A 115,353-nucleotide genomic window follows, 5' to 3' on the forward strand; every position below is an offset into this window, starting at 1 on the left:
TGTGTTGCATTGTGCATGCATACCTGATAATATGACTGAATGCAGTTCAGACTTGTGCTGTGTTGAAAGTAATGCAAAAATGCAACTGGATCCAACCTTCGCTTCACTTTAATGTAAAAGTGGCCAGGGTGCTCATTCAGACATGAAACCGACACATTCAGATGGCATTAGATTAATGAAAAGGAGATCATGTCTGAAAGGGGCTCATGTAAAACTATTCCCATCCTTATTTATGGAAGCATCCTCGTTTTAGTTTTGCACACTGCTGTGCATACACAGGGTTTTATTTGCCAACAATGCAATCTGTCCACCTCTCTCTATGCAAATCCTGTGTTATGATTCATTATGTCAAATTATAGAAGGATAATGTACTCAGACCGGGTATTATATACAATTTATTTGCAAAATTGCAGCTATGAATAACTTTGAGCTATTGTCAGAATCAGCCACAGCCAAAGCAATGCTTAGGATATCATTCTTTGTTTCTGCATCTTGTACTCTAAACGATTTTCTTTCATGTCCGAGTGTGAAATGATAGTACACTGCAGATGATTCATTATCACTGTGGCAGAGCACATAAAAATGATGTTGACAGTGTTCGATTCATCACAGCGCAAATATATACACAGATCCTGTGTTAAACTGCAGCTGTAGTGAAGATGTAAATACTCCATAAGTCGTGTTACATTTTTCTGCTGAGCTGTTTATGCAAAGCAAAATAGTGCACTTTTTCTTCTGTTGACAATTAGAGGCGTTCCCACTCGAGGCTGTGACACTGCACGTCCTGTTTATCAGATTAACCCGAGTCATTTCTGCATCTCTGTGAATACTGTGTTCACCTAATCAGGGCTACGGGGGCACTTATTGATATCTATATTTCTTTGGGCTCAGAGCTATAAAACTGCCAGCTACAGTAATGTAAATACATTACAGTCCCCAATCTTCCCAATGAGATTTCATGTCTCCAGGATGCACAGTGCGTTAGTCATGCAGGACCCAGATCTACTCGGAGGCAGCTTCTCTGTGCCTTATTTTTCAAGGGGCTAACAGTGTATTATGGTCCTACTGTGCCCCAGGTTTGAGACTGTTGTCATCATTAATTCTGGGCACAGCGTAGTGTTGCTATGACCCATTATAAACCCACACCTCCATCTTGACTCTGTGGTGATGCATTGCTCTACAGTTCTCATTAATAACCGCAGCTGCATATAGCTGGGTGGAGGGAGGAGGCATGGCAAAAGCACCTCAAACAGACAATGAAGCTTGCAGTATATGGACACAAGAAAGCAGCAGCAATTGATGGCAGGATGGGATGAAATGTTAGACCACCTGCATTGATTAATTACAGTGAAAACTCAGTAGTTGTGATAAAACTACATCCATTATACAGCAGTGGCTTCCACTGATGCTGCTAGAAAATGCTTTGCTCCTATTAAACAACTCCAGATGAAGAGACTCAGGGTTGTGGCTCTACATTAACCTTTAAAAAGCTAACACTGGTGCAAGAGAGGTTTTTAGTACCAATAAAGGGAGCATCCAACTCTCTCTCCAAAGAAATGACAAGCATGTAATACCTGTTGGAAGAATTGTGTAGTGGAAAAATTCTCCCTTTCTCTGTCTGAGAAGATCTGGATTTGCGTGTAACTAATCTGCAGCAAAAAAACAAAGAATCCGTGGTGAAACCTTGAAATTACTTTTATGAATGAGGTTATAATGCAGTTGGTGGCACCACAGAGGTAATCGACGTATACTTTTTGAATGATGAATCCACAGCTCAGCTGCCCCATAGCTGCAAGGTCGCAGTATTACTACAATCATTTATAAGTCAATATCAGTTCTGCCAGTGGATATAGAAGCGTTTAGCAGCAATAGAGACAAATATTCCTTGACACTGGCTGGCATTGCCCTTTAAATTCTTCAGATAGCTTTTTTTTATATAGCCTCTCGCACATGAGCAGCTCTTCATGGCCACTGTTGGTATCTCTTCAACATTTATAGTGTGTTAGAAAAGGGAGAACAATGTCGCCTTCATGAATCATTCACTTGGCCAGATCACACAGCTTTGAGATGTTCCACTTCAATATTGCAGGTTTCTGTAATACGTCACTCCAGCTCTTTTAACATGCCGTTGAAAAGTGTCTGGTGTCTTTGAGGAGACAATGTAATGTTTAACCAGGGACTTCCCCCCCGGACAGTTGCTGAACACAATATTTTTTTTACTGCAAATAGAGTAAAATGATTTATTTTACGCATATTGTATTGCAATATAAGAGTAAGCATTGAATATAGAATTTCAGTCACTTGTCTTTGATTTTGTTGGTAAATGTTTATCAGATAAACACTGTACAGACATTTAACTTAGTAAATCAGCACCTGTGTCATTCCTGTATGTAAAAATAATACCCCAATGATCCTATGATAATCAGCTCAGCTTAAATAAAAGCATTGTCTTGATTGTTCCAGTTACATTTCATCTTTGCAACTGTTTCTTAGCAGTACAGAATTGCTTATAAGTTATGTTATGTAGTCTGTGGATTGTTAAGTTCAGCTATTTCATGGTTGCTGCTTCTCCAAAACTCTAAGTACAATATATGCAGTAGAGGATTTAGAATTCTAGTAGGGTTATCTGTGAAAGTTGGGCAGTTTTATTTAATTTTTATTCACCAATTCCTGCTGTAATAAGTTAATTAAAACTGTGCTGCTTTGGCTCTGGTGCAGCTGACTTTCTCTATCTGTATTCACCACTTTGCTTTCCTTGGTTTCAAGCGATGTCTCACCCCCAGCACTGGCAGAGTGGTTCCTTGTTATTAGAAATATAACTGGAAATATGTAAAACATGCAAAACAATAAAGGTATTTCAATGTAATTTCATGTTAGAGTTTGCGCTACTTGAAATTATGACACTCAGATTTTCAGTTTTACTGCAAATGTATATCTGCTCTAAATATTAACACACTGTACAGTTCAGTCAGTGGTCCACATGGAACTAATACGGAGTGTAAACATCAAGCTGCACCCTTCAGGGCTGAGAAATTAAGGTGCCAAAAACTGCAGTTTTTCAAATGACCACTGGAGGCTTGTTCCTAAAGCAGGTATATTCCCATAGACTACAATGTTAAAACATCAGCAGAAATAAACATTTTTGCAATCTGGCACATAACCTGTTTTGGTCTCTATAGAGTCAACAAAGAAAGAAGGGCCTCATTACTTTGTGCATTTTTAAAGCTGAAATGATTTTAGCATTATTCTTTTATTCATCAGAAAAGATACAGAACCGTGATTCCATATCCAAGATTCATATTGAACGCTGAGTTGTGTTTATCGTTACAGCCCCAATGGGCAGTCATTTGCATCTGCATTGTGATGAAATAAGGTGTGTTTTTGGTGTTGTGGCGTGCTTGTTTGTATGTCAGCAAGAACTCACAAAAACTACCCAGCTGAATTTCATAAAGCGTGGTGGAGAGGTGCAGTGTGGCGGAATGAAAGACCCATTGTATTTTGGTGTGGATCAGGATCAATGTGTTAAAAAATGCAAGACAGGGCACTGGGTTCGGCAGACAACTGTGCTCTTTGACTACTCTTCTAGTTTCATGTAAGAGCTGACCGGATCTTTCTTTTGATTGTTGTTTTCAGACTCCAGAGCTTAATGCTGCTGTTATAATTCTGACAGTGTTCATATCATAATTAGATCTAAACAGCTGAGCTCGCTCCGAGCCACAATGTGGATCTTGTCTGAGGTGTTGAAATAAATGGAATAAATAAATAAATGGACTGCTTCTCTCATGCATGGTATATTCTGCTCACTGCAACACAAAGGTACGACTCAAGAACAGTGATATGGTTTTCATTTTTTGGCAGCACTCCAGCCCATTGGGTATGTTTTGAAGACACAGAGTCAAACTACATATAAATTTTCTTTTTTTTGGTTCATAATTACAAACTGATAACTTCATTATTAGATTCATTTTTTAACAGGTCGTGATGCACTACCCTGCTGACTAAGCCAAAGACATTTGTCATTAAGACTAAAAGGTTAAATCAAGTCCAATTCATTTCAAAACCTTGTCTGCAAAAAAAAATGTTCAGCCATAATCACAGACCTTTTCCTGACTTTGGATACTGTTTAAAAGCTCCATTGAATAAATACTGCACCCCATGCATTCCATAATCAGTTACAATCAGTGAATATGTGATTGTTGAAGAAATGATTAAAAATGTGAGGTGAGTGTATGACATTTGTGATCAGCTGTGGTCACCTGTTCACAGCTTTATGAAGACAGACTACGAGTAAAAGCAGGAGCATCTGTGTAAATCTCAGAGCGAGATGAAGAGTGCGCACAGCTGTTTGTAGAGGGGAAAAAAGCATTAAAATTTCCTAAACATCCCACTGGTTTTGGATGGTAATCTCTCTGCCATATTGTGTGTTCCATTTTCTTTTCCAATTCCCTTTATCTCTGTCTGGATCATATGGGGAGGCTCACCTGTTTCTACTTACTCTGTATGTGCTCAAATCCGGCCTTATCAGTTATTCTAAAGGCAACTGAGCGATTTCTTCATGCTAATGAAGAGCATGTGTCACTTGCCACCAGGGTGACTGGGATTCTCCATGACAAGACAATTTGGCTCGCCGCAGCTCCCAGAATTAACAATATGTTGAGTGGCACTGCCAGGACTCCTTAGTGGATTCATCACAATGTCACATTGTGGGATACTCAGAGGATTCCTCAGTTATTTAGACACCACCAGCTTCACCTTATTTTGATATCAGGATCTCGGTGGTGTATTCGCTCATATTCATTGTACTGGCAGGTTAGTAAAAATATTACTGTATTTTATGATTGTCAAACTAAGTATTTGATCAGCAACACATATTAAACGTACACCAACCAGCCACAACATTAAAACTACTGGGCATCATAAGGATCTGAGTGACTTTGATGGTTACGATACAGATGCATAAGATGCATCACAATAAGCCTTTATTAAGCCCACAGCAGGGAAACTGTACTGTTACAGCAGCAAAAGTGACAGTGCAAACATTTAGGGAAAGACTGACAAAATATATATAAGTATTAGTTCAGATTGTCCAAGTTCCTCTTTATGTGGGAATAACAATATAACATATATCAATGGTATTGCACTCATTCTTTCATTTGTAGAAATACTGATGGAGAAGTATTAATATGCACAGATTTTATCTGTATTGCACAGAGTAATCATTGTATATGTCAAAAAACTGATAATGCATGAAGTATTTAAATGTACAAAGTATTTATAATGCATAGGTTTGCATGCGTTGTTATTGCACCAAAATGTTTTGCAGTGTGCGACCTACTGGGAGCAGTGCTGGTTGTAGAGTTTGACTGCAGCAAAAAGGAAGGACCTCTGCGTTAGTCGACTGGGTCAGAGCATCTCCAAAACGACAGGTCTTGTGGCGTGTTCTTAGTATGCAGCAGTTAGTACTTACCAAAAGTGTTTCAAGGACAGACAACCGGTAATCTGTCATTGGTGCCCAAAGCTCACTGATGTGTTTGGGGAGGAAAAATGTCAAGGAGGCAGTGGGATACTCTGGGCAATGTCCTGCTGGGAAACCTTGGCATGCATGTGGATGTTACTTTAGCATGTTTGACCTACTTCAACATTGTTGCGAGCCACGTACAGCGCTTTATGGCAGCAGTAGTCCCTGATGGCTGTGGGCTTTTCAGCAGGATATTGTACCTGCCACACGGTTAAAATGGACCAAGAATGGTTTGAGAAACATTACAAAGTTCAAGGTGTTGACTCGGCCTCTAAATTCCCCAAATCTCAACCCTGGTCTCAGTTTAATTGAGCATGCATTGAAGTGCTAGAAAAATAAATCTGATCCTTGGAGGCCCCACCTTATAACCTTCACAAATTAAAGAATCTGCTGCTAATATCTTAGTTCCTGATACTAAAGGACTATGAAGTGCCTGCCTTGATGGGTCAGAGCTGTTCTGGCAAAACAAAATGTGCCCACATAATAATACAAAAGGTGTTTTTAATGTTGTGGCTGATAGGTATACAGTGTGAATCATTATTTGTTAAGGTCTTTTTGTTACTGTTGCTCCATCTGTCAAGTTTTCCAGTCTCTTTCATGGCACAAAATGCTGTTTATAATGATAATCTTGGCAGATTTTCCAGCTGAAACTGTTCTTTTACTGAGGTTATAACACTTTTAGGTGGCTGCCTAATTAAGATGAATAAGCATGATGAACTTGTCTCTGTGTGACTTTTAACGTTCCCACCTGACACATTTTAAAGCAGGACTGTTTATATGCATGCTTGATGTCTAAATGTGTGATATTGTGCCGTGACACTGAAGCTCAGTTTGCATGTCGCAGACAAAATGTCAGAAAGCTCACCAGTTGTTGATCCGTGTAGAAGACATAAAAATGAAATAGAGTTGGTTTTGTATTGTAGTGTAGAGCTACTTTGTCCAGTATTAGAAATTTAATTTAAAAATTACCATTGTTATTTTTTCTAGCATAATCCTGTGGGATTGCTTAGCACACAGAATTTTTTATGTGCATTGTGTCTGGTAACATTGCTGGTGTTGCTGAATGAAACTTGTCTAAATTTAATAAAGAGCAGCACACAGCTGTTAATGTTACACTAAAATCTGATAATATCAAGAAGTAGCTAGCTAGTCAACAAAGTTTCACCTTCTTCTTACACTCTTGCCCTTGTTCTTCTTAGTTTCTAAAGGCACCACTGTCCGAATCCTTTAAATGTACCTGTCATAATAAATCTGCATCACTTTGGCACAAGGAGAAATTTAAAGTGTTGACAGATTTGCTGTGGTGGATTGGGAACGTGTGCTTGGTAAAGGTCAAACTGATCCTCTATTATGCAGCAAAAATGTGTGGTGTAGTGTTTGCAGTAAATTTTGTAATACCGGTTTATTCCTTGTTAAGTGTTGAGACCAAAGTTAAAAAAGAACAAAGTAGCCAGACATGTCTTTTGTTTTAGCTGATTGCCGTTGCATTCAGAAAATCTCCTGCATTATCTGCTTTATGTGGATTTTTCGACAGACCGTTATAGGTTTAGAGGATCCTCTGTCTCTGATGAAGAACTTGCAGCTGCATTAAAGCTCCTGAAAACTGGGAATGATGAATTTGTGAGTGTTTTTCTCCTGGGATCAAAAAGTGTGGATTTAAACTTAGCACATGCAGAGATGGAATTATACTTTCTGCCTTCGTTTTACCTCTAGCTTTAAAGTGTTAAACTCCCTGAGGAGACTCCTTTAGTTGTCTATAAAGATTAACTTCTGAAGCACAGACATCTGGGGAGACTTCCTCAGCAATTCTGATGAGAGCCGTTTGCTTTTGACTCTGCCTATACACAGCAAACACTCGACTGCATGAAAGCCAGAGTTTGTGAAGAGCCACTTATTATGCTGATCATCACCTATTGTAAGTGTGAAAGTCCAGACATGTCGCTCCATCTGTTGGGAGGGAACAGTGATTATTAGCTTGTGTTGTGGTTCTGATCACGGCTAAAGCTGCTGACCAAAGAAAGCCATGTGTTCAAAGATGAACCTTCAAGCTGGAAGGGTTTATGTGCCGGTATGAGGGGAGAAGAGGCTGGAGTCCTGCATGTGCTGTTCAAAAAGATCAGTGATTTCATCATCCCAAAAACACTGACCACTGGCTCTACTAAAACGTTGTTTGTTTGATAGTGATAACTGCATTGGGAAGAATCAGATAACAAGCAGGGGCGCCGATACAGTCTTCTCGTCTGTCTCTTTCCCGTCTTTTTCATCCCTCGAGTATAACTGTCACTAAGCTCAGTTTCGTGGCTTCGAAGATCTTCTTTCAAACTATGCTGCTGTTTCATCTTTCACTCTCCGTCTGCACAGCTCTGAACCGGACAACTGCTCAGAGATTTGATTCTTTATGTTATGTGGGTACAATTGTAAGTGTTTTCTACAGACAGCCATGAGTAATAGTAACCTTCTATTGTGTCTTTATGTTCTGTTCTGTGAAAAGGAAAACAGAACGCTGCATTTATTCTAAGCAGAAATGACTGAAATGAGATTGACTATATAAAGCTTATTTTTACGCTGCTGTCACTCTGCTTCTTTTAAGTCTTCTTGCTCCTTGTCGAGTTCTTTCCATTGGCTAAGAGTTACCCAGTTTTTGAGCAGTATCATTCTGCTGCTTACCAGTCTCAGTATTTTCATGGAGATCTTCCAATGATTCAATTTTTTTTTCTGTTGATGGCTTAAGGAGAATATAACACTCCAACAGACTGTGGCAAAACACTCTTTCTTAGTTACATACATAATATGTAAAATGCAGCAGAGACAAGAAGGGGCTCGAGCCCATTGATGCATTTGCAGCTTTTAATGGTGTAAATCTTTTAACTCCTGCTTCTTCATTCAAATGAAAAAAAGGTGTTGCCCGCATTGAATTTAATTGAATATCAGCACTCTTACATTACAGTGCAGATGGAGTTACATTATAAAAAATAATGCACAGTTTAAAAGGTACCTGCATTAGCCTGACACAGCGAGGGATGAGCTGTGTAGTGCACAGCTTTGTATTATATTGTCTTGATGGTGAAATAAATATATAACTCCCAGAATCAATTTTCCTCAGAAGTGTATGTCACAGAGTTCATCATGTTCCATCTCTGACCTCAGAACTTGAAGTGAGTGAGCCCACTTATATAAATAAATGTGGCACACAACACACATTCAGGCTGCATTGCGCTTCGGCTGATCAGTTCTCCTTTTCTGTTCCTGTCTTTACATTTCTAATTCATTCTATTTATCTATTTTTTATTTATCTATATATTTCTAGTCAAACGTGGCAGAAGTACACTTACATTTTGCTGCCCAAAGACAAAAAAAACAGTGTAATGTTAATTTATTTTTACATCAAACCAAGCTGACTACGGGCAAGGATGTTATCTGAGATGAGAAAATCTTCCCCTTTCAGCCTGTAACTCATTGTGTTGTGTAGAGCTAAAACCTGATCCCACTTTTTTCTTCCCCGTGCTACTGGTAGTTGCTTTGTCTGCTTTTTCTCAGCTTCGGGCCTCTACAGTGGCTCAGATCAGTTCTCCTTTTATCCTGTCAGTTGTATTGATACTGGAGCTCTCTTGCAGTTTGTCTGGAGACTGCCTAATTTTAGTCTGAGGATTTGGTGCTAACAAATAAAACTCATAAATAGGCTCATTTGAATAGTTAAGTGGATCACAGGCATGTAGTGGTAAATGGTTTGCTGATAATATTAGATTACTGGGATGCCATCTTTACAACTTCATTATAAGTCAGGTCCAAGTCTTTAAGGGAACACTGGAGCATCCTGCATGTACAGTCCAGACAATGATGACAGTTGCAGCCTCTAAATGGTCTCTGGCAAATCCTGCCAAGACCACATGTCAAACTGTATCTTTGACAGTTAGAGCAGCAACTCTCAAGGTATTTCCCTCACACGTTCAAATTTTCCTCATGTACTCGGATCTGTGAGAAAAACCGGGCTAGTCTCTGGGCACATGGTGCTCCAGAAATACCTGCAGGTGATAACTAGCTGAGGTTTTGTAGCAGGTGTCCCGTCACCTTCACCATTATATATGTATCATACGTGTGGGTGGAGGTGGTAATTAACTGTTGTTTTGCCATTTTTAGAATGTTGCCATGACAGCTCTCCCCCTCTCTGTTTTTTCTCACCTTTCTTTTCTCAGTAACTGTCACAGACTTCCCGTGTCTCTGTCTCTTCCTTTTACCCCCCAAGCTATGTATTATTATGTTTTTCTTTCTTTGTATTAGCTCTATTTACCATGCAGTGCTTCAATAACGTATAGTAGGAATGTGGCCGGCATGGAATCCTTTCTTCTTTAATACACGTGTATATGTTTGTGTATGTTTTTATGAGGTTAGGGTGGTTCTGATGAGCTGACAGTACCATCCATCATGGTCAGATCTGGTCACAGGCTCTACCCAGTGGGTTATGACCTGCAGGTAACAACAGCTGCAGCACAGTGTCTCCACTGTCATCATCTACAGAATGTCAGGGTGACGGTGCTGTCCATGTCAGTCTGCTGCAGTTCACAGGCCATTGCTGCACATAAAACCTCTACTCTTGCTGTGCTGCAAACCAGAAAATAAAAGCAAATTTGTAGTTTATCTGGCGCTTATACCCAGTTCCATGGCTGATCATTTACAGTCTTGTTGTTTCCCAATATGTAAGCATTTATTCATCGCTTTTTTTTTTTTTTTTTTAACATCACATTTTTACAGGTTTAAACCACAAATATATTATGGTCCTCATTTTCTCCAAGTTTAACATTGTTAAGATAAGAATGAATTCATAATTATGATATATTCATGAGATTTGAAATTATTAGTAATTATTCTGCTTGTTGATTAACAGAAACTTAACAGCAACTAGTCTGATAATGGATCTTTAAAAAAAAAAAGGTTAAACATGAAACAAACATGTTGAACATTCATATTAAACTAATATCTTTGGGTTACGGAGAGTTGGTTTAGTAAAGTAAGATAATTACCGACATCATCTTCAATTTTGGGAAACCATGACATTATTCACTATTTTCCTACTTTTACATTTATGAATTTATCTATAAAACAAGAAGGTTAAATAATAATATTAATAATTTACAACACTAATATTTGGTGTCTGGCTACAACACCAGCATGTCTACTGTTAGTTATTCTGGCTACACTGGTTTGGTAGACTAATAACTAGTGGCCTTAAATGCATCAAATACTACTTTTTTTTAGAAGCCAGGTAGTTGGTGTTGGCACTGATGGATGGAGAGGTGGTGATGAGCAGCCACAGGGTCCTGAGTAATGCTCTTCCAAACGTTTGTGTGGCTTCAGTGTTGGTTTCACATGTTCCTAAATGTTGTATGTCTTGCAATAGGAGCGAAGGAGAGCAATCATAGGGCTCTGATTTTTCTGTTTTTTTATTCTGTAAATTCTTTATACTTTGTTTTGTTAGTCCTGAAAGGCACCAAATAAAATTCTTATTGATAATAATGAGACATAATCATCCAGAGGGAGCCTAATGATGGGGAGTGGAGTGAGCTGCAGTAGCCCAGACAGGAGATGACGTGCCTGGATGAGCACCAGCTCTACCTCCCAGTGAGGACGAGGTGAACCTGTTTGCAAAGTAATCAGTGGTTCATTGCTGTGAAATGACAGTTTGTCATTGAAGGTCACTCCCAGGTTTCTTGCTGTCCAATTTGACACCACCATTGTGTTATCTGTAGTGATGGACAGGTTTCTGTGAGTGGATCCTTCACCCTGAAGAACCAGAAGCTCAGTTTTGCCTGGTTTGGGTGGTTCCTTGACAGCTAGGCAAGTATCAACATGTTGGAGGTTCACTGTGTACAATTTACTAGACTGGTCCGGCAACATGAGGACAGAGAAAAGATGGTTGGCTCAGGCAGAATGAAATGCTTCTATCACAACAAGAAAGGACATCTCTGTTGTGTGGTCGGCTGGACGCCCAGGAGATTGTTCTGTGAGAGGTAAGCAGACAGCTGGTTTAAATCAGCTTGATCAAATGTCTTGGAAAGAAAAGGGAGAGGAGATACTCATCTGGAGTTTTTTATGTCTGAGGAGCCAGGTGTGTGTGTGTGTGTGTGTGTGTGTGTGTGTGTGTGTGTGTGTGTGTGTGTGTGTGTGTGTGTGTGTGTGTGTGTGTGTGTGTCTGTGTGTGTGTGTGTGTCTGTGTGTGTGTGTGGGTGTGTGTGTGTGTGTGTGTGTGTGTGTGTGTGTGTGTGTGTGTGTGTGTCTGTGTGTGTCTGTGTGTGTACGTGTGTCTGTGTGTGTACGTGTGTATTTTAGAAATGGGGTGACAGTGGCAGTTGGAAAGAAGTGAGAAAATGTCCAGAGACTGGAGGTGTGCTGATAAGGTTGGTTAGGAAGGAGAGGAGGTCAGAAGTGACAAAATAGACGAGGTAAAGGCAGCAGGTGGTGGAAGTTCTAAGGTCTAAAGAGAGGGAGGGAAAAGAAGATTAGATAATATTATACAGGTGTTATTTAATGTGCCCCTCCACTGTATGGAACAAGAGTAATTTGTCACATTAAAATGATGATGGCCCTCTCTACTCCACTGCCACCATTGCCTGACAAATGAAGTAATAAAATAACCAGGATAGCAGATATTAATGCTTGAAAGTAGAAGCATGATAGCATCAAAAGGTGAGCACTAGTTTAAGAGGGAGATGACGGTTGAGTGATGATTCCTGAGATCTGTGAGAGCTCTTCTCTGTGTCTGTTATGACACTGGAGATGGAGAACAGAGTGGATGTAGACCAGACATGCCAACATTAACATGCTACTGTAAATCAATCATGCTTCTGCCTCTTTTCAGGTCCCATTTGATGATTGCGTACAAGGTTCAATCACCTGCTGTCTAGACTGATTTTCCACAACTTACAATACATGATTGTATCTTCTGTGTTTCATCTTCAAGCAGCTGCTTGGAGTTAATTTGATGTTATTATCCTCTGCCCTGAAATGAAAAGTGATCAGACACAGGCCCATTTTTAGAGGGAAGATAACATTACAGCATATTCAGCCTATTTTTGTGATAAACCATCACACAAACAGAACCGTAACACATTTTTTTTTATTGTTACACGGTTGTGGTTGTATGAATGCAGATGATCCACTCTGCCATTAATAGATGCACCTCAAGAACTACACAGTGACCCGCTGTCCTCACAATATGCAAACTTTAATTCTGCACCTATTAAAAAGGCACGTTGTTTCAAATGGGGCTGAAAAAGCTGATTGATTGACAGAAAATGAGTCAGAACAATTGAACAGAGCAAATACTTAACAACGGTAGCAAAACTGCCAAATATTCTCTCTCCAGCTTAGAGATAAAATTCCCTGCTTTTTTGTCTTATATGATAGCTGTAGAGGTTTGTGAGAAATGTATATTCATTCACTTTTCTACTGATCAATGTACTGTAACTATTAAAACAAACACACTTCTAAAGTCACTGAGAATTAATCCACAAATTCAAGCAGCCATTGCTTCTGCTGTACAATCTGAAATGCAAATGGAACACACTTCAGCCAGCGTTTTGGAGAGCTGGTTTTGGATGTAATACAGTACATGTGATGGGCAGAGCGGATAGCAAGGATTTGTTCATACCGTACAGGCAGGCTTAGAGCTGTAGCCTATTAGGTTTCTATTGATGTCTCTGAAGATTCAATAACAGATAAGGTGCCCAGATCCAAAGCAGCACTTGCCTCTTTTCTTCTCTGTCCTTGGAACAGGCTAATTCTCCCTTGTGTTGGCATATTTATGGTGTGAAACACAAGTTGACTGCCAGGTTACAGTTTTTACCTCTGACTTTGGAAGCGTTTGTGTTTGGCAAAGCAAGTTCATACACCACTTTGCTACATGGCTGGGTAATCGGACAGTATATGCTGTGAGCATATAAACGTCAGTCATCAGAGATTTTTACTGCACGTACTGTGGTAGCTATCACTTTAATATCTTTAGATGCAGCAGGTCTTTGTGGGCAATGTTTTAAATTACTGAGCAGGCCTGTTTCATGGCAATGTTGGATATCCAGCCCTACTACTGGCATGACTCTAGGAATGTCAAAGTTGCTCAGCCTCCCACTTTGTCCCAGATTAAACTCTTGCAGCAATTACTGGATAGATTGAAATCATGCAGAAATTCATGGTTCTCAAAGGGTAAATCTTAATGATTTTGGTGATCCCTTGACTTTTCATCGAACCAATGAAATATGTAACTGTATTTCCCTCAGGTTGAAATGTAAAACCTTATTCATCTTCTGACTTTCTTCTAGCACCAAGTTTTCATTGTGTGCAATACTTTGATTTGTGAGAAAATCTTTGCAGAGCTGATGATGTTCTTGTCAGATTCAGTCATGCGACGTGTTAATGAGCTACAGCAGTGAATACCAAGTGTCTTACCCTGTTAGCATGTCTGTATAGCATGTCTGTATGGTGTATTGTATGTTCTAGATGGCACATCAACACCATGCTGAGCACCTTAAAACTGCAGTGCACGAATGTCAGTCTCACAAACATGGATTCAGACTTCCAAGGTTTTATATGCAACAAACTCAAGGAATCAGCCTTGTTGTTCTGTTCTGGTTTCTGGTTCAAACACGTATGGCTGAATTACTCCAATATTACAATGTGTCATTCTGTAGCGCAGAGTAGATTTACAGTGTTGAGTCCTTGGTGAGCTGGTGTGCTTGAGCTGCATGAGGTGGAGAAAGATACCTGTTACTTTTACTTTCTGTATGTACTGCAGCTGCTCTTAGCATACAACTGGGATATACTACTTTGTCATAATGTTTCTTAAGCTTTGATTATCTTACTCATATGTATCTGTTGCAGTCTATAGTGCAAAGTGAGCAATGGTCTGTACTCTCAAGGTTGTTTATGCTGACACACGTGCAAAGGATTATGGGTCACAATGGCCCAAAAAGCATCCAGGCTGTGTTACTGCGAGATGTGAGCAGATGTAGTAGGACATCCTGGTATTTTTGGCGTACTCATTTTGACCTACTATGCAATGGCACATACTAAATCTTTTTCTGGCACCGTAGATATTTTAACACAACCTTAGTTTAAAGCACTGCAGTCTCACAGAGCTGCTGACGAGGCAGTAGACTTTTTGTTATATTTTATGACTCCTCAGTTTTTAAAAAATCCATTAAAGTTTTTTAATTATTTTTATAGCACCTATACTGTTATATTTTATGATATACTGTATATCAATACCTAAAATTACTCTAGTAGAGTTTTTTTGTCTGCACTACCCACCCCTACTTTGTGCATAATTTAGAAACACTGCATGTCTACAAAAGCATACAAAGACATGCTGCCAGCACACTACACTCACAGTCACAGCCACTGACATTTCCTTTTTAATTCATATGTAAATTGCTCAGGCCTGATTGAGTCAGGATTAAGATAATGAAATTAAACTGCAAACATTCAAAGATAGTAATAGGTTTTGGGAGGAGTGTGTAAGGCACCTGTGGGAGTTTGTTAACATTAATGTCTAGGTGTGTCAGAGCAGCAGTATTATTATTAAACTTGTTAAACTTCTCTGCGTCTTCCTGGGCTTTTGTTTAAGATATTTAACATTATTATATAGATATACCCTTCGTTGATGACTGAAATTGTTTTGCACTGCACAGTCAAATTTCAGATTCTGTTAGTACTTCCCAGCAGTGCAGTCAGTTGGGAGCTTGTTAACTAGTCCGTTGTGCATTATCATCTCATTATGTGCTTGTGTTTGTAACTCTCAAATACAAGCACGGCCCCATCTTGTAATGATCTGAAAAAGCATGTCATAGCCCCAGTAGTGCAGCATCTGCAGTGGGTGTCAAGCCAAACCTGATGTCTTCTCTGTTTCGATGAATTAACCAGCTGCATAATTGCAGATGTTTACTGGTCTGCTGACACCACTCCAATTCAAATTACACACAAAGGCTTCTGAGCAAATAAGAAGGCAATAACATTTAATGAGTGTGTAATGCTTACTTAATGAGAACAATCTCATTTATTTTTTAATTCACCATAAATTATATGAACAATCACTGAATAATTTCCTGCAGACATCTCATTTCACCAGAATTTTACGGCTCCCCGTAGGAAAAGTTTAAACTCCCATTCACACCTGGTGGATCACTGGAGCAGAATGCGAGCAGTCAGGTGTCTGATTCCGTCTCGTTGTCTGTCTCTGTCATGTCTTGATGTCTCATTAGCTCTCATTACCTGCGTGCTCCAGGGCTATTGATCTCTAGGAGACATTAATTACGTTATCAGAGCCCGAGTTGTATCTTTCAATATAGTAAACAGAGGAAATGAGGATATGAGGCTGATTATGATTGCTGTTTTCAGCCATGTACTGGCTCGAGCCTCAGTCTGAGTATAATTGCCCATAAAATAATCAATTAATGAGCGGACAGTAACAAAATCTCACTGCGTCATATTTTAGGACCATTGTATCTCCGTTCTTTTATTTTCTTTATCTTAAAAGTGCCTCTAAAAGTTATCTTCTTTATAGACTAATGTACAATTATTTTTGTAAAATAATCTTTCAGCCTATTAGTTTCTAAGAAGGCACAAAATCAACTTATTCTGTCTGAATACCAAAGACCCAACTCTGTATATTTGCCCTAACTCTGTGCCTATTTTATCTGATAGCAGTTAAGATCTGTAATGCACAAAAACATAACGCTGAAAGTTTTCATCACTTCTTAATTGTAAATGTGGCTGTTTATACACCAGACGTTTTTAGGTTTGTGCAAGGACATTAACAAAAATGTAACTGTGTGCAAATGATCTTCGTTCCTGACTTTGAGAAAAATGTAAACATCTCACTCTAATGCTTTAATGCAACTGTGCACAACAAAAAAAAAAACAAAAACAAATGTGCTGTTCAGTTGATGACAAAGTTCTCAAAATAGTCAGGTGTTTTTAAAGGACAATTATTAGATAATGTGGTGAGCACACAGACACTCTTTGGCCAGTGACTATATTAGACCACCTTAAAATGCAGCTTTCTTCAAATGACAAGATACCACAGATGACAAGATAAAAGATCAGAATGAGCTGTTGGCATAGTGGAGACAGGCTCTGGAATGTGCAGCATTTGTTGTCTAAGAAATCATTTCAGACAGAATGGTACACGGAATCGACAACACACAATCTGCCACATGACCACAGACCACGTGCCACCACCCAAGCCCAGGATTGTTCCATTAATCCATCTTTTGCGATCATCTACACAGACTGTTGATGAAGTTGTTGATGTGCACAACTACAGAATATCTGCTCAAACTGTGAGGGATCACCTGCAGGAAGCTGGTTTGCAATCTCATCACCCACACCAGAGGCTTGATTTAACAGCAAAACGGTGTCATAATCAACTCCAGTTGGCAACAAGTCACGTTTCCTGGACACTAGCAAGATGGAGGACATTCCGTTTCACTGATGAATCCTTTTCTCAGCTCTACAGATAAGATGGGAGACATTGCGTTTGACGTCGTGCAGGGGAAGGTGATATGAATGTCGAAGTCACCAGAGAGCAGACCATAGAGACAGTTGAGTGACGGTATGGGCAGGGATGTGTCATGAACAAAGAACACGTATCCATTTTATGGATGTCCATCACAACGATTTTGAGATGAAATCCTCACACCAGTGAATGTCCCATTTATTGTCTGCCAGCGTTTGATGTTCCATCAAGAAAAAGCGCAGTCTCATATAAGAGGAATACGCGCTGCTCTTCTTTAGCAGCTGAAAATGTTTAAGTCCTACCATAACCTGCATGATGTCTCCAGACACATCACTTATCCATCTGTTGAATGGTGTGAAAGGACAACATGATCATATTGTCCAAAATGTCTGCCAACTTCAACAATTCCTTCAAGATGAGTCGGACAACATTCCATAAGCAGCATCACATATATAACAAAAGAGAGAAAAGCAGATAATCAGTTTAAGAAGCTGTAACCAGTATTTTTAAGCCATACTAGTGCTACGTCTCTGGGGATGGCAATGTCAGTCTGTCTGGTGGTCGGCAGCATGTCCAGGTAGAGTCTGGATTTTCAGAAAATGATCTTAATTGCTTGGGTGATTCTCTGACTTCTCATCTACACCCCCAACAGATCAAGGTTTTTACTTATCCAGAGAAATATCTCAACATTTTCTGGATGGATGAATTCTAATGACTAGTGATTCGTTCCGTTTTCATCGAGCTGACATCCTGCCATGCGAATGCTTGATAAACAACTTAAATGATGTACTGATTGTCAGAACTGTTGCAGATTAATTTTCTATTGAATTCTTATTGTCTAATAATTTGTACTTTATGCGGCATTAAAGAGACACGTCACACAGCTGTGACAAAACCTGATCAGTTGGACAAAATAGTCACTTGGAAGGTGACAGAGCACAGACCTATCTGGGATGTGTGTTGTCTACATTAGCAGCTATTGTATGTAATCCAGGGCAGCAGCTACACTCTGAGCATTAGTGTGGATTAGTATGACACGGCAGTTGTGTCCCCAGATTCTCTAGAGCTTTGTCTGAGTCTTAGGTGATTTTTGTCCTTTCGGCTATTCTGTTGTTCAGCTGTCAGAGCAAAGTGCAAATTCTATCAGCAGGAGTTTATTCAATCCAGCTCTCTCTCGCCTGGAACCTGTGGACCAAGAAAATGGAATGATTTTCCCCCCTTTCACAGTGTTCACACACCATCCAATTAGAGCTCCAAAACACAAGGGAGAGAGCAATAGGCTGGCAGAGATGTGTGCAGTATAAAAGGACAAAAGAGGAACAGTAATGCGACAGGTTATAGAATATAGTTGGAAAAGGAAGGAGACAAAAGAGGAGCAGAATGTGCTCTCTTTGAATACCGTCATACTTGCTGGTGTCAAGAATTCACTGAATGCATTGTTCATTTGATTTTATATAAAACTATTGCTCTCTTCAACCAGAATTACTGCTGAGTTCACTTGAAATTAAAATGTGTTTTTTTATTTTGTGCAGAAATGAATGCAAAACAATATCTGACCACCTCTACTGGAGCCATATATGGAACAACATGAGCATAATGCATATATCAGGGTATGTGTATGATAAGAACAGAAAATATCTATATTCTGATAAAAGCATATATATATGTTTGAGGTCACTTACAAACAGTGTCTCTGTTACATTGTCAGTCAGTGATATCTATGGATATTAGTGTAAAAAAAATTCAGGTTGGGCTATAATCTGCATGTGTAAACATAAGTACAACTAGATGGATGCTAAGAAGTACTATTTTGTTGTGTAATTCATCAGGATGTTCATGTTTGCTCGTGTTTTTAAATAGCAGATCCTGTATCAGATTCTGGAGCCTCTTGCCAGAATTTAAAGATGGTCCGTGATTGGCTTTTAGAATTAGACTGTTCTTTCAGGTGCAAGAGGAATGATTGATAAAGCAACTTCAGCCCAGCTAATTTATAATTTATATTATATATCCACTTTGTTATCTATAGCTCAAGTAACAAATGTCTGACATAGATGAAAATTAGACCCTGACTAATATGTTTATAGACTAATGTACCAATATTATTAGCTGATATTGGCCTACCACAGGTATGTTCTTATCAGCATATGGTGCCCAGTGGGGGCCGGACATTATATTGAATATAAGGCAATAAAAAGATTTATTTATAAATGGTGTCATCTCTTAATTAGTCTGTCAGAGCGCAGATTCCATTGTTTACAATCCTCTCAACACTCTCTGCAGCACATGTAGCAGAGACGTATCACAGCTGAGCAGACGGTGCTCAAAACAGTGCCTTCATCATAAGCCTCTAGTTTAGTTTGTGACATTTTCAAAAATGTATAGCAATGACCCCAAAATTTTCCCTTTCCATATAACTCAAATATGTTATATGTATTTATATAAAGAATATTGGCTGAATTTGAATCAGAATTTTTTGCTGTCTAAAAATCTGTATTGGCGCCAAACCCAAAAATTAAATATTGCTCAATACTGAAAACGGCTGCTTTAAAAGAAGGTAACAGGACGCATTCACCTGCAACTGGTAGGTATGTTGGAAAACAAACAGTAATGTGAAGAACAGGTGAATTGTAGGGTTGAGTGTTTTTCCTCTTTGCTTGTAATCTGCACTTCAGACAGATCTCCACCAGCATCCTGCTTGCTGCATCAGCAGCTCTCTCCTGAATGAAGGTTAACCTCAGTGAGCAGACATGATAGGTGTTGGTCCTTCCCACACAGCTGTGATGGGGAGGACCAACACCTTGCTCTCCCTGCAGTCGATTTTATATCACTGGGTGGCTGAGTTTCTACTTGAGTGATGGAAAGTGACAAGATAACCATTCACTGCTCTTTGCTGGCCTCGTAACAGGTCGAACGAAAGTGAACTATCGACAGATGTTTTTTTTTGGCTGAGTGTTTGGCTGTCCATCACTTTTGTAGCGGAGTTGTCAAAAATCTCCGTTCTCAGCAGCAGGATTATGATTTATGTTATTATGCGTTTCAGGTAATCTTAGAAATGCACAAAGCACTGACTTGTCTCTATAACCACTGTGGTGTTGCTTTTCATTTTTTGCTATTTACATCTTTATTGAATTTTCCAAGGCGAGAGCTGGTGTAGCATCAGAAAAACTTCCACATCACTTAAAATAGATGAAAAATAAGTAGCACCCACAGAAGTGAGAAATTTAATCTGCGATAAAGGAAAAGAAAACATGCTCGGCACAAAGGATTTTTCATTTGCTAAAATAAACAGGCTCTCTGTCAGTCTTTATATAGGTCAAAAAACAAACAAACCAGGCGAGGGTCCATCTTCCAAACTACTTTTTAATCTATTAAGCATACACTCACAGGATGCAATCTCCACTCTTCCCAATCAATCTTACCCTTTCTTTAAAACCCACAGCTTTAGCTGGTTGACAAGTCCAAGGGCTTCTGTGTTAGCATTGCGTTTTAAACCAGCAATCACAATTATTGACCATGCACACACACAAGTACATTTCCAGGAAAACAAGCCACCACAGAATCCAAGCAGACTGTAGGACATACAGTCATGGACGAAATTATTGGCACCCCTGGATTTTTTTCCAGAAAATACACCATTTCTCCCAGAAATTGTTGCAATTACAAATGTTTTTGGTATACACGTGTTTATTTCCTTGATGTGCATTGGAAAAACATGAAAAAGCAGAAGAAAATAGCCAAAATTGACATAGTTTTACACAAAACTCAATATTTGGTTACACACCCTTTGGAAGAAATAACTGAAACCAATCGCTTCCTATAACCATCAACAAGCTTCTTACAACTCTCAAATGGAATTTTGGACCGCTTTTCTTTTGCAAACTGCTCCAGGTCTCTTGCAACAGTAATTTTGAGATCTCTCCATAGGTGTTCAATGGGATTTAGATCCAGACTCATTGCTGACTACTTCAGAACTCTCCAGCGCTTTGTCTCCAACCATTTCTTGGTGCTATTTGAAGTATGTTTTGGTTCATTGTCCTGCTGGAACACCCAAGACCTCTGACACAGACCCAGCTTTCTGACACTAGGCCCTACATTGCGGCCCAAAATATTTTGATAGTCTCCAGATTTCCTGATTTCTTGCACACCTTCATTGACACCCAGTGCCAGAGGCAGCAAAAAGACCCCAAAACATCTTTGAACCTCCACCATGTTTGACTGTAGGTACTGTGTTCTTTTCTTTGTAGGCCTCAAACTCCAGTCTGGCTTTTTTATGTCTGTTTATCAGCAGTAGGGTTCTCCTCAGTCTCCTGCCATAGCGCTTCTTCTCATTCAGATGATGACGTATGAACCCAGCTGACCCTTTTGCACCCTGAGTCTGCAGGACTGACTGAATTTGTGTGGAAATTGACCGAGAATGTTTATCCACCATTCCAACTATCCTACGTTGCATTCTTTCATCAATTTTTCTCTTTCGTCCCATCCAGGGAAATTAGCCACAGTTCCATGAGTTATAAATTTCTTGATTACATTACGCTCAGTGGACAAAGAAACTTCAAGATCTCTGGAGATGATCTTGTAACCTTGAAATTGTTCCTATTTTTCCACAATTTTGCTCCTTAAGTCCTCAGACACTTCTCATCTCTTATTTCTCTTCTCCATGCTTGGTGCGGCACACATAGCCACACAACACAAAGGTTGAGTCCACTTTTATACATTCTAACTGGCTTCAGGTGTGATTTCTACATTGCCAGCACCTGCTACCTGCCACAGGTGAGTTTAAACGAGCATCAAGTGTTTGAAATAAAATGATTTACCCACAGTCTTAAAAGGGTCCCAATAATTTTGTCCGGCCCATTTTTTGAGTTTTGTGTAAAATTATGTCAATTTTGGCCTTTTTCTTCTGCTTTTTTGTGTTTTTCCAATGCACATCAAAGAAATAAGCACATGTATACCAAAAACATTTGTAATTGCAACAATTTCTGGGAGAAATGGGTATTTTCTGGAAAAATTCCAGGGGTGCCAATACTTTTGTCCATGACTGTAAGTGGCAAAAAGGACCCTTTTGTTGTTCACCCCTTTGCTACAAACTTCCTCTTCACCACTACTGACATCCCAGGGAGCCTACAAAAATCTTCAGCTGTTTTCAAATGTGATAGCAAAAGGGAGCTGCTGGTGAGGGCTGAGAAGGAGGGAAATAAAGGTCCACTTATCTGCCTCACCTGCAGCCTTTTTTGTGGTGTCAGTGCCTTCCTTCTACTTTGTCACAGTATCTAGCACAGTGAGTTAGGAGAAGTGACAAATGGACACGCTACGGTTCTTGAAGTAATGGCTAATATACTGACATTAAAATGAAGACAGCTACCGTCTGCACTGCACACATCTTGTACAGCAATAACAGTGACCCGTCTTAAAAAATAGTCATGTATCCATAAGAAAATGCCAATTAGACATGACTGTCAGACACAAACATTTTGCGCTTACAAAAACATTGAGAGTCTGCTGTCTCTCGGCAAATTACTAAAACTAATTGCCCCTAATTAGAAAGCCTTGATTAAGGTGCAGCTTCTGATTTAGGAGGAAGCCAGCAGTGATGTTCCCTGTCTTTGTTTCTCGTCATTCTAATTGTTCATTTTAGTATTCATTCCATCTTTAGTGTTCCTGTCAAGGGACTTCATGCATAAATGCAAGTCATTTGTCCAAAAATAAGCTTCTCCTGGATGGCTTACTGTGTGAATTTCAGCTCAAGGACCTCAAATGAATTAGATGATTACTTCACTTTGGCTGTACTTAAATCCTCAATATAAGATTCTTTTTAAAAAAATTGCTTTTACATACTTTAAAATCTAACTTGCCACAGCTGGGATTAATCATTGCTTGTCTCCACATCTTAATATGTTCTCTAGTGATGCACACTGAGGTGGCATCTTAGTAATATTTTTACATTTTTTAATACTTTATTAATAAAGTCAGCAGAGCAGCCATTAAAAGTCAGATATGAGAACTGATGTGTGTGTTCTTACTGCACTTCCCTGCATCCACACAGCAGCATTCATAAGTAAGACAACTCTATACTTCTAGATTGTGAGATCTGCCTCCTCTGGCAGAGACACATTGTTTTAATTTATAAAACGGCGACAAGATTTGAAAAATGCTCTTAATTTCCAACCGCAATTACGATATTCTTTATTTTTCCATTTAAACTTGCACTAGCGTTCAGGCAGGAGCACGTCAGACACAACTTCTCATTTCCCCCCAAAATCCCATAAAGTATTAAACTTCGACCATTTTGGAGAGGCCTGCTGCCGATATGCTATAATTAGATTCCCATGCTTGAAAGGCTTGCAGGGTGTTGATCATTGTTATTTCATGAGGCATGCAAAGCTACAACTCTCATTCCTTCAGACTGGCCACTTTCTACAAGCAACCAAGGATGGCTTTAAACATGAAAATAACAACTTTCCCTGCCTATTAATCATCTGAGGAATGGTCTTGTTTTGTTCACTTACAGCAGAGTGAAAGAACAATTGTTTCCTGCTATCTTTTATGCAGCTAAAACATGGTGTACTGCCCTAACCTTAAGATGCTGTACCATCAGTTCTATCTTTGTGTTGACCTTCATAATCACAGTATCTTTTACAAAGAGGCATGGAGATGGGGGATGCTTATGTCATGGGGAAAACGCATCATATCTCGCTGAGGAAAAATGGAGTGATGGCACCCTCTGGCTGTAGCAAAGTGTGCGGCATCATAAAATTATTGGCATATGATTAGCAATTTTGTTTTCATAATTTCTTAAAGCCTGTCAAAACCACTTAGCCAGAGAACTTGAGTAAATCTTACACGTCATTTCATCACCAGAAGTTTTGTGAAAACACACATCTGCCTTGGAGATCTTTTATCCAGTTAAAACCTTATGAAGATGTGTTCTTTCATTTTTATTTCCTTTGAGATCGTTTTGCATCTCCAAGAGAAGAGCCCAGGTTCCAATGGGTTTAACATTCAATTAAAAACTTTAACGTTGCTCTCATTAAGCCCAAAAATGAATAATTGTGTTTCAGCACAATTGCTTCGTGGGAGGCTTTGTTTTGATGTAGCAAGTCCAGCAGAAACAGAAGAATAAAACACACTTTGACTGTGTTGTTACCTGAAAACATCAGGCTTTACTGGTTGGACATTAGGATCAGTGGATATCAAGAGCTTTTTAAAGCTTGATATAAAAATCTTCCTGCTTCACCGTCTCATTCAAGGACGCACACTTGTTCATGTGACAAACTGATAACAGTACAAAGCAAGGGACAGAAAAGGGCAAAACATGTTAACATATATTCAAACACAAAGCCAAACATCCCCATAATTCATGGTTACAGTTTATGAAAAGAACCAAACACTGTGATGAGAAGCTTAAAAAATTATTTATAATATGATACAAAGATATTTTGTGCAAGAGGTTGTTGGGGCTGTGAGACCTGTACATTATGAACAAAGCACTTAAAATTCATCAGCAACCTGAAAGCAGAGCATGGCTGCAGGGCCATGATTGTGCCAAACGGCAAAACTACGAGGATACTAGGTGTATTATACAAATGGTTTCCACAAGTATACAATGGCTGTATAGGATTAGATTACATATTTATATAAAGTGCAGGAGAAATAAACACTTGCAGTGAAACTCTGAAGTGCTTTGTGACTGAGTGTAAACCCACCACCACATGCTGAAAGCCTCCTCATCCTATGGCCTGGTGGTTGGGCAAAAACAATCTAAAGACTTGGCAGGAGAGTATCACAAACTGTTGGCCATAGTTCAGCGGAAGATATATACTGTAATACAAAATGTATGAAAGGGTTACCAATCTGTGCAATATATCGGATCTTACAAATATCAACTGTTGTGAAAAAGTTATCCAAAATTCCCCTTTTTACAGTTATAAATACAGACTTGTTTGCTGCTCCGTCTACGCTGAAGCATAGCACCACAGGCTCTCTTTTTTTTTCCACCACTGAATATGAAATAACCTGAAATAAATGAGAGGATCATTCTTATTTCAGGGGAATAAGACGTCTTTGACATGAAAGATATAAGAAAATATATGCACTGTTAGTGACTAGATTACATGGTTTGTATATACTTTATAATTCTGGTTTGTCACTATAATGTTTCAAGGTTATAAAAGCGAGTGAATTCAGCATCACAGTTGAGTCTCAAGAATACAGGAGAGCAAAGAGGCATCAAGCGGTCCATTAGACTCTGTCCAGCACCTCTCCATGCTCAAACACCAGCAGCTGGGGATTCTGGGGGATTATCTAGGTCTGCTGGGAACCCTATAGAATGAGAACAAGACTACATTAGGGTGGTCACCTGTTTACAATCAGACAGAAAAAAAACATGCAATGTCAATGTAGAATTTATAAGTTGTCATTGATTGGAGCCTTACTGAGTTGGTTCTTTTACGTTTCCAACAGTCTGGATTGAGTCTTTTCTGCTCCTCAGCCAGAGCCTTGGCCTCCATGGTGTACATCCTCCTCTCCTCACTCTTCATCTTCTTCCACTTGTCACCCAGAATGACACTAATGGCTCTGGAGTAAAAGGTAAGAGACAGACAGAGACGTAAGTTTTAAGATTTTTGACCTGATACAATCTGTCTTTGACTTCCTTCACCATTTGATCCATTTCCTTTTTGTCTTGGGAATATACAGAAATATAGCCTTACATATATTTAAACTAAAGCTCTGTGAAGAAATGACAAAGAAAAACAACATTTAGAATATAATGGTCCAGGAACAGGAAACTGCACTTAAGGTTTGATAGATTGTACCTGGCATCACTCCTGCTTTGCAACAGCTTAGGTTGGTAAGCCGAGTGAAAAGAAAATAAAGTTCAGGAGGGAAATCTTCTACCCTACATGCTGACAGATGACTGGGTTAACAAAATTGTCTACATCTTGTTTAAAGATGAGTGCATTGTTCTTGGGCTCTGAAATCTAGGTTCTTAAAGAAGGAGAGCATTTGTCCTTCAGGTTTGCTACCACTCCAGGAATTAGACTTGGTAACCCACTAGTGTAAGAGTCCCTTCTCTATCAATACATTTTTAATATAATAGCAGTGCTGAAAGCATGGCCCAAAGAATCCCAATGTACATTTTTTTCTTGGTTACACTGTTTCTTTCTCCTTGCCCTTGGGCTTTCAGAGGTTTGTGAGGAATTCTCTTTGTTAGAAACTACAAAGCTTCACATAATGTGTCATGGACTTTTAATACATACTCTGGGTCTGACAGCTCTAGCCTGAACCACTCAGTAACTTTCAGCACAAACAGTCCTTCATAGTCTTCACACTTAAAAACTACTTTTGTACTTGGCAGATTTCCAGATAAATAGTAAACGTCCTTAAATTTCTTAACGTCCTTTCACAAGAGTAAATGGATCAAATAAAGAGAGTTGTTTGCTATATTGTGCTATTGTATAAATTGTCATTCATGTTTTCCTCAACTGCTGAGATAGGGGCTGTGAATTGGAAGCTAACTTCAGTGGCATGCACCATTAGCATTTTTACAGATGAGGCTGTGACATTGATTATTGAATGGTATGTACAATTCAAAACAAAAAGGGGATTTAGATTAGTCCTGCATTTAACAGTGTCTCTTCATTACATAAAATACCATACAGTACAGTGTAAAAAAAATTACGCTACAAAATTAATCATAGTTGATGCAAGTGTTCAACAGTTCCACTGTGGGTACCACTATGCTGGACACTTTTGCACACTGCTGCCCTTTATATTCTCCGAAGTAACGTGTTTCTTTCATTTCCTTTGTGACAGAAACTGATGAGGAGCTCCACACAAAGATTAATAGCGCTGGAGCAGCATCTCTAGGTAACTTTATATTTTAGAATGTCATTCTACCAATTTTCATGCAATTGCTAAGTTCACATTCACTCATTCATATACAGTGACAATCAATGTAGGGAAAAGGTTACCTTGTAATCGCTTTGTGCGATGTGTGTTACTGAAAAGGCCTATTCCAGCTAACTTAGGGTGAAGGCAGTGTACAGGTCACCAGTCTATGACAGACACACTTACACCTACAGACAATTTAGAATCACTAGTTAACCTCAGCAAGAGGAAACTCCACACAGAAAGATCCCAGGCATGGATGCCAACCTGGGATCTTCTGTTGCCTTCTAGCTGTGAGGGAACAGTGCTAACCATCGAGTCACTGTGCCGCCCCTCGAAAGTGCAATAAAAAGAAAAAAAGTAATCATTTAAATATTTGGCAGCATCACCTTCACAGCTGCCTCTATGCAATCACATACTGATTCAATGATATGGCTCTGTGGAGGACATAACATCTGTTGTAGGACTTCTTGTTCTTTCTGTCACTGATGACAGTTCTTTATGTCTGAATTTTTGAGTCTGTTTTCATGCTGCAGAATACAGTCGGAGCCAATCAGACACCTCCCTGATAATACTGTGTGATGGATAAGAATTTACACCTCTAAAGTGCAGTGAACTTTCGCACATTATTGCTTATTTTAAAGGAGAACTCTACAGAGAAGAATGTGTTAGCCTTAGGTCATGATTCCCAAATGACAAAACAGCTTTATGTCATGACCCTTGTGTCAAAAGGTCTAAGAAAATAATTCCTTAAAAAGATAGGGCACCTGAACATTGTACAAAACTGTTATCCTATTCTGTTTACAGTCTGGCAACTCCCTGCTCAATATTTATCTACTACACACATCAGAGGCAAGACATCCAATCCACTCTGAGGGCTAAACATGGGGCAACTGTGTGAAACACATGGCAAATATGACTGACTCTTAAGATGTTATAGAGACATTCACTATTAGACCATTTGACTCATTCACTCATTGACTTTTGCGCACCTGTTGTCCTTCCCAGGATACATCTGCGTGTACTCGACTCTGTATTTCTTGGCAAAGAGCATGAAGGCATTCATTGGCCGCTTGCATTTTGTAGGCGTGGCACCACTGGCTGTCCCTGAGTTGTGACTCCGGTTTGATTTGCTACTGGAGGATTGTGGGGAGCACGAGCGCTCGAGTTTATCACAGTCTGGACTGACAGCACCACCGCTGGACAGGGAGGCCCTCCGCTGACGAGCCATGCTGCTGAGAACATACACTGCTGAGGAGTCTAGTGGGGTGAAGTCATAGCTGCAGGAGACAGGATGGAAAAGTGGGGCGGTAATATTAGATGTCTTTATTCTGTCATATTTATATAATACAATTAACTTTTTTCTTGTATGTAAATGGGCTATTTGGTACCAAACGTACCTAGAATTACTGTGCATGTAAAATATTGTGACTGTGTTTTTACAAAATTAATACCCTATTTAGTTATCTTTGTTTCATTTAAACTTATTTATATACAATGGAAAGATTTTCACTTCTCCTGTGCAGCATAATTTTGCTCTGTAAACTAATACTTGGGTTAAGAATACGCTGTGTCCATAAGCATACCCATAAGCAAAACAGGAGATATAAAGGATATATACTGTATGTTAGTTAAAGATGTGCATAGTAACAATGTATAGATATTTAATATATTTTCTAGACAGACAGGAATAACAAGTTCTTTCTTCCAATCAACCCACTGCACCCCCATCCTCTAATCCCCTGTTATGAGTCAAGCCAATGCACAAAAAATACTAAACGGAAACAAAAGAACTTCCATTACAACAACACAATGCATTCCTTCCAGCCCCACCCCCCTGCTGCCTAGGGATCACATGACCATTATAGACATAAATCAAAAACTGTGAGACACACAGGAATTCAATAATTATGCTAAGAGTGTACCTTCTGAAAGTGTCAAAGACGACTGAGTCATCACAGTTAATGGCATCTGGGTGGTTTGGTGGCAGACACACATCTCCCAGCTGCATCTCATAACAAGGGATCCCATGATGCACCACAGTAAGGCTTGGATAAAAGGAAGACCACCCTAAAAGACAGATGGTACATTATGGATTAGTTTGGTCCTAAGGCTGTTCATTTAAACACAAAACTAGATGAAATTTTGCTTTGCCCCCTTGCTACCAAAGCTTTAATGTCTGCTCTTCCTCAAACAACACTAAAACATAAACCTAAAGTCTATTTACATGAGTATATTTGTGTACAGACAGGTATGAAAAGGTGTTATTGTACCTTTATTTTTGACAAAAAATGGATGATCCAGTCGGCATTCAGCAGTTAGAAGGCTTTCATCCGGTGAGCCCGGGTCAAAAGTCAGCTTAAGAACTGCCTGGCCAAAAGATAGCGTCTCTTCGTGACTCACCAACTTCAGTCCATTTAAACCATATCTCTGTGAATAAAGGAAAAAGCTAATTAAACAAGTTTGTATTCAACAGCAAGATGAGCAAACTGTGGAATTGGTATAGAAACAAACTAGTGTCCGGTCGCCTGAAAACTCAGTTTCTGTATATGTCATGAGACCACCAGTGCAAATCAGTGAAACAAATCATTTAAAAACATCTTACTATTTTTGTTGTAATTTACTTGGCCACCAGTGGATGGCACTCAAGTCACATCTAATACATGGAGTTGTATATTTTACATTAACTATGGATCCTGTATGTTCCAAATTTTAGAAGACAAACATGTTTTCATAAACCTCTCTCTTGTCAGTCAAATATATGGCTGTCCTTCGTTTTAAGGTAGGAGCTGGTGTAATGAGTACTTCAGAAACTCAGTTACTGAATTACTGTACTGTCAGACTGTCACCACCTTGTGGCCAATCCAAGCCATTGTAATGTAGTGTATATTATATGCACACAAACACAGAATCTTTTCTTTGTCTTGTCAGATTAGTATGAATTATTTTAAGACATGCTCAGGCAATTATTGGTTGCCTTACTTTGAGAGAGGATGAGGACGGCATCATGGTTTCATCATCTGAGTCATCATCTGAATCCCCAAGTTCATCAGCTTCCTGCCACTCCACATTCGGACCTCTATGGAAGCGCAGGCGAGTTCCTGAATATCAGCACAACAATGTAACAGCATGGATAAGCAGACCTGTGTTGATACTGGTAAGAGAATGCTAGTAAATGGATGCAATACTGCTGTTTGGACACCAGAGGTAAGATGTGCTTTTCAAGTGTTTCTGAACTCATGTTCATTCTAGCTGCAAAAACACTTAAAAAGCAGTTCCTGCCCATCTAAAAGACTTTCGATTGAGTAGTAGATTACACAGTTAGTATTTTTTCTGTCAGTAAAAATCAGCAATTCAATTCAGATATATGACTGAAGAGTCAGACGTACCAGTAATTCTAAAACTGTGTGTTTCTCAAGTGATCATATGCATTGATGCTTAAACATCACGGAAGTAAAAGACTTAAAGTAAAAACATTAATGAATGATGTGAGTATTTTTTATTGAGGAGTACATGTTTACACTAGACTGTGTGCCATAATGCTGCAAGACATAAATCTCAAAATAACTGTTTCAACATATCCTTCAAAAAGTTTTTTGTGCGTGCGTGCCCGTGTGTCTGTACGCACACTGGTGGATGCTTATGTACATGAGTGTGTATGTATGCACCTTTTAGGAAGCAATGCCAGGCTGTGGAGGGCCAAGAGTGAGACCAGGCCATGTCTTCATCATCAGAAAATGAAGAGGACATTGAGAACACTCCAGACTCCGATTCACTGCTGGCCTGTTATAAACAATAATGAAAAAAATGTTATAACGACATTAGTAAAATAATCAGCATGTTATACAGAATTTACCAGGACAAAATAACTAGGCCTACAGGAATGGGTGATTCTTAGGTTTTCAGAGGCTGAGGTTTGAAGTGAAAGGTTACCCTGACACGCCTGCGCTCCCTGAGATGGCCTCTGGACGGGTTGGGTGCGCTACTGGCTAACGGGGGCCGGGCGTAGGAATGTAAACTATTACTGTTGCCAAAGATGTGAACTGGAGATGATCTGAAAATAATGACAATGTTATAAATATGAGTGGTTCCTTTGTTACTTGTATATCAAGTATAGTTAGAGTAGTGATACATTTATCAGACATGAACAGAATGTTATTGTGAGCACATACATATTTTGGAATCGATATTTTAAAATACACAGTTTAATGTAATCATATAAAAAAAATGTAGACAGCCAGTTTAGCCCGATCATAATGATGTAAGCACAATGAGCTTTTCATTAACTGCTAAATCAACACAATTTTTGGGGCTATTTCACAACACATTTTCTAAGTTGTGTCTCTCACTTGCCAAGCCTGCTTTGTGAAATACCCCCAGGTGTACTGGTCTGTGCTTCTGCTTTCACGTGTGTCAGTTTTGTCTTTGTATTTATATTCATTACACTCCGCTGATTTTTAAGTTGCCATGGATTTGCACAAACCTCTTGTGAGGGGCATCCTTTACCAGAGGGCTCTGAGGACTGGTGGCAATGTTGGCCAGCTCAGCGAGCCAGTTGGTGCTTGGGGAGCAGCTGAGCTCCTGGTGAGACACAGCTCCAACCTGAAATATCCCCGGAGACCTCTGATCCTCCTCCACCTCCTGCAGCTCCGGCATGTCATCTGGGAAGAGATTGCAATAATACTCATATTAAATATCTAAAAATCTCAGATTGCTTAACTGTAGGTTGCTAATTCTTGCAGATCTCACCGTAATCCATGTGGCAACCAGGTGAGGAAGGCAGGTCCTCATTACACTTCAGTGGATCAAAGGACTCGTCCATTCTCACAATGCTCTGCTGTTTCCTCTATTTTTCTCTAAACAGGCTGCAGTTCAGCTTACTCAGCTTCCATCAGCAAACTCTGACACATCAGCTGGTTTAGGCAAAACAAAAAGTCAAAATTAGAGCTTTACAGTGTCATTTCAGTTAGAATTATACAGTAACCACTTTTGATTAATGATGATGAAGTCTGTTTAATCATATACATACGTAGTATAGTGGTTTGTGGATTTTTGACAATAATATGTATTATTAAGACACTGCAAAATGATCAATGAAGAGAAGTAACAACAATGTAATACACTTAAGCTGTCAAAGGTTACTAAACACGGCAAATAAAAATACCCCAAAAAGCATGCATTCATTGAATTTCACGTAAGACATCAATATGATGGAAAATGCGGGCAGGCTTTAGGGAATCCTTTGTCTCTGAATCGACACCGTAAACCTCTGTGACTAGTCATGTGACTCGTGCGTGGAGGCCTTGTTTATAAACTTAAAAGGGCTTGGCGCATGCGTACCAGAGCTCATTCATTCATAACTGCGCAGTAAAAGTGATAAATAGCAGAAATCCGTCTTGAAAAGTGGCCAACGAAAGCTGGAAAACACGAAGTTCGGAAAAATATGTGAAAGAATATCAATGACGGAATTAAATACTTTACGCTTATTTGTTTTTTTTAAGTTGTCTTTGGCGAATTGCAATGAAAGAAAAATCGCTACAAACATAAAAGAAGCTGCTAAGAGCAAATAATCAGATTAGAAGACAAAACTAACGGTCATTTTAGTTCTGACAAACCATCCGTCGTCGCTGCACGTCCAGACAAACCGTGGCTTTGACTTCGCCAACGCGGATGCAACCGCGACATATCGTCAATAAAACGCTTCAAAAGTGTAATTTCGTGTAAAAAGACGGTTTGAAGTGCAGGCTTAGTCTTTCCCCACTCCTCAACAGCAGCAGCAGAACCGTCCGCTCAGACCCAGAGGCTGTCGGGTCTAACACTGTAAACAAAAGAATGTCAACAAGTTGAGGCATGACGCAACCTCTCTCCCCCGTTCAAAATGAATGACACCAAAACCTATGGAAGCCTTTCAACGACACACTCACATTAATGTAAGCATGCTTTTACCCATTTGAAGACTTGTTTTAATACACAAAACTGCTGTCGAGTGGGTTTGTTATCACCAAAACAACGAGCGTCACAGCGAAAAAAACATTGTCGAGCTAAACCTGCCAGTCGACGTCAAATTAACGCGTGACAACCTCGCTAAAACACAAGAACAGAATTGCAAAGACACGGATCACACGACGATTAGGTTAAAAAATACTTTGAACCATTATTTTTTTCGAAAAAAGAAGTCAACTTCCCACTTACCAGTCCTGTCGCCATCGAGAAACTCTGTGGCATTCACTCGAGGGGTGGGAATGAATGTTTCCAGAGGAAGCTTCCTATTGGTGGATGAGTACGTCGGTAACAACAATCTTGATCGCCTATTGGTCGAGACCCTTGAGAAAAACAAGGAAGGAGGGTGCTACTTTGTTTATCATCCTATCATTGGCTGAAAGTATATGCCTGTTACTACCCAGTAACAGCTGATTGGCAATAACAGTAACAATACATGATTATTTTTTTCTCTGCAATGTTGCAACTACATAAGAACTACTTGTACACTGCATTTTTTTTTTTGGATTATTTCCTCTCTATTGTAAGTAAGTCCTTGTTTTAACTCTCTAAATACAACATCTACTGAATGAAAATCTAATGAATGACTCTAGGGGTAATGAATGAATGAATGAATGAATGGTGAATGAGTGACCAAATATTGAATGAAAAGCTTTGAAAGTGTGCCTTTGCTTCATTGTAAGAAATAATTACATGACGCACAGATATAAAACGTTCTTTATTGACATGAAAAGTGAAACATACAGTACTTTTAGCCAGTATTGTGGTTTTGCCTTCAAAAATTACCAGTACAATGAGGAGGGGGAAATAAAACCAGCATGTTTAAACCGTGTTTTTAATTTAAATTTAAGCTGCAGACAAATACAGAAGACTTCAATTGTTAATTTAAAAACAGAGAGAGAAGAAGAAGAAGAAGAAGAAGAAAGGACCCACTTTATATTTCTGTTGAATGGAAACATTATATGTTGTTGGCAGAGGTAGACAGCAATAATGGATGTCTCAATAATGTATGTTTCACCTACACAAAAACAGTATGACCTAAATTTTACATTAAAACACAGAAAAATCAATTGTCTTCAGACATCGCATATAATGACTACAATCTAGTGGGGCAACTTATTCAGTTAAAAGTGGGCCTATATCATAACAGTAAATAGTTTTAAAATTGTACAGCAATGTGTTGTATATTCTTACAAAACTATCAGCTATCTCTCTGAAGTCTGCTTTGTTGTAAAAGCATAGTATTAGGCTAACAGCCACAAACACTTACCAACAATGATATAGTTTATGAGCATGTATTCAAGGGATTCAATCTTACACTAAACAGAAATGTAGTTTTGTAAAAATGTTAAGGTACTGCCAAGTCTACATTCTGTTGTAATCAAAATGAGAAAGATGTTATTCATTTAAAAACTCTTTATCCCTTCTCAGGTCGGGGCTCTCGTACCAGTGCACAAGAAAATGTGACATAATTGCTCACAATTATCCAGCAAGAAATTAGCTTTGGCATCTGATTTGAACGAATGATGTTTAGAAATTTACAAACAATATCATACTGTAGGTGTAGCTATAACACTGTGGAGAAAAGGTGAAAAGTTAACAAAAGTGTTCAATTTACAAACAAATAATGCACCTGACACTGACAAGCAAAATGCACACTTACATTTTTAAGGTGAGAGTCGTGAGAAATGTCATTTAAACAAGCTTTAAGCAACTCCGCTTTGGCTTATTTCAGTCTCAGCGTTCTGTGGCAAACTCTACTAAAATGAATCTCGCCTCATGTGGGAATCTGACCTAGTCTGTTTTAAATATCTGACACTCAAATGTTGTAGTGTAGTGGATATTCACATTTCTTGTAAGAAAAGCTGTTTTAGTGATTATGGGGAAAACATCCATACAAGCCTTTTTTTTCCCCATCCACCCTTTCATGGTCCATTGGAATCACCTCATGCACTTTGTTGCTCAATCTCAGGGCTACTTCCAAACAGGGTCACCAGCTGCTCCTCGTAGTTAGCAATGTTTCTCTTCATGATGTCCATGCACGGGCCTAGCAACCTCTCGAAGGCTTTAACGTCCATGACTGACATAAGAAAACGAAGAACAGAGGCGGACATTATTTAAGGAGAATAATAATTGGTGTACTAGGAAAGGGTTGATTGAACGTAAAATTGCACAAAATGTACCCAAGCATTTGACGCTCCCCACAGCGTAGGCAGATGCAGCTCTGGGTTTGTTTGTGACAAGAGCCAACTCCCCAAAATACTGGCCCCTTGAGCATGTGGCGATATCCACCTCCTCTTCCTCCTGGTCTTTTTTTGTCTGGCAGGAAAGAAACACACATTAAAGGATGCGAGAAAACACCAGTGTATTCTGGTATCATAAGGGCTGTTTACACCCTGAGAAAACTAAAACTAAAACTAAAAATTTAAGACTAATTTAGTAAGCATACCCGGCTTCTTTTCATGGTGATTCTAACTTGGCCAGACTCAACAATGTAGAAGCAATCTGCTAAATCACCCTGTAAAACAAAGCGATAAGGTAGTTGTAAATGAGGAAAAGTAGATGTTGTGCAGACAGTTTTTTAAAAAAAGCAATCAAAGAACCGATCATAAAAGAGAGATTCATCACCTGAGCAATAATCTGCTGTGAATCACTGTACACCCTGGTGGATAGCACGTCTACTACCTTCATTCTCTCTGACAGCTGTGGATGAAAGGATATTTGGTTGGCAACTTTTTACTGTAAATGTATCATGCACTTTGTTAATGCTGGACAGCGGAGCAAATCTTAACCTCTAACGATGTGAGCAGCGGTAGTGTTTCGATGAATGCCTCATACATCTTTCTCTTCTTGGCATTATTCTTCACTATGATCCTCCTGAATGTCAGACGATCCTGAAACACAGATTTATACTTAAGAACAGAAAGTCATGTTTAAAGACACAATTCTTCCCCCTCAGTTGCGACATGTATAGGCGTAAATGCCAAGGAAACATTTTTGGGTATGTTTTATATCAAAAGCCCTCTCTTTTCTCCTGTATATTCCAATAATTTGTTCCTGCTCTCTCTGCTGCCCAACCGAACCAAAGACAGTCTGATCAAACTGGCGCTTGGTGGAATCTCCGCTCTGGACTATTCGGTGTCGCCACTGAGTGAAACCGTTTTTCTGATGACACATCATGAGCCTTCGTAACAGAGAAATAAAAACAAACATCACAGATGAAAATCTGGCATAATCAGGATTTTTAGGTTTTACATACAGTTCCAGACTGTTCTGGCACCTATTCACCAGACAATAATTCAGGTGAAACATTTTGCAGCAGGAGTCACTGTTAGCCAGATTTTACTAAGCAGAGCAACGGCAGCCAAGTGTCATTCTGCTGCTTTCAAAGACAAACCTCTAGAAATTGCTCAGTGATATATAATTTTGGAAGAAAACACGAATGGTGAACATACATAATGTGAGATGACAGCATGCAGTGGCACTGTTGGGGACATATGCAGCTGCCTACAGCGCCCTCTAGCTGGCAAATCTTTTCTCTTCTCCCAAACAAACAAACAAGGCCCTAATCTCACAACAAAGTGGTCAGACTGAGACTGTTACACGTTTAATATCCGACCGGGCTGTCATAAGTTTAACTGTTTACATGTTTAATTACATGCTTAAAGCCCCACTACAGTCTCCTGTTTGCTCAGAGGCCCTTTGGCAGCACAGTCTCTCCTCTACCTCAGCTGATTGTTGGTTGAACAGGGCTTCCTGCTTGTCCACAGACCTAAACACACATTACAAGTGTTCAGGTCAACAGGGGATACAGCAGCAACCTAACCCGTCTGCACAGAGATAACATAACAAAGCTGGTACCCACGTTTTAAGGACACGACTCTCACTGAGTCATTAACTAACAAACTGCTTCACAGAACCAAATCAAGTAGCAAAGGAATATTCACAACAGTCGTTCTGGACACAATTTATAAAGCAGTTTTGTGTTGTTGAAACAAAATACCTATTAACTGAAATTTTATTTTATAAAGGTCATAGCCATGAAATGTTTTAGCTTCAACGTGTCTGTTCTGTGATGGTGGCAGCACTTGTCACATTTTGCTAAAACAGACAAGTTTGTTTGTTTGTGCTGAGCCACAAAACCTCATATGTTATTAACATTCACAAATATATATGTTTGCACACTCAGTAGTTTAGTATAAGCATTGAGGAATATGTTCAATCATATCCAGGGGTATGATTAGTATCCTCTCGGTTTTTGCTGCATCCAGTGTGTCTCACTTGGATATTGTGATCTCACTCTGCCACAGACAACCTGCGTGTTTATTTAAATCACGACAACTGGCAGCACAGCATGTTATAAAACCTGACTGAGGACCCAACTGTGCTCTTACAGGAGGATGTGATGGTTTACTCACTAGGCACCAAAGGGCTCCAGGCGAGGTGGCGGTTATTGTGGCTGCCCTGGGGGTGTTGTACATCAACGCCAGTTCTCCAAAGCTGCCTCTGTTGTCATAGCAGCCTACCAGCTTGTCCGCGCCATCAACCTTCACGAAAATGTTGAACGTCCCGCTGAATGGAAATTGAATAGAAAAAGCAATCAATCAGAAAAAATGTCAAAGTATAACAACCACATACAGGTGTTTTCAAGGATCTTTAGTCTGCAGCAAAACCTTGAGGGTTTACATTACAAATGGTCTCACATAGCCAGACCATTCTGCAACACAGAACTCTGCACCACAGAATGGTCTGGCTGCACCTCTGTATCATTCTGTTATGGGGAAAAAACACTCTGGCTCATTTGTATTTCTTGAAAGCAATCATTCTGAGCACGGCTGAGCAATGGATGCAGCAACAGTGCTACTGCAAAATAGTCACAGAGAAACTGTTCTGGCAGAACATTTACATGCAGAGAAGCCAGCACTGTCATTAAACTGGCTAATTTAATACAGAAAAATACAAAAGACAAGCAGTGGAGCTTAACAACCATCCAAACCTTCATCAAAATTCGAAATTTTCAGCATCTAGGTTGTAGTCTGATGTTTGTGGTTATTGTTTCCCCATGGCAAATGAGAGAGTAACACAAAAATAGCAAAAAGGGGGTGGAGAAAGAAGGCTTATATCTGTGATCTACATCTGTCAGTCAGACTATTTTACAGAGTGTAATTTGTAACAATCTATGATCTGATTTCTTTTTTTTTAGAGTGAGTAATAATGTGAAAGCAACATGAATTATCACCTTTCAATAACATAAAAGTTGTCCCCATCATCATCTTGATCAATGATGTGCTCCCCTTCTGTGCAGAACTTCTCAAACATGGCGTCCAGCACCTGAGACATCTCTTCCTGTGATAGCAAAAAAAACAAAAAAAAAAAAAAAAATGGCAGTCAGACATCAGAAACAATCTTACAGAATCCACCATGTTCTGTTTCAGCTACTGAAAAGCACACAGCATGCAGGAAAAAAGCTGCTGGCTGTAGGCCATGTTCTCCTTTGTGTAATTGAAGAGATGGCAGGGCACAAACCAGGGGAGTACAGAGTGCTTATGGAATAATCCACTCACTGGATCCAAATTCTTGAACAGAAGAATGTCCCTACATGCTTCCTGTAGTCTCTGTCTCTGCTCATCAGTTTTTGGGTAGGTGACCTGCAAGATAAAACACAGTCCTGTGAAGTGGCATAATCTCTCAGAAGGTGTCATACTGTTGAACATTTTCTTCAGATTCAGAGCTACAATCTTTAACGTTTGTCAAATTCAACTGAATCTGTAAACTAGATAACTGTGACAGGCGACACCGTTTACCCTTGGCTCTTTATCCTCATCATCTTCATCAGGATTGAACGCTTCAGCACACACTGCAAGACGGAGATCAACAAATGAATAGCATTTAAACTTGTCATTTTGATGAATAGCATTCATTGTGTCTATCTATTGTTTTTGTCTTTGGTTTGATTCTGTAGATATTAGAATATCTTGCTTGTCTCGTTTTATGAATGCATTTAAACAACTAGTGACAGTGTGAATGTCGAACGTGTCTGATTGTGCATATGCTGCAGCCTGTTGCTAAAGTATAAGATGCTGTTCATAAAAAGACGTATTACTGTGTGAAATGTGTGTTTTTTCAGAGATGGTGCAGCTGTCCACGTGTGTCACACAATATACACATTTATAAATACAGATTTTCTTTTTTTTAATTAAAAAAACAGACATCGTACACAAAGTCTGAAAAATAAATGTTCATATTCAGGTGGCCCACAGCACAGAATTTCATCTCAGTCAAACAAAGAATGATTTAGCACCAATTCATGAGATAAATCTTTAAAAATACCACTTTTCTCATCTTAATAATGGGGTTCTCGCACCCTATTTCCTTTCTATAGTTTAACATCAAGACATGGTAATAGTAACAAACTTACATGGAATAACTTAGCCATAAACTGAAAAAAAAATTAACCCTTATGCTACAGTGTCCAGTGTAAGAGATGCTTATTTAGTTGTTGACAAAAAGTAAGAAATATACTTAAGTTATAGTGGATAATTCTCACACTTTCCATACAGACAGACAAACATGCATCCATCAATCCTAATACAGCAAATGTTTTCTTGTGAAGCTAAAACCTTATTATTACAATAAGTAAGAGATGATTATTAGCAGCACTATTTGTCCTGATCTATCTCCCAACCTGCATCACTCACTGATTTTATTAACCAGACTCGTGACAAATGCTTTCACAGCTCTTATAAATCAGCACTGTTATAATATGAAGAAGACAGTAATGAAAGACAGATGGAAAAATACTTTAGTATTGCTCGTGCTGGAGCAAATGTGACGCAGCCTCAGTGTTCATCTGTCAAATAAGTTTTTTGTGTTTTCAGCATTGACGCTGTCCAGAGATTTCCTCTGGACATAAGATGTTTTTAACAGCCAACTTTAATAGGGAGCAAACGGTAACTCACCTGATGCTCTTCTGATGAATCTGTTTATCACCGGGGCTGCAAAGCAAAATGAAACACGAATGAAACTGACAGAAGCTCAGTTATTACTGGAAAGGGTCACTGTGTTTCTAAATCTACAGCAGTAGGCTACATGTGTAGTCCTCTGTGCTCATTAAGGAACCATATTAATCAGTGTAGAACCTGAATAAGGACAGCTGCTTTGAAGTGGATTTGAATCAAATTTAAATGAAAATAAAATTCAAATGTAAAACACAGCTACAAGTCCCAAGCTCCTACACAATAGGTCGGTATAAAATATGCATTAGAAAGGAGGTGTCATCCATTAACAGCTGCCAGAGACTGTTGACTGGGGGAGCTCAATGAAACATCATTAAGATAGTGGAGGTGTGATGGGGTATGACCCAACAAATAGTTAGTTTAGTAACTGAAAGGGGTTTATTTGTCCTTATATAACCATTGCAGCCAGTCTTGCAGACCCCACTTCTCATTGGGATGCTGTGTCACAGCTCTGGGATGCTGCTGCTGCTGCATCTCATTGCAATCCTTCACCGGCCATTGTGTTAAATACTTTAGGAAACACTAAATAATGTAGGGCTCTCAAAGTCACATTGTGCATTGCTTGCACCATACAGCAGAGCCTTAACTCTCTACCTTTGTCTGCTTTGTCATATTTCTGCTACATGAGCTAATAAGGGTATAGGCCCAACAGGCCTACATCTGAAACTGAAAATATTCCAATGAGCCAAAGGTACTGGGATTTTTTTCTCTCTTTTTTTTTTTTTTTTTTGCGAAAAGAAGCAAACAGAACACAGTCGCTAGATTGTGCAGCTGCTGTCTTTTGAGGCAGTCTTTGTCACAGAAACGTGTGTTGAGATGAAGATCAAGACATGGAGCATCAGTCAGCCTCCCTGACCATATAAGGAGAATGACAGAGCTGCTGGATGCAGGGAGGCGAGCGGCGGAGCATCACTGCGACCACTGTGGTCCTCATCCTCCGACACACAGCAGCCATGCATGCTTATAATCACAAATACATTAGAATCACCCACATTCACGCTCACTATCTGCCTGACATACTATAAATCTCATAGCCCACCTATGAATTCCTCGTCATCGTCGTCCTCCTCCTCCTCTCCGTTTTCCGAATCGATCTGCATGGCTTCGTCAATGAAATTGACCGCTTTTCCTGGTCGTGGGGCCGAATTTTGGTCATTGCCTAAGGAGGCCTCTTTGGTCTCGCTGTCCTTCAGCTGGGTGAAGTACTGTAACGCAAACTCGAGCAAATCCCTAGGCTGATTCCTCAATACTTCCACGGTAAAGCTCTGTAACAGCTCCGTCAGTCCTTCAGGAATTTCTATACTCATTCCTGTTATCAGTCTATGGATGTGGACAAAACCGGTTTGCTGCGAATTTGAAATGATCAAAAAGGACACAGAGGAGATTTTTTTCTGGGGAAAAAAAGCCTGAAATGAGCAGACGGGTGTAGTCAGTCCACCCAGTCAGCAAGTCATCCACAGCGGATCCTCTCTTTTTCTTGAATGAAAATGGCTCTGGATTTTTGGTCCAAGCATCTTCTGCTGCTTCTGGCTATAGGAAACCCACGCATGTGACCCAGGAATCCATGGCAACCACCTATCCAGGGATTGCGTATGAGCAGCAGCAGCGCAGAAACTGCAGTCAGTCGCAAAATACAAATTATGGGAAAGAGAAGCCCTCCGGTAGGCTCTATCAGTCAGAGATCGATTTTCACTGAGAGAGACGAGATCAAATATCCTAAGAGCATGCTTTCTGTCTAGTAGTAAGCTTCTCGTGTCTATTTGCACGGGATGACTATACAATATTTCACAATATCATAAAACAATAGAAATGAGGATATAAGAAAAATTATATTTAAAAAAACAGCATGCAATAATATATTGTCAGACAAAAAGGTCCTAACAGATTAATTATGATAATTATGAATCATATATATGATAACTATAATCTTATAACCACAGAGTCTGTATATATGTATATGTATATATATATGTATATATATATACATATATACATATACATATATACATATACATACATACATATATATATATATATATATATATATATATATATATATATATATATATATATATATATATATATATACATATATATATATATACTGTATATTACTCTTTGGATCAAATCATGTTGCAGCCTATTACCAACTCATTTCCAATTATTAATTGGTTTATTTTAAAGGGACTGTCCCTTTAACAGCACCAGCCCATTTTTCATTCCAGAGGGGGAAAAAATAATAAATCTGCTGCATATTTTAATGTCATGGGACCTTTCAGAACATTGTGACTCTCAGGCAGATTCTGTATGTCAAGAGAAAGTTTCATTATAGAATGACACATTCAGTATGTAATGAAAAAGATGTCTCAACAGACTTCATATCTATAATGAGCACCTCACATGGAAAAGCAGTGACAAAGAATCAGATGATATGTTTTTTGAAAATAATGATCTGTGAATATCAGTTAAAATTTAGACCCTAAACACTACAGTTCTCACAATACACTCTAAACACAATGCAGTTTACCTAAAGCGCTCTACAGCACAAAGAGAAACAGTGCAAAATAAGGGGGGAAGGAATGATGAAATTAAGACCATGTGTTTGTGGCAAGACACAGAGATAAACTGGCACAAAGAACAAATGGTATGTGGCTTCAGAAGTAATAGCAGAGGACATTATGTCACCATCATTTAGTCCTGGTTAGAAGGACAGACACGAGTCTTTGGTTGGATGATCTGAGCTTACAGTGTTTTGATCAGGACACATGGTGCTACAACTGCTACTGCATGAAAAACCCTCCAGACTGTAAAACAGCCCTCCTGTGTGTGTGCCATGTTGCACAGATTATCATGTTGTATTGGAATTTGAAAGCAGACAGCAGAGGGCAGGTTAGCAGGAGGGAATCACTTGAGGAAATAAAACCCAATGAAGGAGCACAGCTATTATCTGCCATGGTTATCAGTCCTCTGTGGCTCCACTATGAGACCCCTCCCCCTCATCTGGGCCACATCTGTCACCCTTTATTAAGAAGGCACAACATTTTCTCACTCTGGTGAACATAGGGGAGCACGCCAATGAGATGACCTGTAGCGCTGCACTGCTGCTGGTTAACTGCCAACTTTCAAGCTCACCATTCAGCAGTACTATGAGACTGTGTCGCAGAGGTTTTATTTGAATGTGTACAGTACAACCTCATCATGATATCTACACTAAGAGTCAGCTGCAGAAAACATGCTCTGTGCATCAGCCCTGCTCTCTGAAGCATAGATCCTCAAGATTGTTTCTGCCTAATGCTTCTCAACAGACCAACGGAGCCTGCAACTGTAGTGTGATTACACTTCAAAATGCAAAGAATTTCAAGACTGAACACTGTAAAATGTAAAGGTGAACAACGTACACATGTGGTTCATATGCAAGCAGGTACTGGCTTCTGCTGTTCACCTTGATTTAACCCCTAAAAACTGATCTGTGTATCAAAGTTATGCATTTGAAGGGTTTTTCTACAATGAAAATAATCCCATTCTGGCTTAGATGTAACTCTACATTGTTGGCCTGCTCAAAAAAAATAAAACTACTCTCAGCTGCACAGTGATAGGTTGTAATGTTGGACCAGAAACAGATTCTGAACAATAAAACCCTGCAAGCTGACAGGAGTCGCTCCTTAGGTTTGTTATGTATGAAACCGTAAAATCTGTTTTTTGAGACTGTCATCAGCACACTCCAGTTTCAAGGTGGAAATGCTCAGCGATGGCGCTGACTGCTTATTTTGCTCATGATATGTTTTCCAGTAGAGAAACACCATATGGACATGCTAACAATGTCAAGAACTTGATTTTCATTGCAGAGGGTATTTAAAAGAGGATGTTTGGATAGAAGCGATGAGGTAACTGAAGTGTGCAACATGGTACACTGTAGCTGCCACTACAAGCACGAGGACGAGGCTGACATCTGTTGAGAGAGAGCAACAGACTTGTAATTTATTTTTATCTCCATTACATAGCCTTAAATAATGTGTGCCAAGTGAGTGGATATCATGCAGTGTTCATATCTAAATGAAATATTCTTTGTTGGGTTATAGTACAGCAGATGCACATTAGGATTCAAAGGAGTTTCTGTCACTGTTTCCTTTAAAGATACAGATGTAAACTTTGGAAGTTTTAAGATACAAACCTAAATAAAACCATTGTGATAGCATTCAAAAGGATGAACAGATTATTTTTTATATGCCTGCAAAGATTTAAATGTGTACATATTGTACTGCTGATACACTGAGGGTGCACTACTTTAAACATGAACTGTTCTACTAGTGCTCTAAATGTGGGCAGCAGTGCCACCTACTGGACCTGACATTGTATTACAATGTATTGCAACAGTTGGAGGTGTTTTCTCTTTACATGTTTCAACTGTGATAAATCATTCGGATCTTACAATAAATATTAGAACGCTGTACCTGATCTGTGTGATTCAACCTTATTAGAGTATGCCGAAGAAACATATTTCCTGTGAGCTTTTCGACAACATAACATGAGATTAGCCCATGATGTATAACAATTCATTAGATCATTGCAGCAGAGAAGAGTAAAACACCATCACTCTTTAGGAGATGGTAAAGAGGGTAAACATTTTTTTTCATAGTATAAAAAAATGCATTGTCTGTAGGTCACATGTCATACATACTTGCAAATGTGTGAAATAATCTTTATAGGTAAGTAATTCTGTGCTTCTATGTGTTTTATTGTAGGAAAGACATTATGTAAATCATGATAACACTGTTCTCTGCTGAGCTCTGCCTTTCAACTTTCAAGCAGAGAGACACTGAGATAAGTCCAAACTATTTGCTCTTATCAGATTTCAGAGCTGTTAACAAACCACACAGAGGCACTGCTGATAAAAGATGTTAACTTTACAGTTTCCAGCACATGAGTAGAGATTAAACTTTTGCCTTTCTTTGAAGCTATGTTGACTGGAAAATAATCAGGTGAATATAGTAACCTAGTGCTTCAGTAGAAAGTAACTGGACTTCTCTTTTTGGTTCTTAAAGACGTTTCATTTCTCATCCAAGAGATTTTTCTCAGTTTTAAGTGAATGAAGGGGAATCACATTTATATATTGTCACCCTCAACTGACATTGCTAATGCCCCATTTATGGCCTCACTTGCCTTGAGGTATGAATAGATGTGAAACTTCCAGGTCAGGGATTAAAACAAGAAGTTTAAGGTGGGGGCTACACAGTGGCTTGGTGGTTAGTGCTTTCGCCTTGCAGCTAGAAGATCCCCAGTTAGCGTCCCGGTCTTCTCTGGATCTTTCTGCATGGAGTTTGCATGTTCTCCCTGTGAATGCTTGGGTTTTCTCCAGGTACTCCGGCTTCCTCCCACAGTCCAAAAACATTGGTGTAGGTAGGTATGAATGTGGATGTGATTGTTTGTCTCGATATGTAGCCCTGCGCGAGACTGGCGACCTGTCCAGGGTGTCCCCTGCCTCAGGATTAAGCAGTGTATAGATAATGGATGGATGGATGTTTTAGGTGGTGAAAATTTCTAGGGAGAGCTCTCAAGACTGCATTGCAAGTACCTGGTAAGTGGTGTCAATGCCCTGTTCTGTTTAGAGATGGTTGGGGCAGTTAAATAAAGATGGCTTCATTCACTCTTCTCTAAAACCATCTGTCTTCTTTGTCTATAATTCATTCATTGCTGTCCTCAAAAAGTGTCCCTTACCTTTTAGATGCTGCTGAGTGTTGTCTTGAGGAGCTGGCTCCCCCCTTTGGATCAGAGGTGAAATTAACTGAAAACCAAAAAGAGAAGTCCAGTTGTTTTCTACTGCACCTCTTAGGATTACCTGGATGACTGTCAAGATCAGTAAAGATTATCACTCTCTGTTGATGATAAATACATGAATGAGCTTTGGGTTTCTACTATAAAGACATATTTTTGGATCCACTAAGGCCCCATCCTTTCCTTCTCCCCCGGTTTGTGCTCAGTGCCAACTCTCCTGATAAACTACTGGGTATAGCCAAAGTACTACTGGGAGCAGTTTGTGTTCTTTGGCATGAGAAATACAGGTCTGCTCCCAGACTGTGCAAATAGATTATCCCACTAACACCTGGCTCCAAACTGAAGAGCTGTAGTCATACATCCTCTCTGACTGACATACAACAGCGAGAAAAGTGAAACCACGGCATCCAACAATTCTGGCAATAGCTGAGTGAGTCTTACCTGGATAAACTGCCTCCCCACTGAAAACAGTATTGATTTTGTTCACTTCCTACAAATGAAAGTAAATGTATTGCTAAACTGCAACAGTTTCAGTGAAGACATATTGTACAGTATGCACTTAGAAAACATTCACTATACAAAGCCTTACCAGCAAGATTGCTCTCTATAGGGATGCTGTAAAGGAACCACAGGTGCACAGTCTTCAGTCCTCTTTACTGACGTGAAGGATTTTTATGTGCATTTTTCCCAATTAAATCTGTGAAATAGACAAGTAAATAGACACAGTGGGACACAATAGAATGATGAGCAATTCCCTAAATTATGTATTTTTTTAAAAGCACCTCTGCATGAATCCCAAATCATTTAAGCCTGAACTCACATAAAATCACCAGTGAAAAATGTGTATTTCCATACAAGTAAAAAATGGTTTACAAACTTGCAGCTCTGCTTTTCTGTCCTTTAGTTCTGGTCAGCAGCAGATACAGAGAGACACCTACAGTCGAGCAGGTCAGAACAGCCATTAGTAGTTTAAACTACAGGTGAAAATTAACTATATATACTGTACACTATAGAGCAGGAGACATCAAGGCAAGATGTGATTTTGTTGGGTTCAAGTACAGCAGATGAAATAATGGCATTCAGTGGCTAAGAGTTCTCTGTTTTAAGTGAATGAGAATCAAGTGATATTTCTAGCTAAATACATGGCTTTCTGTAGTTTGAGGAATTGTAAAACTCAATGGAGGTGTACTGATTCAAGGCTGTTTTAAACTTGAGTGATTCACATAAAACATGTTCTCAAAACCTATTTTCAGGGAAGAGACTCATTAAGAAAGAAAATGTGCCTAAAACTAATAGGAAGGTTCAGAGCACATCCTAACAAGCAACACAAACCACTCTGCAGTATTTTGCTTGTTCTCTTTGGCATATTGATTCTTCAGTGGTTTTGAGTCCGATCATGAAGTCTTGATCTCATGAAAGATTCTGCGTTGCATTAAGAAAAGTTTACAAAAGTACTAATTGACAGTACTCCGTAGCTGACAAAGAATCAGTTTTACACAGAAGTTTTCATCCAAATGTATCAAATCTAATTTATTCACGCTCAATTAAAATCTGTTATTTAAGACTCACCTAATGTTGCTTGTTCTTAATTTACTCATCTAAGTCAAAGATCAATGTTTTTCACCAGACACTGACAGATGTCGTTTTTCCAGGAAACATTTATTTGATCAATAGACAGGTTCGCATCTTTCCATAAACTGGTCAGTTAAATATTAACAAATTTACAGTCATGAGGAATGTAATAAAAAAAAAAACAAACAAAAACCAACAACTTTCGCCTTAAAAAAACCCCGACCCAGGATAACGTCAACCACGGTGGTACTGGAACAAGACTTTAGTCCAGGTTCTAGCTCCAATGTTGCACACTCCTCTATTCAGTGCTTCACAATTCATCCTTGTCTGTTGTTGCCTGCAAGACAAGAAAAATAAAAGAAATGAAAGAACAGTCAAAGGAGTAAGTACTCCAGATATGAATTCTCCATTCTGCATCCTCATCATGCAACAGTCGCAAAGCCTTCTTACCGTTTCTTCATCATCATCCTCATCTACAATTTCGTCTTTATCTTCAGAGTCGTCCTCTGCTGGCTCTTCGGGCTCCTCCTCTGGTTCTTCGTCAATCTGTGAAGCAGTCATGTGATATTTAATAAATGTCTCCACACAGTCTTCAAGCATCACTGAGCTCATGGTTAAAGTGTTTAAGAATAAACAGAAAAGGGAAGTGGAACTACTTCCAAAGTAAAAGCAACATGTTAGATGGGTTCACCGCTACAATGAAACATGGACATGGAAACTGACAGTATTTGCTATGCAAATTTCTCCAAAGTAGTACAGTATGTGAGAGCTGACGTGGACTTGCCTGTTCGTCCAGGGGTACATTCATGCTGAGTCGGAGCATGCGCTCTATCCTGTCTCCGTAAGCCTTTGTGTCAGCCAGCTGATAGCCTGAGCGCAGCGTAGCCGTCTCAAACAGAACCACAGCCAGGTCTGATGCAGTCTGGTCCTCAGCATCAGTCTGATGACAGGAAGAAAGTCAACCGCTAAGCTCTGTGCTCTGACCATTTTAAGTTCAATGTAGTCTAGCACCAATTTTTTATTTATATTTTTAAATTAGCAATTTAATAAATTACATGATATGGCATCGTTAAAAAGTTGTTTATATGAGTGAGGTGATGGTGGTTAAACTTACATTGACTCTGCTGAGCATCTGCTTGATGAGAGGATGTTTGGGGTTGATTTCTAGTGTTTTCTTCTGGCTGGCATAATAACTAAAGAAAGAGAGGCAAATTGACATGAGCATTGTAACACACACACATAATGTTCAGAATCATTACTAGAAAGCACAGCATTATTATTACTCACTTTGTGGAAATGTCTTTGCCTGTCTGGTAAGCCTGTGCTTTCATGATCCTCTCCATGTTTCCTGACCAGCCGTACTGGCTGGCAACCAAAGCACAAGGTGAGTTGGTTAGCCTCTGAGACAGAACAGCCTTCTCAATCTGTTGGGAAAAAAAAAAAAAAAAGCATCATAATAATTAATGTGACTGACAGAACAGACATAACTTGGCAGCTGCATCCAAAATTGATTGCTTCTGGTGATTTTTTACCCCCTTGCCATGAATATTACAGGATAACTGGCCCTCTACCTTGTCTTTCAGAGCCTTGTCCTTCAGCCAAGTGGTGAGAGGCTCATACTCCTTCTCCAGGGTTTCCCTCTTCTCCTTGGCCTTGTCACTCTCGTCAAATTTGACACCCTCCTTCGCAACGTTCTGGAAGCGTTTTCCGTCAAACTCGGGCAGTGCCTGAATGCAGTATTCATCCACAGGCTCTGTCAGGTAGATCACCTCATAGCCCTTCTTGAGCAGCCTCTCTACGAAGGGAGAAGACTCAGCCTGTAGAGGGACGATAAGAGAGATGATGGGAATTTCAGCACAACTTATACGTGACAAGGTTTTAACACAATCGCATATTTCAACTGGCCAAACAACACAAACACGTTCACTCACCTCCTTCCTGCTGGTACCAGCCATGAAGTAGATCTTGTCTTGCTTCTCCTTCATGCGCTCAACATACTGCTCCAGGCTGGCGAGCTCTGTGTCACTGTTGGAGGTCTGGAAGCGCAGCAGTTTGGCAAGACGGGTCCTGTTGGAGTGATCCTCAATGACACCCAGCTTGATGTTGGTTCCAAACTCCTTCCAGAACTTATCGTTGTACTGTTCCTCTGCAATCTTCTTGATCATGTCCAAAGTCTTACGAACCAGCTTCTTTCGGATAACCTGAACAGGAACAGGAGAAGCAATGACTTCTTCCATCTTATTTCCTTTGCATTTATGTCATATTCCTTATTACTAAATCTGTCTACTGATTTTATAACTCTCACTTGATTTTATCACTTCTATGTTACCATTTTCCATCTCTTCTTTCTGAAAACACTCACTTCTGCATTATAAAAAGCCAGATATATAATGTTTTTTCTTATCTTTTTGTACCAAATTAAAAATTTAATTAAAAAAATCCTTCACAGACCCAGTGACGATCCAATTTGTCATTCACTAAATATTGAATACAAAATTAAACTATAACAGCTAGAAATGTGGCATCAAAAGATATAAAAAAATAAAATCTTGGCAGTGAATTAACATTTTATTCATGCTGAATGTTGAACTCACCTTGAGCAGTTTGTGCTGCTGCAGAGTCTCTCTGGACACATTTAGAGGAAGGTCATCAGAGTCAACCTGGCAAAATAAATTTCATTTAATCACAGCGCAGATGACATTAAAGCAGAGACCAAGCAATTTATATAAACACATGGAGGTCTCTTAATTATGAATAATAAAATAACTCACCACTCCCTTGATGAAATTCAGGTACTTGGGCATCATGTCGTTGAAGTCGTCTGTGATGAAAACTCTCCTGACAAACAGCTGCGCAAGAAACGCATTTATTTTCAAACTGTGTTTAAGAGAATCCTTGAATGGCTTTTCTTTCAAAGCACATAAAATCCCTTAGGATGGATACTAAATTCTGCTAAGAAAACACACCTTGATGTAATCGTTCTTCTTGGAGCCATACTCATCGAACAGGCCACGGGGAGCTGAAGTGGGCACAAACAGGATGGACTTGAAGGTAACTTCACCCTCAGCTGTGAAGTGGATATGAGCCAGAGGGTTGTCAGTGTCCTGTTGGAAAAAAAAAAACATAGTTGGAATTAATAAAATGAAACATTTTGTTGAGCCTAAAGAAAACGCACACATTCTACACTGCTGGTCACGTGCCTACCTTTGAGAAGGTCTTGTAGAAAGCCGTGTACTCATCCTCCTCAACCTCCTTCGCTGGTCTCTGCCAGATGGGCTTGATATCATTCATCAGTTCCCAGTCCCACACAGTTTTCTCAACCTACAACACACAGAATGAAGACTTTCACAAATCACCAAAAAAATTTTTTAAAAACTCTTTTGAAACAAACTAGTTTATTCACTAAAGGCTGGTTGTTATTGCTTCTCTGATATTATCTTATTGTAATAATACTCCCAGACATCATGTTTACCAACTCATGTCTGAATCTAAGTTTGACCTTTTCAGGTTTTAGCTTGTACATTTTAGAAAACACTGGATACAATATGTGCAGAAGTCTTAATGACTTTAAAACACAAACATAAATGCACATATAGTCCATATTAACAATTTCTACAGTGACCTCCTACCTTCTTTGTCTTTGGCTTGTCTTTGTCTTCCTCTTCTTCCTCTACCTCAGCCTCGTCCTCGGCAGTCTCTTTCTCGGCTTCCTCTGCTGCCTCAGCATCTTCCTCGATGGGCTCTTCAACTGTCTCAGTCTTGAATGTTAAGAAAGAAATTATGCAATTGGTCATTTCCATATTTCTCAGTTGCATAATACAAAAACAAAGTTTGGAAGGAAATGTCGTGAGTAATCACCTTGCTGGCCCAAACGTAAATGGGGAAGTTGATGAACTGAGAGTATTTCTTGACAAGATTCTTGATGGTCTCCAGCTCCAGATAGTCAGAAGCCTCCTCCTTTAGGACTAGTCTAAAGTTGGACGAAGATTAGGGGTAGTTTAAAAGTCAAAGTCAATATTATTCTAACATTTGACAGTACTGTACTAACAGGAAAATCACATTCCTAGCTCTATAGTAGAACCTATAATTAAACAACTTCTGCCTTCTAATAAACAGTGATATATAGACAGTTGTTCAATAATTGCAATATTACTCTAAGAAACAGTGGATTGCAATACATCTAACAGCAGTTGGTGACATTAAAAAAGAAACAAATTGGTGTGGGTGATTTAACATGCAAATAACTCACGTGATGGTGGTTCCTCTGCCAAGTGTGTCTCCACGAGGGTCATCAATGACAGAGAACTGATTTGAGTCAGACTCCCAGATGTGCTGGGTGTCATTATTGTGCTTGGATGTCACGATGACCTTGTCGGCAACAAGGAAAGCAGAGTAGAAACCAACACCAAACTGCCCAATCAGCTCTGAAGTAGACTGCCCCTCAGACTGCATCTCTGTCATCTTGTTGAGGAACTCGCTGGTGCCAGACTTGGCTATTGTTCCCAAGTTCTTTACCAGCTCCTCTTTGGTCATTCCAATACCAGTGTCAGTGATGTGGAGCATGTTCTTCTCCTTATCAGACTTGGGATGGGAACAATACAGATAAATTACTAACACATAAATATCTATTGACATTACCAATAAATGCTACTATATACCCAATAAATGTTAACATTTCTTGCACATACTTTTATTTTGATGGTCAACTCTTCATTGGAGGCCATTGCATCTTCATTAGTCAGAGACAACAAGCGGATCTTATCCAGAGCATCTGAGGCATTGGAAATCAACTCCCTAAGGAAGATCTAAATATAAAAAGGGGATGATGAGGTTTGTAGGCAATGCCATTCAAGTAAATCTAAAGAAATGATCTTACAGTACTGGTGACTGTACATAAATGTATTTATCCCCACTCACCTCCTTGTTCTTGTACAAAGAGTTGATAATCAGCTTCATCATACGGTTGACTTCAGCCTGAAAGGCATGTTTTTCAGACTTTTCCCTGAGTTCCTTAATCTGAGCAGCATTCAAACCATCCAGCTGGATAGCCTCCTCCTCTCTGAGAGAAGACAGGTGCACATAGAGGTGAGATCAGGGAGTGAACAGCAGCAAATTATAGCTGTCAACAAACAATACAAAAATCTGTTCTCCTGTCTGGGGATCTGAATCTAAATTGAAGGTAGGGAGACACACTACTCCTAATGAGGGATGTGCAGTAAACTCAGCAGAGCTCTGTCCCCCATTTACAATTCCAGGGTTGCTCTGACCATTTGTGTGCTCAAGCTTGGTCATGCTGACCTTGTGTTGTTAACTTAACGTTGAGTAAGCCTGATACAGAAACAGTTATAGTGCAGTCAGCAGGCATAATATCAAACAAAAGGATATTAGAAGTGACACCTACCTCTGTACCACCTCATCATCTGTTCTGGAGCCATCCCTGCTTTTACCCAAATCATCCTCTACGGTCCCGTCGACGTCAATTTCATCGTCTGCCTTTACAGCAGCTGTCAGGACAAAAGTTGTTGGATTAAAAAAAAAAATATATATCTCATTTAATATTTGCTGCTGGTGTGTCCAGTGCCTGCCATAAACGGATTGCTTGCTTCATGCTAAAGGTTTATTGCCCAATTTAAACACAATTACAACTGCTTTGATCTGGATCATCCAGTCAAAACATGTGAATATACAGAACTTTATGTGTGGTATCTGCAAAAGCATGTCTTTGTAAAACTTTAACATTTTATTATGATCAAAAAAGAATTTGCAGTTTATAGAGCGACCCAGACCGACATTTAGGAGGTCTACAGGCAAGACCATAGCACTGTTTGCAATGTTAGGCTACATGTGTTTTTGTTCTTTTGTAGTGAACCTACCTATGAACTTTAATGCAACTCATGAATGAAATCAAACCATTTTGAGGCATTAATAACACTTCAGTCACAATGCAGGGGCTGCAATCACATTTTAACATGTGGAAACTGCACCATATGAACTGAACTGGTCCTGTAAAGCAGCTGGGTTGGTTATGATCTAGCAGACGGAGCAGGTAACAGTAATGCAGAGAGATTAAACTGCTCCCACAGACTGCTTCCAGGGTTTGATAGACAATTAGTTCTTGGCACTAAAAAGGTCTATCATGTAAGATGATTCAATAAGAATTATTCTCTGCAAACACATGATGAAAATGACCAAATAAGTCAGATGTAACGTTAGGCTGGCTGCCGTTTTGTCTAAATTTGGACATGCATCTCTACAACAGCAACACTTTATAATGGAGATGGCAGCTAACGTGATATGCTTCAACGTACGTGATGGGTCTGCTCGAAACTTCTCGAAAGGGAATTAGGAATAACGGACGCCAGCGATGCTCAAAGAAACACGATAAAGGCAAATAAATATGCTGTCTATGATTAAGAACGGAGCAAAATTCGGCTTGGAAATCAATGAAGACTCTCGTCAGGCATGAGCAGAGAAGACGCACAAAAGCAAGTTCACGTTAGCTTAGTGGCTAATGTTAGCTAAAACGTTGAATGATTAAAAAAAAAAGAAAAGAAAAATGTAAGACGACACAGCAAATCTTTCCGCTACTTACCAAAGGCTAAAAGTGCAAAGAGGAGACCTATCACCCAAACTCGTTTCATTTTGGATTACTGCTTGTATGACGACGTGAGTCTTCAGCTCCAGAGACAAAAGCCGGGGAGCTGTGCATGCAGCACTGCTTTTACCAGAGAGACTGACAGGCTGCCTCTCCCACCAAAAGAGCCCACTCTCTTAAACCCGTGACGACCAACCAATGGCAGCGCACCACGCACAACCTTGGACCAATCACAGAAGAGTCTTCGGTACATGTTGTCCAATCAGCTACTTCAACATAAGTCAATACCCGAAAATCGTGGCTAGACACCATTGGCCAAGAATGAATAATCAGCACATCACTTCCTAAAATTTACCTTCCAGTGTGGAGGAGAAAGTCTGCCCACACGCTGGTTAAAGTTTGATTTTCACGTGCAGTAAGAATAGCCAAGTTACGCAGTGAAGCTTGATGACATTGAAGATGACGAAGGTTTGCTTTACTGGCAATATATCTGCGTCTGCTTCAGTCTATGCTAATAAAAATGATTTGTCTATCTGCATACGTGTATATGGTGTGTTCATTTGAGTATCTGCACCGCTTTGTCTTTTAAAGTGTCTATTAGACTGTGGAAGCAAACACTGCATATGTATGTCTTATGTGCACCACTTACCTTTTTCCACAAGATGTCTCTATTCAGTTACCTGCAGTCAAACATACACGTGATGGAAAATGGTTATTTTTACTAAACAGATTGTCTGATTAGTTTAAGAAAACATCCTGGAATCGGGTTAATTCAATTCTGTTAGAGGTACCATTTTACAACATATGTCATGTCAGGGCACTTCAAATCAAAAGGTGAAGACATTACAAAGGCAACAGTGGGAGTAAAAAACACCCCTTTAACAGGAAGAACCAGGCTCTGGGAGGGCGGCTATCTTCCTTGATCAGTTGGATAGTGGGTAAATGGGATAGAGTATAAGATAAGAAGACAGAAAGGCACACACTTTGTTCAGAGAACAGGAAATATTGGGAAGCCAGAAACCACAGCCAGACATACCTACAGAGAGGACAACACAACACAAAGTACAGGAAAGTTCTAATCACAAAATAGTAGCAGAAGTAGAATTAATAGCGTGTAACCTTGCCCTATATATGTTCATGTTGTTGTGCTGTTTGCTTGCCTGTGTGATGGGTGTGTACCTAGTTATATGAGTGCAGGATCAAACTACAGGGGTCAAATATCAGTTATTGTTGGGCGTGTGTTATACTACAAGTATGTGTGCCAGTGTAGGGGGTAATATTCATAATGCTCAAGTGACTGTTACTAGAAAATACTTCAAATCAAACTGACCATGAACATATAAAAGCATATTAAGTTTGACTGAACACAGTGTCAGCTGCTATCAATCCTTCAAATACGAGGGCTCAAGAAATGTGAATGAACTAAATTATACTGCAGATGACTAAGTATAAATAAATTGAAATTGATATATATTGTCACAATTTTGACATACTAAGTCACACTTTAGAGGCAATAATTCAGAATCTTGACTAAATGTCAATTTTTCTTGAAAATAAAAAATCTCACAGATGATAAACAGATGCTAAATTTACAATCATTTACCCTGAAAAATCATTGAAGGTGACCCTCACTTACAATGATGCTGAGATTACGTTACACAAAATCAATAAATGAAATTTCTTAAAATAGTTACATTAAAGTCCATACAAATCAACATGTAAAATCAATTTTTAAAAGGTGAAAGCTAGGTATTGGATGATTGTTAAGCACTTTCCAAAAGCGTCCGGGAGGTGCAAGAGTAATCAGTTTTTGATTGAATTGCAAAAAAAAATAAATCCATGAGTCTGCTGCACTGATATTGAAAACAGTCTTTCCTAGATCAGTCCTGATGCGAGGTACATGAAGAACCATCAAATTATTGGAACGACGAAGAGTGGACAAAGGCTCCAAAGCAACATCAAGGTGATGTATGGTGGTAATTTTCCGACCAACGCTTTATAGATATACAGATACTGCTGCTTATCACGTCTCTCAGTCAGAGAAGACCAATTGGCTCTATCATAGAGGATACAGTGGTGAGCATTGTAGCCATAATACACCTCAGGGCTGAGTGAAAACAGAATCTAGGAGCCGGAGCCTAAATGTGGCGACAGCAGCGTGTCTGTAAATTACATCCCTATAGTAAAGAACTGGCAGGCAAGGTTATTAAACAAATTTTTTTCCTACAGTTGGAAGGAAAGCAGCTTTTTTTCCTTTGTAAAAAGACAATCTTTTATCATAGTTTGCCAAAAATATTCCTAATGTTGTATTTAAATGTGAATTTATCTTTAAGCCAAAATACCAAGAGACTTGTACTGTTAACCTTGTTACCAGCATGCAGGTTACACAAGTCAATAAAACCATGCAATTTTGTTTTATTTTCATTAAGAATTAATTAAAGATTAATGACAGAATGCTGCAGTGTATGAAGGGAGAGTTGTACCTTTTCTAGAGTTTCTAACTGAGTCAGCAGCACAGTACAAAATTGTGTACAGTAACCGTACAGACAACATAATTTTATGGATATACACAGTGAACAGGACAGAGCCCAGAATAGATTCCTGCAGCACGAATGGGAGAAATCCAGACTGGGCTCCTTCCATCCTTACACACTGATAGCATTAATTCTGAAACCAGCTCCAAGAATCACTTTCAAAAACAGCAATGCTCAATTTAGGAGATAGAAAATATCTCAAAATGGTCACATTTCTTAAAAATGTTGGACTCATCAGTGAATAATCAGCTGAAGCTCTATCTTAGGTGTGTGTCAAACTGGTTTTAGGGCTATTCACATCACCACCTCAGCTATCACACTAGTATGCAATTATCTAATTGGGCAGGAGGAAACATTGTGTCTCTGTATTTATTGATTTACTTCAAGTATTTGATACGGCTGACTATTCTTTACTATTCTTTGAGCCAATTTCCAAATACAGGGACCTCTACGCAATTTAATAGAAAGGTTGAACATATATGTGATGAGTCCCTTAGATAATCTTAAGAACAAAGGATCTAAATTATACTCACCAACTGTCCTCCTGATATAGATGACCTGTAGCGCTTTGAGAACAAGATCAATAGAGAAAGGCTGAATGGAGAACAGGGACTCTTTAGGCCTATTCACAAATATGTGGGCAGAAGCAGCAAGACATTTAATAACAGCTGAACAAACAACGTTTGGTCCAGAGCAATTTGGAGACTTGGGTGAAGATAAGAACTGGCTTTGTACTTTCTGTATGGCTTCCAGAATTTAACCTGGTCCAAACAGGTGTTAGCAATTAAATGCAAATTGTATGTTGACTTAGTAGCTTTGCTTCCTCTGGTTTGGCACCCTTGAAAGATGTTTCTTCCAGTATTTTTTTGTACCTTTATCTCTGTAATTTTATAAGAGGTCTTAAACACTGTCTGCTTTCCTCTGTATCTGACATGGAGTTGGCGGTGTTGCACTTGGACACAGATTATGGAAACTCTCCCTTTTGGATCTATTTTCCAGTAGATTTGAAATCCCTGTTCATCAATTGGCTAATGAGCATTGAACACATGATTAAATATATATCTGTCTGCTTCACATCTTTGTAGACTTGTGTGATCAAGACACCGCAGTGTTGAAATGGTTGTCTATTTGCACAATAAACTGCTGTGAATAATTTTGCTGGAAGCTATGCAGAGAACTCTGTTTTTACTAGATTGTTTTGCAGGGCCGTGCAGAGGCCTTTGGAGGGGCAGGTGCTCAAAGTTAAAAGGGGGCACATGGAGCAAGAATTTGAAACATCATACAGAAACTTACCTGACAATATAACTGGCTGAATTGTAGGAACCTATATTCATGAAGAATGTAACATGGAAGCAGTAGTGCAAGGGTTAAGTCTCTGACCTATTGATCAGAAGGTCAGTGGTTCAAACCCTGATGTGGCCACTAACATGCTCTTGACCTATGCTGACAAACTACTATTATTATTTTGAAGTTGTATTTAGATCACCATTAGACACTGGACTATTTAATTGTGGCTGCTCTTCCTGGAGTCCTTGCTTTTAAATTTCATACCTTTTCCAGACCTATACTGTATAGCCACAGATTTGCTCCATGGTGCTGATTCATAATCTGCCCTTTATTATTTGTTGTGCTAATAAGAAAGTAAAAATAAATAAATAAATGATACAGAAGTCATGTATTTAAATGTATTTGTGCTTTTATTCAGTTTGACTATCCACTTTGCACAAGACAGCAAAGTTATAAAAGTTATATATTTTATATTTATTCATATTATATTTAATTTGTCTATATATACAAATGTCATGAACAAGTACTGATATCTTTAAATGAGAGGTTGAGAAAATCACAATTCAAATTCTTCTAATTATTATTGTTATTGCATTTATACTGCAATAGTCCAAGATTATGTGAAAATGCATGTACATAGTTTTAGTGAAATAAATAACCTATGCCTCATTGCCTCTAGAAACACACTGCAACTCACTGACAGTAAAATAATACATCTCTCTGATGCACTTTGCCCATGACAAAAGAAACATACAGAAACAAAAAGAAGCCTGGCAGACTTTATCCTCTCAGCACGCTGTGTGGTTAACTAGCGCCTATAACTGATGAGAGGTGTGTTAGAGTCAGACACACACACAGGATGTTCACTTCACTTCGTCAGTCATCTTGCAAAAACACACCGTACACAAACGAATCCCGCTGCAAAACCTCCTCACCATCAGGACCATCAGTTGTTGAAGTCCTCCCTTGTGTTGATTTGTTTGTTTTTCACAGTCAGAAAAATATTTACTAATCTCATAACAAATGAGCTTGTCCCAATAAGTCTCATTAAAACTTTATGTTCTGCGATTTTGAATGAACTTTTTTTTCCAATTAGCATTCCTATCATTTAATCTAAACATATTATTTTGTTTAAGTTTCAAGTCATTTGACAATAGAGGAAGAGAAAACCTTTGTTGGCTTGATCATTGCGGCAGCTCTGTATAATGATACAGTGGTTTTCTGGCTGCTGCATATTTAGTACATGTACCTGGTAATTCATTGCAGCTGTGCAGAGACAGCAGGGAGAGACTGAGCAGCAGACGCATTGGTCTCTGATTGGCTGGCCGGCTGGGACGTCACCAAACACGGAAGTAACGCGAGAGCAGCCGCACAGGGACAGTTTCGGTATTTACAGAAGGTCCTGTTCCGCGCATGCAGCCGGCAGGGAGTCCACCGCGACCTCCACACGGTCCCCCAAGCAATGGCGCCCTTGTCGTTGCCTGTGTCTTTTCTTCTGAAGCAGACGGACTGTCTGCAGAGGGCGAATATTTTCCGTAATGTCTTGCAGGGTTTACGGCAGCGACCGTTCAGGTCTCGCCTATGGAAACGGAATTTCGTTGCGGTGTCCCGAGGAATCGGTCAACTACTGTCCCAGCAGCCCAGAGCCAAAAACTACGCAGCATCTGTCTGTAGCAGCTCTGCAGACGGTCAGGACTTGACAGAGAGGCTGTGGTCTGTTTACCATGAGACCAAAAGGCAGACTCAAGGTATGAACACTGTAAATACAGCGGGGTCATTCACTGAGATACTGTACTGTGCTAAATACCAAAGTACTGCTGTTTTATTAGCGTGTTGTGACTAATGTTTCCTGTTTACTAATGCACCAGCTAGCACAATTACACACTTTCAAACCATAAACCCAGTCTGCACATGGAAATTATACCTTGTCCCTTTTCTGTTGCTCTTAGCTCTTAGAGCTGCTAAAATGCACTGAACTATACTTTAAGGTGTTTATTTAACTTTAAATCAAATATTGAATAAGTTTAGTTGTCTGCATTTTGAACATGTTTGAAAATTGTGGTGATCCCAATATAAAGGCCTGTAAAGTATAATGCAAGTCAGTGGGACAGCCATCCATTAATCCATGGTAAAGTCTGTCCTATGTGAAAATGTGTCAGGGAAGGTTTGAATCAACTTTGTGGTGATTAGTTACAGGATTTAATTACATACTAATGTCTTAATATTATTTTGTCCACTCCTGCCTGAATTGGAACTTAAAACATGACAGGATCGTAAACACGCATATTAATTTTTGCGCCCCTAATCTTGCACAAAGACATTTCTTTAGAGTGTAGAAATGAGTAATTTATAATATTAATGGTTATTTGTTTAATAGTTACAGGCATTTAAATTAGATAGTAGAGCACATGTTGTGTTTGCTTCAGCTCAGGCCTGTATTTACCCAGTTCTCTGAATCCCCACACTATGAGTATCTATATTCATTGGAAAATAATGGTAAATGAGTATGAAGTAACTGTAGTTGAAGTATAACATGCATGCAGTCCAGACTGCTCTATGCTGGCACTGTTCTATTCACCAAATGAACTTATCCATCACCTTCATGTAACTTGCTTATAAGATGCTCTTCTGTCCAAAGATATGTTCTGCCACAACAATATCTAATAGTTCCAAATGAAAGAAAACTCCAAAATAACCTCTTTTTCCTTTCTCTCCCTTTTTCAAATTTGATCCCAGCTATCTCCACTGACTCTGTCAACCCAGACACCATTTTTGCCAACAACGAGATGAGCCTGCGAGACATCGAGATCTACGGTTTCGACTATGACTACACACTGGCGTTCTACTCCAGTCATCTCCACACCCTCATCTTCAACATAGCACGGGACATACTCATCACTAAGCACCGGGTGTGTGACTTTTTGCAACCCGGCACTGCAGACTAAACCATTTTTGTTTGCCATAAAAATCTGATCAGACAGTAGAAGCTCTGTTGCTGTGCTGCTGAGTAAAGTATTTAATCCCCAAATATCTTTCAGCAGAAATTCTAAGAGATTATTTGTATAAACTTTCATGACTGAATGTCGGAAAGAGCTTTGAGGGAAATGTGTGGAATAATTACATGACACTGTAAGGTTTAAACAGGGCTATGACTGCTCAAGCCTCATTTTTAACTGCATAAGTGAATTGTGGATTAGCCTTGTGGTTTACTTCATAGATGTTACTGAATTGTTTTAAGATTCAGTAGATCCAATGCTTCTGATGTCTGAAAATTTTAAACCAATTTTTGATTTTCTTTTTTCTTAGTATCCAGAGGGTCTGCGAAAATATGAGTATATTCCAAATTTTGCTGTAAGGGGACTTCACTATGATGTCCAGAAGGTGAGAGGAGCCTTTGCTTGTTTAACTCAAAAACTGTTTTGACAATATTTTGTATATGTTGCATTTTAAGCTCACGATGAGGATACTTTTTTGAGAGTATTTACTTGATTTTCAATAGGCACTACTGATGAAGATAGATGCTTTTCACTACATCCAACTGGGAACTGTATACAGGTATCTGTGAACTGTATTACTCCTGACATCAGGGTGCTGGGAAATACACAATACATTGTATACAAGTGTAAAATTTAGTTTACATTGTGAGTATAACTCGCTTTTTAGTGTCATCTCAAAGTTTTATAAGCCAAAATGTGCAACATAGATTTGAAGTGATAACGCAACATTTCAGGCTTCAGACCTCATAGCTTTTCTGTGGTTCATGTGGATCTGTGATATTTCCTGTTTTTGATTCAGGGGTCTTCAACCAGTTTCTGATGAGGAAGTAATCGCCATGTATGAAGGCTGTCATGTGCCTCTGGAGATCATGAGTGACTTCTATGGCAAGGTGATGATCACTTCTACTCTTAATATAGATACTACAGATTCAAAAACTAAAAAAAATACTAAAATAATGACTATTGCTGTCCTGCAGAGTTCACATGGCCACACCATGAAGCAGTTCATGGATATATTCTCTCTGCCTGAGATGACCCTCCTATCGTGTGTCAATGACTTCTTCATGAAGCACAACATTGACTATGAGCCAGTCCATCTGTACAAAGACGTAAAGGTAAACTGCCTTGTTATTATTCCACCTTGTTTGATCAGTGGGGAAATTGTGATCAGGTAATTCAACAGCCCTCTCCTTTTTCTTTATTGCATCTCCTGAGGGCCAATGTGTGTGAATACATAAAATGTACCCACATGTGTGGGTGTATATTAATTTATTTACATGCTTGTGGTGTGCGGTGATACCCAATGCCATCTTAAATTTAGCATCGTCTAATTTTAGTCAAGCAAGCTCGCCTCCAGCCATGTGCGTCTGCTCTCTGGTGGCTCTGCTTCTTCACAGGGAGAGGGGCGAGAAATCAGCTCTGTGTCCTCCCTTTGAGGCCAGCTGTCATGCTGGTCCTGTCTATTCTATGTGACACTGTTGTGTTTTTGATAGATCGCTGTCTTTAAAAGCCCTCACTAGTTCTCTGTTCCATGAGTGCCTCTCATATCTTTTCAAGGACACCCTTCTTAATCTTTTTTTTCTACTGAGCCTACTTTATTATTCAGTTTTGACCCTGTTATTATAAACTTTGCCTTTTCGATGCATCAAATAGTCTTTGCTTTTGATGAACTTCCCAAGTTTAGCCTTAAATGTGCAGGTTTTCACGGGAGAGCCCATTCACTGATTCGCTTAATGAAAAGCTTTCTGACTGTCACCAAAGCAACTAAACTCCGGAGTCTGCTTTCTTTGTATTTAATTTGTATTCAGAGTTGTGCTTTCTTTGTACTTCTAAGTCAACTGTTCATATGCAGAGTTGTTGGAGCTGAATGTTAACTTTGTGTCACTGAAGACATGATTTTCTCGCTGGGGGCTGTTTACTTTCCTCTCTTCACAGGAAGCTATTAGAGATGTTCATGTCAAGGGCATCATGTACCGAGCTGTGGAGGCAGATATCGGTAATGTTCTTTAATTTATAGTACTTTGTTTGGACTATTAATGAAAAATTATGATCTGACTTGTTGCCAAGAAATAAAAAATACAATATAAGCATAATGAGGCTGTGATATTCAAATAGAAATCAGAGTCTTGTTTGCTCAGATTATTGCAGTGCCACCCACCCCAATACCTAATATCCTTCCTCTTTTTCTCTTTCCAGACAAATACATTTGCTATGGTGAGCAAAGCCAGGCTGTGCTAAAGAAGCTGTCAGCGCATGGAAAAAAGATGTTCCTCATTACCAATAGCCCGTTTGACTTTGTGTAAGTGTGGGCAAACAGAGTACGATAGTTTGTTGGCGTGATAATATAAAAATGTCATGTATTGGTGTACTCGTGTTTAATTGGTTGCCACTGTCTAATGCCCCATCTTTTCTGGATGGCTAAACACAGATCAGCAGGGTAGTATTTGTAATTCATCGACTAAAGTCTTTTGAAATGAGGATTGTTTGCATGAAGTGACCAGCTATGCATATCCAACCGCAAAAGACTTATCAGAGCCCAAAACACTAAAATGATGTCCTTGATATAATAGTTTGGCACATTGAGTCATCATAGTAAAAGGAGGGGCTGTATGCACACTGGAATTTGAAATTTAAGTTTTTAAATGTTTCAACAACTGCATTTTAAAATGCATTGAGAGCTTGTAGATTTCAGTTTGCAGCATAGTTTATATCTAACCGGTTTTAAGTGCACACTATCCACCTTTTTAGTGCGTTTTTTTTCCAACAAATTTTACATTGAACAGCCAGGTTGAACAGCATGAGTTTTATTTAATAGCACACTAGAATATTGATATATGGACATGTTACTGCTGCTGTATGGATGCACCCTCAGCTGAAGTGCTTTTCAACCCTCATAATAACCTTCAAGATGTTGCTGACAAAGTAAGATTTTCTCCTCTCAGGGACCGAGGAATGAGCTACATTGTAGGAAAGGACTGGAGGGACCTGTTTGATGTTGTTATTGTTCACGCCGACAAACCAGGTTTCTTCAACGACAGGAGAAAGTAAGTATGATTGTGTGTGCAGCTCATATATGTTTATGTTATGTCTCATTTATTGGCCTTGTGAAGACATACAATATGGCTGCACTGCCTTTATAATAAAGCACATAGTTGTCTTGTATGTCCATTTTGGAGCTGCCAGCATTATAAGTGGGTAAGATTTGTCTCTCTATTGTGTCCTAGACCTTTCAGGCGAGTGACAGACAAAGGTGCACTGCTGTGGGACAGAATTCATAGGTTGGAAAAAGGGCAGATCTACAAACAGGTGCTGAGCCAGTAAATTATCATGACAAGCCAGTTTAACTTTTCTAATAAATTACTCTGGATAGGCCTCATGAAACACGTGGTTGATTGTTTTTTAATGTGTGCGTTTGATCTCTAGGGAAACCTTTATGAGTTCCTCAGACTTACTGGCTGGAGGGGATCCAGAGTGCTCTACTTTGGAGATCACATCTACAGTGACTTGGCAGTAAGCAGCATTCAGGCATATTTACACCAAAGGGTTCAGTACAACTACACAAAGCATTGAAGAATGAGAAATTATTATATTATGAAAATGAACAAAGAGGGAAGCCTTCCTCTGAAAATGCTCCATTTAAGATAGTATTTAAGTTAAGTGTGTTTTCCCTGAACTTAAAGGGCTGAGTAACTCTTTATAGCTGTCTAAATCTTACTGTTTGAAACTGCACATAGTGAATGAATGCTTAAAATAGAATAATGGTAGTAAAATAACTGGGTTGAGACTGTAATACTTTATGCTTTAAATCCCAGTTACTGAACCACTGCATTGGGTTTGTGTAACAGACATTTTAATGAGCATCTCCTGATATATCACACCTACCACTACTACACTAATGACCTCATTTACCTTTCAATTTCTGTAACCCGGCAACTGATCTGCAGTGGTCTCTCATCTGCAGTAAACAAACTAACCAGCATCAGTTTTTTTTTACTGCATCACAAAGAAATACAATGATGTGTGCTTGATCAGCTATAAAGGCTGATAATCAAAGATAGAGTTTACATCTTTTGGCGTGATGCCTTGTCCATGGAAGGTAGCCAAGAATTAATTAGGTTGTCTTGCTTGTTAACTGAGATGGAATTTGGCGTTTGTGGTTTACACCAGCAACAGCTTACAGTCAGACGGACTGATTAGTTTTTCAGCCTCTGTCATGTTGGTCTGATGGAACACATACACTTCTGTTTTCATTGTTTGTACTGGTGGTCATCTGGCTGGTGTGTCTTTACTGAGGCTCCAGGTGCATACCTGCAACCAGGGAGTTTTTTAGGCTTCAAATCCATTTGCTTTTGCAAATGCTATTAAATGTCACTGAGTTTGGAACAATACTGTGACAATACAGATGTTGTGTGCTGCTGTTGGGTGACATGCAGTGTTTGCTATGTGGACTGTGTAGTAGACAATTCATATATAGTTAAGCTGTACTATACCATATGTACCAACAGCCTCTGAGCATCAAGCATTTTTTTTAGCATTTTTACAATTGTGGGCTTATTGTTTACTGCAGTATAAAATCCTCAACCTCTGTGGAAACAGAACAACCATGGCTAGAAACAGAGAACAGCTAAACATGTCTTTTGTGCAGTGTAACAAATTCTTAAAACCATAAATCATGAAAAAGAAAAAAAACATGTTGAATTCCTTTGCTTATTTATGTTGCAAAACAACTAACAAAAATGGTATGAACATGTACAATATTTTTCTAAGTGCCCACAGGTTTTATCAATACTTGGAAAAAAATGTTGACTACATACTGTAGATATTTTACTGCTTACATTTCTGATTTGCTTCTATACTTGTTTTCTATCATCTTAACACAGTTCACAGTTCAGTTGAAAAGTCCCTGAATTTTTTATCACATGATTGTTGTTCACATCTGCGTTTCTGCTGTTGTTGCCCCAAGGAGCACAGAATGTTTAGTTTTCACAGAATCTGGTCAGAGCAAAGGGTTTATTTTGGGTGAATTTTAACTGAGGCATGTAAGATTTTAAAAAAGGCTTTGATGAAATATTTTGCTTGAAAGCTTGGATTTGGTCATATTTTCCAGGGGAACAGATGAATAGTCTAAGGGCTGCCAGAAAGTTGAAAATTATTTTAGATTTTACAGTTTCTTTCTCTGATAAACTGTTTGGCTGTTGTTTTTTTTAAAGATAACACGGCTTTCAAACTCTTCAGTGCATTTTGGGGTTTGGAGGATTGAGCTAAAAAACAGTAAATGGTTTCAAACACTTCTTGGTGCTTAATTATTCATTCCCTGCACATTGATCCATAACTCAAAACTCCAGCCACACAAGTAATTTTACAAGTTACTGCCAGAGCATGCTGTATGCAGCAGTTTAGGTTCAAGACGGATCTTTTGATTCTTTTGTTCAACAGGATCTAACGTTGAAACACGGCTGGAGGACGGGCGCCATCATCCCTGAGCTGAGGAAAGAGATCAAGATCATGAACACACAGCCGTACGTCCACATGATGACATGGTTACAGTCACTGACTGGACTTATTGAACAGATGCAGGTCAGGAGACTATATCAAACATTTGCATTAATACAGCATTGTTATTTTCTCCTTTTTGCCTCCATCCTTACATGTTGATGCTTCTATTCACTTCTCCTCAACAGGTGCACAGGGATCCAGCATCTCAAGCTGTAGTTGAGGAGTGGATCAGAGAAAGAGAAGCCATGAGGTAATTAAGATAACCCCTTTTGGATGATTTATTGAGTTGTTGTCGAGCTAATCTGACCATATCTTACACGATAGGCCACAGACGAAGGACATCTTCAATGCTCAGTTCGGGAGCCTCTTCCGGACGTACCACAACCCCACGTACTTCTCACGCCGACTCTCTCGCTTTGCTGACATCTACATGGCCTCCATCAGCTGCCTGCTTAACTACGATTTCCAGCACACCTTTTTCCCTCGTCGCACTCCTCTGCAGCACGAGTCCCCCTTCTGGCCTGAGCACAATCCTGCTGTCTCCTCTTCATCTCCACAGGACCAAAGCAGAGTCTGATCAGAGAGAGGACAGAGTTTTAAGATAAAGACTAAGACTTCCATTACTGATTTCCTTAACATTATTTTGTTTTTCAGGTTTTTAAGTTCAAAAAGATGCATGCTACATTTTAACATAGCAAAAAATGGTAACAGTCCTGTAAACTACTGATGTTTATTATGCTTTAACTAGATATTAATTACTATTCTAAATAACTTGAGTTGTTCTCTCAGAGAATTCAATCATGAGAGGAACAGTGGCTCTTGCGCTTTTTGAGCCAAAGGTATGTCTTTGTGTGTATGACAGACTATACAAATAGATGCATTGTACACAATCTGAACAACAGGGGGCAGTCACACTCCAAGTTTATGATGTATTTCTGTAGTATGAATTGTACGCAGGTTATCCATGCCTTTCCATCCTTGCATTTGCCGTTGCAGTAAGAATTTGCATTTACATTTCAGACTCTGTTGCCTTAATCTCCTGTTAACGTTACTGCAATGTATATATTTTTGTAATAGCCTGATATAATTTATGGTAATCAAGCTTTCTCAAATTCTTTTAGCTTGGTTAATGTCATTATGCACTGCACATTGTGATTCACATTGCACTTTGATGTTCTCAGATCTTTGTGTTTGATAGTTTTAGTCATTTTCACACAACACAACCTGTAAGTTTCATTCTAGCAGGTGAGAAATGTTATTATTTCTCAGGAAAAAATAGAGTATCATAGCTATATTTAGCACGAATGCTGCTATTTGACGTGTGAAAAAGGTACCACCGAGTTTCTTAAGTTTGACACTTTTGCAGAAAATGGGTGAAATGTTTTCACACGTGCTGGATTAACAGCTTGTTAAGGATATATTTGTCACGAGCCGGAATCTTAGTGTTTTTAATGATATTGAAAAAGGGAAAAGACTTTAAAAAGGGGGGAAAAACTGGTGTCACAACCAAGACCTCATAAATTTTTGTGTTCCTGTAGTTTCAAATGTGTGGTGAAGTGTATTTTTTACATTTTATTTCACTATTTATTAAAACAGAATTGGCCTGTACCTTGAACACTGCTCACGTCATTCATTTGTTGTAGTTAGATTTGATTAGCAGATATGCGTTTGTTGAATGCATAGTCAATTTGTGTTTTATGATTTTTCTGCTATGCTCTTAGCTGTGTAAACAACCTAATATTTCAAATTTTAAATTACTTTTGAAACTAACTGATCCCTTGTTTATAACTACTCAACTTCCCAATTACAATTAGAGCAGTGGATTTATTGAAATTAATCCCCCCAAATCGTGTTACCGACCAATTTCCCATATTGCATTTGGGGCTCCATCAGACAGGTGCACAATCTGAGTAGGGATCAGAAATGATGAAATTGATTAGGCTGGCTCCTGCGCTGAGCAGAGCGTCTGTGGGTTCAGCTGCTTCACCAAAGCTGGATCATTTGGCCACCATGGACAGCAACAGCACGCCTTGGAGCTCCGACTCTGCTCCTTTATCCATCCACACCGAGGTGGTGACTGTAGCCCCCACCGTGTTCCCTCGGGTGGGCTACAGCATACTTTCTTTCCTCATGTTCATCAACACACTGCTGTCAGTTTTTAACAACGGTCTTGTCATAATCGTGATGCTGAGGAACCCGTCTCTGCTCCATCCTATGAACGTCTTCATCTTCAGCCTCGCCGTGTCCGACCTCATGATTGGCCTTTGCGGCTCCCTGGTCGTCACCATTACAAACTACCAAGGCTCTTTCTTCATTGGACACACGGCCTGTGTGTTTCAAGGCTTTTCGGTCAATTATTTTGGTAAGTGTGTTTTTGAGAGGGGAGTCAGTGTTTTCTCTGTCTGGAGTTTTAACAAAGGAGGGCTTCCTCCTCCTTCATCGATCACTTCTTCGATCACTGCTGAATTCTGGCTTTATAGAAATGTTCATATTGTGTGTGCTTTTCTTTCAACAGACTTGGTTCCTTAGTATCTTTCTTGAAACATTTATTGATATGATGGTAGCAATTTATTGTTGACCTTCTTAAGTCACTCAGCCTAAATTTACTGCAGGGCTTCAACCCACTATCACTGTCTCCTCAGCAGTGGATAGTGTTTGTCAACTTGTCCTAAAGATACTGAAGATGTGCTTAATAATTAACAAAAGTCCATCTGGTTTGCAGTTGAGTGCTGAGGGAAAATCTTGTAAGTTGTATATGTTAAAAATGTAGATTTTTTTCTCCTTTCCTAGGACTGGTGTCTCTCTGCACTCTCACTCTTCTTGCCTATGAGCGCTACAATGTGGTGTGTAAGCCTAAAGCTGGTTTAAAGTTAAGCATGCGGAGAAGCATTATCGGGCTGCTGTTTGTCTGGATCTTCTGCTTGTTTTGGGCTGTTACTCCATTATTTGGATGGAGCTCCTACGGACCTGAGGGAGTCCAGACTTCATGCTCTCTGGCCTGGGAAGAGAGATCATGGAGCAACTACAGCTATCTCATCTTCTACACACTCCTCTGCTTCCTTCTCCCAGTTGCAATCATTATCTACTGCTACTTCAAAGTGCTGAGATCCATGAATAAGGTGGGCTCATAATGGCCTATGCACATTTATTACACTTTAACACCATTTAATCAATATTTAAAATTCATACCTCTGTCCCTATCTGCTTGCAATCTACCACATACATGCTGAACCAAGTTATTAGCTTTTAATGTGGGTCAATTTTGCTTTCTCCCAGCTGAACAGGAGTGTGGAGCTCCAAGGGGGGCGTTGCAGCAAGAAAGAGAATAATCACGCCATTAGGATGGTCCTGGCCATGATTATAGCATTTTTTGTTTGCTGGCTGCCCTACACGGCGTTGTCAGTGGTTGTAGTTGTGGATCCAGAGCTGTACATCCCTCCACTGGTAGCCACCATGCCGATGTACTTTGCTAAGACCAGCCCTGTGTACAACCCCATCATCTACTTTCTTTCCAACAAACAGGTAAACAGAAGTTCTCTGTGTAAGTGAGATACAATCTTGAATTTGTGCCAAGATAGGAGAAAAAATATATTGGGTTTTTTTTTTTTTTTTTTATGTCCACCAGTTCCGTGACTGTGCTCTGGAGGTGTTGTCATGCGGCCGCTACATTCCCCACGAGCCCAGAAGTGTCAGCATCCTCATGCGGCCCTTAAACAAGGGGAGTCGTCTGTCTTCACTAAGCAGGAACGTCAACATGCACAGCAAGGTGTTGCCTCTGTGACTTTCAGCCTGCAAAAACATAGGAGCTGCCAGCGTTTATTGGTGCCTCATCAAGCACACGGGCCGGAACATCCACAGGCTTTTGTTTTTCACAAAGGTCTATACTGTTGCTCAGTGAGAATAGAATCAGCCAAAAGACTGATTGTCAATATTCAGAAGGTGGATGAAATAACAGAGGCGCTTTAGAATGTGCAAAAATGCAATCCAATATAATATAATTGAATAAATGCTTATTTTGTTCCCTTTTTGTTTTGTATCTCTTTTTGAGATTAGTTTGTTTTGGCCTTCATTGTGTTTCTGTAGTCTTTGTCCATGCATTTTACCCTGGAACAATAAGACTATTCAATAAGACAGTTTTATTTCTGTGGATTATTTTAGACCAGTCAACTTCTAATTTTTTTCATATTGATGCTTGAAGGTGTATGGATGTAGGGAACTACACAAAAAGAAGGGAGAACTTGAAAGGACTGAATGAACAGAATGTTTTGTGAGAAATGTTGCATGGTTTCCATTTGTCTCCAGTTTTAACAGGGTTAGACAAGTCATACACAACCAGACTGCAGAGAGGCTGTAAAGAAGTGAAGCCTTGGACACTTGACTTTTTGTTCCTAAATAAAGACCTGTGTTCAAGTAGTGTGGGAAGATGTTTCCTCACTTCTGAAAGTTAGAGATTTAACATTTCCAGGGTGTTGGGTAATGAAATATCGATTTGTATATACAGTAGACCGTGCACTCGCTTTATATTACATTATTATATAAGATATATTGCACAGCATTTATTCCTATGTAATATTATTATGCAAAAAAATGTAATTAAAGTCAACAGTAGCCAGCTCCATCGTCAAATCAATACTGTTTGTTGTGGATTATGCAATAAGTCCTGCCTTTTTCTCAATTCTTACACTTTACAGACGTCGGCTGCACAAAACACTGCTGCAGTGTATAGGCATAATTTTACTCAAAAGCACCTGTGTGAATATACAATGTACTCAGTACAGTTGTTTTGGGGGTTTTTTTTTGGCTGCAATGGCAACATAATATAGAAAAATCAGTTCCTCACTACTCTTAAAATCACATTAGGAAAACACAAGAAATGTAGGTGCCCTTGTTAAGCAAGCTGCACTGCTTACCTTGTGCATGTTTTTACAAAGGGGAGCCGATCAGGCAGTAAAAGACTTTCATTTTTCTTACTTCGCCTGCTCTGTGGTCTGGCAATTTTTCATTTGTATTATTTTGTATTTTTCATCTAAACAGCTCAGAGGGGCATTAGACAGTTCAGAGAAGGATAACATAATAACATTGTCTCTGGGCCTGATTCAAATGCAGGACATCATCCCTCACATGGCACATGCCTGAACCCACAATAAGTCACAAAGATTAATATGCATCACTGAATAAAGATGAGGCAAAACACGCAGCCAAGGAGAATTTTTAGCTGGTGAGCTGGTATAAACAAATGGGATAGTGAGTTTTAGTCAATGAATCAAACAATCGTTCTTCATTTTTTGTGATTAATGTGCTGTGTCTGAGTCTCTTGGTATGATCAGCTGGCCCTTTCAATTTCTGAACAACAGATCAGTCTCTCAGAGGTCAGAATAAAATCCAACCATCCAGTGCCAGGCATGAAAAACGATTGCAAGCTTAAAGAAACAGTACATGTTCTCTTTGACATATTGTAGTTTAACAGTGTTGTGAGATAAGTCTGCTTTAAGACAGTATTTGGTTTTACCTTTACATTGTGCTCACATGAGTAATTTCTGTTACTGTATCTGACAAGTCACTGTAATACTATAAAATGATCGACATGTTTGCCCCATTAGATTGGTTTGGAATTAGCAGTAAAAATAATTAGGATTAATCTGTTTTAATGTGTATTTTGTTCCCATTCTATCCATTTGGCACACTTAGTGTAAATACTGTAAATGAGAATCTGCTTCTAAATAAAGTGTTTTTCACTTTGGTCCTGTCATTTCAAGTTGCTTGTTATTTTTTCTCACTTACGGCTTCCTGGTGTTTCTGTGTGTGATGTGTGATTGTGTCTCACCACAGCTTCTTTTCACAAACTTTCCGCTTTTCATCCATACGAATTCAAGCGACATCTGATCACTTTCATATGTAGAATGGTCAGGAGCAAAACATGTTGATCTAATCCCAGATTTGGCATAGTCCATAAGCTTACACATTTGAAGCAAAGAGCATTTCACACTTTATCTCCAAACAGGATTACACAATGTCATGCTATAATCCTGCCGCATTGCTCCCTTTATTTCCTGAGCCAATTCAAGAACTCCCAAGTCATCCATCTGGCATGCTTAACGCAGAGCTTTTAACCTTTGTGAGGTACTGTATTAAATGAACCATATAGCTGTTCACACATATGCATACTGTGCCCTATGCAACACAGTACAATACTATCATCGATTCTGCTTCTCAGATCTGAACCTGTTGTTCTTGTACATCAGGATTAAGACAATGGCATCTAAGTACTATTCAATTAACAACCAGTGCTTTTTCCAGTTGTCTCTGCTGTGAATACACTGCAGGGTTTTTAATGGTTGTGAACACTGAGTACTCCCAGATGACCCACTGGTGCTGTGGAGTGATAATGAAAAGGGCGGATGCTTTGGCGTAACTTGTCCAAGCTACAGGTTTGCCCATTAATATCATTCACTGAGTGGAGATGCACAGCAGCGAGAGCAGCAGGTTTGCTATACGTTCGGTCAGTGAGGAGGGAATGAAGGTACAGAAGTGAACATGGTGACTCTCTGATGCTGGAGATGACAGGAGATCCTGCACCTGCATGGGACTCTGGGAACGGCACCATTTGGGAGGAATACATCGACATTGCCTTTGTGGCGGCAAACAGCTTGATTTTGTTAATCACTTCTGTTGTGGGCATTACAGCAAATGTTTTTGTCATACTGGCAGTGTATCGGCAAAAATCGCTGCAAACCTCCAATAATGCACTGGTGGTGAATCTGGCTGTTATAGACTTTCTGCGGTGTGTATTCGACTGCCCCATTCTGCTAACCATCATTATCACTGTGTATCAAAAAGGACAGTTGGACAGTTTGACCTGTGACACACAAATGGTCTCTTTCTCTTTCAGCTGCTGCATACAGTTGTTAACGCTGGTGTGCATAAGTGCAGAGAGATACCAGGCCATCGCACAGCCCTTCAAAACTAGTCAACGAAAAGCAAGGATTACGGTACTCATTCTTCTCACATGGATCTTGGCTATTCTGATGGCTGTTTTTTCCCTGATATTTTTTAATGACTCACCCGTGCATGTGCGATGCCAGGGACGACAGAGAGAAACATCATCTTCCTATGACAACTTTGGACTTTACATGCTGTTCCCACTGTGGGCAGCTTGCTTCAGTCTTATCATTGGATTCTACTCTAGCATATTTGCTGTAGTGAGATCACACAATCGCAAAATATTTGATAAAGGAACTTCTTCTCCTCCTAAAAAAGACACATCAGAAGATAAGCAAAAAAAGGAAGAGACAACAGTCGTGGAAAATGGACATGGAAAATCTGAGCAAAACCAAACCCTGAGCATCCCTGTTGCTCAGGCACATCCTGAGCCAAATTCATCAAAGAAAAAATCTTCAGCTTCTCTGCTGACCTCAGGAAAAGCTCCTCAGTGTCTCTCCATTAGTCCAGAGAATAAAAAAGAATTCAAAAATACACTGGAAATAAGTGACTTAGAATCAGACCAACCTGACTCCGCTGCAGTGCAGTCTGCAGTGGAGACAACTAAGGAGAAACATTTAAAAACAGAGCAGTCCGGCATCAGTGCCACAAATGTCACAAAAGGAAATGCAGCTGCTAATGTTAAGAACTCAACCACAAAGACGCAGGTGTCGAGCAATTTCAACACAGAAAACCAGCCCAAAGAGAGACTGAAAGCCGACAGAGAAACCAGCCCCAGTGTTTTGTTGACTGCACAGTCAGAAAATCCTGAATCTACATCTGTCTTACTGATTGAACCAAAACAAGCAAAGAACAGCAGTGAAGGAGAAACACTGGCTGTTGCTGCAGTGAATCAAGTGTCTTCATTACCTCCAGTCTCGAGCAATGTCCCTGAAACAGAAGCTATAAAACAAAACATGGAGGTAGAAGGAGCTGTTTGCATGATGCCTTCAAAAGCAGGGAGAGAGAGAGCAAGCAAAAAGAAGGAAAGTAAAATGGCCAAGCGTGCTGGCTACATAATCATAACCTTCCTCCTATTCTGGCTGCCACTAATCGCAACTATCCTGATGAATTTTGTTCAGAGAAACAAGAACACACAGGTAAGCCATGATGCTATGATTTATAAGATTATCATGATGTCAGATTGTGATTTTTGAGCATGACATGTTTGTAACTTGTATATTTGATTCATTATCTACTAGTTGAGATATTGTTATGACTTTGTGAATCAAGCAATCACCAAAAACACATTTTGAAAGTCTACATGTCAGGATCTCTAACACTTCATGATTTTTTTTTTAGGTGAAGATTTTTCAGGACTTGGAGATCCTGTCAGTGTCTGTTGCCTGCATCACTTCACTGAGTGACCCGATAATATATGCAGCAGTGAACCCTCAGTTTCGGACAGAGTTTAATCGTCTGAAAAACAATTTTAAAGCAATGTTCGATAAGAAATGACATCATATACGCTTCTGTCTACTTTTAAGTGGCACCAAATAACCATATTCATATTCGCCGTGGAACTGAATATCGGACTGAATACTATTTGTCTAGTCATTGTTCAAATATTAACCATATTAAACCCCATTTGTCAAAGCATGAATTTTTATTTGGCTATAAGAAGCCTATTATTTTATTATGCTGCTGTGTTATCTTAGATTTTATGCAGGCTGACTTCTCAGCAGTTACTAAACACTGCAGAGTAGAGGCAATGCATGCTGTGACAGGCTGCACCGACCAACGCAATCAGCTCAGCAGGGGGGGGACGCTGCTGAGCTCTCTGTCAAACAGCCACTAAGGCCTGCCTGTCTGTCTCCAGAGACCCTCCCCAAGACCCACCGCTGGGCCAGTCAGGTCCTCACATGTCCTCCAGCAGCACCTAATTATTATCCCATCCTGTTACAAGCGATGCTCTTTGAATAATGAGGGAAAACATTATGAAATCCGCCTAATCGTGTTCTAGCTTGGAAAAAAAAAAGGACATGGGTCATTTAATGGATGTTTCAGTAGAGCTACAGTATTTATTCTATCCACTGCACCAAATGCACAATGTCTGATTATTTGCCTCCTTTTTCCTTATCCCTTATATATGTAGTCCATGACAAGTTTTTTATTTTCATTAAAAGCAAAATGTTGCAGAATTTACATCATAACATACCAGCATCATTTTCTTTCCCTCCAGCCAACTCATTTTTACTGACATATTTCCAACAAGAAGCAGAGACATACTTTAATAAAACAGAATTCGGCAATGACAGCATGCAAATCCTTAATTCAACCAGTTAACAGACAAAAATAGTATGCCGACAACTGTCAACTTAATCTTGAAATGAGAGGAGCCAACTTCAAATGCAGTCGTCCTAACCGAGATATTTACAATATGAAAAATGTACAAAATGGCCTTTTAACACAGTGAAATCTACCAAGTATAAGAATATCATAATTTATGGGAAGGTCAATGGAACTGATGTTCAGCACTCTTTCGTGTGGGATTTCCAGGTCAATACTATGTGTCCACGTTAGGGTTAGTATTAGTTAAGTGTTGCCGAGAACATTCACTTATGTTTCTACCTTGTGACCTAACTAATATATACCCTGTATAGTTCTCAATATCAATTGTTAACTAATGACAGTGGCTTTCACACAGATCCATATCAGAATGTCAAATATGTAAGCTAACACAGATTTTGTCATTTGACTTTCACTTGCACATTTCACAAATATGTCAGGATGCGTAGTATATTTTACTCATCAAGCGATGACATCAATCAGTTCATGAGTCAGTTAATGAATATTCACAACAGTAATCCATTCCGGTGGATGTATGTTTTCTGAATTTACAACAGTTAGGGGAGTATCGGAAACCATTTAATTGGGGGGAGGTTTCAAAACAATCTATGGTGGTGAGTGAAGAGAACGTCTCTAGTGTGTAAGGGGATTGATTGAATATTCACAAAGATGACCTTCAGGTAATGAATATGTGTGCTTTGTCATCAGAGGCCATCGAGACTGACCTTTAAACATCTGCCTTTCCTCCTTTGAATAAGAGACAACAAATACAACTACATTACATATTCAAAAATAAAGTTTTTTTTCTCAGTAATTTTAGGCAACAACGATGACCAGGCATTCCCAACACTTCCTTGCTCTGCTGTGCTTAATGAAGCGAGATCTGCTGGTTCACTTCCAAGGCAGCTGTCCACATCTTTTTAATACCATGCAGAGTTTGACATCAGATGAGATCACTACTTCAAAAAACCCCCGACCTCTGCTAATCTTAAAATTCCTCTAGATTATGGCAGGTTGATGCTCGGTGGTCCCTCTCCTCAGCATCTGGTGCTTAGGGAGACCAGTTAGCTGATCAGATAGGCATGACATCTACAAGGCAGATACTCGGACAATGTTGCTCTGAGAGTAAGCTGTGGTGGTGGAGCTGTCCCCGTCTGATGAGGTCACCACCGGGGCAGACAGGCTGACCATGCAGGGAGTGATGTAAGGTTCATCACATTTCAAGGGCACAGTCTCATCGAGTTTGGCGTTCAGGCTGGAGCGGCTGCGAAGAGAAAACCCAGGATGAAAGAGCGTGAGAGGTCTGACCTTGTAAATGTATTACACAAAGCCGCTTTTACACTCCTTTTATGTACATTCTTATTCTGCATAAAAGCCAGGATGAAAAAGAAGTCCTTTTCTGGTGTGAATTTCTAAAAGAGCTTCATCTCATGTTGCTCATTAAGGTTTATTTCGGTTTACAATTTGGACTTCTGCAGAGTCTATAAGGAATATACTGAATAGGAAGACAGTGTGTATGAAGCCAAAGGTTTACACTAAATATACTGCATTTAAGACCAAACTCTTTCGAAATGTGGTTCATTCTGTGAAACATATCCTGTAAAAGCCTATGTACCAGATGTGCTCATTTTCTAAATGACTGCAGGCGTACAGTACTGTTCTGTTTTTACCTTAAATTAGATTTCACACTTAAAATGAATGTTATCACATGTAATTGCATGCTCATCAAGAAGATAGGACTATTCTCACCCATGCATGAATATTTTCACACCAAGATTATTAGACTGGTTCAACCACTTCATGAAATTACTTTTATTCCCTTATCCCTTGCAGTATCAAGAAATGCAGATCATTTTGGTTTTACTTGCATCTTTTTGTGATACAATGCTCTGAGGATTCTGCTGCCACCCATTATAATAGAGGGAAATTAAAAATACAATATTTAATGTCCCTGCTACTCTGGATGATCCACTGTCAACTATTTCCATGAGAGCAATTAGGTAGAAAGTGGTTCCAAAGAAAGCAGCGAGGATTATTCAGACTAACAGAAGCATTGTGCCAGAAAGAAAAGGGATGAAGGAACCAACCACATCATTAACAACATTTGTTTCAACACATGCCAGACCTAAATGTAGATCCGTTTTCAGCCTTACCTTCTGTATTTGCGTGTATATAGCAGCTATATGCTTATGTTTTCTCGTTATTTGTGTTCTATGTCTATATTCTTCAACATTTATTTGTTCAAATATGGCTCCTGTTTCTCTTAAAATATGTATCATTTTTAAAGTACAAGAAGAAATATATATGCAAATCACAACAAAACTGAGATAGATATGGTGTAAATGCATAAACCATTCATTTCCCAGTGTCAAATCCATAAAGTTTATCTTTTTTCATAAAACAGATCCACTGTTTGTGAGTTTGTATGCGTATTTAATGTGTTTTAAAAGGCACCAAACAGAAAACCAGACGGACTACCTGTTGGCCACTGGCCTCTCCCTTATCTGTATGGTGCTGAGTTCCTGGTTGTTTGTGCTGGGCAAGCTGAAGCTGCTCTTCTTCCTGTGGCGTCGGGAGCAGCATGAGCTGAGGCCATGCGGCGACGAGGACAGCGAGGAAGTGCGGGAGCCTGACTTGTTCATCACAGAGATCTCCATGCAGTTGGCCTGAAACGTCTGCTCGTCCACAAACTCATGATTCTGCAGAGGGAAGCGGCAGAGATTTGGATTCAGCGTCGCTTATGAATCACTCTATTACATCAATGATGGGCTCTGCTAAATAATGAGTAAAGATGTTTCACAGTAAAGACTAAACAGACTGAACCAAATCCACAGCAAAATTGTTTAATAATTGGAAAATGAATCATCAAGGGAATAGAAATATATTGGCCCAGATGTCCATATTAAGTGCCATCTGTGAAAACATTCACAACTGTTATCCCTGTGACAAATGAGCATGACTTGAAGGTCAGGCTCCAAGTGTGTTTTGGGCCCTGCCAGCAGGTGGCAGAGTGACACTGTGTGAGATCTGATGCCATGATGTCTTGGCTCAAGTCTCCGTTCTTATACCTTCCTTCTGTAACTCTTGTTCTGCTCCCTGTCTGTTATCTATAATGTACGCCATGAGAGGCCTGATGCAAACATTTGCGCCGCCATCTGAATGGCATGAAGCCTTTATGGAGCTTTTCCCGGACGAGAGGCAAGCCTTTTACTGGGGGGAGGATCATCCATGAGGAGAAACACTGATTTACTGCCCGCCTATGTCCCTGTACAGGGTTTAGAGCTGCAAGTGTAAAACTCATGTCACAGCCAAACATTAAAGAGGCTCTTACATCTCTAAATTATAGATAGCGTAAAATGAAGTATGCTGGTTTGTTTGGAGGAAATAATGTTCCGGGCTGACAGAGTCATGTTATCTTTAGCATGTTGCTGGCGAGGGGACTCAACATTTCCCAACCCCATTTACATCTATTTTTAACTTGTGGTGCATATGTGTATGGATGAAAAAACTCACTTTGTTTCTATTTGCAGCTCACTGTAACAGGCTGGAACTACTGATGATAAAGCTCAGACTGCCCGAGTGATGCAATTTTACATAAAAGGAACTTTCTCTTTTACAGAGAGCTATTTAAACTGTTTAAAGTCTGTTACTAAGACAGTAAAAATGTGATTGTTTTCTACTGGACACAGCTTTTCAGTTCTGGGAGTAAGGGGGGGGAAAAAAAGGATTTTTACCGTAGTTTTCTCCAGGCAATGCAGCAGATGATGATGTTGGCTCTCAAAGGGAGGGGTGGCGGCCTTCCCCACCAGGGCTTGTCCTGCCTCCTTGGAGGCCTTGGAAGACACAAAGTAAAATAAAAAAAAGGGGGAAAAAAACAGCAGCGTAGATGAGCAGGATTAGACGCCGCATGCTAACAGCTTCAGGCAACAACTAGTAGCTCGGTGATGTAGTGGAAAGTACGCAAAGCACTGAGAGTTGAAATGCTGATCTGTAGCACGGCAGCCAATCTACTGAACCTAGTGAGATGGTGATGTTTTAGGGAAGCACAGAGACAGTGGCTGATTACGACATCTTTCATTGATAGAATTGGTTTTGCCATTTTGTTTTCACTGATTCAGTGAAGAGGACCAGAAAAGTCAAATTCGAACTGAGCTCATGTCAGTGCAACAGCAGTGGCACACCTAGACACAGATCGAACAGATTGTACCAAACACAGCACAGATTCTGGACCATAACAACACTACACACTTGACACACGGTGGATGAAGCTCTGCACGGCTCTGGGATGGAAGGTATGTTGTATTAGTCTGCACTACAACCCGGATGCTCTAGAAATAACACACAAAACACACAGCAGATCAGAAACAGAGTTTAGAGGAGATGCAGGCCGAGCAGACAGTCTCCATAGGCGACCTACTGTCCAGTAAGTCTTTGGTTCCCTCCTTCCCCTCCAAACCCTGTTGGACAGACATGCAGAGCTTGGTCATGAGTCAGTGTGACTGTAATGGCTGTGCTCCACCAGAAGGCAAGTGTGCCTGCCTGGCCCTCCTGCTGTATGGACAGAGAGAGAGTGTTGACGAAGCATGTCGATGCTGCAGCTGAGAAGTGTGATGTAAGAGAGAGGACGATCACACAGAAGCACTGGGATGACAGCAGCCCCTGTGTGACAGCATGAGAAGCCCCCCCCGAGTGTGTGGTGGCATGGCCCCCCGAGCAGAGCGGCATGCAAGCGTCAGCGAGGCCCCGGTCAGTCAGCCCCCAAGCTGCTGCTTGGCCCTGTTACCTCCTCCAGCGAGTCGATCAGGAGCCCATTTTGTTTGTAGCGCATATAGGCATTAGTGCCCCGAATCTTCGCAGCACGGATTCTAGCAAGGCGAGTTTTCTGTTTGAACAAACAGACCTCTGTTTTAGCCTCTGATGGTTTGTCTGTCACACTAATTGGCTCTGTCTCCCTCTGGCAGCCGCAGTATTTAGCAGGCAGAGGCTACGCTTAAATCTACGATTAGGAAATTCTGCCTTAGCAAACATTTTGAGGAAGAAATGCACATATTGCCATTGAAAAGCTGCTGACACAATACTCTGAAGATCATTTGTTCAGTCATTGTCATTGTCATTGCCTTTCTTATTTCTTTCACCCACTGAAATATACTCAAGCAAGTTTAGCGCATCCAATACACACATACACAGAAGCACAATAGAAGATTAATATTCTACAAGATAGTGTTTGCCCTGTCATTGTGTTACGTGTGGATAAGACAGGGACAGAGGGAAAAAAGGTCAGATAGAGGCAAAATAAAGAGAGATAGAGAGAGGCAAGGAAAAGGGAGATTCAATACCCTCTGGGCTCGTCGCTTCTCTGCCCGCTGGCTTTGGTGGTAGATACGGCTGAAGTTTGACACTATGACAGGGACAGGCAAGGCAATGACCAGCACCCCACTCAGAGAGCATATGGACCCAAACACCTTCCCCACGATTGTTTTTGGCACCATGTCACCGTACCTGAAACACAGAAAAACAGACAGCAGTGAGTAAACAGGGTAGAAAAACAACAAGAAAAAAAAAATTTGCTTTTAAAGAATCCACCCTGGAAGCTTGTTTTAGCATGTTAAGCTGTTGTGTGTTTAATGTTATTTTTAATAGTCTTGAAATAGTTACAATGACCTTGGAATATTTCTCCACTTCAAATAAGAAGTCACACATTTGAAGTGGGTGAGGAATAAATAGGACTTCTCTGAAGTTTCTTCTTCTTGGCCTACTTTCTGCATGCCATCATGATGCTCCTCTTTTAAAACCCTGTTTCATATATAATTACACACCTGCTGGCATCGGTTAATGCTTTCACGTCGCGACCAAATGCGCTACATATCCTCTGTGACCTCTGCTAGCCAAACAGCTTGTGAAAGATACAGGGAGTAGTATCACATCGAGTAAAAGCAAAAGGGGAAGGGAACAGTGTGATGCCGAACCCTGGAGAGAGTGTTTAGGTCTGTGGGTCTCAGCAACAGCCACTGGTGTGTTTTGTTCCTCTTCCCACATCATAATGGGCCTTGAATATGGAGTGCAGATACAGAGTGAGACAAACAATTCGCATTCAACATAAAGAGAAAAACAGCTCTTTGCAAATTATGCACAACACTAATCTGATGGCGCACCTAAGCTCAAGAAACAGAGTGTTAATTTTCAAATGCTGAACAGGCTGCATTTAGCACAAACAGATTAAAGTCTGTGCAAAGCAAACTCAAGAGATTTGTTAGGAAATAACTGCTAAAAAAACTAAACATGTAAAGACTATGAACTACTACTAATTTGTGGAGTTAGACTGTTAAATGTTTTTCATTATTTTTGTGTTCAAACAAAATCGTGACACACTGAAACCATAATTCTTTTAATCTCTCTCCCAATCACTATGAAAACTAGAGATTATTAGCATCACTGGTTCTCCTGCTTGACCATGGGTTACTACAGCTACTAACCTGCCAGCTAGCTCAGCCTGAAAATGCATCCTCAACTCAGGATCACCTCCAATGCCAGCCTCTGCAGTTACCATTTTACACTAGGTAGTTTCATGAACTTTTATCGAAGACAACGGAGGTTTACGGATAATTCAGTGAGTGGATCCAAACCTCTCATCCTGCTGACATGTGGTGCCATCATCAGCAAATGTACCCCAATGAGATGAGCTGCTGTGTGTGGTAATATTATAATCATAGTAGGTAACTTAGTCCACAGTAACAGTCATTTTTATTGGTGGTACCTAATGATTATTACATGGTGTGGAATCATTTTCATGTGCAAGGTACGCTCAAAAAGTTCTTTTTGTGAGTCTGAAGATATCCATCAACATGACCCCACCTATAAGTCAAAGATCATTGGTGGTAAAGCTGTGATCCAGAGTCTAAATAAGAGTCTTTGCGGTGGAGGAGCTTACAGTCTCCAAGACCAAAGAGCACAGGTCAGGAAAGGAGTGTGCCGGGAGTGTCCTTGTCATTTTCTTTGACTACATGGCATTTTACACATTCAGTTCATCTTCATAGATCAGACTGTCATTTCCAAGTTCTACTGTAACACCCTGTGGCTTCTGAGGAAGTACAAGTGCAAGATGGCAATTGGTTGCTTCAGGACAATGTGTAAGAATTTTTGTGTGATTACATCACCGCCCACAATCATCCAATCATCCAATCCTAACTTCCCACAGAGCCCGCGCAGTTTAAAACCAGCCTCCAGGAAAACACTTTAGAGGCCGGTGTTTGGGTCAGTGGAGCAGAAGAACAAGTTTTCCTCGGCATCCGATTGTGCGTAAAAGTCCGCGTTATTGGTGCCGTTTGGAATATAAAAGGAGAATCTGTTGCCGTCAGTGTCAACAGCAGGATTGGAATATTTCCTTGGTGGAGTTTTCCAGGCATTGCCAACGTCAGTGGAGCCAAGGCCGACCTGTTACCGACTGACTGGTCCACGGTACCGTGAGTACCCGGTGTAAATAATATACATCCTGTCACTGCTGAGTTGTTCCACTGCACTGAGAGACGCTATTCCTGTGATTCGATAGTTGATTTCCTGTTTTGGTTTCGTGTTTAAACAGTCGCAGTAAAACCCGGAACGGATTTTTTTGAACTGCGATTTGCGTTGTGTTTGGATTGAACTGAACTGTGGGAGAAACCGGGGCGGATTATTGCCTGAGTGGGTTGAACTCACAACTGCAACACAAACACACGTTCATCCACTCCCATTGGTTGTTTGTTTGTTTTGGAAACACACTTCCTAACTGCTGAATTGAGTTGTGGTCTGTCTTTGCTTTATTCACTTAGTTTGAAGTGGTGAAGCGTTGTGTTTGGATTGAACTGAACTGTGGGGAAACCGGGGCGGACTATTACCTGGGCGGTTTGAACTCACAATTGCAACACAAACACACATTCATCCACTCCCATTGGTTGTTGGTTTGTTTTGCAAACACACTTCCTAACTGCTGAATTGAGTTGTGGTCTGTCTTTGTTTCAGCATTTAGCATTGTTTTTGTTTTTTGTGCTTGAATTCATCCACTGGTCGTTTACCTAGTTTTGGATGATTTGACAATTTGACTATTTTGTTTGAGTTTTCTTATTTGTCAGACTTGACCCTGATCGGCATCCCTCCCTATTAATCAGATCAAATCCTGCTATAAATGCACGTGCTTATTGCACAGTTTTTGGCAACATCAACACAAGTGTCGCTTCCTACTTGCTTCTGTTCCTCTGAAGCGATACAATATGAATTCTCACCATTTTTACCCCAGTGAAGCAGATTCATTAATGCAACTGCAAAATGGGATGGAAGCCTTCCAAGAGTGGCAGGAGCGCTGGGAGCAGTGTATCATTGCACAAAGTGACTATTTATAGTACGGCAGCTGAATTTAAATCAGGCACAGTTTTTGGTTTGGTGCAGACTCTAAACTTTTTGATCACATCTCATATTGTTGCTAATACTGTTGCATGTAATTTCACACTGGCCTTGTTCTGTTAATGGAGTCCATGGGGAAATACACTGCTGATCCATGGGTTAGTTTTTTTTTGTGTACATCAATACGGCTATGACAAATAATTATTGGATCTTTGCGATTCTACGTTAGTGGATAATTACAAATATGGACTAAGGGACACCTTGCCTTACTGGGAAGGGGGTGTAAAATTAACATTAGCAACTGCCATACACCAGTGTGGTTAGTAAGATTTATCTTGTTGGTGTGAAATCTGTCACTTGAACCCTGTGGCAGATCAAACAACCGAACCAAGACTGTTTGCATAAGTGGGTCTTAGTGGTGTGGTTAGTGTGTGGTGTGAAATCGAATGAACCAACCACAGTGTGCAGCCCCAGTGAAGCTGCTAGATGGACCATTTTTAGGGTGTCGTGGTAACTGAGACTTAAGAGAGGAGGCACCTTTCCTGTGACTTGGTTTGGTTTCAGTGGCTTCAGCAGACACACCCCCAGCCTGTGATTTTAAAACTTTATTTTTTTCACTTAGTTTGAAGTGGTTAATGACACATTTCAGTGAATACATATGTATCGCTGCTTTGGGATTTTATTAGTTGTGCATATGTCAAACAGGACTGATATCCCCAGTCCCATCACATTAATGTGCCTGTCTTGTATTAGAAAGTCAAACCTGTCTGTTATCAAGGTAAAGCTACAATCAAACTGTCTTCATGTCCTCAACTTCTTTGCGTTAGCAGACACCTCTGGTGCCACTTAACAAGCTCTACCAAGCTTAACATTTTTCCTCAACAACAGTGACATTCCGCTGCAGCACACAGGGCTGATTATTGCTCAACATCATTACATAATTAGGGGGGGAAAAAATCCTGATTTCTCCAAGGCAATTAATTGAACAAAATGCAACCCTGCAAATCCTTCACAAATAATTGGAACATAACCGCATATTCACCGCCAGCCCTTTGCTGACATGCTAGGCCACAGGCAGCACCATGATTTAAATGCAATGCAAGTGAATGATTCAGAGCATGTATATTTTCTCTTGTCATCTAAACATCCCTCTGAATGCTGCAGAGGATCAGCAGCTCACAGGATTGCAGGTGGGCGAGATGAATGATCGAGACCCTAATGCGAAAATGACCTGAGAAGACCATTACCTCCAGAGAGTAAGATGAATGCAGGTAGGAAGGGATATCAGCATTGCTCAGTGGCTGTGACAGCAGCGCGTCTCTCGAGTGAGGGAGGGTAATGTGAATGTATCGCTACACGGGAGGTTGACTATTTCATAAATGAAGTTGTCTAATGCCCACAGCCGTCTGCTTGAGTCATTAGCTTCAGGTTTCCATCACGTTGGGCCCAACAGCCTGGTCTTTTACAGAGCTTGGGTGGAGAGATGTAAAAATGGACATTTTAATATCACGCTTGACAGGTCTTCATGTACAACAGTTTGCTTTCAAGTTGACTTATCTCACACAGATGTCATTAGCTTTACAGTTCATTACAGGTCAGGTCATTTTTCCATGTAATCACAGACGAAGCCTGACAGCAGGTGACAATTATAGATTCTGGATGAACTGTTGAAAGCCTATTAAGAGATCCATGTTAAAACGCAGGACAGCGTCGCCTCACATGAGTGCAGCTGCTCACATGTGTTTTATTCCAGTGGGCGGAGTGGCAGAATGCTGCCACGTTAAGTGTGGAATACAACGTGTTGCAGTCCTTTCAGCGAGTGTCGTCTTTTGAAAGCAAAGCATAGTTGTGAGAAGGTGAAAAAAGAAAGGAGCAAGCGCGCTCTGGAGAGAAGCACTAACAGTGATGGATTGTCCATAAGGGGGGAGCTGAGATACACAAAGCTCTGCCTCCTGGATGATGGCAGAGGTAGGAATTAACAGCAGCGACAGATTAAAGTAATGTTCCTGCTTTGTTCTTGTTGTCTCTGACTACCGGGTACCCACGTTTGCTACCCCAAGCTGACATGGGTGAGACACGAAGATGGATGGCCAGATTCTTATCCTCACTGCAGAGGAGGAAGAGGAATGTCGGAATGACTGAGTATCAATTCCCCAGTTCCACCCACCTGAAACCATACTGTGCTCGCACTCGCGCTGCTCTTAAAAAACAACGCATTCTGTAGAATTGTCCTACGGTGAGACGACAGCATTGCAGATGAAGCCCGGCACGGTGAGGGAGTGAAACGGGGGGTTTGCTTCAGACGGTACAGGAGAAATGTCAGACTAAAAGGAATATTTGAATTCCAGAACCGGGGGATGAATGTCCCCGCCTGGCTTGGATAATAGACCAATCAAACATTCATGAGTCCCTGTATCAACCTGCGTGGCAGAGTTTGTGCGGTTGACCTTAAAAGCAGTGCGGTATTCCATCAGAGGTGCTCTGAGACAGATTTCTGTACATGACCTCACCGCCTCACAGCGAGCACTGACACTCAAAAACACGAATGCACCTGGACACACACAAACACACACACACACACACACACACACACGATAACATGCACTGGTTTGTGTGTGTGGTCGTATGTGTTTGTGTGCGTAGAGGCCTTTAATTTGACATCTAGTTAAACCAATCCCCCTTTCTAAAAAAGCAATCTTGTTCCTTGATTGTCTTCCAGAACCCTGTGTCTGAAATCTGACTGCCATCTGGTTAGTGGGAAGTGAAGGAAAAAAAACACACACAAGATATCTGGATGACTTTACAGACACGTCATTTGTTTACTTGTCTTCTCAGCGACGGGGCAGGTTCTTTTTTCTGAAATCAAAGTGAACAAAATGAAATCTTTTTAGTTAAAATGAGCTTAGGTTGTAGAACCTGACCTTTTCTGGTCATTTGCAACACTGTGTCTGCTGCACACAAATAAAGTGTTTGGGGATTGGTGAGAGAATGGAAACGCTTACAAACGTAGATTGTGCAAACCCCTCTTAAGTGAGTTCAGGCTCAAGTTTCTGATACAAGCACAGAGGTCTAAAATAAGTCCTGCTGTCCCACCAACTCACATTCATTCCTAACAGCTTAGTAATGCTGACAATTAGGATCCAAGAAGGATTGTGGCAGATTGTTCAGCTGAGAGGGCTTTGTCAACTGTATTAAAACCCATTCATCCACTGGCACCTCTGTCATGGTACTTGTAGCTTCCACTTCCCGTATTTTACCATGAAACTAGCTCACCTCCTTCAGAAGTGACTGTAGTAAAGTGGAGTAATGAAAGCAACAGGAACGGCTAGCATTCAGAAGGCCTCGTAGTATTCGATTCCATTGTTGAGCAATCAAGGTCAGGTGTTCAAACGAAGAAAAAAACCTGTGATGAAGATATTGAAGCTGCTGGACCGTGAGGTAACATCCTATTAAAGCCTTCATGGTAAAGACATTAAACCTCTCTTTTATCAAACTGCACTTTGATCTACTCCACTTTGATATTTCAATGAGAAGCAGTGGAATGAAACTAATTTAATTAATACATTAACCATTTTGATTCATCAGCTGATTAGAATGAAGATGAATTAAGCACACTGTCCTATCTCATGCGCCATCTATGCATGTTGTTTCATGGCAGTAATTACTGAGGGGCCTGCAATCTGATAATCTAAATCTCAAATTAATTTCAATCTCACCTCCTTCCATGAGAGTGATTTAACTTCACATCCCACTCAGCATTTGCCTCCTATTATCTGGAAGTGGGGATAGTTGCACTGAAGAACATTCACTGGCATTTGTTGAGTCACAGTGAACTTGCTATGCTAAAACAAGATTCATTCGAAAAAGCACTTTATCAAAAAAGTATGTCTAGGTCAACCCCTCTTACTCTGACACGGCATTAACATTTTTTTTATTATTTCAAAAAGATGAGATTGGTAACTTCCAAACATGCTCTCTGCATCAAGTATCCTCAGCAAGTCTTTGAGAATTCTGCGAATGCACGATTTTCAGTTTGACCTTCATCGAACATCCCATCGCACACCGACTCCCTATCAGTGCTTCCTGAGGTAATTCACTAGCTCAGTTTCACAGTTCAACGGTTTCTACAGCAGAGACAAGCCCTCCAAACCTGTGAGACCAAAACCTGTCAGTTCATCTGAAACTCCCAAACTGTCACCGACTGTACCAATCAAAAGTTGATTGTGACAGAGAGAGGCATTAAAACTGTGCAGGGACAACGGGATAGTGGCAAGGTCGGGAAGTATTAGATACCCTTAAAGTGATGACATCTCCTGCAGGCGTGATGTGAAATGTAAAGCTACTGCAGAGGATGTCAGAAGGGTGTCAGAGTGGACACGACACTGAAACCTTTTCTGAGGACTTAACATAGACTCTTGTAGACATTACTCTGACCGGCCGAGAAGGGCTTCATTTTTTACAAGTCATGACAAGGAGCAAATGGAGCAATGCAGCACAACAATACGGTTCTCTACACCTTCTCCACAAGGCTGAAAGAGCACAATATTCATCCTTGCTGACAGTTAAATAATAGATGTACCAGAAAAATGTAATTTTCCTCCTGAACTCCATCATGCTATGAACTATGAATTCAGAATTCGAAGAAAATGGATTGCACTGCCTACATGTCATAAAGGCATACTAACATGAGTGACAAGAAGATATAAATTTTCTGGGCTTGTGTTTGAGTCGACTGCAAGATTTATGGAGTACTACAGGTGAGGTCGTCAGGGTGGTTATGTCATATTAATAGCGCTCATAAAAATTACTCTTCGTAAAAACAAGAAAGAAAAGGCTGCATGACCAACCTTTACTGTACCAAGAGGCAGTGAATCTGGCCATCGAGCGAGAAAAGAGAATGCACTATTCACAGACAAACAAGGCTAAAAGAAGGCAGTTGAATAAAAGAAGAATCTCCGTGGTGCATCGTATATTTATATTATTAATGCACCAAATGTACATCTGTTTTGTTTTTTGGTCAGCACGTTAAAATATTAAGCACATTCTGTATTTATCCTTCTCTACCATGAACAGACTGTAAAACAGTGCAAATAAAATCTTTGTATTGCCAGATAGACTGGCAGCATCACTAGAGGCTAGCACCCTGCAAGAATTTCTCAATGCAGTGGCACAGCTACAGAATGTACCACTGCAGTGCTGGGAGAAATACTGCGAGCTTTCAGGATTGTGAAACACAATAAATGAACATGATCTCCAACATGATCCCTACACAGAAAATATCATTCCTGATGTTCTGCACTGCATCTCTGGCTACAGGCCGGGGGCACAACATCCAAAATGCTGCCTCTCTTGGGTTTGGACACCAAAGACTGATGGGATTAAGAGTGTGTGGGCTGATAGGACTCTGCTCCGATGCTATCCCTCAGATATACATCATTATAGAGAGGGGAATCCCACAGGCGCTGGGATTAGCCCGCTAGATTTTCACTGCAGGTGATAAGGGAGGGAAGGAGAGGCTGGCAGAACTACACAACATAATGGAGAGATGGGAGAGCAGAGATAGGAGGGAGTCAGAGGACCGCACTGCCTGGTGTAACACGTGTGGTAGGAAAAACGGAGCGTTCGCGTTTGAGTAACTGTGAACAATAGCTACAGGGAAGGATAACTTTGAGACAGGTGAACGTCGCAGACTCTGTGGGCCAAACTGCGCCGCCCGGATGTTAAACCGCAGTAAAATGAAGTGTGAAGCAGATGTGATAGATCATTTCTTTATGCTTTCCACAGCCCAGCTGAGATCCAGCCTCTGCAGATTTGTGAGCGGGTGCAGCTGAAGGTTGGCATGTGACGTTCACGGAGACAGCCATAGCATGTGCGGCCAAATGGCAATCGGTGTTAATGCATTGTAAATGAAGATTTTGTGGTGCAGTAGTGTCAATGCAGCTTTGATCTTCCAGCTGAGCGTTCAACCCCAGAGTGTCAGGAATTACACCGACCCAATAAAGACCAATAAAATTCCACTCTTTTAGCCATGCAGGCACAGATAAACCATATAGAATAATCCCTCACGTATAGGTCTGGCAAAGGCACCTCGGCTCTCTCGCTCACATATCAAACATGAATTCCCTCAGCCCTCCAAATCCCAGCTTAACCCTCACCCCGTATGACATTAGCATGCACGCCCTTTCTCATTTGGGAGATCTTCTTAAGAGTCAGGGATGATAAAAAGCTTTCCTCTCTACCGCTCTTCCGTTCCTGACTTTGACTCACCCTTCCTCAGCCTGGTCCTGCCTGCCTCTAACTATGAGTTGGAGATGAAACGCTTCATTCTCTTTCTTTTCCTCCTCCTTTTCTATTATCATGCAGTGCTGGCACAGGCCTGCTTGACATTTTTCTTTTCTTCTGCTCCCTTCCAGTCTCTCAGTCTACACCTGCTGACACTTGAGAAACAACTGCTGTCCTATGCAAAAAAGCACCCCTATCCCACTGATGTTATGTCACGTCACCTTTACTTCAGCTCCCCGGCATCATGATTACAACCGATTCCTTGTGGCAATTTCATTTAATTACTAGATGAGCGACTTCTCTGTATCAATAGAAGGTTTATGAGGGTTGAGTTTCTGCATGGACCCATAAAATAGCATGTCACCCTGCAAATATGCAAATGTTAGAATAACAGTTTGCGATATGTTGGAGGGAGGTCTGGAAGATGCAAGGCTTCGATCAGTCAGGATATGATGCAGCCGAGGTAAACTGACTCAAACATTGCTCAGTCTAATTTGTCATTCTATGTTTAGATTTCTGCCCATCCTCCTTACATTACTCCAGAAAGCCAGGGGCTAAAAATATATTCCCACAACGTCAGTATAATTCTTTGATAATGCAATTACACTGCTTCGTGGCTGAATGGGGAGGGCAAAGGAACATGAAAGAAGGGTTGGAAGCATGAAGGGGCGCCAGAGCTATGGATTATAGGAGAACGTGATAATAAAACGAAATCATCAGACACTCAAGCGATTATGCTAATGAACTCATTCCATATTCATCATAGGTTAATCGGCATGCAGGCGAGAGAGCAGTGGCATTTTGGTGAACACAAAAAAGCTTTGATCGAGCAGGCAGGACATTGCCTCACCTGGAATGTAAAGTCCTGTGGCAGGGTTAAAGGTGACAGCTCAGAATTCTAGAGATGATCAGTTAGGAACAGCAGCGATGGCCTGAGTAATAACAGCATTATTAGGATTTAGTTGTATTATTAATTGCATCGTTCTCATCGCTGAAATACCAGAAGCATACTTGACAAAGCACTATAGCATGATGCTCACAAGACCAGCAGGCCCCAAAATGGCCTCATACTGCAACGTAATGTACATAAGAACCTGATGTGCTGTGCTGATGCTCAAGTACAATTGGCCAGATGAGGTTTTCTAAGTGACCCCTGTTACCTTTGTTGTCTGATCAGGTGATGGAGGAGTGAAAAAAATGTGGAAGGTCTTGTGGATTAGTGCTTCTGTGCTGGAAAGGGGAACTGGTCCAGGAGCCTCATCACACTGACAGCAGATTAGTGCTCCGTGGCGCCAGAGCAGACGGTGCAAGATTAACTTTGATGTGCGATTCCACACAGAGCAGCCGCTGGATATCAACTTCCTCCACCAAATGGCCCCTTAACTCTGAGTTTGCAGTGTGTGCATTCATGAGTTGCAGTATCTAAAAATCTGCTTTTTTTTAAATGGCAGACTACTGTATCGCCAGATTTTGGACACATGAATTGCTCTTCCTGGTAATATAGCACCGACAGTAAAGAGACATTTACAAGGATTTTAAACTGAAGCATGCCACTTTGAGCTATTATTCATTTAGGCTTGCATTTAAATTTTCTTTTTTGGATCAATCAGTCAGTGTGTTTCTTTTAATTAAAGGGGCATATCACAAATTTTGCGCATGAGAATCAGTTTCCTCATAATGAGCTTTAATACTTATCTTGTAGAAACAGACGTATCGCGTCTTCTGTGGATCTCGTGGAGCTTTATAACTCTGTGGTGTCATCAGGGTTATCTGTGCTTGGGCTTGGAGACTTCAAGGAGTTCGAAAGAAGCAGGAATTTACAAGTTAGGAAGGATTTAATGGTCCGTGTAAGGTTTGTTCAGTTCTGCTATCAAAAATGAATCACATGAAAAATGGTTTTGAAACTTCCATTATCCTTTTTTTTTGATTACTTCACATATGGATAATTGTCTCTTTGTTTAATTTTTAATTGTTCACATTTGAGTTGCTACAGAATCAGACTGTTGAACAAAAATTAAAAATAATCCATTCTATATTTCCAGTTTATTCAGCTGTTTTTTTTTGCGCTTGTGATCAGACTGTACCATTACAGGTAGTCACAAACTAAGTGCTGCAGTCCCATTATGTAGTCTACCTACCACATCTGACCATTTTTCACTTGATTCATTTTGTGCAAATTGAACAAAGAACTGCAGTGACTTTTGGGACTTCTTAATCGATTCTAATCAATTTTGATCATTCTCTCTTTTTTCAATTATGTGCCAAGTCACCTTTACTTCAGCTCCTCATCATCGTGATTACAACCAAGTCCTTGTGGCAATTCCATTTAATTACTAAGTGAATTGCTGTACTGTATTGACAGAAGTTTTACGAGGGTTGACTTTCTGTATGGACCCATAAAACAGCAGGCGACCCTGCAAACATCCAAGTAACTACTGCACTTAATGCGTATAGGAGGGAGGTTAGGAAGTGTTTGAACAGTTGAGACATGATGCAGTCGAGGAAAACTGACTCAAACATTGCTCAGAGTCTAATTTGTCATTCTGTGTTTAGATTTCTGTTCATCCTCCTTACATGACTTTAGAAAGCCAGACTGTTTGTACCAAGTCCCTCAACTGTATGAGAACATAATACTAAATGCAGTAGCATATTGTTTAATCAAAAGTTTAAACTATTAGATATAAATATTAAAACACAATTGATGACCACTACCATTTACTGGACCTGAAGGTGGTGATTTGACAGACTGTTCAAAACCCATTTTATTGGTCTTATTTAATTTGCATATTTGATAAGTTAAAATCAGCAACTGTTTTAAATAAAATTCAAAAAAACTACTGCGCCTGCATGTCAACTGATCAATCTTCATGACAAGTGAAAAACTCATGGGGCTGAAAGCTCCAGAAAAGGCAGCAAATGGACTTGTGTGGAATGCTTTGTCAAACTACTTTCTTCAGTCAAAAATTAACTTTTATTGGTGGCTAATTGCTTAGGTATCAATCTGCAGCCTGTAGGCAGATTAATGTGACAGCAAAAGACACAAAAATACACACAGGCAAGATTTAGGGTGAGCAATTCATATGATGCTCAGAATTTGAATGAAGGTGGAAGTATCAGAATAATACATAAAGGATCAACTTTCCCCATGCTCAACACCAGAAACTTCTAGATTCTATTTGAGCTGCAGCTTTAAATTGTCTATATCAGCTTTTTACACCAAACAGCTGCAGCCCCTCATATTCAGGTTCGCTTCCTGTACATACAAAGCGACGCACACATTCAGAAGAGTTACCGCTTTCTATGGGATACTGTAAGTAGATACAGAACCCAATACAGATTCTGGCCTCCGAGTATTTGTCGTACTGATGAAGTATTTTACATCCCTCGGAGAGAGCGGCTTTGAAACAAACAACAAGGTACAAATTCCAGCCGTTTGGAAAAAAAAAAAGACAGCTGCAAGTTCAAAGGGACACTTCAAAATCTCACTGTGAAACTGAGGGGAATAGCGGAGGTTGGGATGAGACAGAAAGAGTGGCGAAGCGTAAAAATGTACTGAGCGCTCTCTCTCAGAGAGTGTGGACGGCAGCCAGACTGGCAACAGCAGCGAGCCCAGATAACAGCAAGCACCAGGAACCAGTGAGAACCTGTAGGGAAGTATTGGGAAGAGCAGCATCTCTTGTAACAGCTGCTGACTGGCCCCTGGGGCAGAGTGGAGCTGCGAGCTGCAGCCATATCTGCCATCACCACACCTGCATCACGCTACTTCATGCGCTTTGGGGGCATCATTACTTTTCCCATTTCACTCCACGAGACTTCTCCTGTCAAATCAAAAAAGGACACGAAAAATAATAACTTAGGTCCATGGCCAGAACGACAACAACAACATAACCAAAAGGTCATTTTGCCAGTGAAAATTGGTCTTGCATCCACGCAGTCGGAATCGGTCATCAGCGGACGCACTGCTCTGTCTGCTCTCACAGTAGGGGTTTGTGGAGTCTGAATTAAACTGACCCCGGGCCAGTGTGTACCTAATGACACAACTGCCATTATATATAACTTCAACATCTTTGTCACCACAGAGGACAGGACTCTTGATGAATAATGATGTTGCACCTCTGAGGACAGGCGGGGTAAAGGCACAGCTTTGGCCGCCACCACAGAGAGCACATTCGAATGTACCGTTAACAATCGTGACTCAACGAAGGTTATTCATTTTAATCACACCACAGCACGCCCTTCCTTCTACTATCCCAGGGGGTTGCTATATTTAAGCACTTTTTCATTTCTTCTCCTCTATTTTTTTTTTTTTTTTTGGTCTTGGCTGATGGCAAGGCAATTGCTTTGTGGGATGTCTGCCCTTGAAGAATCAGACAACAGAAGGAGATATTTATACATGCTGTAGATGTGGAGTACGCAAACTGTATCATATCCTGTCGTTCTATGTATGTGCAGCGTTGAGTAATTGACAGTCGCAGCCTCTTCTCCACTCTACCCTTTAGTCTTTATTCCTCTCTTCTCCCTCTCCAAAACATGTGATGTTAGTTTTGTACCTGTACCTCTAAGATTAGCTGTCTATCCTGAGGGAGAGAGGAAGAATTGGAACGTTCATCTCCCATTTTTCTCATTCATTTGCCTGCTTTCTAATTGGACTTCTCCATCTGTTGAGGTTTACAAATTGTCTTCTGGGGATGTTACAGCTAAAACATCCTATCAAACACACAAATACATCAGGGACTACCTTCTTGGAGTTCTGCCATAGCAGGCACCGAAAGAGTAGCCTGTGTGTGTGTGTGTGTGTGTGTGTGTGTACCTGTGTGTACCTGTGTGTACCTGTGTGTACCTGTGTGATGTATAATCAGAAGTCCAGCAGCATACAGCCTGGAGATAAGTAGATATCCAGCATACGTTGAACTGATTTGAAGCTGGCAGAATTGGCTGCTTGGGGAATTAATCTATCCACTGCACAGCAGATCTGTAAGCAGCGAGTGACATACTTTAATAAGAATTATTTCACAGGATGACAACGTTGATGGGTGCCCGAAACACAGCATCAGTGGTATCGACTGCGGTGTCACATGCGCGTTTAATAAATGCTTCTCCCCTGCGATCTCCAAAGATGTTGAGCAAACAGAACGAAAATGTGAAAAATGGCAAACTTTTTTCGGATTTTTTTTCCAATTCGCACTAGGAGCTGTTAATGATATGGGAAATTGTGTTCCTCACGCTTGTCACTCTTTACATCCCATTGACTGGGAGTTGAATACTCAGGGGCGAGCACTGGAACGTGTGACAGTGTATTTGTGGTGATGATTACAGCCCATTAACTTTGATGGATGCCATTTCATAGAAAAGACGATGGGAGTTGGAGCAACAGCAGCGTGGCTTGTTTTCTGTCGCCAACATGTGTACACAGAATTGTGGAGAAGCAAACTGTAGTGGTGTCCATGCAAAATTGATTTTTGGATCCGAATGAGACCTCTTTACCTTTGGAGGTAATTGAATGTCACATTCAAGAGGTTGATGCTGGCTCAGTTTCCCAGGATGCTCAGGCATGAGTCTTCTGTGACCTATAGAGGACAGCAGGGACCTGAGCGTAGAACATCACCACATATGCGATACGTCAGGAATGTAAATCATGTGTGTGCCAGTTGTGTTTCCCTGCATGTAAGAGTAAGTCTGTATGTGCAAGTAAATGAACCTCAGCTGAATCTGAAATTGATTGCAGTGTCCGGCACTATTAATGTTAACCGTCTGGGCAGCTTTCCTCTCTGTTGAACTCTCTTACTTCTCTTTGCCTTTTGGCCTCAGTCAAAATGAAACACATTTCATTTCATTGCTGGCCGTTGAGTAAAGATAAGGCCACATATGCCAGGAATCTAACTCCTAAGCTTCTCCATAGGGATTATGGACAATTGGCTAAGGGGAAAATACAAATAATAATCAACTGTTTCAGGTTTTCCTCGAATACCTTGAAAAAGAAGCGAAAATCCCTGCATGGAAATGCAATCCTTAAGCAGTTGAGATGCTCCTGTGTAGGACACCCGCAGTGAGACACGCAGAGAGGAAATCCTCTAGATGGGAGCTGAACCTGCTCTGCAGCACCACGGGGACAAACAATCTATGGGAGCTATCATCCATCCTCTTTCAAATAGAGCTTTTAAATTGTTGCCATTTTTTTAAGTCAGTGAAATCCAACCAGTACAGCATCAGAAGGCACTGACAAGATAGGATTAGGATTTGTCATATTTCTTACCTTCAACTTTAATATGCTTACCTGGTTTAACCTTGTTAGTTTTTAGCCCAACTTACCCCCTGGGGTGTGTATTCACTACCTGAATGCTGGCTTTGAAAAACTGCCTGAAGTGAATACATTAAAAGTGAAGTTTTTTATTTATTTATTTATTTTTTTTTTTTTTACAACTTTTTAAAACTGCAGCTCAGGAGGATTTGGTCAGAAGTTAAGAAGGACTCTGACTCTTTGACAACTAAAAGATCAGAGGGTAATTCAGAGGAGTTCCTTTGTATCATTATTTGTATTCTATGTATATGTGTAATTATTAATGCGTTCTTGTGTGAGCAGTATATTAAAGTTGCTGCGATGAGGACCATTTTATTCTGTTTTATATACTGCTATTGTATATTTATTTTGTCATTGTATGTACATTTTGTATGAAAAATTCCCGAAAAAGTAGCAATAGCCGTCAAATAATTTAATTCAATTAATAGAAGTACCTCAAAAATCTGATATTTTTTTCTACCTTCCTCGAGAGGGTCCTGTTACATGTTAATAAGTAAACACCTCACGTGAAGCTACAACACAGTTACAGCAACCCGTCCTGACCTGCCACTGCATCCGGCAGCACCATGGTGGGTGTCACAGGTGACACATTAGCAGGTGAACACTGGCATGCTGCATGGGTACTTTGAATAAAGCTCAGCAGGGTGACTAATACGTCAGTAAAATGTGAATTAATCAACACAGTAGCCGGAGAAAATACAAAGGAAGACATCTTCCAGCAGTCATGTCAAAATGATCTGTGATAACGCAAAGTAGTTCAGTAGGATATTAAAGCAAGAATGAGAGGTATTTCCATTTGTAGACTAGTTGTACAATTACAGAAAAATGACATTTCATTGCACAAATATAAAGACTTGAAGAGAGTGTAGCCATGCTAGTAGCTTTGTGAGGCATATTTACATTACAGGTATTTTGCAGGTAAACCAACATGTTTGGACCAAAAATTTCAGCTTCAAGTCATCCTCTGATGACGATGAATGTCTAAATTCAAAATTCAAATTCAATACCAATCCCTCCACAGCTGTTGTGACATTTCAGTCTGGACCAAAGTGGTGGATTGAGTGACAGAACAGCTTTGCCATTTATGAAGCCTCACCAGCAAAGTGGCTAAAATGTCTGCAGCGAGTTGTTTATGCAGAAACCTGGTAGAAAATACTCTGGTTTATCACAATGGAAAAGTAAATTATTCTGAAATACAGACAAAAGACAGACAGTGATATGTGCTGCCTTCCACCGGTCATGTAACTGCTCTGAATTTACAGTGGGTGGCCACAATAAAACCATCGTCGTTGTTTCCCTTTGTGAAGATTTAATGCTCCGTTCTTGAGACTGACAGAAAAGTGAAGATTTAAGACTGCTGTAATTTTTTAAGACAACAGTTTGTGGTAATTTAATTGTATCCCAGTGTTATCTTTGATTGAAATTTTGATATAAACACCTTTCTGACATGCACACAAAAGAAATTACACAAAAACAAAAATTCAGCACAGTTCTCACAAGCTGGTAGCTATTACACAGCTATCGTATTGGAATAGCTGATGCTGCATTCATATATTGTGTAAACCACCAATATACAGATTGTAACAGCAACTCTTTAATAGAAACTGGCCAGATTTTATATTTGCAGTATCTCGCAAAAGTGAAGAATGATCATGAACTATTTGTCTTTAAAGAATCCTGTGCTAGACAAGCTCAAGGTGTCTGAAGGTCTGAACTTGACATAAACTAATGGCACTATAGGATCACCACTTTATATGTCATCAATCCATATGAGACTGCATAGAGACGGTTAACGAAGAAGAAAATATTAAGGCTGTGCTGATCACACACCTGTGTAAGAGAAATTAGTTTGAGGTGAAGGAGAAAAAAAAGCGCCCGGAGCATCTGCCCTGTTTAGTTTCTGTTTGACCAAATGGCCTACATTAGGTGATATATTTGGCTATTTATAGAAGCTGGGGCAGGCAGGAAACAGCTGCCATGCGTCAGGGTGACAGGCTGACATCCCTCATCTCAGCAGGACCTCCCTGCCAGGCAGACAGGAGGAAGCTCTTTATACCTAAACTGAAATGGGACATAGCCTCTTATCATTCACGCCACATACAGAAAACTCATAATCTATGGAGCCCATGGCAAAGACTCGACAATGAAACTGGGTTAACAGTGGCTAGTATGGGCAGCTCAATTCAAAGCCACACTTGTGAGTTTTACAGAGCTCTTTATTTTATTTTATTTTTTTTTAACAGTGAATACTGTGGATTTCATTCAAGTGGGATCAGTATTGATCATGAGAAGCTTTTATTGTGGCATCCTAGCGCTGTAATCTGGCACAAGATTCCTCAGCTCTGACAAAAATGAGATGGTTCGTGAAGAGTGAAACAAGGGTTTAAGCTGACAAACGAGCTGAATCAATATTCATGACTTTGCAATGAATCTGCTCTCGTTCAGGTATTATGAATGGCTGTAAACAAAGGTTCAATTAACGTGTGAGCATCAAAGTTTCATCGTTCTCTCTCAAACTGATGACAAGCTTTGCCTTCTGTTTGTCTCTTGAACATGAAAGTCTATATTGATTTCATGGCTCTCGTGGGATACAAGACAGTAATTGGTGTTAACATAACTAACTGTTATACGATGAAACTCTGCCACCAGGAAATGAATGTATGCTATATAGCATTTAAAAGTAGGTACTTTAAAAACTAGGATAACTGTCAAGGTAATGGATTCCTCTCATTTCACCTCAGCTAATGTTTTGCTGAGAGGCTTTAAAATTAGCATAGCTTTCTTTTTAAAACCTTATCTACAGTGATATCCTATCACTCTTCAAATGAGGTGTCAGAAAGTAAGTTACATCACTCTTTGAATTCTTTTGTTTCTGTTTCGCTCACACAGCAGACTGGTGGTTGCTGTTAGCGATAATCTCTGAATCTCTGCTGATCACAGATGTTGGCTTGTTGGCTGAGGGGTGTTTTTGATAAAGAGACAAATGTCAGGGGGAGGGATACTCACACTCTGGCATTATAAAAGCTGGCACCATTTCAAGAAATCGTGTTTGCTATGCTGTCCCATGCGTCTGAGAGAAATAATCGGTGGAGTGAGCAACACACACCCCTCCCAGACTCCTCACAGTAATGGGTGGGACCGTCATCACCTTCCTCACAACTTTATCTTCCTATGTTTGTGCTGCTGGGCTGGATTTTGAGGTGAAGAAGGGGCCAAAGGCTGGTTTGAGTCTAGGAGGTGCATTATAATGAATGCTAGTTTAATGTTCGCTATAGTAATAGTAGCACCGAAAATAAAATAACTGTTTTCTCCCTCAGCGCTCATTACATACCAATGTGGGGAGAAGTGTAATGCTCATATTGGCGCAGTGGACATTAAAAATGTTACAGATCATCATTAAAGCAAACACAGCTTGTGCTTTGTATGCTGATTAGTTCAACACTTACACAAAAGTAACAAGTCCAAAGCCATTTACTTGCATATGCTAACCTGTTATTACAGTGACTCTTTTCCACAATGCTAATGGGACCATGTGGCTCATATGAATTAATGCTTTTGCTGTTTCAACTCTATACTGAGCTGATAATTAGCTTTCTGACCTTACAGTAAAACCCAGGCTATAAAAATTTAAACAACTGAGTGGTAGTGACTATTTTTCTCCAAAGACACTCTTAGTTGCTGTTCTTAAATTAAAAAAAAAATCTTCTTGCAAAATGTGAAAATGTTGCATCTGAGAGATCTACAGCTACTGCAATAAAAGGACATGAGTGGATTTGGAAAAGGAAAAAAACACATCAATAACAGCAAATCCATTGAACATTTTACCTCATCGTAACCAAAACTGTAAATCAAAAATAAGCAGCAGACTTACAAAAAGGAGTGAATAAAGACTGATGTGATTGAACCTGTTCTAAAAGCGATCAGCTGCAACTGCTAAATCTGACGCAACAGAAATGAAACACAACAAATGCTGCATCCATTTTAATCATAGCAGCACTCGGCAGCCTCTTCAGTGAACGTGCCACGCTTGGCAACGTTTGAAAAATGGCACCAGTTGCATTTTTATAACAGATAACGGCCTGGTCCCGGTACAGGGACCTCAGGTTGGAAGGGGTTAAAATCTGTAGTGTAAAAATGACACATTGTGGTTTTTATGGTGCTTCTTGGCCAGGAACAGCATCGAAATGACTGCAGGAAGCAAAACACAAGCAAAGGCAGGAATGACTGTCAGCATTTTTGGCACAGAAAAAGAGAAAAGCAAGGCTGCAAACAAATGGAACACAATCAAATCAAGAAACATATGGAGCAATTTAACAACACTTAGGGAATATAACAAATAATACCTACAGGAATGGAATTACTAACACCAAGACTTGTTCTGGGTTTAAATAGTTGCATTAGTGGGATCGATACAAAAACAAACATAATAAACAGCCTTTTGAATGCATAGACTCTTTGCTTCACTGCCGCGGTTTTTATTTACCATTAAAAAAACTGTCTTGTATGTAGTTAATGTTGATGATGATGAGAATATATTGAAAAACACACCAATCAGCCTTTATATTAAAACCACTGACAGGTGAAGTGTAGAAAATTGATCATCTCATTAGAATGCAATGTTCTGCTGTGAAACCTTGGGTGCTGGAATTTCTGCAGACGTTATAGTGATACGCACCATCCATTTAAACATTTCTACAGACCAAATACACCCTCCTGACTGCAGCAGGGATCCTCAGCAGGACAATGCGTCCCACCACACCTTAAAAGCTGCTCGGGAATGAGTCGAGGAATGTGACAAAGAACCCAAGATGGTGACTCTGCTTCCAAACTCCCCAGATCCCAATATGATAGAGCATCCACAGGAACAAACCAACCCACTGACAGACTGTACCAGACACCACAGGACTCCCCTAGAGATCCTGACTCCATAATTCAGTGGGTCAGAACTGGTTTAGTAGCACAAAGGAGACCTATGCAGTATTAGGCAGATGGTTTTAATGTTGTGGCTGATGTATATTCACCAGATAAATCCTCCTCTGCTACATATCACATTACCTCATTCAATATCACCTCACCTTTTTTTTTTATTGAAGTTCACAGATGGATATTGGTGATTCTGACCCAGTATCACACATCGTGAAATCAAAACCAAATTTTATGGTTCTGCATGTCCTTAGCACATGTCTTGTTCTCTTGAATTTATTTTTGCAGAACACATTTTTGATGATCCTGACATGATAACTAAATTGATCAAATGCTGAGCACGGTGTAAACCAGAGACTAGACCAAAGCGGATCCATTTAGAATACTGTTACACATTTCAACAAAGTGATGAGGAGGCATTATGTGTGTCTGCATACCAATCTCCATGACCACACAAGCCATTTCCATCTGTATGTAAATGCTGAGTATGTAAATAAGCCGTGCGGCACAAGAGGAGGAGATAGCTGTTGGACTTGGATTTATCATTTGCGCACTATTTGATCCACTGATCTTGTGCCATACACTTCAGATCTGATATCTCTGACAACATATCAACTTTCAAGATAGGACACAGTCACATAAAATCCAATATTTCCTCATTTCATTCACTCACTCAAGCTGGGTCAGGGTTTCTGGGCTGTTAGATTGGATGGAAGTGGAGCCAAGCAGAGCAAATGCTTTCTAACAACAATGAAATCGAGGTGATGTGTTTTCTCACATATCTCCTTATTTCCTAATGCAGTGATGCTGCATTCATTCAGAGCAACTTTAATCTTGTTCTGGAAAATTCCATTAATCTTTGACGCTGCCTGCAATACAAAGAAGAAGATAAAAAATGCTGAGCAGAGGAAAAAACACTGATGCCATATTTTACATCCTCACACTACGTTGCCCAGGCCCACGTGCTGAACATGCTAGTCTATTGCCCTGCTTAATGCAGCACGTTCAAAGTGAATTAATGAAAATCCCCCGCGTGGAATGGGTGTTATTGGTGCTGCCTCGAAGACGGGTTGTCAAAGAAATCGAATCAAATGGGAGGACAGCCATTTTGTCCTTGCCATATAGATTATTTATCAATCTGACCATCCGCAGTGACGCATGCCTGCTTTTAGAGTCAGTTCACATACACAGTAACCTCACATCAACCTACCAGCTGGCCGTAATCTGTTTCTGAGTTAAGGGTTGACTGACCACAAATACATTTTCTTTCTGACACTGTATTTTTTCTGTACAAAATATACATCATTTCATTAAAATCTAATTTACAGTGCAAATGAAAATCTTTGACGTTTATACCTGTAAAAGTGCACAAATATGATGTAATAAATCTGTAATATATGAATGCTCATAAAATGTTAATCAATCATTCAACTCACACCTCCACAACACCCTTTTAAATCTCTGACTGCCAGTGAGAAACTGTTTCAGCAAACAAAGAGGAAAAAGAAAACGCAGGGGCTTGCGTATTTTCAATTTAGCAGGAAAAAAAAGAGGCTCTGTCTTTTTTTTCTTACAGATTCTGTCTTTCACAATGATCTTAATCTCCTCTGAAGAAAGCTGCCTGTTACCGCCCCTCGCTCTCACTCCTCCATTTCGCAGTCATTTGCATGAGCAGAAAGGAGCTCGTACAGAACACATTTCAATGCCAGGTTCCTCTCATTAAGTCACCTGTCACTTCAGGACCATTATACTAGCCTCATATTAGCATCACCTCTCCTCCCCAATAAAGCACCTGGAGGGCCACTGTGAGCCTACAGGCTAATGGCAGCCTACACATCTCACATCAGCCACTTCTGTTTTACACAGTCATACATCACATTGCTCATAATGGCTTGCTGATTTTCATAATGTGCATAACGTACACAATGCCAATTGGTGTAATGTATTCATCTGAACACAAAAATTACACCCATTGCGCTACATAATCAAACACACCAAATGTTCTCGCTGACTGTCGCTCAGTAGAGAGAGAGAGAGAGAGAGAAAAAAAAAAGAGTGAAAATTCTCTGCATTGCCTGCCAGGGGCATGGTAACTTATCCAACCACATGAGTACTATATCATCAAGAATGCATTTGTTATCTCTTGGGTACAGATACAGTAAAAGGCCCTCCAGATTGTTCCTGTACATTTCAATTACAGTTTATACGCAGTGAAGAGTTTGGACTTCAAAAAGCGTTGCTCTGCACCACATTGAACCATGAAGTTAATGCTTTGCATTGTAGGCTTTGATTGCCATGGGGCTGAGGTGTCAAAACTGGCAAGCATGATAATGGTTATACTTCTGGTGCTTTATGGGCCCTACAGTGACCCTCGTGTCTGTTAACCTTGCTTCCTCTGTCTTATAAATCCTATCCTGAGAGGTTTATAGGGCTCACTTGTCAAGCCTTCGGAGCTGTATTTGGTGGGTGGAGCTGCAGCACAGACAAACGACGTTGTGATAAATCCTGCATCTGTTGAGTGGCTACAATGTACAGGCGTGTATGTTGCACCGTAAGACAATGCACACAGTAAATGTCACGGCACATCGGTAATTAGAATGATCATTCCTCCCAGCGTTATCTCTAAGCTGTAGATAAAAGAAGGAGATTGAAGTGAGGAATGGGAGCAAGAACTGGGGGAGTGCTTGAGAGGAGCATGTTGTTGTCAGAACCTGAGACCTATCATGTCTATCAAAGGTAATGTCTGTCTGTGTCCAGAGGGTCGTGTGTGTCTCTATGCCCGGCTAAACCTTGTCCTCGCTGCTCCTCTTCCCTTGTGGGTTGCGCTTGACTTCCACCGTTTTCACAGCTGCTCTCGGCAGTGCACTCCATTACACCTTAAATCACTTAAAAGATCTGAAGCACCAAAAACTCCCTCGGCAGCTAATTCACCCTGACCGTGTGGATCATCTAGAGAAAATAAGAGCAAGAAAACACTGCAACATCTGATTCCAGCCAGATAACGTGCTGTGCTATCTTTATATTGGAATCTATTGCTGCTTTAACTGGACAATATTAAATCAAGCCGCAAAATTACACTCTCTGGCTTTACTGCAGTTTTAAAAGATACCGCAAAGCACAAAAGCACAGATAAAAAAAAAAATCTCATATTTTTCACTCAGTCACCCAATTCTTCAGGTTCTTGGCAGCAGCATTCTGACGGAGGAAGATTCCTCTTTGCTGGATATCCGAAAGCAGCCACAGAGATTAGGCTCAATAAATAAGGGGGGATAAGTGGGTCTTGTCCTGTGTTTGGTGGCACAGAGCAGTAGACACACAGAGGCATGACATGCAGCTGCACAGTGCTATTGATTCTCCGCTGGTCTCCAGGCACCCTTCCCTTTCATTCAGGCAGCCTGCCAAGTGCCTCTGAACAGGAGCCCCTGCTCTCCCAATGTCTGCACGTCTGCTTAAGCACAATCAATGGGCCATCAGCAGGGGAGAGAACGCACGCCACTGTCTTTACTTCCACAGGGTGTGAGTCAGGGAAATTGAAAATATATGTAGTGGAAAGGCATCATGATACCATGCAGGCATAGAGCGTCGCTGACTATTAGAATGAAATCAAATGCTTTCAAAGGCTTCAGATGGAGGTTCCAGCCAGAAGCGTCCCCGTTAGTCTATAAAGAGCTTATTTACCTCCGAATGAAAAAGACCGCCCCATTCACATCAGTCTAAATAACTATTTGTCAGACGTGGATCAATTTCTCTGCATGCTGTGCTCCGAAACAAACTATCCGAATACCTCATTTCCCCCTGATCAGATAAGCATTTGAAGGTTACTGGAGGAGAGCACAACAGACAGTTTCCTCACTCCAGTGTATCGGTAGACGATGACAATCATGATTCAGCTCTACATTGCAGGCTTGTAGGAGATGTGTTGTTTAAAAGCACACCTCAAGACAATGATGGATCGTGAGAAGAGGCCGACTTTGTCTCTCAGTGATGGGTATTCAGCCTCTCCAGCGGTGGTCCACTATGCAGCATTCTGCACCACTGTAAGGCTTCGTTTCAGGTTGCAGATCTGTCAGCCAGGCTGTCACGGTTCACAATGGAGTGACAGAGACGTCCCCATTACCAAGGACATTTCGGTTTTGTTCTCCCACGGCAAAAACATCTTTTTCAAATCCATCTTGAGCAACACAAAGGGTACTCCGAGCTGAATGCAGCAATATCTTTGTTGCTCCCCAAAGATAAATAATGTACCCTCTTACACAATTCGTCTTTCAACTGCGTTTTGAATCTAAATGGAAAGCATGGCCGGTGCAGCATTGCATTCGAGATGGCAGCTTCAATCACCAGATCATGCATATTAGCCACTAATTATACGCTCATTGGTCATTTCGAGGGTGACTGGTGGTTCGACTGGTATTGAGTGAGCGCAGGGGGGAAGAGTTGTATGCCATTAAGAAGACAGAAAATCCTGTAACTCAGTGTCACCCGCAGCATGAGAGCAAATAGAGAAGTAAGCATGAGTCAAAATTTGAAATGGCAATAATTGCAATAATAATAATCATCAAAACAGCATATGTTGCCTGCAGAGCTGAAGGATAACCAGGTGCTGCTTGGCTGCATCAATGCAGATGTGAGGAAGGACAGTGGTTGGAACTGCTGTGCATCAATTAAAGCTGCACATTTAAAGTTTACATTCACAGCATTACGCCTGGCACATCTCAAGCACACTTATGCACATATTTCCTCACACTTAAACAAACACCTGCAGACACATAGGCGAGCACACACACAAACACACACACAGCCAGTGGCGATTTGTTTTTGCAATGTTTGATTTGTGCTGTTATGACTTTGAAATTAAGACGCAGCGTAATTTCAACAGGACCTCGTTTCTGTGTCATCAGTGAGGAAAGAGGAGGAGGAGGAGGGCGTGAGGACTAACACTGGCTGAGTGGCTGCGCGCAGCACCGAGTGCAGAAGCAACCAGTATATTTTTACACACAAATCAGCAATGGTCTGATTGTGATTTCTCAGTGTGCCAACTGCGCGTCCCCGCTTATTTATTTGAACAGATAAGAACCAAATGACTGCCAGATCGTCACGCACACCAAAGTTTTTCAGCACCTTGGAGAAGCACATTGTTCCAAGGAGCTGTGCAGGAGTGAATAATGGTAATATTAAGAACAATAATAATAAGAATAATAACCCACACCGAGCAGCTGAGCGGCTGAGTGCGCTCATCAATACAAATTAATTCGATGTAATCGTCTTAACTGAGTTTAATTATTTTATGCCACATCAGCAGACTGTACAGCTGACGTTATTCATGAGCATGAAATTAGCAAATATTTACTGTACCTCGTTGGAAGAGAGAGAGAGAGAGAGAGGAGTTGAGGGGATGAATGAGAGGAGGCGCGTGTGCGTGCGTGTGCGTGCATGTGTGTGCGTGTGTGTGTGATCTACAGATTTTATGAACTACTCTGCCTTTAATGTCACTGCTCTTGCCTCGGTTTCGCCTGTAAACGCAGAATGCGGGATCTTGGCCATTTATGAGCCCTCCTTTGTTCGGTGAGGGGCAGGCTCATTGATAGGCAGTGAAAAGCTCACAGAAGCTTCAATAAAGCAGCTCGTTTCTGCCCTTTGATTGGCTGAGCAGAGCTAGAGGACGTTGATATGACCAATAAACGCACACCTGTGGCCGCACTATAATTAATCCAAACAATGGCCAAACAGTTAAAATTGGGCTGATTGTAAGTGCAGCACGAGAAGAGACAAATTATGGTGAGAAATATCATGAGTCCGTGGTGTTGTAGTAATCAACCAGCTGAGGATTTATTTGAACTCGTGCTCAGTGTAAATATGAATGTTTCACAGAAGTAATAAGCCAGCAGAGGTACTGATCTGTGGTGTTTATGAGTACGGTTGTAATGGACTTGTGCAGCCACCTACCCTAGTGTTGTCATGGTGACAATGGTGTACCAAAACGCTGCGGGGATGCTGGTGAACTTGCTGGCCGAGGAGCCTTTCTCTGCATAAAACATGACCGTCGCAAAGATAATGATGGCCATGGTGAGGGAGAAGAGGAGGAAGCCCAGCTCGGAGGCGCAGCTCTTCAGCGTGTAGCCCAGGATGCGCAGCCCGGCGGAGTGCCGGGAGAACTTGAAAATCCGAAAGACCCGGAATACTCTGAGCGTGACGAAAGCACCGCTCACCTGGTCGTTGTCGGTCATGACCAGGCCGATGTAGTAAGGCATGATGGCGACCACGTCAATGACGCTCATCACACTTTTCATGAACTTGTAGCGGCTGGGCGCCGCGATCAGACGGAGCAGATACTCGACTGTGAAGATCATGACGCACGCAGTGTCCAAACAAAAGAAGGCCAGCGCGTAACGGTCTCCACAGGAGATCTCCTTTGACCTGTTGGGCAAAGTCCCGCACGGAACCGTCTCCACCACGTTGGCCATCACTGATATGGCGATGAAGAATCCTGTGACATAGTAGAAGACCAGAGCTAAGGTGCTGGTGTGGGGGTTTTCAAAAGCCCGCCACAGGTACTCCCGGAACGTCAGGTTCACCGGCGTGACGTCATTGTTCATGTCCATCTCCTCGTCATCCTGAAGCCTCTCCGCATTTTCGCGCCTCCGGTCTTTGTACTCCTCGTAACAGCAGTCCCCGATGATCTCGGGGATTATGCCAAAGAAAGCGAGCTCCTCGTCGTACGCCGATATGCACTCTTGGCGCGGATAGTGTAGTTTCCCCGTGCGGTAGAAATTGAGGATGTGTCTGAAGATGTCGGGGTCGCGGTCGAAAAAGTACTCGTTCGTCTCCTCGTGGAAAAAGAAGTCCCTCTCCGTGCTGCCCAGCAAAGTGTCGGGGTACCTCTCCAAAGTGGTTCGCCACGTCTGAAACTTGGTGCCACTCACGTTGAGGATGATGAGTCCGTCCTGGGCTTTCCTCTTGTCTTGAGGCGGGGTGGGCATCGGGGTGCTCGCCACGGGCATCCATCCTATGGCCGCCGCTCGGGCAAAGGGAAGCCATGCCGCTACACCTGCTGCCATGCTGACCTGTAGTGTTTAATACGACCCTGCTCCGGTGATCACAGTGCTACGGCTCGGAGATGAATTGCATCTGCAGGGAGAGCAGCACACAGACACACTGATGGTTACAGGCTCCCGAGGCACCTCGGCTGAACAGAATGTGATCAGAAAAACGCACCAGCCCCATTTACTTATACTGCATAGCACTAGCAGTTGAGTATCACTCTCAAGCCTTATCCTCAGTGTAACTGTTCAGTTACGGAAGCCCACTTTGCGGCAGAATATCGTCACCCATCAATAATCCGGAATGTGTGTGTGTTTTTTTTCCACCTCCCCTCTAAAAAAAAAACAAGTGAAAGAAAAGCACCCACCTTAGAGAAGGTTGCTCTTTAAACTGCATCCACGGTGAGTTCAGTGAAATCCCTTTCCTCGGAAAACACTTGCGATTACGCCTCCCATCTATTTGTCACTGCAGCCAGACGGTAGAGGCGAAAAAAAGCGACACGAAAACGTTGTATCAACAAGTTAAACAATTCAAGCGGCAGTTTCTCAGCACAGCGGTCATTTGTCCGAGCGCGATCCTTTCACCCCTTTTTTTTTTCTCTCCTCTCGCCGCCCGCCAGCTTCATGTGCATAGGTTTTTTTTCCCTCCCTTTGCAGCTACTCCTCAATAAACTCCTGTTCCTCTCGTCGACTGCAAGACCACCCTCCCCCTTTCCTCACCACCGAGCCCCGACTGTTGGAGAGAGGAAAGGAAATCGTATGCAGAGCGAGAGAGAGAGAGAGAGAGAGAGAGAGAGAGAGGAGTGGTCCTATCTGCACCCAGAAATTCCTCTGCTGCTTCACTGAGGGGGGAACTAATCAATGCGTAATGGTGGTCTATAAGTAGGCGGCATCTCTAAAGCCTCCCGTTGCACAGCACGGACTTACCCCAACTGTATATCACCTCATATGTACCGACGTTGCCATCATCAAACATAATAATGTGGCTTTGTTTGTGTGGAGGTCGTAATAAATTTGGGTTTTCTATCCACGCGTTGACGCACGAATTCTTTCTAGTTATTTCTTCTTTTCCGATTTTACAAATACGCTGCAGGGTGAGAGGGGCAAAAAAGTCTGATCAGTTTCAGGAGTTGTATATTTAAACCCTCACCATACACTCACTGACTGGAATATCCGTTCTTTTTCTAAATACAAAAACAAATATACCGATTTCAGATCTGCAGCACATCATGTTCAATACTGTTTCTGGAATTGCATTGTTCTGTGATGCTGTCGGACCGAGTTACGCGGCTTAAAAGGTCAACATCATTGGGCTACACTGCTCTACTGACATTTTCCAAAATAACCATAATCAATGAAACGTCTCTCGTGCTTCATAACGCAACAACACTGGCGTCTACGCTGTGTCCACTGTGCAGCGTGTGTTTGCGGCTTGAATCATGTTTGGCTTCAGGTCCACGAAGAGCACGTTGCCACTGAGCTTTTAGCGCAGATTTCACCAGTTTTTTTCCTCTCTCTTTTTTCAGCACCACGGACAGCAGCCGAGCTATCAACACCGCAGCACCAGTCAGTTTGTGTTGCCTCCTTGCAGGTTACAGATTCCAGACATGTTTCACGCTGCAGTCACATAGCTGGGGAGCTTCACTTAAGCGCACAGAGGGGTGTTCAGAGCCATGCATAAGTACACGCAGCTACTGAGCTTCTTGAAAATAAATGGCTGGTCAGTGGAGATGAGGTGCACATTCATTCTCCTTTTAAAATGTACTGCAGCTGTTGCTCTTATCGAAAGTACTGTAATTTGCAACAAATGAGTAGGAAGGGGCTTCCTCTGTTGCCCAAGGACAGTTTGACACTAAGTGGCTGCTGATGGACACATTAGATGTTGCACCAGTCAGACCTGTGGCCTTTTTTTTTTTTTTTTTTTTTTGCTTTCCAGATCTTCAGCCAGTGCTACTGCATTCACACCCAGCCTCTGGTCCCCTCTGGCACAGTGCCGGGTTTTTGTAGGATGAATGCACAGGACTGTCAGAAGTCCCATTAGTGTATGCTGAGCATGTCAGAGCACACTCAGTGTTCAGTTTGAGCAGTCAGGCCCACGGGCTATGTATTCATCAGGGCATTTAAATATTCCAGCGGTTGCCAAATGGCACCAAACACAGGCATCCCTGCTGAGTTGGATGCCAGACTAGCTGCAAGCTTGTCAGAGCACAGATAGCCACTGTGTTTTAATTTAAAAGGTGGTGAAAGTGGTTATTTAGCATTGACACATTTTGTTAAAGTTAAGCAAAGCCAAGCAATTTGACAAAATCTCTAATATTCCGAAGAAAATGGGCGAATATTTGCTTTGTAAAATGAGTATATGTGTGTAATAAAGTGAAAATAGAGTTTTTAGCTTTTATTTCCTCACATATCCATTTGGTTTGGCCTGTAAATTACCAAGTATTTTCAGATCCTTCAACACAGTTCCCCCGTGTTCTTTTCAAAAGAACACTGTGAACCAACATTTAGCACGGTCCATGGCGGTGGTCAGAATGACGTCGTCTGAGGTGCTGGCATACTTTATGAATACACTCATATCCAAGAAGTTCCAAGGTCATTTGAGATGATCAGTGTTGATGCAGAGCCATGCAGATGATTTAATTACATCGCTTGTGTGTTTATGGATTTAGTCTTTGGATCAAGTAATTAGCATGTGTCCTTAACAAGGTTGAACACCTCATCCTGGCATTTTTGCGGTGCTTTGTGTGAACATCAGCTCAAAGATGTAAATCATGGATCCGGGTCTTTATATAAATGCATCATTGTAAAACAAATATGCAGGTATTGTCGTTTTCAGTTGCTTTCAGTTATATCAATAAACACAATCAATCCCTTGTTCTGTCCATCCAGATACTGTTTTCTGACATTTTGGTCTTGCACTGCCAAAGTGACTCTGAAGCCTCTGGGATTAGGTTGTGTAACAGGATAATTTCTGTAAACAGGTCTTTAAGTGTGCTCAGTTTTGTAACTCAAAGGCATGCACCCAAAACAAGCACACACTGTCTGTCTGATAAGCTTTTCGACATTCATGTGGGCCCTCACAGGCATATTTCTTGAATTTGATCCATTGACAGTAGTAGTCTGTCCACTGTAGTACATTGTTGCAGCCCACACTGCAGCCTGTTTTCTCTATTCTATATTTAGCCAGGTCTAGCTCAGTGATTGAGATGATTAAACAGATGAGTCCCCTTCACTGGAGACATGCCAGGGCTTGTTAAGGAAGAAGCCAAGGGGCAGCCGCCATTTGATTCGGGTCATCAATGGAAAAACTCCAAATATTTTAAACTATTGAAGCAGTCTCATAAGTTTAGGCCAGAAATAACAAGTGAGCACGATGATTCATTGACAGTACAAATACATGCTCCAGTGTCTGCATCGGCTTCGAAGACAATCCCACAGGCCGAAGCTCTGTAAAGGGTTGCTGGAGGGACATAGGTCTAGTTTAACCTCATAATAAACTTTAGTTTTATGGAGCACCTCGACGAGATGCAAGTCCATGACAAGCGATAAAAGGGTAATAAATAAAAAAAACCAATAGGACGAGCAGTAAAAATCCCAGAACGGGAGAAAAAAAATATTAGAGAAGGGTAAAACAGGCAAATTACATGTAGTGCCCTATTTCAGGCTTGGAAACACCTGAGCATGTTTTATGAAATGCCGCTAATGAAGTCATGAATCGTCCTCATGACCTCTGGGCACAGTGACATGCTGATATCCTCAGGTGAACAGCCCACAGCCTCGCAGCCCATCTCCCACCACGTCATCTCCCTCAGCTGCCTCTGCCTTTCCTCGGCTCTAATGAGTTATTGACCCCCTGCGGATGTGTAAAATAGAGTAGGTCTTCTTGGTTCTTTATTGCGTATGGCAGCTGGTGTGTTTGTGTCTGCATCTCTGTGTCTATGCGTGAGGATGTGTGTGTGTGTGTGTGTGTGTGTGTGTGTGTACACAAGCATGCACTCATGTGTGAAGCTATTTATATGTGTGTTCATGTGCTGCAGGGAAGGGAGGTGCCCGGAGTGGGAGGCTGATGCTTGAGGAGTGTGTGACGAGTTTTATCCCTGTCAGGACTGCTGGGATAATCTGTAATTTAACAACTGCTGCTTGTCATAAAGCCACAATTTGGACACACGGGTATGTGTGGTTCGCAGTATTTCTAGGGCTACCTGCATGCTAATTTTTTGCAGATTTACTCTCAGGAGAGGATGGAATATGTTAAAATAACTGTCAAAATAACAGGCAAGTGGCAAAACCATAAAATTACAGTTTAAATATGTGCTTATTCAATTTTTGTGTCACGGTGCATTCTGGATGGAAAACAATGAGATGGCGACAAGAGTTCCACCCACTAGCGCGCTTTTTAATTGTTTTTTCACCTCGCCGTGTCTATAGGGAAAGTAGCTCTTGTCGTCTGGTGAAGAGGTATAGAGGGGATTACAAGAGAAAAGGAGGTGTCTGTCACTGTGAGTGCTTGTGCCTATAGCTAAAGCACACACACTGCAGCATGTGTCTGGGGCTTTGAGAAGTACAGTATATCACTGCACTATCAGCCTCGAGTCCCCTAACTACCACAGCACAAGGGCACATCAGCGGTAAAATGTAAAGCACTGCCATGAAACTAAACCGAACCATACATTCTCGTGTCTGTTCAACCTTGCGTTACTTCTTTTGGCCTTGTAGCAAGTGCAGCAAAAATACAGTAGGTGTGTTCGTCTCAGGGCGTGTAATTAAAAACCGAAGGCAGCTCGGCGCCCCAACTGGCAAACACTTATTGAAAGAGTAATTCCTTGCAAGGACATCCGCCTCATCTGTTGAACACATTCCCCTCTGCATAGGTGCTGAGCAGATGCTATGTGTGAATCTAAACACAAGGCTTTTAGCAGGTTCGTACTGTCTGCGCAGCCCCAGTTTGAAATGAAGCTGTTTTCAAACGGGGCAAGTGTTGAGACCTTTATGTTTCAGCTGCTTCTGTGCGGTGAAGCGAAGGCTAAGAACAGACTGAAATTAGCCGTCGAGTTCAGCTCAGAATCCGATCAGACATTAACCAGCACTGAAGTTCATTGTTCATCATCGGCGCGCATAAATTTGTATGACGTTTATGGTGGAGAACATGGGATGGCGTCCAAGGTAGAAAAAATTATGATCTAATCTACTCCACCATTCAAATCCTATTTGTTTGGCAGACATGAGGTACCATTTTATTGGATCACTATCAGAATTTCAGTGCTATTTCAGTTGATTGATACTTGCATGCCACTGGCTTAAATACTGTTGGCTCAGATGTACTTGTTCAGTCTGTTTTTCTCTCTTTTTTTTGGATTTGCTTTCGGTTGTCTTTTTGGATTATCTAAATGGGGTGGCAGGCCATCAGTGTTTTCCCCCCCGCACAGCCTAAAGTTCTCAGTACTCCCAAAAGATGCATTTTTCTTGTTATTAGGGATTCAGCTCATTTCTGGAGGGATTGTCATTGAGTGCCACCCAAGGATAAACTTTAATTCCTAGATTACTATCGCCATCGTTACAAGCAACCAACAGTGAGCTAAAGGGTTAGGAGGGGATGGGACTCGGTGGCAGGGTTGTTTGTTTGGGCAATGACAGTGTAGGCTTCTCCTGACGTCATTTGTCGGGACTTGGCATTGGCTGGCCTGACCAGTGACATTTGCTTTCCCACCATGTGGCCCCTGTACTTTGAGGCCAGATGGCAGATGATGCCTCCGAAGCAGACGACACACAAATACTCATTCGAGTGTATCCACACACACACACACACACACACACACACACACACACACACACACACACACACACACTCACTCACAATCAAGTTTCCCTTCTCTCAGCAGAGAAAGAGAGGGGCAAAGCAACAGATCGATTTGTCACCCAAAATAATTTATAAAGTCTTGATAGAATGCCAGAAAGTAAACTTGGGGAAAAGTGGATGTATTATGATTGGAGCCGGGTAGATCGATGCTTTCCTCTCTCTGTGAGGCTCAGCTTGTTTGTTCTGGGTGAAATATCATCATGAAGGCACAGCGCACGGCTCTTACACCTCCCCCTTTATGTGAACTGCAAAATTTGTTTCTCTTTTGCTCTCTGTCTCACGTCCCCTCGTTTTTTTTCTTTTCTTGTGTCTGTGCCTTTGTCCCATATAAGGGAACTGTCAGTCATCTGTGAGTAGTATTCACCAGAGCAACCAGTGGGCAGGGATTTATCATTGAAGCAGGTATCTTGTTTTGTAGTCCAGAAGCCCGGCGAGACAAATGTTGAAAGGCAAACCGAACACTTGAGTGTTGTTGCTGAGGGTATATAAGCATGGCCTATTAACCTGCCGGGACAAGACAAATCAATTTACTACCTTTGAAAGTTTTATCAATCATAAGCATCGCTGCTTGGAGGAAGACTAAATGAAGAAGGCCTTTCTCTAAATGCATCATATCAGTAAGCTGCGATAAGCATCAGCCCTTTAATCTAAAGCTCCTTTGAGCCGCTTTTGTAAAATGATTTTGCTTTGCTAGAAACCACACAAACCACTGCGTCACGGAAAATGATATGGACAGAGGGGCGATGACAGGGAATGCACACGGTCATCAATCCTAAAGAAAGTCAATTGCCAGCTGCTTTTCTTAGCATATTTCATTATTTCTACATTCTCTTCCTGCCGCTTGTTCTGTAGCTCACCAGACTATAAATTAAAAAGAACTTTCTGTGTGGAATTGAGCCAGAGCAATCCAGGATTTGACTAAATGAGTGCACACGGCATCACATAGGGGGCTGATGTTCCCAGCAGCAGCGGTTCAAGGAAAAATTCAACATTCTGGGAAACACTCATATTGAGAAAATAATGAGAAGACTGATACCACTCTAATAACTTTCCTTAGCTTAGTTTTGCATACAGGATGGAAACCGCTTGCCTGTGTTCAAGTTGTTTTACATTTTGTTCATTAATCTGTGCAGAAA

The 115,353-nt window shown here is 40.6% G+C and overlaps 6 protein-coding genes across 8 annotated transcripts; 3 read left to right on the forward strand and 3 right to left on the reverse strand.

Moving 5' to 3' along the window:
• Positions 1 to 24,169: 24,169 nt before the first annotated feature.
• On the reverse strand, positions 24,170 to 33,168 carry hbp1 (HMG-box transcription factor 1). Of its 2 annotated transcripts, none has more exons than XM_023279358.3 (11): positions 33,105 to 33,168; positions 31,662 to 31,825; positions 31,396 to 31,573; positions 30,846 to 30,966; positions 30,581 to 30,695; positions 29,895 to 30,013; positions 29,186 to 29,342; positions 28,838 to 28,982; positions 27,905 to 28,192; positions 25,457 to 25,598; positions 24,170 to 25,343 (listed from the first exon to the last, which is right to left on the reverse strand). In XM_023279358.3, the coding sequence occupies exons 2-11, from the start codon at positions 31,732 to 31,734 to the stop codon at positions 25,326 to 25,328; spliced, it is 1,356 nt and encodes a 451-aa protein (XP_023135126.2). In that variant the 5' UTR covers positions 31,735 to 31,825; positions 33,105 to 33,168; the 3' UTR covers positions 24,170 to 25,325. The 2 variants fall into 2 exon arrangements, with proteins under 2 accessions (XP_023135126.2, XP_023135127.2); XM_023279359.3 differs by lacking the exon at positions 33,105 to 33,168 and adding an exon at positions 32,506 to 32,699.
• A 449-nt stretch (positions 33,169 to 33,617) lies between these two features.
• Positions 33,618 to 54,023, reverse strand: hsp90b1 (heat shock protein 90, beta (grp94), member 1). Its single transcript, XM_055009227.1, has 28 exons — positions 53,865 to 54,023; positions 52,674 to 52,776; positions 52,190 to 52,331; positions 51,961 to 52,077; positions 51,522 to 51,853; positions 51,131 to 51,242; positions 50,902 to 51,030; positions 50,477 to 50,593; positions 50,239 to 50,376; positions 50,044 to 50,121; positions 49,867 to 49,932; positions 49,204 to 49,473; positions 48,844 to 49,089; positions 48,560 to 48,696; positions 48,387 to 48,465; positions 48,053 to 48,212; positions 47,723 to 47,787; positions 40,968 to 41,274; positions 39,872 to 39,907; positions 38,717 to 38,769; positions 38,477 to 38,560; positions 38,152 to 38,258; positions 37,331 to 37,484; positions 35,705 to 35,806; positions 35,541 to 35,615; positions 35,362 to 35,430; positions 35,096 to 35,231; positions 33,618 to 34,992 (listed from the first exon to the last, which is right to left on the reverse strand). The coding sequence occupies exons 1-28, from the start codon at positions 53,911 to 53,913 to the stop codon at positions 34,859 to 34,861; spliced, it is 3,597 nt and encodes a 1,198-aa protein (XP_054865202.1). The 5' UTR covers positions 53,914 to 54,023; the 3' UTR covers positions 33,618 to 34,858.
• Positions 54,024 to 59,043: 5,020 nt separating this feature from the next.
• nt5dc3 (5'-nucleotidase domain containing 3) lies at positions 59,044 to 67,795 on the forward strand. Its single transcript, XM_023279347.3, has 14 exons — positions 59,044 to 59,436; positions 60,425 to 60,597; positions 60,995 to 61,069; positions 61,188 to 61,243; positions 61,484 to 61,574; positions 61,662 to 61,799; positions 62,620 to 62,680; positions 62,881 to 62,983; positions 63,627 to 63,728; positions 63,909 to 63,990; positions 64,108 to 64,194; positions 66,121 to 66,261; positions 66,366 to 66,430; positions 66,505 to 67,795. The coding sequence occupies exons 1-14, from the start codon at positions 59,151 to 59,153 to the stop codon at positions 66,755 to 66,757; spliced, it is 1,713 nt and encodes a 570-aa protein (XP_023135115.2). The 5' UTR covers positions 59,044 to 59,150; the 3' UTR covers positions 66,758 to 67,795.
• Positions 67,796 to 68,165: 370 nt separating this feature from the next.
• On the forward strand, positions 68,166 to 71,896 carry parietopsin. The gene is made up of 4 exons (XM_023279351.2): positions 68,166 to 68,542; positions 68,971 to 69,299; positions 69,457 to 69,702; positions 69,806 to 71,896. The coding sequence occupies exons 1-4, from the start codon at positions 68,191 to 68,193 to the stop codon at positions 69,959 to 69,961; spliced, it is 1,083 nt and encodes a 360-aa protein (XP_023135119.2). The 5' UTR covers positions 68,166 to 68,190; the 3' UTR covers positions 69,962 to 71,896.
• A 747-nt stretch (positions 71,897 to 72,643) lies between these two features.
• On the forward strand, positions 72,644 to 75,127 carry LOC111574652 (dopamine D2-like receptor). Its single transcript, XM_023279352.3, has 2 exons — positions 72,644 to 74,258; positions 74,461 to 75,127. Exons 1-2 carry the CDS (start codon positions 72,729 to 72,731, stop codon positions 74,614 to 74,616), a joined length of 1,686 nt encoding a protein of 561 aa, XP_023135120.3. The 5' UTR covers positions 72,644 to 72,728; the 3' UTR covers positions 74,617 to 75,127.
• Positions 75,128 to 75,148: 21 nt separating this feature from the next.
• LOC111574669 (potassium voltage-gated channel subfamily D member 2-like) lies at positions 75,149 to 109,094 on the reverse strand. Of its 2 annotated transcripts, XM_023279377.3 has the most exons (7): positions 108,729 to 109,094; positions 107,267 to 108,448; positions 80,784 to 80,946; positions 80,231 to 80,329; positions 79,182 to 79,280; positions 77,926 to 78,146; positions 75,149 to 76,711 (listed from the first exon to the last, which is right to left on the reverse strand). In XM_023279377.3, exons 2-7 carry the CDS (start codon positions 108,376 to 108,378, stop codon positions 76,537 to 76,539), a joined length of 1,869 nt encoding a protein of 622 aa, XP_023135145.1. In that variant the 5' UTR covers positions 108,379 to 108,448; positions 108,729 to 109,094; the 3' UTR covers positions 75,149 to 76,536. The 2 variants fall into 2 exon arrangements, with proteins under 2 accessions (XP_023135145.1, XP_023135146.1); XM_023279378.3 differs by lacking the exon at positions 80,231 to 80,329.
• Positions 109,095 to 115,353: the final 6,259 nt, after the last annotated feature.

The sequence above is a fragment of the Amphiprion ocellaris genome, chromosome 3 (assembly GCF_022539595.1).
Source record: "Amphiprion ocellaris isolate individual 3 ecotype Okinawa chromosome 3, ASM2253959v1, whole genome shotgun sequence".
Classification (NCBI taxonomy): domain Eukaryota; kingdom Metazoa; phylum Chordata; class Actinopteri; family Pomacentridae; genus Amphiprion; species Amphiprion ocellaris.

Bases quoted from the DNA above. Each gene is read 5' to 3' on its own strand.
- hbp1 (XM_023279358.3), bottom strand. From the start codon at position 31,734: ATGGACGAGTCCTTTGATCCACTGAAGTGTAATGAGGACCTGCCTTCC. The intron at 30,967-31,395 runs GTTTGTGCAAAT...CATTATTTTCAG, and splicing joins AAGGATGCCCCTCACAAGAG to ATCATCTCCAGTTCACATCT. The intron at 25,599-27,904 runs GTGCGCAAAAGT...CTTTTACTCCAG, and splicing joins TATCCTGGGAAGGACAACAG to AGCCATTAGTGTCATTCTGG.
- hsp90b1 (XM_055009227.1), bottom strand. From the start codon at position 53,913: ATGAAACGAGTTTGGGTGATAGGTCTCCTCTTTGCACTTTTAGCCTTT. The intron at 39,908-40,967 runs GTGGGCTATGAG...TTTGCTTTGCAG, and splicing joins CGATGACGAGGAATTCATAG to CCCCGGTGATAAACAGATTC. The intron at 38,561-38,716 runs GTAAACGGTGTC...TTTATCTTGCAG, and splicing joins ATGAGGATAAAGAGCCAAGG to GTCACCTACCCAAAAACTGA.
- nt5dc3 (XM_023279347.3), top strand. From the start codon at position 59,151: ATGGCGCCCTTGTCGTTGCCTGTGTCTTTTCTTCTGAAGCAGACGGAC. The intron at 61,244-61,483 runs GTATCTGTGAAC...TTTTTGATTCAG, and splicing joins CAACTGGGAACTGTATACAG to GGGTCTTCAACCAGTTTCTG. The intron at 66,262-66,365 runs GTCAGGAGACTA...TCTCCTCAACAG, and splicing joins GACTTATTGAACAGATGCAG to GTGCACAGGGATCCAGCATC.
- parietopsin (XM_023279351.2), top strand. From the start codon at position 68,191: ATGGACAGCAACAGCACGCCTTGGAGCTCCGACTCTGCTCCTTTATCC. The intron at 68,543-68,970 runs GTAAGTGTGTTT...CTCCTTTCCTAG, and splicing joins CTTTTCGGTCAATTATTTTG to GACTGGTGTCTCTCTGCACT. The intron at 69,703-69,805 runs GTAAACAGAAGT...TATGTCCACCAG, and splicing joins ACTTTCTTTCCAACAAACAG to TTCCGTGACTGTGCTCTGGA.
- LOC111574652 (XM_023279352.3), top strand. From the start codon at position 72,729: ATGCTGGAGATGACAGGAGATCCTGCACCTGCATGGGACTCTGGGAAC. The intron at 74,259-74,460 runs GTAAGCCATGAT...TTTTTTTTTTAG, and splicing joins AGAGAAACAAGAACACACAG to GTGAAGATTTTTCAGGACTT.
- LOC111574669 (XM_023279377.3), bottom strand. From the start codon at position 108,378: ATGGCAGCAGGTGTAGCGGCATGGCTTCCCTTTGCCCGAGCGGCGGCC. The intron at 79,281-80,230 runs GTAACAGGGCCA...GTGTCTTCCAAG, and splicing joins TGATCGACTCGCTGGAGGAG to GCCTCCAAGGAGGCAGGACA. The intron at 76,712-77,925 runs GTAGTCCGTCTG...TTCTCTTCGCAG, and splicing joins GAGAGGCCAGTGGCCAACAG to CCGCTCCAGCCTGAACGCCA.